Below are 144,179 nucleotides of genomic sequence, written 5' to 3'. Positions count from 1 at the left end.
TCTCATAATACTTATCCCACATATGAATAACTGACAAAATGTCTATGCATCCATTACAAATCCTCTTGTATGCCAAAATAACGCATTCTTCTTGATATCACACAAACTGTAGAGGCATGATCTTTCCATGTGTTAACTTAGCAAAATCTCAAGATAAATGTTTTATGCAGACCATACAACCTCCATTTTTATTCTCATATCCTTCCTTTTTCCAAAACGCATTTTCTTGTGGATTAGTCCAAGTTCGAATCTCCATTCCACCATTCCTTTCTCCATCTGTCCGCTGTATTCTGTAATTCTTATCAAATATACTCAAACAAAACAAAATTCTCACTCTGGGTTAAATACAGTCCAATATTTTCAACTCAGCAATATCATATCAAACCCTCACAATCCTATCACAAATCCAAACTACTGAAGCTAAATTCATAAAACCATAAAACCCCCATAATCACTCTCTGTTTAGATCAGTCAGTCATCAGTCAGTCATAAATTCCTAAACGTCATCTCTTCCTCTCTAAGAAGCCTGCGCTTCCCTTAAAGAATCCATAACAAATGTTGTATCAAGGTCACACAACAATTTTCCTCAAAAGAGTCCTGTAAGCCCAAATTTGTCAAGTTAGGCTCATCCGGACATAGCAACATCATCTCATCACTTCCTGTAAACATATCAACATCAAAAACATATTCTAGTTAGTTCATCAATGCATTCAGGCAATCTAGAAACTGCTCCAGCTAGTATCAGCACTAGCATTTTCCCTGTGGAATAATCATAATTGTTAGAGTGAATTCCACATTTGCATACAGCAAGTTGTGTCCCAGATCAAACTAAGAAACTTCCTGTTTCCATACCTTTCCCAAAATCATATGTAACACCAATGATGTATTTAACTATCAGTACATATTTTAACTCTTTTCCCTTTTATGAATTAACAAGCTTACACTGAAGCAAACTACTTTTGAACCAATTTGTATAAAATAAAACTATTTTAGAAAACAGCCAAATTACGAATAACCTCAACTTTTAGTCTCTTATTATCTTTTCTTCAAAAAACCTTTAGGAACAGTTCAAATGAATACCTTTACATTTTAGATTCCCTTTTAATTTTTTGTATTTAAATTCACCAAATTAAATCTCTCTTTTTCCAAGACATTGTAGAAAACTAGCATCACTACCCTAAACCAGAATTTAATCTGTATGATTCCAAAATAAAACATAGACCATAAAATGTTCTTAATGTAACCATTAACCAAACTTATACCCCATCTATATTTCTATATAGGTTAGATAGGTAGAACTTCATAACTTGCTTTGGCTGCAGTCCAGAACAAGCTACTTAGCACAACCATCACACCACAATTTATCAGACTTAATGAGTCTTCCCAAATTATTTCAAAACCAAATTATCATAACCCTCTTTATGAACCAATACCATAATGATACAACCTCATCACAGCCTAACTGTTTATCCCAAAACATTGTACCATGCCCTTAAGACAAAAGAAAATATAAACTCTCCTTTTTTCTTTTAAACCTTAAAATTCACAATTTAACATAAACCCGTAAAACAAAACCTTATTCTTTAACACCTCAAAAGTTTTATCAAAGCATGTAATGTATACACCTTTGAATATTCCTATATTTACCAGCTATCTCAATTACTCTTTGTTAGTGTATCAACTCAAATAAACAATCGCGCATTTCAAACTCGCATCAAACAGCGCGCTCTGGAACAAAGCAAAAAACTCTCAACCTTTTTTCTCTTTTAAACAACACAGATGGTTGGCGTTTACCAGCTATTCACTTAATTTTGCTAAAGTATAACTTTTCCAATCCAAGTAGAACTAATTTATGAACCAGGGTCTAATTTCTGCATTTTTATGGATACCATCACACACCACAGATTTTCCGCTCGTAAATACAAGTTCTAGTCTGAAAGGCTCCTACCTCCCTGTTTGGCTAGGATTTAGAACAAATGTTAAATCATACATTCGTAAACCACCAAACTTCGAATTCATCTAAATGGACACATCTTTCACCATTAATACTCACATAATTATGCAGAATTACACCCTCTGGGATCACCTTTGTAAGACTCAACGTAACGGGACTTTTTTTTGTAGCCCCCACCTTTCCTCAGAATTTCTGAAACTCATTTAAAATGTCCTCAAACAAACAAAAACCTTGTTAGCAAATGTCTCAAAATACTCATCACGTAACATATTTCAAAAGTAACCAAATTAATATGTAAATTCGCTTCAAATTTATCTATTTCTCTAAATTTTCGTCTTAGTCAATTTCTCAATTTCCATCTGCGCATGCGTCATGCGGTTACTCATCCTGGATCTCAAATATCAAGCTGCAATTAACACACATATGTAGTACCTTTGCCCTTGACAACAATCGCAATTCGGTCACTCGAACTAATTCCCCTTGTATACACTTCAGTCCCTCGGACTGGCTCAATCTTTCTAATCACTTCTTCATAACCCTTTACATATTTCTTTAAACCACAGTAACATCTGTGAACTTCCACAAAATTAAAAATAAAACCATCGAACATTTCCAGACATAAACAAAAATATTCCTTAAACAACATAACATTTCCGTTTGAACACATAACTTTCTATAAAAGTTTCAATAACCCCGGGATTGTAATTCCTAAAATGAATACCGCTTTTATTGCCAAAACTGGCCTTTTACCAATTATCCTACCCAAACACTAAATTTCCAGCACGTTATTCAATAACGAATCAAGCTCATAATATAGAAAATCGGTCTGTACATAATTTCCAAATCAAGAGTATGGCAACACAATATTTCCTTAAGTTCGACAAAGAAACAGAAACACACATCTGTTTTCCCAACCAATATACTTCACAATTCAACGTCAAATTCTCAATAAAATGAGTGATATATATATTTTTTTTTTTGCACTCACGTGTGGGCACTGCACGCAGAACGAGCTTCACTGAAAGAATCAACTTCCGCTAGGCTCAAGCGCATGCGCCTCTTTTCAAGTGGAGAATTCATTCAAAGAATTAACATTAGCATTTTCAAAACAGAATGCCTCCGTCTTCAAAAACAAATGCCTTCTGGCGGTAATCAGACCGATGTAAAGTCTAACATCAAACATATAACGGTTAACACAGAGTTGTAAAACAATATAACAAGTCAATCGTCTCTCCTCTACCAACAGTGTCATAACCGATAAACATTGTACGCCACCATTTCGGAACTCAACTTCCGGTCACGAACCCCTCTGCTTTTGCGAGAGTTCGCTCACAATTTCCAAAACAACTTTCAACAGTGATGACACATCTCCGGACATTCACGTACATTTTGCTCAAATTCCCACAATTAAAGCACGCATTTTGGATTGACCTAGCAATTCGTGTTGGCCTACATGTTTTTCAACAGCATGTCAACACGCTCTGCATCAGCTTCGACCATAGCCCACAACACCACTTATTCCAAACACAACAGGGACTCAAACCCTTTGTTCCGGAGAGGACTTTAACCTTTCCTTCTTTGAAACACAATGGCAATTGCAAGTCAAGGCACAAGCTTCAATCTTTGCGGGAATCCAAAGCAAATCTATAAAAAACATTCCAGGATCCTACTTTCTTGACTTTTCCTAGATATAACCGGCTGTCAGAAGAAATGGCAAATGTCTGACCTCTTCGTATTCTGTTCTCGCATTCCCGCAAACCCTCATGCGCCCGCGCATCCTGCCGCAACACCCCTGGCTGCGGATGGGGCGAAATTTGTTTGCGGAACAGAATCTGTGGGGAAATAGATGAAAAATTCCCCACACTATTCTGTCCTAATATTTCTTTATCCCTCTACCTATCTCCATCCAATCAGAAAAAAAGCTCTCCAATCAGGCTAAAATCTATTCTTTTCTCCACTTCAAAAAAAAATCGTGTATCTATTTCTCTCCACGAACCCATTTCGCAATACAATAAGGTCCTTAAAACAAAACGACTCCACACTCGAAAATCCACATTTATCAATCCATATTTGCATTTGCAATAAACTATCGTTACCATACTTTTGCTTCATGTAATCGATGTTTGGACAGGTCAATTCTGTCTCCAGACCATTCATTTTCAGAATTACAATCCATAAACGATAACCAACAACGGAAAATAAAGACACAATTACTCCTTTTCGTTTCTAAAAACAATTAAATTCCGACTTCCCAACTTTCAATGAAAATAACTGCACAATCTTAAATTACAAATATTCAAACCGAAAAATAATTAAAGTTTTGAAAAATAATTAAAATTTTGATTTTTGTAATTTGTATATAGGTTGAATAATAGACACCATTAGTTACTCATACTTCTTTTAACCTCAAAAAACATAACTTGCAATTAAAACAAAAATGAACACGCGCGCGTTACTAACTTTGAAATTTCATAATTCAGGCCTTTCTTCACTTTTTCCCTTTTCTTTACTTTTTTTTTTTTTTGAAACACTCAGCTGATTACCAATTTACTCTTTACCAATGTAATCTTTACCAATTTAATCTTTACCAATTTAATCTTTACCAATCCTCTGAAGTATACTTTTTACCAATTTACTCTTGGGACTCAGAAATCAATACATTTCCTGACCCAATTTCCCAGGGCCTTAAAGACACACAGCACGATATCACGTGTGAATTATTACCCTTTATGCGCTCGTCAGCACATTTCCTGCATGCTTTTTTGTACGACTCTAACGTAACGGGACCAACGTTCCAACGTTCCCCCAATTTGTACGACTCTAACGTAACGGGACCAACGTTCCAACGTTCCCCCAATTTGTACGACTCTAACGCAACGGGACCAACGTTCCAACGTTCCCCCAATTTGTACGACTCTAACGCACAGGACAAAGCTCTTCTCCAGTCTCCGCCCTATTACTAACTAAACCGAATTATTGACCATAGTCTAAACAACACACATTTAGACAACTCAAATTACACAGTAATCAAAAGAATATCTCACCGGTTCTTTTGAAGACCCCGCGTCAGCCACAAAACGTCCAACGGGCGCCCCCCCTGGCCCTGCTGTCTCACGCATGGCGGAAGGAAAGGCGGCTTTTGCCGGAAGATCAATTCGCCGAGGGGAGCCGCCTGCTGAACGCCGTAGACCAATCGAGGATCCCCCTACTGGCCACCAAGTGAAATGGCAGAAATTCCAGTGGCACTGTGCAGATTTGAATAGTCAAGAGATGGCGGTTACAATAAATTTATTTTGCTTATACAGATCATGATTTAACAAAGTACTTTGTGATCAGTCATAACGAAGGAGGTGCTAGCCACAGGTCGTTCGCCAGAGTGATACAGAACAACCCCAAAACCCTGCCTTATATAAACTTTAGATCAAATGGTTATTCTGAACTCTGTGATTGGTCAGCACTGCTCAGTGACAGTGACTTCATATCAAGGTCCCACGATTCTTCATTGTGGCCTCTCTCCCCAAACCAGTAGATAGTAAAACCACAGGGGTTCACCAGTCAAATGGTCAACTGTCCTTTGTGTGGGCCACTTCAAACAAGTCTACAGGAAGGGTCAGAGCAGCAGATCACAATAACAATACAGTTGAATCCACATTTGTCTCCAGACCAACTGTCTCTTCCCCCCAGGTGACAGAACTCTCTCAGGTCACCCAGACTTCCCGTCTCCTAGTTATAAAACTGCAAATGGCATCTCTACCAAATGTAGTTGACTCTTAATCAACTTTAGACTTCCGTTAAAACACATTCCTCATATATGAAACACACACATTATAACTGTATTCCAAAATTTCCATGACAATTTGTAAACGTCAACAATACGTCTCCTAATTTCCCAGCAAATACACGCAACTCTATGCACCCATTGTAATAGAGGATGATGAGGACTCTGGCAGTGATGTAGGCAGTCATGATATTCCAAAGGATTCAGAGTAAGAAATCGTTACCCTTACTACCACTGTTGTTTTTTTAAATCATATGTGCCTGCTATCATCTTGCGATAAGTTGCGAGGCAACATGCTTATGATCTGGCTGTTGGTAGGGTGGAACATCCATCTATATCTGAAGTCATTGCAAACCTGGCACTACAGATTGACCGGCACGCTGTCAGCAGATTTAAGATCTACCGCTTTGAGATCTGGGATGGAGCCGCCATAGGATTCAAAAGGGGAACATTCTCAGAAATGAAGGACCTCTTTGTGAAGTTTTCTGACGATGCTGGCAGGTTTGAAGAAAGTATCGATACAGGTGGCCCAAAAAGAGAATTCACTCACTGCTGATGAAAAGGCTAAACAAACAACCCGTATTTGATGGACCTGAGGAGTGCCGCTACCTTGTATACAATTCGACAGGTAACGTTTTGTGTGCAATGTTTTGAAATAACTACAATTAAATCATGCAAAGTTTTTGCATCCGCAGAAAGTTTAGCATCCGTAAAAAATGTGTTGGTCAAAAATATTTCGCATAATACAACACTTTTTTACGGATGCAAAACTCTGTCTACTAGTGCGAAACTTTGGCGGTGTCAAAATCCGTGTTTTTTTCTGAATTTCTGAATTACAGGAAATACAGATAAAGACAATGGCAAACTGCACATTTATATTTTTACATACAAATTACAACCAAATGTTATTACTTAAAAATACACAAAAATGTACAAATATTAATACATTTTTCACCAAAATCTTCTGTTAAAACACTTAATTTCATAATAATAATATTAATATTTTAATGGGTTTAATCTGGCGTCCCAGCTGCCAGATTGTTCCTATTTTTTTACAATGTTTTTTTTTACCGTGTAGGACAAATTGCAACAGAAGCAAACTCAACTGATTTTGTATCCTCAATATGTCCTGAGTAAGGAAAAAAAAGCCCCAAAAAATCCCATTAGGGGAAAGTTTAGAAAAAGACCCAAACATAGCCTATTCATTATTTTTCTCACGTGAATAGGGTAAACATTTTAACCTTTATATATCACCATGAAAATTAATGAGTTGATTACTTACATCAAGACAAAGAAATAATGTATTACATGGTTTTGGAAATTGTTAACATGGGCATAATAATGTATGCGTTAATTTGCATAAATACCACAACATATCTAAACATTGGATATAGCCAGGTGAAAATGTATGGTAGAATCTTGTTGACATCTTACAGTAAAAGACTATAGAGGCAAACAAATGTCACCATAAGGGGCAGAGATTCAGTCATTCATTCAAGGTCCACTCAACTGTCAATCAACTGTCACTAAGCTGTAACTCAGGTAAGAAAAATGTCCTTTTGTTTCTCCTACATGGATTATTCAACCTACATTAATAAAACATACCTGGTGATCAACTACAATTTATTGGGAATATCTGGATGTGTGTTTAGCTGTGGTACGACTATTATTGGTGAGACGACCCAGCCCCAAACCCCATCTCTGCAATAATAATTAATAAAGGCTGGTTTAAAGTACTTCTTCCTGCCTCTATGTATTTATGCTCATGGGTATCCTAAATGGGTTCCATTCAGACCTTAACATTAAGTCTTTCACTGTTATATGTCAACAAGAAAAATACATTTTTACCTGGCTATACCCAACGTTTAGATCGGTTGTGGTATTTATGCAAATTAGCACATACCTTATTAGATTATGCACCGTTTGCCCATGTTAACAATTTCAAAAAACGTGTAATAAATTTTTTGTTTGTCTTGATGTAAGTAATCAACTCATGGTGATATCTAAAGGTTAAAATCTTTACCATATTCATGTGAGAAAAAGAATGAATAGGCGTATGAATAGGCTATATTTGTGTCTTTTTCTAAACTTTCCCCTAATGGGATTCTTTGGGGCTTTTTTTCCTTACTCAGGACATAGTGAGGATACAAAATCAGTTGAGTTTGCTTCTGTTGCAATTTGTCCTACCTTTTATCATAAAATGAATGGACTATAACAGACAAGACACATTTACATGTAGTCATTTAGCAGACACTCTTATCCAGAGCGACTTACAGTAAGTACAGGGACATTCCCTTGAGGCAAGTAGGTGAAGTGCCTTTTGTTTTTTTTGATTATTTTCGTTTTAGCCTTGTTTGACATGCATTTAGTCATTTAGCAGACACTCTTATCCAGAGCGACTTTGCGTTGGTCACTCTGGCACGTGGAAGAAATTGGGATTTCCTGTGTGCTTACATTATTCACTAATCAATAGAACTAGTCATTGGATACTAGTTAGTACGTTCTCATGTAAGCTTGCTATTAATAAGAGTATATTGCGTCTATGTGTCAGGTGATAGATGTTCGGGGGTCAGGAGAAAGTACTGGATAAACGTCCCTTGTCATGACTACAAGGAGAGCTCCAACTATGAACACTCTAGTCTTGACTCAGTCTTGACCTCTCAAAGTCTTGGTCTTGTCTCGGACTCGATACACTCTGGTCTTGGTCATGACTTGGTCTCGGTTTAGGTGGTCTTGACTACAACACTGGAATGTTGTATTGTTATTTTTTGAAGTATAAGCAATGCATGAACATTTTAAGCACTGAACCCAAAGTTACCGGTAATTCACACCTATACGTGAATCTCGGGACCCACGACGAACAATCACCCACGCTTTTTTCGTAGGAATTCACCTGAAGTGACACTCTAATCTATTCTTCTCAATCAGCAACTCACTGGATTACAAGGAACTTTGACGAAAGATCCCTTTTTTCTATACCGACCGTTTGACAACGACCACCGAAAATTTGACCCCTCTTCTTCACACGAGAAAAGTAACTGCGACTTGCTACATTTCTTACTTGTGACATATGCATGTTGTGGTTTAATTTGCAAAAATAAACTAGAACTAGAGAGGGTACAATTTCTGGGGAAATTGTAGGGTGTGCTTGCTTTCGTCGGTTGCACAGGGGTCCGTTTTTGAATGACATTTTTACAACTGATATTTCTGTATATTTTATATAAAAATGCATACTTATTATTTATAAAGATTACATAGATTTAAAAGCTTTTTTTTTTTTGCTGCTCATTTACAACTGCAAATACGAGTGAAGTGTAGAATGAAATAGATGTCTTCTCATTTCCAAGAGGAAAGAGGCAGCCTCATCGTTGAATCAAAACGAATTTGGCATTTACATTTGTCAGACCGGTGTAAAAATTGACCTAATCTCTATGACTTAAACGTCATTTTAAGTTTTTCCCTTCTCATGATATTTTCAGGCATTTAGCGTACTCATTGCATTCATTCATTAATAAAGAACCCCCTTTGAAGATTATTCTACGACGTTACCCGGCAGTAGAAGATGGAATCGCGATTCAAACAGTACCATCTTCTAACTGAAAATATGCCCCCCAAAACGTAAATAAGCTTGACATTTATTTAGTGGAAAATCGCTCATTCATAAAAAGCTCACTGGTAGCGATCATTGTCAGTAACAACGCAAAATGCGATATAGCCCTGTGTGGAGAAGCTGCCCCGGTAAATTGTACTACTACAGTACAGTAGACTACTGCTGTGTTCGTCTTGGTAGCGATTGCGTTGGTTGAATTGGATTTAACGTTCCGTTGTACGGTTTAGGCTGAAATTAATTATTTTCATGAACAGATTGACAACGTTTAGGCTGTGGCAATGAAGTTCAGATTAGTAGTTAGATAGACTTTTGATTTAAGTAAGGGGAGTGCCGAACATGTTCTGTCGCCGTTTGACTTCCTAAACAGCTGTGTACTGTAGATGTTTTTGTAGTGTGTCTCGCGTAAGCTACAGCGTTGCAGTGAGCTACACTGGTTTGAAACCACAGGTAATGGTAATTTCACCAACAAATCGTTTACTAATGTCAGAATAAATCCTACAACGAAAATGTATATGTGAGGAATGTTTATTTTAACGATTGAAAACAGATACATCATAGACCACTGTAGTATATGTTGCCCGGGCAACACAGGCTAATGTCATGATGCTAATACTTCAGTGAAATAGTAGACTACTGTTTCCGAAAGTAGATGTACTTCCTTAATAATATCAGCTTATATTGTACATTACACATCACAATTGTGTGTCATATCACAAAGTAAAATGAGTAAATAGTTATCACCCTGGCCTCTTTGCTTGTGGCGTTTCTGCAGCTGCCTTGCAGTAAAGCTATAGTTAGCCTAGCTATCCCCCAAGTTAACAGATGCGAAATGAATGTTCTGCCAAAGGTAGTGACGCGTGTTTTCGTGACGTTAGTAACGTCAGTGACTGTGGCTAGCAAATTAGCCACCGTTAGCTTCACTTTTCGCCACAAAAACTTAACTTGAGCCTAAACCATGCAACGGAACGTAAATTCCAATAGAAGCAACTCAATCGCTACCAAGACGAAACTTTTGACACCTTATGTTGTCTATGTAGGCCAAATATTGACTGAGTTTTAGGGGGGCAAAAAGAAATAATAATAATAATATATATGTGAGAGAACAAAGGTTGTGCCCTTGCCAAAGGCAAAGCACACCCAATAACATCTAAGGAAACAAACTTTAACCAATGATACATAACTCTTCTTTCCTAACAAAACCCACATTAAATGTATTAACTCAATTAAACACACACTGACCTAAAATAAAAACATCATTTTATTTTCAACATCTCATGTACAGAGAGTGGATATTTTCAGAATTTAACTTCAATAGGCAAATCTATCCTGAAACCTTTCCATAAATGGAGGTCATGTTCAGTTTGAAACACGTCTCACCAAAAACTACTCCCGATGTAGCACTGAATATGTGACATCATTCAATTGAGGAAACCTGGGTTGAGTTAAGGAGTTGATAACCACCTTCGTAATACTGCTCTGCGCTATTGCGGTTGTTAGGCTTAGTGAAGCAAGAAAACGAGAATTTATCATGGGCATGTTGAACTTGCTTCGTAGTACAGGGGCCTGGGTTATTCCCTGTTTTGTACAGATTGTGAAAGTGCAGATTGTAAGATTTCAAATTATGTCATACAAAAATAGTTGAATTAGATATGCGTATATCTAAATGTTGGTAAAGCTGGAATGTTCTAGCAGAGAAATCCCCCTTGAAAGATTCTAGACCTTTTCATGCCTTCAAACTGGGTGTGATTGTTTTTGAACAAAATATATAATATATATAATTAACACTCGATCAAATCCCAGGATCCAGCTTTCATGACTTATCCTGATCCGGGGATCTCAGCTAGGATTGAGGCCTGCCTCACAGACATCTCCGCCTGGATGACTGAGCACCACCTCCAGCTGAACCTCGCCAAAACAGAACTCCTCATCATCCCGTCCAAACCCTCCATCTCCCACGATCTCTCAATCACCCTGGGATCGGCGAAGGTGACCCCTTCATTCTCTGCCAGGTACCTTGGGGTGACCATGGATGACGAGCTCTCCCTCACAGCCCACATTGCTGCGGTCTCCCGGTCGTGTAGATTCACCCTCTACAACATCCGCAAGATCAGGAGATACCTATCTGAGCATTCCACCCAGCTGCTAGTCCAAGCACTTGTCTTCTCAAAGTTGGACTACTGCAACTCGCTGCTCGCCGGTCTCCCAGCATGCGCAACCCGCCCTCTCCAGAGGATTCAGAACGCGGCGGCCCGTCTGGTCTTCAATCTACCCAGACGCTCCAATGTTACCCCGCTCCTCATCTCCCTCCACTGGCTTCCCATCACGGCCCGTATCAGATTCAAGACTCTGGTACTGACCTTCCGAGCGGTGAACGGGACTGCACCCGACTACATCAAGTCTCTCCTCCAGCCTTACACCCCCCCCCCCTCTCTCTCGCTTCCAAGCTCTCTCTTGAAAGTCGCTTTAGATAAAAGCGTCTGCTAAATTCATAAATGTAAATCCTAGTGTTTGTTTTATCACCCAGTATTATTTTCTTTTTTAATCACACCAGGAAAATCTAGTTTAAAGCTATTTTTCTCTGCCGGCTGCACATTCAGGCATTTTTCTCCTGTCTTTCAAGGCTGCAATTCGCTTTTCTATCATCAGTTGTTGCAAGGACTCCCTTGCACAAATATGTAATTCAGATGTTTATAACCTAAATAAGATTTATATGTATAGCCTAGGTCTATACCCTCGGCAGGGTTCTGGAGGGTGCATGGGAGTTCGCCCAACTAGTCTACACATGTTTTGTGGATTTGGAAAAGGCGTTCGACCGTGTCCCTCGGGGGCTCATGTGGGGGGTGTTCCGGGAGTACGGGGTACCGGACTCCCTGATCGGGGCTGTCCGGTCCCTGTACGACCGGTGCCAGAGTTTGGTCCGCATTGCCGGTAGTAAGTCGAACTTATTCCCGGTGAGGGTTGGACTCTGCCAGGGCTGCCCTTTGTCACCGATTCTGTTCATAACTTATATGGACAGAATTTCTAGGCGCAGCCAGGGCATTGAGGGGGTCCGGTTTGGTGACCTCAGGATCGGGTCGCTGCTTTTTGCAGATGATGTGGTCCTGTTGACTTCATCGGGCCGTGACCTTCAGCTCTCACTGGAGATGTTCGCAACTGAATGCGAAGCGGCTGGGATGGGAATCAGCACCTCCAAATCTGAGGCCATGGTTATCGACCGGAAAAGGGTGGAGTGCAATCTCCAGGTCGGGGAGGAGATCTTGTCCCAAGCGGAGGAGTTCAAGTATCTCGGGGTCTTGTTCACGAGTGAGGGAAGGATGGAGCGTGAGATCGACAGGCGGATCGGTGCGGCGTCCGCAGTGATGCGGGCTCTGCATCGGTCCGTCGTGGTGAAGAAGGAGCTGAGTTAAAGGGCAAAGCTCTCTATTTACCAGTCGATCTACGTTCCTACCCTCACCTATGGTCACGAACTGTGAGTAGTGACCGAAAGAACGAGATCGCGAATACAAGCGGCCAAAATGAGTTTTCTCCGCAGGGTGTCCGGGCTCTCCCTTAGAGATAGGCTGAGAAGCTCGGTCATCCGGGAGGGGCTCAGAGTAGAACCGCTGCTCCTCCGCGTTGAGAGGGGCCAGTTGAGGTGGCTCGGGCATCTGATAAGGATGCCTCCTGGACGCCTCCCTGGTGAGGTCTTCTGGGCACGTCCCACTGGGAAGAGGCCCCGGGGAAGACCCAGGACACGCTGGAGGGACTATGTCTCTCGGCTGGCCTGGGAACGCCTCGGGGTCCCCCAGGAAGAACTTGTGGAAGTGGCCGGGGAGAGGGAAGTCTGGGCCTCCCTGCTTAGGTTGCTACCCCCGCGACCCGAACCCCGGATAAGCGGAAGATGATGGATGGATGGATGTATAGCCTATCGAAAATTCTGACAACAATTTTATTGAATTCTATGAAGTGCACTTGCTTCACAACATAGCCATTTGTGTGTAGATAGGTAAGCGCAATTCTTGTTATGCCAATAGCGGCAACAATAAATCTATTGATTCACTATGCGATCAATCATTAAAAGGGGGATGGGACATCGCACCTTAACAGCCTGAAAGATGTATTCACGGTTTACTAGGTCAAATAAAGAAAAATGTATCCTGTGCACTATGCAATGTCCGAGGAATTGCCTATTCATTCTATTTAGTCCGTGGATGTAGGCTAAAACAAACGCATGACAAAAATGTAAGCAGAACACATAGAAGGCATTCTTGAAAGTTGAAATGGGGGGGCCACATATGAAATGTGTTGTAATTCCTACACTGTTCACCTGACTTGGATGTAAATACCCTGAAATTAAAGCTGAAAGTCTGCACTTAAAGCACATCTTTATTGTTTCATTTCAAATCCATTGTGGTGGTATACAGAGCCAAAATGATGAAAATTGTGTCAATGTCCAAATATTTATGGACCTAACTGTATTTAAGGATACTTCACTCAAAATCAAATCTGCCGACTCACTACTTGATTAGGAGGGGGGATGGGATCGTAATTTGTATAGACAAATTGAGTATTCGTGATCCTAAACATGTTTGAATTGCCAGTTTCCGACATTGCCTTGGCTGCATGCAAGAAGCAAAGATGTCTTTACATTTAGCAGACGCTCTTATCCATAGCAATTTACAGTAAGTACATGGACATTCCCCCGAGGCAAGTAGGGTGAAGTGCCTTGCACAAGGACACAACGTAATTTTTCACGTCTGGGAATTGAACCGGCAACCTTCTGATTAATGGTCCAATTCCCTAACAGCTGGGCCATCAGACTCCCAATCAGAGAAGCGCCATCTAGCGATCATTCGAGGACCATTGACCCCCTATCCGCGCTAAAAGTAGCCTCGGGAAAACCAGTCACATCATGCATGATGCGCCCACAACTCAACTGGAAGCTTTGGTAAACAAAAAGAAATTCTGAATACCGTATTTTTCGTAAATAAAACCGCGACTTGTATCCCGATTTTACAGTTTTATTGTGGGTGTTCGGCTTATATTTCTAAGCGGCGTATAGCCCGGTTTTAGAACAAAAAAAGTGGCTTCGTCCCAAGATCTCTACAGACCGTGCAGCTAATTTAATGCTCAACACTGGAAAGGGGGCTTATTTACATTTATGCATTTAGCAGACGCTTTTATCCAAAGCGACTTCCAAGAGAGAGTATTGAAAGAGGAATTGAAAGAGGAATTATTTACTGTGTCGTCTCAGTTACACTATCAGGGCTTTGAAATACTGTGACTTGCTAAATAGGCAAATGGCTAGTAGAACATAACATTTCATAATAATTTCAGTAAGCCTTACACCCCCACCTACGGTCTTCTTCAGACAACCGCCTGGTGGTCCCACCGCTCAAGACCGCCCGGTCCCAACACAAGCTCTTCTCCTGTCTGGCCCCCCAGTGGTGGAATCAACTCCCCACCTCCATCAGAGACACTGACTGTCTCTCCACCTTCAAGAAAAGGCTCAAGACGCACTTGTTCCGGGAGTACAACGGTACTTAGGATTGGTTCGCTTCAGAGCCATAGAAAAAGAGAGTTGCGACACGCTTTGATCTTGCCGACATGTGATCACGTGGTTCATGTAGCTCGCTGTAGTTCCAAAAAACCCCACTGCTGTCAACCGGTTTGATTGGTTTTCAATAAAGCTCGCCAACAGAAGTCGCTTTCTCAGGCAAATGATGAATGAAACAGGCTCGGTTAAAGAAATCCGATATTCTGGCTATCTTCAGCAGACTCGTATCTACAAAAGGCAGTCCTCCCTGACGTGTTTGGTGTAGAATGGAGTGAAATACAACATTGTGAACACTCACTGCCAGTGAAACACAGGAAAAAAGCTAGAGCTTTTTTGTCACGTGGTTCCGGTAGCTCCCTGTAGTTAAACAAAACCCCCACTGCTGTCAACCTGTTTGAATGGTTTTCGGCGGGACAGACAGCAGCACCATCTCGATTCACGGACATTTTCGGTATATTAACACATAATGTCACTGGTGTGTTGTATCACGTATGTCTGATACTTTATTAACATGTATGTATTACATGAACTTATACATAACGCAATATTGTGAAGCAGAGCTAGAAATGGCTATGCTAGCTACCATACTGTACATACCAAACAGTAGCCTAATGAGGACTATATTGTTCCACTTAACGTTTAACCTTAGACGGTTGAAGTAAATGGGTCTTGTTAAACGTTTTTTTATTCATCAGCCCACTTACAATTTAGCCTACCACATTAACAACACTTATATTTGTAGTACTTGATGCAAGTTTAATCTAACCATTATCACCAGCAACTGCTCAATTTAAGACAAGAAAGGAGTTTGGTAAATAGAACAGAATAAACAAGGCAACCAACTGCATTCAATAAAACATTTTATTGTACAATATGTCCTGTGTTCTTCCACTCCTTTTGTTTGTAGTGATCCGGTGATCTTCTGGCTATGATACATGTACAGCTAGCTAGAGTAAAAGTGTTGCTTACGTAGACCTACAGTCTAGCTCCAACTGCATTTAGAATCTAACAATCTTACGATAAACTTTAACTAAAGCTGGCTATATAAAATACTACTAATAACAATTGATATGTGGTGGTCGAAATATGAATAAATGCAGGATTTTCGTGAATTTACCAGCTAACTTGCTTCGGACCCCTTAATCTGCAATTCATTGTTGCTAGCTCTAATAACTAGGCTAATAAGAGCTATATATAGAAGACTTACTTTGTATGCCAACGAACACCAATAATTAGAACTAATTTGACAGACTATAAGCCAACTGACTTCTGGTTATGATACACGTGCTCTCTAGCTAGCTTCAGTAAAAGTGTTGCTTATGTTAGATACTACCTAGACCTACAGTCTAGCTCTAACTGCGTTTCGAATCAAACAAGCTATAATCTTACGATAAACTTTATCTAAAGCTAGCTATATGAAATACTACTAATAACAATTGATATGTGGTGGTAAAAAATATGAAGGATTCATAAGGATTTTCATCAATTTACCAGCTAACTTGCTTTGGAGACACTGAAAATGAATGGGGTTGAACGGTGGAAAATGCAATGTTTGGAACTACAGGTCGCATGTGACACGCTTTACTTCCGCATTCCTCGATAACAATGGGAGTCTATGGAAGTGTCGCAACTCTCTTTTTCTATGGCTCTGGTTCGCTTGACCCAATGTTAGTTTCCTCAAGGATCACAATGACTCTTGCTTAGAGACTTGTTGCTCTTGTGGTTAGTGGTAACTGATTTTAAAATGTTGTACTCGCTGTGATATATTGTTTTTATTATTGTTGCTTGTTTTTTTCCACAGGTACACTTGCACTTAAAGCATGTAGCACAGTCCACAGACAAAGCACGGTACCATCACACCTTCTCCTACCCCCGACAAGGAAAGGGTCTTCCCCCTTTGTCCTTCTCCCAGAGGAGAAGCTTCAAAGCTTCTGACCCAGCATGGGGTCAGATACAGAGGCCACACGGCCCACAGTATCAGACAAAGGATTTACAAGGAAGAACTTTCTTATGTGGATTTACAAACATATTCTCAAGGACTACATGGCTCATGGACACTATTTCAATGACAGTAGTTGATGTGTTATAATGTGTGTTTTTCCCATTTACTTAGAACGTTGTTTAATTGAGGTTTGATTATAACTTCCCTTCAAGTATAGTTAAGTCAGCCAATCTTGATATCAAAATGATTGTACCATACTAACAAAACCATTTACGAATGTTGTATTGTTATATTCTGAAGTTTGAGCATTCCATGGACAGTTGAAATAACGGAACTCAAAAGGTACAGCTACTTCACACCTAGGCAGATCTCAGGACGACGCCCAGGTGGGGGGAAACTGACCAATGAAAGAGGTCACCTTCACGGGGACCCCCCCTTGTTCTTTGGAGTATAAAACCCCCAAACGTACAATAACCCTCGCTTGTTCGTAGGAATTAAACTGAAGTGAACGCGTCATTTCTAAACTATTCCTCTCAACCTGCAAATTCACTGAGCGCCCGGAACTTTGGCCAAAGATTCCGTTGTTCTATTTTCGTTGGACGATAACGAAACCATTGACTCTACCCTTCTTCAAACCGACAAAAGTAACTACGATTTGCAATATTTCTTACCTGTGACATATTGGCATGTTGTGATTAAATTGTTGATGTTTGATTGTATCTTACAAATGAGTTAGCTTAACCCTTGCTAAGTCAGTTGCCCTTGCTCGTCCATTGTTACCACAAAGGCCTACCTGTCCCTCTCTACCCCTCTCTCTCTCTCCCTCCCCCCTTTACACGCGCTCTACACAGCCATTGTGTTGCTCGCCCTCATTTGCATCCAGCCACTGTACTACTCTGACTAACCCATAACTTATCTGGTATTTGTTCATTATAATTACATTCTCCTAAATAAATCATTGTGTATAATATTCGCGTATCACTCACGTTATCTGATCTGCTCTACTTTCATAGAATTCACGACTTAAGATTAGACTGATTATTACGAAGGCTATTATTTAAATATTATTCAATAAGGTTTCCTCTATCCCTTTAACAATAAGAGGTGGTGCCCCCCCCAAGAACTACATACTTTATTATAAATTAAGTATTGCTAATCTTAAACGAGCAAACCCCGCTACAAGCGGTTCATGTTGTTTAATTGGGTGTGCTTTGCCTTCGGCAAGGGCACAACCTTTGTTCTCTCACATATATATTATTAGTGTGTTTGCTGCAAGCAAAAAAACTATTGTTATTCTGCATACTTATTATTATTATTATTTTTTTTTTTTTTTATTCCTCCCACTTTTTTCTGTCGCCTACTCCTTTCACACCGTTTAAGCTAGAAACACCGTTCAAACTTCATTTGATAAAGTCTGAACTGCTCTAGTGTGCTATTACTTTTCTCATTGATAACTTTTAAAGTTTTTAAGGTATTAAAGTTTAAAGTGCTAAAAAAAATGAAAAAAAATGAAAAGTCAAATTCAATTGTGACGTCATGCACTGACAGAACTGTTTCTCACCGCGTCAATTTTTGACACTGTTTAACACTTTCCTGCCTGAATATGCAGACTTTTTCAAATAATATACCTGAACTGTTTATACCATTTTGAAGACAAGATTTAGGGCTTTCTAATGATGTAAATATTTATATGATCATGTTAGACAAATCATCCTTTATCAAGACGAATTCACAGAGCCATTCTGACAAAAGTCTTCTCCGTCTGCATAACTTTTTTAGAAAACCTCATTTTTAACCACTTTCACTACAAGATAGAGGATAAGTTAGAGCGTATGAAATGTGCCTACTTTTGTCGTGAATTCAGAACAGCAGACAGATTTAAGATAGACTATTTTGTTTAAAAGTTATGACCACTGAAGTGTTGAGTGGGATAACGCAATTCCAAGCTAGCGCGATGGCTCTCCATAACTAAAAACGGTTCTACTTTTTTCCACAATCGGCCAAATAAGGTATGTACATTGAATTTAAAGTGTACATAATCTAGCTAGATTATTTTTCTTTAAGAAAGTTTCACAGAAATCTGCAAAAATCAAGGCTCAACACTGTCATATCCGACTGTCACGAACAGCCAAACCGGGGTCACGAAAGGTTTACTGCAGCTGGCGTTACTACGAACAAAAGCTTCGTAACTGAAAAGTTTTTACTTTTAGTTGACGATATTGAACACAGACGTTAAGAAACTTGTCTTTACTCTAAATTTCTTCTCCGTTTTCAATTTGAAGCAGTAAATCTAACACAGTAGGAATTCTCCCACGACATCCGCTCGCTCCGCTTTGACAAATGTTTTCTCAGTCCACCATACATTAGACAAGCTAATTTTCGAGCACTTTCAATACAAGATACAGGCCATGTTAGAGTTGATATATATATACATAATTGTGTGGGCAATGTAGAACAGCAGACAGATTTGAAATATGATCTTTTGTTTTAAAGTTATGGCCATTCTAGTGACGAGTGCTTACAACGCTGTCATCATAACTGCTATAGAACGGCGAAACAAGGTCACATAGCTAGCTAGTTACGTCTATCGTTCGTTACCTAAAAACAAATGCTTCGTAACAGTATTTACTTTTTATCGGCGATATTGACAACAGAGGTTAAGGAACTTGTCTGTAATCAAAATATCGTCTCCGTTTTCAATTTGAAGCAGTAGATCTAGCTTACTGTAGGAAATCTCCCATTGAATCCTCTCTCTAGCTTCGCTTCGAACAAAGATGGACGACGATGATGACCATGCATGCATTATTCACGCCTACAGTACGGTGTTCTGTACAAATACCACTTTGACATACTTGATCCGCTGGCTAGATGTAACATGATCTTATCTACTACCCACAATAGTTCAGCCTTTTTGCAGCAGCATTTTTATCAGAGTTAGAGTAGCTTTTGCAGTTGCACAACAAAGTCACGTAATGTGACGAGATTGAATTTAAAAGTATTAAAAAAACTCACCAGGGACAACGACAACATCGGCAAACCTGCACCATGGATTATTATATTTATGTCATCTTTAAATTCAGTGTCTGAACAGGACTGGGTGTGCACACATGATTAGTTTCTCCTCCACCTTGAACCTGAAACCTAGATTCTAGGTTTGCTGACAATGACCATCCGTTGCTACGTTACAAGAAACAAGGAACCAATCCGATTGGCCAACGCTCTTCATCACTATATAGAAAAACTGTTCCACTGTTCAAACTGTATTTCTGTTTTTACATCTTTCAATTATTAATACTTTTCAGAATCAGAATGGGTTTTATTCGCAAGAAACTTCAAACAGACGTGGAAGTAGAAGTGCACCATCATTGTCTTTGGCAGGTTGAATTTCTTCAGCTGCTGTAGGAAGTACATCCTCTGTTGTGCTTTCTTGGTGAGGGAGCTGATGTTCTGTTCCCAATCGCGGAAGGACTCCACAGTGTTGACTGGGGTTGCACAGGGTAATGGGGGTGACTGTCTTAAGAGCATTGAGCTCTAACATAACGCTTTAACATTTATGAAATTAAATAAGATACCCTTTTCATTTCACTCTTTTTTCTCCTTTGTCAACCGTAAGAAAATATTGCAATGCATGACAATGACAGATATACCTTTAACACTGTCTCACCATTCTGGTTTTAAAGCAACACTTTTTTCACCTTCATACTGCTGACATACTTTTGTCTGCTATGATATTGATAGAGCTACTAGTAACTGTTCGTATTTATGCAATATGGCAGCACAAAGCACTTAAAACATTAATAGGTTTAAATGTCACAAATGTACTTCCTTGCTGCTCACTACATGTTTAACCCTCGTGCTGCCTTCGGGTCACATGACCCAAAGGTTCATAACGAACCATCGTTGTGTTTACCCAATTTTACCCAATACAAAAACAAATACAAATAATTTTCTTTTAACCTTCGCAATGTGGGGGGTCTGAGACAGCCCAACGGTTAAAAGAAAATGCTTCACTTTGTTTTTGTATGCGGTAAAGTTGTCGCAATACGACGGTGGGTCACAATGACTGATGGGTCAGAACGACCCGAAGATAACACAAGGGTTAAGCTACCTACTCCATTCAAACATCAATGTGTTCTATTGACCAGCTGTTTACAGCTTTAAACCCCCCATCTTTCTATATTTTGAAATGGTCATGTTTTAAAATCAATGGAAGTCAATGAAACATAGGTTTGTTAAACTGCTCCGCTCATCGAGTCACGCGCTCAACCTGAAACTTAACAAGCCAACTGTCATTTTCAAGCAGTTGCTACAGTTGACTCGACAGGTAAGTCCAGTTATTTTGCTTGAAAGGTTGGTAAACATTGGTAATAGATATAAAAAAATATTATACGAAATGATGTTTACCTTGGGGTAGGCTATTTAAGTATTTACAGGAGTACCTCTAGTACTACCAACTTGCTATCTAGAAAGCGTACGTTTTAACACAGCTAACTAGCTAGCTAACTGTTATAACCAGACTACCGTAGCTAGCTCGAGCGCGACAGTAATGAGCATTCTTGTTAGCTAGGTAGCTAACCATGGTCTGCTGTTCTAGCTGAAAAATTATGACTCGGAGTCAATGGGTGGAAATAATTTCTGAAAACAATCTTCTCTCTTACAGTGCTTGTCCAAGTGACTGCTGTACGCCTCACTGACTTGTGGTGAGTTTTCTTATGCTCTGACTTACTGTACTGTAGTAACGATAAAATAAACCAAATTGGCATTAGTGTACTGTATAGTAAGCCGGGGAGCCCATTATAGGTCGGCTAGCTCTCGACACTCGGAATTTTACGAAAATGTAAATGGAGTTAGCTTATACTCCAAATATAAAACGTTATGTCACAGCATTGTACTTTAATATGTAAATAGACACCTACAGCATATCTAAACATCCCTGCTTAGAAATCCAATCCTAATATGTCGTCAACATCAGAGTTTGAATCGTCGATAATGGGTCACATCCATACACTTTCACAATAGACAATGGCCGGGTTTCCCAGATTCGTTAAGAAGCTCTTAAGCGCTAAGAGCTTCTTAGGAGCGTTCTAAGAGCGCTGTGAAAGAAGGACGTGTTCCCAGAGTCGTTCTTAGCTTAAGAAGATCTTTCACTAAGAAGGAAATGTAAGATCAGCCTGACCCACTCTTAACAGCCTTCTTAGCGACCAAACGCTCACTGCAGCTGCATCAGGGAAAGTTATATCTGACACTCAAAGGAATACTAAAACCATGCGTGATGATAAATGTGCGCCCACAGCTGCAGAACAAGAAAAATAATAGCATAAGAAGAAAAATAAAGATATAAAAATAAATAATTGCCCATGTGTTCCTGTAGCACATAAATAAAATGAATCATCATTACTATCACTCATTACGTTTTCACACACATTCGGCATATGCATATGAGTTTACATTAGCTATAAAAACATCAACAACCCTGTGGTATTTCACAGATATCAGGGAAACTGACAGGTGTAATTGAACTCGGCTGGAACCTCATCAAGAGAGGCTCCACCTGCTAGTCTATATAAAGGCGTTGCTGAAGTCCACGCGTGTGAGACACCATGGCTGCAATACAGCATATTCTCGCTGCTAATCAACAGCGTCGCCGTGCGCGAAGCCAGACAGTTTATATAAATGCCTATGTGCGTCAGCACTTCTCCCCACTGAATGTGCTGTCGGACCGGGCTGTCCAGTCCAAGTACCGGCTTCCCCGTGTGGAGATCCAACGCCTCGTCAGAGGGCAACCCGATGCAATTTTGCCCTCAGCCCGGAGGTGCAGCTCCTGGCCGTGCTGCATTTTTACGCAGTGGGGAGCTTCCTGGAGGTGGTTGGGGACGGCACCGGCCTCAGCAAGGCATCGGTTTCACGGAGTGTGGCAGCCGTGACACCGATCCTCCTGCGCCATGCCCGGACACACATCAGAATGCCCACCATACGGGACGAGGTCCGCCAGGTCCACCGTGGATTTCATGCCATGGCTGGGATCCCCCGGGTGATTGGTGTCGTGGATGGCACACTGATCCCAATCCACAATCCCTCCCTGGTGGATCCGTGCTGGATTGGGAGGAAACATTACGCTGCCTTCAACATAGGGTGCCACCCCCCTACTCCCAACATTAAACCCACTACCATCACACAACCCATACCAACTATCATGTAGGCTATAGGGCTTGAAATCTAGGAAATGACGCAAAATGATCCACAGAACACATGGTTGAAAAGGAAAAGAAGTTTAGAGAAACAGGGTGTTGTGTGTGATTTATGCGCTGATAAAGTGGTGGGTGATCGATTTGCATGGCATTGATTGACTTAGTTTCAGCACCACGGCGGTGGGCAGCTCCCTCTAAGAGCTTCTTATGAAGCTTCTTTGGCGGGATCTTAAGAAGGCAGTTAAGAACGCGTCTGGGAAACACCCCTATCTTAGCGCTCCTTCTTAGCCGAACCCTTCTTAAGAGCCTTCTTAAGTCCTTAAGAACGATCGAATCTGGGAAACCCGGCCAATGACTTTAATATGAATTCCCTTCTTTTAACGGCAGATACTCATCGTGGTGACCGTCCTACATTGACCTGTGGTGAGTTCGCATAGACACACAAATGCTGCCATTACATTTATCTTTCTATGAAGACGACGATGACATTGAAATACTTTTACTTTTCTTAACAGTAGACACTCGCTCTCCAGGCAGATATTTCTTCTCAAGAACTGGTAAGTTAGTTTTTTGAGGGTTTATTTTTTTCATTAACATTATGTACAATGAGCTATTATGATTAATGTACAAAAATGTTTCAGACACATACAGCTCTGAAATTGTGTTGAAAATGTTATACACACATTACTCTAAATGGGCGGTAATATTTCATTTGTGTACAGCTTTATGAACTAGATGTTCAACTATTTTTTTATGGTTCTGTCAACTAAATTACTTCATTTCTTTGGTAGGTCTGTCCTGGGAGAGAGGAAGCTGTGTGCCTTGGGTGTGTTGGTCTCACCCCCACCAAATTCTCGGTGTTGGTTTGAAAAAACCTCACCTTGAACTGAAATAAATCTCTCTTGGTTTGGGTTTTCTTTAAACCTCACCTTGCCAGAAATCTTTTCTTGAAATACGAGAATTATAAATCAACTTGAAATACCATTATTATAACAACAACTTGAAAGATCTGAATCTCTCTTGGTTTGGGTTTTCTTTAAACCTCACCTTGCCAGAAAAATCCTTTCTTGAAATACCAGAATTATAACAACAACTTGAAATATCTGAATTATCATTGTTGGTTGAAGAAAAAATTCACTGTGTCCAACTGTAAGCATTTGGGTGATATTGTGTTTAACTACACACCCCACACAAGTTTAACAACCATCTTTGAATACTACTGATATATATTTGTATATTGCTGAATTCAAAACAACTTCATATATATATATATATACACACACACACAAACTTTATTACTGCAGGCTTGACAACTGTTTAACTTGTTTCTGTGAAATTCCCAGAAAGCATTTTAGAAATCTCTGACCTTCATCTTTCAGTAAATTATTGTCTTTAGTTTTTTTGTGAATTATAGAATATTGGTTCTTTACTGTTTTGCTGTAGTTGTACTAATACATCTGATTGTAACTCAAGTGTTTTGTTATTGTAATCACTTATCGAAATATTTCACTGTCATTAAAAAGAAAACTGCTGGTTTACCATTTGTAATTAATCTCCTGCACAAAAATGCAGAGGAAAGGAAAAAGATCTGCAGCCGCAAAGCAGCGCTGGACGAAGTTGGATCTCTCAACTGTAAGCATGCCAGATTTACATAATCAGATGCAAGGTCCTTGGAACAGACAACAGGTGGTACAGCACACTCACATTGAAAATGCAGAAAACACCCACAGACTGGATGTTGTAAGTGTTCAAGCTTCCCACAGTCAAAGTGATAATAAATAAGGTTCTTTCTCCAATAATCGACAGTGTACTTGTAATGCGCTAACATTTCTTGTCCATCACTTTGAGAATGAGCATCTGCAAGGACCGGACCTTGATGATATATTAAAGAAAGGTGACGCCATGTACAGAGAGGTTAGGAAAAAGCTGATGAAAGAGGGAAAACTTGTATCTAATTATTTGGCATTTGATGAACTTCCATGCAGAGTAACGACTGATGGACATCGGTACATTGTATTATGAATGAATTATCATGAATGGTTACATGAGAGCTTCTGCCCCGAGTAAAGAGATGGAGGAGTGGTACCTTAATCTTTGAACAAGACTTGAGTCTTTGGCTTCAGGTGCTAACTATGCATTGCTCACACTGGCTTCAAACACCATTGCTCTGTTCAGAGACAGCTCTGGAAGGTATGGAATCTTTGATCCTCACTCAAGAACGCCTGAGGGGTTTGCATGTCTGAATGGTACGGCCATAATGCTCACTTTCAAACATTTAGGTGAAATGATCGATAGGATCCACACAATGTTTTCAGATGTGTCTGATGTCAGCAGCTATGATTTCATGCCACTTTCCTTCCAGAGTGTAATAAGCTACGCAAATGACAACCAAGACATACACGTATCCAATCCTCAGAGTCCTGCGATTGAAGATACATGTAATCCTCAGGAGCTGTGCATCAACTGTGATGAACCTCCAACATTGAACCCTCTCAAGAAATTGAGCAAAGAGAAGAGAATTAAGACAATGAAAAAACAGAGAGAACAACAAAGAAATGAGTCAAGGAAGCAGAAATGTAGACAAAAATATGCAGATTCCGCATTTAAACAGCAGAATTTTTTTTTTGAGTCTGCTAAATATAAAAACAAACTGCTGCATGATAGGAACAAATATGCAAGTTGTCTTAAGTACAGAGTGAAAAAACAACAGTCAGTACTTCATAGATATTCACATGACATACAATACCGTTCAAAACAGAAATCTCGTGCCACAGACCGCTATAGTCAAGATGAGGCATTCAGAAGGAAACAGAAATCTGGTGCCACAGACCGCTATAGTCAAGATGAGGCATTCAGAAGGAAACTGAAATCTCGTGTCACATACCGCTATAGTCAAGATGAGGCATTCAGAAGGAAACTGAAATCTCGTGTCACAGACCGCTATAGTCAAGATGAGGCATTCAGAAGGAAACTGAAATCTCGTGTCACAGACCGCTATAGTCAAGATGAGGCATTCAGAAGGAAACTGAAATCTCGTGTCACAGACCGCTATAGTCAAGATGAGGCATTCAGAAGGAAACTGAAATCTCGTGTCACAGACCGCTATAGTCAAGATGAGGCATTCAGAAGGAAACTGAAATCTCGTGTCACAGACCGCTATAGTCAAGATGAGGCATTCGAAATGAAATCCTATATCACATCTCGATATGCAAATGACATGCAATACAGAGAAAAACAAAAACTGTACATTCTTAACCGGTATAGAAAAGACACACATTTCAAACACAATCACGTTAAACGTTGCACACTTCGTTCAAATTACAGATATGTTAATGAACCATTTTATAGAATGTTGCACAAAATGAGGTGTGCGGTACACATACGAAGAAAATACCAAAGGCACGTACACATCAACCCACAACTGACGAATGAAAATCAAACCCCAGTGGTTCAAGTGGAATATAGGTTAATGCAACAAGCTATATCCTCCTTCAAGTTAAAGACACAAAATGGGCCCACTTATGTTTGCACAGTTTGTCACAGAGCCTTGTTTCCAGATCAAGTAAGGGTATGCAAACGTGAAAGCTATCAAAAGAATCCAGACATGGTATCAGTTTGCTTGACTGGTAAATATTTTCATGTTTGCACTGAAACATGTGCTGATCTTGAGCAATGTACTGTTCCTGAGAGGAGAGAAGAATGGGTCTGTCATAGCTGTCATGAAAATCTTAAGGTGGGAAACATGCCGGTCATAGCTGTGGTGAACAAGTTAGAGCTGTCACCCATTCCCTCTGAACTCTTTGATCTAAACATACTTGAGAGACACATTATAGCCAAGCACATCCCATTTGCTAAAATCATCACCCTTCCCAAAGGACAACAGAGAGCAATTCATGGTGCTGTGGTTTGTGTACCTTCAGAGGTGGAAACGACTGTAAACTGTTTACCAAGACCAAATAGCCAAAGTCAGCTGATGAAAGTGAAGTTAAAAAGACGCCTGAGCTATAAAGGTCATTATCAGTTCCAGACACTGAACATGAAGAAAGTTTTGACAGACATTTTGAAGCTTAAAGACATTCATTCCAAGTACAAGGACATATTTGTTAGAAATGATGCCGCCTCTTGTGATCCAACCATTGACAGCATGGCACAAGGTAATTTTGTCAATGACACAAGCGATCTGATGGACACTGACAGCAGGGATGAAACAAGTAACACAGAAGAACATGGACAAGATGATCTGGAACTTAACTCAGACAAAGAAGGGAATAAACAGACAACTGGTGTTGTATTAGACACATGTTTGCAACCAGCTGACATTGGACAAGAGATATTAAGTTAAGGTGACGGTGTATTTTGTGTTGCCCCTGCCGAAGGAAATAGCCCTGTAAGCTTTTTCAGAGTTCCAAAATTGGAGGCTATGGCTTTCCCAGTTCAGTTCCCTACTGGAGAGAACACATTAGATGAGCTCAACCGAATGAAAAAAATATCACCGAGCAGATATTTCAACTCTAGGCTCTTCTGTGTTGACAATCGTTTTGCCAGGGACACAAATCACATTTTCTTTGCACAGTTTGTGACAGAGATTCACATGGCTTCTTCCAGTATGAGCATACAGCTCCGCAAAGGGAAAGTAAGAACCAGAGATGGACGCAGATTATGCAACAGATTGCTGCAAGACAAACGCGAGGTTCAAAGATTGGTGCAAAACAAAGATGCAACCAGATTCATGATGCCACTGAGAGGGACTCCAGCCTATTGGGATAAAACCCTGAAAGATCTTTTTGCTATGCTCAGGCAACTGGGAACTCCGACCTTTTTCTGTACGTTTAGTGCAGCAGAAATGAGATGGCCAGAAGTGATAACAGCAATAAAGGCACAGCAAGGTGAACAAGTTAACTTTTCAGAACTAGACTGGTCCACAAAATGCGACATACTGAGAAGCAACCCAGTGACAACCATGCGCATTTTTGAAAAACGCGTTGAGGCTTTAATGAGAGACCTGCTCATGTCACCTGCACAGCCCCTGGGACACTTGGTTGACTATTTTTACCGTGTTGAGTACCAAGCAAGAGGGAGCCCTCATATTCATATGTTGGTATGGATTCAAAATGCACCGGTATTCGAGGAGAACTCTGATCAGGAGGTTTGTGAATTTGTCGATAGGCACATAACATGTCAGCTGCCGAACCCCAACACTGATCCAGAACTTTACAAAATTGTAACGGAAGTACAGACTCACAGCAAAAATCACTCAAAGTCTTGTAAAAATGGTAATAAACACTGTAGGTTTGGATTTCCTAAACCTCCTGTGAAGAAAACCATGATCACCCGACCATTGTTAGCGGATGTCAGAGAAGCAAGTGGCGAGGCTGAATCGAGTGCTGAATCGATCATGACCCCAGACAATGCCAAAATGAAGTTAAAACCAGTGTGGGATTTGCTGACAGACCCTAACCAATCCTTTGAGAACACTGCACAGCTGCTTGCACAGTGCAACTTGAGATATGACAAATACGAACAATGTGTAGAGTCTCTGACCAACTCCAGCGTGGTTGTCATGAAGCGTGATCCAAAGGACTGTTGGGTGAATGGATATAATCCACACTTGCTAAGAGCATGGAATGCCAACATGGACATCCAATACATATTGAATCCCTACTGCTGTGTCATGTACATTCTATCATACATTTCAAAGGCTGAACACGAGATGAGTGAATACCTCAAAACAATAATGAAAGACACGAGTCAAGCCGACACAACTGACCGTGAAGAAATGAAACAGATCATGCAGGCATACTCTAAAAACAGAGAGGTCAGTGCTCAAGAGGCCGTTGCCCGCGTATGTAGTTTGAAGCTTAAGATGTGTACACGAAGTGTTGTGTTCATACCGACGGATGACAATGCGCTAAAAATGAGTCTTCCGATGAGCAGTCTACATAACAAAACACCTGATTCTGAGGATGTGTGGATGTCGGGGTTGACAGATAAATACAAAGCCAGGCCAGAAGGCATTGAATTTGAAACCATGTGCATGGCAGAGTTTGCTTCAACCTACAGGATTATCTACTCAAGACAAAGGAACGGTAAAAATGTATTGTCCCTTCTAAATGACATGGGAGCCATTCAAAAACGAACACACGGGAAACCCGCAATCATCAGATATGCACGTTTTTCACAGCAAAAGCACCCAGAGAAGTTTTACGGCACGTTACGAAAACTGTACCTTCCCTATCGCTCAGACGTATGAATCATTTTTAACTGGCGCCTCTGTGCAGCTTCCAGGAACAGAGTACCTGCAGTCTGTGTTTGATATAGTCAACATGAACAGGGCCGAGTACGAAAGGCACAACACGGCAGTAGAAAAGGCCATTGAGGAGTTTGAACAAAATGGACCCATTGAGGATGCGTGGACAACACTGGCTCCAGCAACAGAGTTGGTTCGGTTGGAAAGCATTGCAGAACGGGAGGAAGTACACCCTCATCTCAATCCAAGATGGCGCCGATGATGGCTGCCTCGGTCGTTAGGTGCGCTCTTTTTTGTCTTGTTTTGTCTGTTAATTCAGTGTTCTGCCAAGATTTCCGGGGTTCTCTAACTAGAGAAGTACTTCTAAACATCAGGACTACAACTCCTGTGGATTTATTTCCCACTTTTCTGCTTCCAGCGGCAGAATTAGTGGGAATTATAGTCAAAGCCGCCCTCGGCTTTGTCCTAGCAGCGAAGCGCCGTAGGAGAGGCAAACGAGCCGGTGCTCTGGTGCGACTCCGTCGGCGTGGGGCACGCACAGCGTTACCGGGGATATTTCTCTCCAACTTGCGTTCACTGAGCAACAAACTGGATGAACTTCAGCTACTGGTGTGGAAAAACAGAGACTTTCATTCATCTTCCGTTTTGTGCTTTACGGAGACATGGCTGAGTGAACTGATCCCAGACTCTGCGCTACAGCTAGCAGGTTTCAAACTGCTGAGAGCGGATCGTGACCCAGTTTTTTTATTAACTGTAGATCTTTTTACTCGCCACGAGAGTTTGCATCATTCATTCTGGTCGGCGTCTACATGCCTCCGCAGGCTAGCGTCAACAAGGCTCAACGTGTGCTCGCCAGCCAGATACTGAGTGTGGAGCATGAAAATCCGGATTCCTTGGTTATTGTGCTAGGCGACTTTAACAAAGGCAATCTCACTCAAGAACTCCCAAAATATAGACAATTCATCAAATGCCCTACCAGAGAAGGAAACACCTTGGATCACTGCTACTCTACAATCAGCAAAGCATACCATCCCCCGAGCAGCACTGGGTCACTCTGACCACGCCATGGTCCACCTGATTCCTGCATACAGGCAGAAGCTAAAGCGCTGAAAGCCTGCTGTGAGGACATCAAAACAGTGGACCAGTGAAGCTATGGAGGATCCTGTTGGGAGCATGTTCACGACTGCTACCAATGGTCTGGATGAGCTCACAGAGGCTGTGACATCATACATCAGCTTCTGTGAGGACTGCTGTATACCAACACGCACCAGGGTAAGCTACAACAACGACAAACCCTGGTTTACAGCTAAACTCAGAAGGTTGAGGTCAGAGAAAGAGGCTGCGTTTAGGAGTGGGGACAAAGAAAGTTTCAAGGAGTCGAAGAACAGGTTTAGCAAGGCGGTGAGGGAGGCTAAACGACTGTACTCAGAGAGACTAAAACACCAATTCTCTGCAAACGACTCTGCTTCTGTCTGGAGAGGGCTTAGGCAGATTACCAACTACAAGCCCAGAGCCCCCCACTCCACTAACGACTCCCGCCTGGCCAACGACCTGAATGAGTTCTACTGCAGATTTGAAAGACAATTGGACAGTCCTGAACTACCCCTTCCCACCCAGGAGGCCTCCCACCTCCCCCCTCTACAGAGACGACTCTCTCCATTCAGGAGGGTGAAGTTAACAGACTTTTCAAGAGGCAGAATCCCCGCAAAGCAGCTGGGCCGGACTCTGTCTCTCCAGCCACCCTCAAGCACTGCGCTGACCAGCTGTCTCCGGTGTTTACCTACATCTTTAACACCTCCCTTGAGACATGCCATGTGCCAGCCTGTCTCAAGTCCTCCACCATCATCCCTGTGCCCAAAAAGCCAAGGCCAACAGGACATAATGACTACAGACCCGTCGCCCTGACCTCTGTGGTAATGAAGTCTTTCGAGCGCCTGGTGCTGGCACACCTTAAATCCATCACTGACCCTCTACTGGACCCCCTGCAGTTTGCCTACAGAGCCAACAGGTCTGTGGACGATGCAGTTAACATGGCCCTCCACTTCACCCTACAGCACCTGGACTCCCCAGCATCCTATGCCAGGATCCTGTTTGTGGACTTCAGCTCTGCCTTCAATACCATCATCCCCGCCCTGCTTCAGGACAAGCTCTCCCAGCTGAACGTGCCTGATTCCACCTGCAGGTGGATCACAGACTTCCTGTCTGACAGGAAGCAGTGCGTTAAGCTGGGAACACAAGTCTCTGACTCCCGGTCCATCAGCACCGGATCACCTCAGGGCTGCGTCCTTTCTCCTCTGCTCTTCTCCCTGTACACCAACAGTTGCACCTCCAGTCATCCGTCCGTCAAACTCCTGAAGTTTGCGGACGACACCACCCTTATTGGGCTCATCTCTGGTGGAGACGAGTCTGATTATAGGTGGGAAGCGGCCAACCTGGTGACCTGGTGCAGCCAGAACAACTTAGAGCTCAATGCTCTTAAGACAGTGGAGATGGTTGTGGACTTCAGGAGGAACACAGCCCCACTCAACCCCATCACCCTGTGTGACTCCCCAGTCAACACTGTGGAGTCCTTCCGCTTCCTGGGCACTATCCTCTCCCAGGACCTCAAGTGGGAACTGAACATCAGCTCCCTCATCAAGAAAGCACAACAGAGGATGTACTTCCTTCGGCAGCTGAAGAAGTTCAACCTGCCAAAGACAATGATGGTGCACTTCTACTCAGCCATCATTGAGTCCATCCTCACCTCCTCCATCACCGTCTGGTACGCTGCTGCCACTGCCAAGGACAAGAGCAGACTGCAGCGTATCATCCGCACTGCTGAGAAGGTGATTGGCTGCAATCTGCCTACCCTCGAGGACCTGCACACCTCGAGGACCCTGAGGCGAGCGAGGAAGATTGTGGCCGACTCCTCCCACCCTGGACACTCCCTGTTTCAGTCACTCCCCTCCGGCAGAAGGCTGCCGGAGACGCTGTTGGCCTCTTCAACAAGGCCAAGGGACCACACTGACTCTAATGACTTCTTGCTTAAAACACACTGCTTTTTGCACTGCATTACAAAATGGTATCTTGTACATTTGTATTTTTTGTAATATTTGTATTTTTGTATTTTTATATTGTAATTTACGGCAACTTATATTTTATTTTATTGTATATTTAATTCTATTCTAATCCCACTTAGTACTGCTAGTTTATGTACCCTTAGTATAGATAGTCTATACATAGACAGTAATTTTAGGTATATGTTTATTGTATGAACCTTCCTGCCAAAGCAAATTCCTTGTCTGTGCAAACTTTCATGGCGAATAAATCCCATTCTGATTCTGACGAACATAACGAACAAGATGATGTTCCCGAATATAGCGCTAATGCCACAGATAGAGGAAGTAGTACCGCAGCAATGGAAGTTCCTCAAATAAACCCAGCAGTAATGCGAAAGATGTACCAAAGCCTGAACCAGACACAAGCCAGTGTATTCTATACAGTCCGAGACTGGTGCACAAAACGCGTTTGTGGTCAAAATCCTGATCAGTTTTTTAACTTTGTAACGGGTGGCGCTGGCACTGGCAAATCACACCTTATCAAGTGCATCCACACAGAGGCATCAAAGATACTCTGCAAACTCCCCCGAGTCCATGAGGAAAGTGACATGTCTATGCCCACTGTTCTGTTGACTGCTTTTACTGGCACCGCAGCCTTCAACATTTCAGGCAAAACTCTGCATTCCATCCTTAAACTACCTCGATCTTTAAAGCCTCCATACCAAGGACTTGGAAATTGCTTAGATGAAGTGAGGGCAACACTGTCAAATGCAGAGATAATCATCATTGATGAGGTGTCAATGGTTTCAAAACCTCTTTTTGCATATGTGAATTGGAGGCTACAGAAAATCAAAGGGAGCAAGAAGCCTTTTGGAGGTATTTCTGTACTAGCAGTGGGAGACTTCTATCAGCTGCCACCTCTTGGAAAGGCTAAACCTTTGTGTGTATTTGAGGAGCACATCCTTGACTTCTGGCAAGACCACTTTCAGATGATCACTCTTACAGAAATTATGCGACAGAGAGAGGATGTTGCTTTTGCAGAACCGTTGAACAGAATCCGTACTAAACAAAAGAAGGATGCTTTATCAGTGGCAGACAAAGAACTAATTTGCCAGGCTGTGATTGACTCAACAGATTTATCAAAGGATGTACTGCATATTTTTCCTACCAACAAGGAGGTGGACCAACACAATTTAGCCATCCTTTCTGCTCTATATACTGAAATTGTAAACATTGACGCAGAGGATTACAAAAAGGATCCACAAACAGGCCAGATGCAGAGACAAGCTTCACCATTTAAAGGTCACAAAGGAGATCTCCCTGACACACTACAAACTGCAATTGGTGTTCGTGTAATGCTCACCAGAAACATAGATGTGGAGGATGGATTGGTGAACGGCTCATTTGGCAAGATATGTAGAATAGTTACCCGTGTCCAAGATGGCAAGACTGTTGTACAAATGATTGGTTTAGAACTTGACCATTCGGGCGCTGGGCATAGACACCGCAATAAAATACCTGAGAACTTGGTGTACATTGAAAGAACAGAGGAAAGATTGAGAAGAAATGGTGTGGTTCGTCGTAAGTTCTCCATGAAACTAGCATTTGCATGCACTATACACAAGGTTCAAGGGATGACAACCACGTCTGCAGTTGTGTCATGTAAGCGTATTTTTGAACCTGGTATGGCATATGTAGCACTCAGCCGAACAACCTCACTTGGTGGATTGCGCATCACTGATTTCGATGAAAAGAAAATATATGCCGATCCTGACATCTCAACCACTTTGGAGACCATGAGAAGAGCTACGATGGACAACGTTATGCCACTTTTAAAGGATGCAAAAACAACCAGCCAGACACCAAAGCTAACCGTCATTCACCACAATACAGAGGGACTCCAATCTCATATCAATGATGTCAAGAGTCATCATGAACTGCTCCTTGCCGACGTTTTGTGTTTCACAGAAACTCACTTGTCAGGATCTGTTGTTGCTGAGAATATCCAACTAGATGGCTATATGATGTTTAAGCGCAACAGGCATTTGTCTTACACAAACTATCAGCATTTGTCCAACAGAAATGGTGGCCGAGTAGCTATGTATGTTAAAAACCACCTCAAAGCACATGTCGTGCAATACATGCAGAGTGTAACCGACCTAGAGTTTCTTGTCCTTAAAGTGGAATCCCCTGTAAGGGCATTAATTGCAACCGTTTACAGACCCCCACATTACAGCCTGACTCAATTCTTGCAAACCTGCAAGAATTGAGAAAGAAAGAAACCTCTTGGACTCTATGGAGATTTTGGATCACCACCCAGTCATTGTCTGTGGAGACTTCAACGAGGACCTGTTGGCCAACACAAGCAAGCCCATCTCAGACTTGTTACATAGTAGAGGGTTCACACAGCTGATCCAATCTGCCACCACTGAGAAAAATACTCTGCTCGATCACATTTTTATTTCCAGACCACAGCATTTGGTCCATTCAGGTGTTTTGCAGACCTACTACAATTATCACAACCCTGTCTACTGTGTCATGTCCTCTAACAGTTCATAAAGGTATCAGCTGAGTTTATAGAAAAATGTAAAGTACACTCTTGCACTTTTGAGGTTGATGTTGTTTAATTGTAATTTGTACAAAAGTACAAGATACAAATGTGTAAAGTAGTACAAATTACAATGTGTCTTATTCTGGTACACTAAATCTAAATATATCACTTGCCACAATCATGTTTTCTGTCTACATTCCTCCAACAGGTCTTAGAATTGTCAGGTAAGACCAACATCCACTGAGAATCATGTATTTTTGAACAATACCACATTGTTGTTAATCTGGGATCATGTAGCTGCTGATGTAAAGAAAACCTAATCATCTGGTTAAAATGCACTGTATCAATTTTTCAATATATATATTGTTGCACAATATCCATTTTCAATCCATTTTTAGGGTCATTTTAAGTGTTCACAGTATTGGATAATATTATGGGTCATATGGTTTTCCAGGTAACCATGTTCTGTTTAGCAATATTTTAACACATTTTGGCCTGTGCATTTATCAGGGTGGGTTTGGGTCAGGGTTGATAAATGCACAGGCCAAAACTCTGTCAGCAGCTGTGTACAGCATTGTACACAGCTGCTGTACACAGCTGCTGACGTTTAGTGTAGCAGACATACATCAGAAAGTATGTGTTCTAGATGTCATACTTTCTGATGTACAGATATAACTACCAGCTGAAACCCCACACTTCCATCCCCATTCATTTCATTTTAATTCTCCTGTGTCATCTGCAATGTTAAGTTTCCTTTCTGATGGACAGGAGACACAGTCCTCCTGTGTCCTCTAATGTTAAGTTTCCTTTCTGATGGACAGGAGACAGTCCTCCTGTGTCCTCTGCAATGTTAAGTTTCCTTTCTGATGGACAGGAGACACAGTCCTCTTGTGTCCTCTAATGTTAAGTTTCCTTTCTGATGGACAGGAGACACAGTCCTCCTGTGTCCTCTAATGTTAAGTTTCCTTTGTAATGGACAGGAGACACAGTTCTTGTGTGTCCTCTGTAATATTAAGTTTCCTTTCGGATGGACAGAAGACACAGTCCTCCTGTGAGTAATATGTAAGGACCCGTGCCGGTCTTGGCCTGGAGCACTATCTTAACTGTTCATCAACAGTGGACACATCACTGCTGGACCACAGAGACACATGTTCTCCCTGCCAGTGTCAAGGTTTCTTCACAACAGATAATAAGGTATTGTTTTCTTATTTCATTTTATATGTGATTCCCAATGTTTTGTTTTAATTCTGTTTTCATTCATGTATTAATGTTGTATCAATGCAATCATTTTAATAACACTAATTGTACATCTAATATAACATTGTAATATTAACTTGTTCCTTCAGGTCTTCCTCCTCTGTGATCCCTCCACTTCACAGTGAAGACACTCAGGACTGCAGAGGGCTAAACACATAAAAGAAGCAGAACATCATGCAGCCGTATTCAGTTGTACTGGACATACATGTTGATCTGCCCTGCAGCAGAAAAGAAGGTATTTCATTATTGTGAATTATAAAGCTTTTTAGCAAGTTTAGTTTCAGACTTTAGTTTATAACAATAACTTCCTGTTTTCTCTTGTCAGGACCAGCTCTGTCCTCCTACCCTCCATCTCCATTTGTGCATCCATTGCTGTGCACTGTTCAGTAGAGACTAACTACAGTTGGTTCTTAAGCGAGAGATCAGGTGTACGACGAAGGAAACAAATTGCTGCAGATCAGTCATCAGTCAGTCATCACTGTCACAGTGACAGCCCCACCTTTGTGCAGCATCAAGCTCCTCCCTAAACCAGCTGTAAAGGTAACAATTGTTATCACGTCCTTTGTAAAATATCTCTCTTTGACCACAACAAAAAAATCACTGTTGGTCTTACTACTTGTATTTATTATTCATGTCATCCTGCCCTTTTCAGTCAGTTTTTTTTAACAGATATATGAAAGATGAAGGATGGAAATGTGTTTTTGTTGTTGTTGTTGAAATGTGTTTTTGTTGTTTTTGTTTGTCAATTGTTACATGCATATGAACTAATTAACCTTGAAGAAATTACATATTTGTATCATAATGAGTCATTAGTATGGGGTTTCAGCTGGTAGGTATATTCAAGGTTTTTCACATGTGTATACCTATTCTTGGGGTAACCCAAACTCTAATGAAAAGACGAATATTTAAGTGTTAAATTGTAAATTGACTGTGTAATCCAAGATAAATGTATTATCTTCAGATTGGCTAAAAATGACTTGGTTCATAGAGCCTTGTCAAAAGATTTAATTGGAAAACAGATTCTCCCAAGCTCGTCTTCTAATCTTGAGTCAACTAGTGATTCTAACCCAATGTTCCATCAAATACACGAAATACATACAATTGTGTCATTTATTTACAAATATTTACTATTGTTTTTTCTCATGGAGAGATGGTGATGATTTTTTGTTTGTATGTGCAATATATGAGGCTTGTCTGCATGTTAGTTTTGACATGCTGATACTAACTACTGCTACTAATTATTTCAAAATTGTCGATTCACAAAATGTTTTCTAAATGTAAACTAATAAAACCTGTTTTTGATGAGGTCACCGTCTGCTTTATACTTTTAACATCACTATATTTGCTTGAATACTTTTAACGCTTTTAAACTGATGAAAGTAAATTAGATACTCTTTTCATCACTCCTTTTTCAACAGTAACAAAATATTGAAATGCATATGTAAATATGTTTCTATCGTGATGGCATTAAATGTTTTTTCTCACCTATACTTTCACAACATACTCTCACATTGTTTATTGCACATACCTCTTTTAAAAACTTTTAAAAACCTTCTTCACTATTCAACTTTACAACAGCAAACACACACATTTTCTTCAGGAAATGTACCTTTCTAGTTCTTTTTGCCCCCCTAAAACTCAGTCAATATTTGGCCTACATAGACAACCTAGGTGTCAAAAGTTTCGTCTTGGTAGCGATTGAGTTGCTTCTATTGGGATTTATGTTCTGTTGCATGGTTTAAGTGGAAATTAAGTTTTTGTGGCGAAAAGTAAAGCTAACGGTGGCTAACTTGCTAGCCACAGTCAATGACGCTACTTACGTCACTAACGTCACGAAAACTCGCGTGACTACCTCTAGCAGAACATTAGTTTAGCAGCTAGTTAACTTCTGGGAGATAGCTAAGCTAACTGCTTTACTGCAAGGCAGCTGCAGAAACACCACAAGCAAAGAGGCCAGGGTGATAACTATTTACTAATTTTACATACTGATATGACACACAATTGTGACGTGTAATGTACAATATAAGCTGATTTTATGAAGGAAGTACATCTACTTTCGGAAACAGTAGTCTACTATGTCACTGAAGTATTAGCATCATGACATTAGCCTCTGTTGCCCGGGCAACACATACTACAGTGGTCTATGATGCATCTCTTTTCAATCGTTAAAATAAACATTCCTCACAAATACATTTTCGTTGTAGGATTTATTATGACATTACATTACAAGTAAATGATTTGTGGGTGAAATTATCATTACCTGTGGTTTCAAACCAGTGTTGCTCACTGAAACGCTGTAGCCTACGTGAGACACTACAAAAACATCTACACAGCTGTAGGAAGTCAAACGGCGACAGAACATGTTCGGCACTCCCCTTACTTAAATAAAAAATCTAACTACTAACCTTAACTTCATTGCCACAGCCTAAACTTTGTCAATCTGTTCATGAAAATAATTAATTTCAGCCTAAACCGTACAACGGAACGTTAAATCCAATTCAACCAACGCAATCGCTACCAAGACGAACACAGCAGTAGTCTAGTACTACCGTTGTAGTACAATTTACCGGGGCAGCTTCTCCACACAGGGCTATATCGCACTTGGCGTTGTTACTGACAATGATCGCTACCAGTGAGCTTTTTATGAAAGCGATTTTCCACTAAATAAATGTCAAGCTTATTTACGTTTTTGGGGGCATATTTTCAGTTAGCAGATGGTACTGTTTGAATTGCGATTCCATCTTCTACTGCCGGTAACGTCGTACAACAATCTTCAAAGGGGGTTCTTTATTCATGAATGAATGCAATATGAGTAGGCTAAATTCCTTAAAATATCACGAGAAGGGAAAAACTTAAAAGGACGTTTAAGTCAGCCACATGCTTTTAAATCTATGTAATCTTTATAAATAATAAGTATGCATTTTTATATAAAATGTACAGAAATATCAGTTGTAAAAATGTCATTCAAAAACGGACCCCTGTGCAACCGACGCAAGCAAGCACACCCTACAATTTCCCCAGAAATTGTACCCTCTCTAGTTGTAACTTGTTTAACTACATGCTCTTATGGTTCTTCCCTTTGGCACTTACTTTGGTTGTTCACAATGTGTGCTTCATGTTTTGGCTACTCGCAATGTTTTTGTGGCTATCTTGTTGTTATGATCAGTGACCTATGCACTTTGTAAAGCTCTCTCTTGGAAGTCGCTTTGGATAAAAGCGTCTGCTAAATGAATAAATGTAAATGTAATTAAGCACTACTGCTGTCCTCCTATACGAGCCTAGAGATAAGATACCCCTGAGTGAATCTAGTGACAGATATTGTAGTTTGATAATAGTGTCTACCCAGAGTCTCTCTGCAGACACAGGGTTACATAACCAAGGTAACTTATCATTCTGAACTAGCCTGCTCCGTGTCAGGCTAAAAGTTGAGCTAAATATAGATGTGTTGCAAATAATTTCAAACAGGCGGTAACAGAATCTCAAAAGACCGTTCTGGCGAGTGAATTCCAGCGCGCAAAGGACTTCTGTTCTGTCTGTGTTCGGAAACATAAGTGCAGACTTTTTTTCTCACAATATCACCCAGCATGAATGAATTTACATGTTTACTTCATCTCCAAAGAATGTACTAATTTAAATAAACAAGTTAAGAAACTATGAACATTCACCAAATGTTCTTAAGAACTATTTTGTTCTTAACCCTTGTGCTGCCTTCGGGTCACATGACCCAAAGGTTCATAACGAACCACCGTTGTGTTTACCCAATTTTACCCAATACAAAAACAAATAACAATTATTTTCTTTTAACCATTGCAATGTGGGGGGTCTGAGACAGCCCGACAGTTAAAAGAAAATGCTTCACTTTGTTTTTGTAGGAGGTAAATTTGTCGCAATACGACGGTGGGTCACAATGACTGATGGGTCAGAATGACCCGAAGATAACACAAGGGTTAAATCCCACTTATGCAGTTTTCACGAAGATTCTGGCATTCACCAATGTTTTCTTATTTGGGATTTGTTCTTAGGTAAGAACAGAATTTACGCACACCCAAGAGCACTCTTACACACAATTGAGAGCTGTTTGCGCAAAATAAGTAGTTATAGCGTTTTCGTCCGTTCTAATTTAAAATGGAATATCTCTCCTTTATAATTTTGCAACTAATGAAGCTTGCGCAAGTTCAGTCAGGCAAGACCGATATCTGCACTCGGGCTTAATCGTAGTGTACACTACTCACTCCCCCCGCTAAGAACGCCCTACCTTCCCCCCGTTCCCTGGTCGGGCGGTCACTAGGGTTCAGGTCGATTAGCGCTCCCGCTATCAATTAATGGTGTCACATGATCCGTGCCTTTAAATATGATTCTCTCCCTGTGTAGTTTGTCCATGCTATCAAGTGCGCGATTGCTATTGATGTGTCGTGTTGGCTGGACCTTCCCTTGTCTTGTTTTTTTGGAGGCTATGTCGGATTCCGAGCTGGAGTTGTTCGAGGAGGTCGTTCCGGGTTCCGCCTCCCCTGCTGCTCTACGCAGTTCCCGGCTCGCGGCTCGTCGGGGCTCCGACGGGTCTGCGTTAGAGGCGGGTCTGCGCGCCGTGGGTGTCATTCCAGCGCCCGGGTTGTGGCTTTCCCAGCTCTGCGCCCTGGCCGTCGGGGTGGACTGCGTGTCTCCTTGCCAAGTCCCGTCGCCCGAGGCTCCCCCTGTCTCCTCCGCTGCTCAAGGTCGGAAGCGTACAAGGAAGTCGCGCCGTCCGGAGGTGCTTGATTCGGACGCTGGCCCGTCTACCGGCCCTGCCGTCGCTCCTCTGCCTGTTCCCGTTTCCGATCGGCCCGAGGAAGCCCTCTCTTCTACCCTTCTGGTCCTGGTGTCTTCCCTTCAATCCATCGATGCCCGCCTGCGGTCTCTGGAGAACGCCGGGGCTTCCGCTCCCGTGGCTGCGCCGCTCCCTGCCTCGGCGCCCCTCGTGCCCATGGAGGAGCCGCTGCACACCCTGGCTTCCGCAGTAGCTGTTCTGTCAGCAGGTAGGCCTTACATCCCTTCGGGGGCTGACATTACCCCCCGCTTAAGATCCCACATCCTGCAAGGCAGGAATATCAATTTGATTCGTCTGATACTCCCCTCGCCCGAGTGTGACGCGAGCGTCTCCACCAGCGATCAGTACAGCACGGTGCTCCGTTCTGCTGACCCCAGGTTGGCCAGGGACCTGTCTATCGGGGAGTTTCTGGTAGCTTTCGGGATCTTCCGCGATGTGGTGTGCTCCGTGTTTCCCCTTAGACGGCAGGAACTAGACGGCTACATGGCTCTGATTGGGGACCTGAATCTGCGCTACGGGAGAAACCTGTTCTACCAGTATCACAAAGAATTTTCGAGCAAGGCTGCTCGCTACGTTTCCCGGTCTAACGTGTTGCTTGACTGGTCCGTGCTGGATACCGAGCTGTTGGTAATGCTGGTCGGGGGCTCCCAGGCCGTGTCTTGCGGCACGTGCGGCGGCTTGGGGCATGCTGCTCCTCTCTGTCTACTGGTTCCATTTCTCCCGGGGGATCCCGGGGCCCAGCCTCGCGCTCGCGGGCTTGGTGCTGCCATCGGAAAGGCGAATGTGGACGTTCGTGGCCGCAAGGTGCACGTTGCTTCCAGGAGGGTCATCTGCAATAATTTCAATGAGAGTGTGTGCTCCTACGGCAATTGTAATTTCCTTCATGTTTGCAGCGGCTGTCAGGAAGCCCATTCGTGGTCGGTGTGTCCACGTCGGGGCCGCCCTCAGCGAGGGCGTCGTGGTGGCGTCCCATCCCGATTCCGTGTTCGTCGATCATCTACTCACGGGGCTGACTCAAGGGTTCAGGGTGGGGGTTTCATGTCCATTGTCGTCTTCACTTGTTTTGAGCAATCTCCAGTCAGCGGTGCGGGAGCCGGCTGTCGTTTCCCAGCTGCTGGCCAGAGAGTGCGGTAAACGCTACGTGATAGGCCCGTTCGACTCGTCCTCTTTTCCACTGTTTCGCAGTAGTCCCCTCGGCGTCGCTACGCGGAAGTATTCCGGTAAGAAACGTCTTATCCTGGACCTGTCTGCTGCGCGCTCCGGTCCGATTCCCGGCATTAACGGGCTTATTCCCCTCGAGCCTTTTTCGCTTCACTATGCCACCGTGGACCACGCCATTAAGCTCATAAAGCTGGCGGGGTCCGGTGCCTGGCTTTCCAAAGCAGACATCACTGACGCGTTCAAGATCGTCCCCGTTCACCCGTCCCAGTGGCACTTGCTCGGGATGAAATGGGATAACCGGTTTTACCGGTTCCTGTTCAACCGGGTCAGGGTCCCCGCGTTGCTCCACCTCTTAGACAATTTTCTCTTGGTAGATCCTCCGTCCGATGCGTCCGGCGCTTCCTTGCTTCTGTTAAAAAATCTGTTCCGCGGTCTGGGCGTTCCCCTTTCTGACGAGAAAACTCTCGGGCCGGCCACTCGCCTCGAGTTTCTTGGTATCACGCTGGACACGGTTGAGATGAAGGCTTCCCTGCCGGTTAATAAGCTCGAGCGAGCTTGCTGCATGGCCCGGTCGCTCGTGGCGTCTTCAGTCATGTCCAAGCGGCAGCTGCTGTCTCTCCTCGGGCACTTCAATTTCGCCATGCGCGTGATTCCCCAGGGCCGTTCCTTCATCTCCCGGTTGCTCGTTCTGGCGTCTTCCGTGTCTGGTTTGCTCGATCCAGTGTGCTTGGACGATGGTTGCCGGTCCGACTTATCGTTCTGGTTGCAATTGCTCGAGGGTTGGAACGGCCAGTCGTGGCGTCGTAAGCGCATAGCTGTGTTGTGCGACAATCAGGCCGTGGTGAGCATCATAAATAAGGGGCGCTCTAACTTCCCACACATAATGTCATTCATGAGACGCATCAATTGGCTCTCCGTTAATTTCATCCTCACAGCACGTCACGTGCCGGGCCACGATAATGTTATAGCTGATTCCCTGTCCCGTTTCAATTTTCAGGTGTTCAGGGATCTGTGCCCGTACGCCAGCCAGTGGCCCTTGGCCGTCCCCCCCCTCGCGTCACTGGTCCTAGATTAGAAGAGCACTCCTTGCAGGCATATTTAGAGGTAGCCAAGGGTTATATGAGGAAGGGGTTGGCTGCTTCTACCCTTAGATCGTACGATTTCGCCTGGAGAACGTACACTATGTTCTGTCTGTCTTTGTCTGTCCCGCTGGTACCCGTGTGTGGTAACGTGGTGTGTGCTTTTGTGTGTCACTGCACTGATGTTCGCCACTTCCAGCCACGCTATATTAAAGGTCTTGTTGCGGGTATTCAATTCAATGGCAGATGCCATGATCCTTCGTTCCCCAGCCTTTTCACTAATCCAGCAGTCAAACTCCTGTTCAAAGGCATAGGCAAAGCTTTCCCCGCTAAAGTGGACGATAGACTCCCTTTCACCCTGTCTATTCTGCACGCCATGCTCTCGGTGCTCAGACGCGGTTGCTTTTCCCCCTACATCGATTCCCTCTGGGATTGCACGTTTTTAATGGCTTTCTATGGGTTCTTACGGTGCGGGGAATTCACAACTCGGGCAAACGCGTTCAATCCTGCCACTGATGTGTGTTTTTCTGACTTAACGTTTCACCCTGATTTCTTCATTCTGCTTCTCAAACATTCCAAAACCGGAGGCTCTTGCTCGATCATCATTGCTAACACTGGTGGTCCTTTCTGTCCTTTCTTATCTATGCTTAGGTACATAAAGAGGAGGTGCCCTTCCGATCCACTCTCCCCCCTCTTCTTAACCCCTAGCAATAATCCTATGTCACAATCCTGGTTCAGCCACCATCTAGCACAGGTCGTAGCCAAATGCAACCTTCCCCCTGGACGGTATTCAGGCCATTCATTTAGAATAGGCGCTGCAATGTCCGCTGCTTTGCAAGGGGTGTCCACTGCGTCTCTGCAGCAGCTGGGCCGCTGGTCTTCATCAGCATACTCTTCGTACGTTCGTCCCGATTCTGCTGCCATCATCGAGGCCCAAAGATCGCTACAGCCCTAACGGCTCTCTGTGAGTACTTGCAAACAACTGGTGGTCGGTGTTGTTACTGTGTCTCTCGTTAAACTGTCTTGTGTTTACAGGCTCGATGCTAACGTTGCCTGCGGATACAGCGACTTGGTTTCTGTATGCAAACAGAGGGTCCCTGGTTCCGGCCTCTCTTGCTAGCACAAGTCACGAGGGCGTCGGTCCTCCTACCAACAAAGGCTCACGTGCACTACAGCCGGCAAAGGCTGCTCACACACTCAAGGGTTTCGGCCCGGTAGCCTACATAGGGTCATCAGTACGCGGGGACGTCGGTCCTCCAGCCGGCACAGGCTGTTCACATAGACTCAAGGGCGTCAGCCCTATAGCACACTTAGACTCACGTACGTGGGGACGCCGGTCCCCCAGCCAGCGCACAGGCTGTCACATAGACTCAAGGGCGTCGGCCCTCTAGCCTACATAGGTCACGTACACGGGGACGCTGTCCTCCAGCTGGCACAGGCTGTTCACATAGACTCAAGGGCATCGGCCCCCTAGCCTACATAGGTCATGTACGCGGGGACGTCGGTCCTCCAGCCGGCACAGGCTGTCCACATAGACCCAGGGCGTCGGCCCTCTAGCCGACCAAAGCCGCAAAGGCTATCACGTTCACTCCTGAGGGCGTCGGGCCTCAGCCAGCCTAGGCAAACACCGACAGCATGAGGGGGTCGGCCCTCTAGGACATAACTCATTCATGCACTAGGGCATCGGCCTCTGGCCAGGAGGCTACCGCCTACAATCATTGCTTCTCTTTCCTTTGGGTTCTCGGTATAGGAACATGTCTACGGATCTGTCCGTGCATGGCTTGCCATCTCCTGCAGGTTCCGGCCGGGTATGTATGCTTTTAGCCTAGGTCCTTCTGTACGCTCTCGTACTGATCACGGTCGCTCCGATTGCTGCGGTGCACCCATGTCGGTCGCTTTCCGTGTCGTGTTTGTGTTGCTTATTCCCCAGCGGTTCATGGTTCCTTCCTGTTGGTGAGTATGTTTTCTTTTTGTTCTGGTCTTAACTTCCTACCTTGTTTACTTTTGGGGGATTCTTCTTCGGGCGTTGGGCAGGCGCCCGTTGATCTATATAATTCCCCCTGGGGTTCAAGCTCCAAACACCATAGTACATTTATTAGTCTGTAATAAACATCTTTCACTCATCCCAGGTCTCCTGATTGAAATGAAGCTTGCGAAAGTTCAGTCAGGCAAGACCGATCTCTGCACTCGGGCTTAATCGTAGTGTACACTACTCACTCCCCCCGCTAAGAACACCCTACCTTCCCCCCGTTCCCTGGTCGGGCGGTCACTAGGGTTCAGGTCGATTAGCGCTCCCGCTATCAATTAATGGTGTCACATGATCCGTGCCTTTAAATATGATTCTCTCCCTGTGTAGTTTGTCCATGCTATCAAGTGCGCGACCCTCCACCCCGTCGCCGCCCGGTTCCTGTCTCAGTCTTCGGCTCGATTGGTCGTCGGCTGCCGCCACCGCCACCAGTGTCTGGACTCCGTGGGGGATTCTTCTTCGGGCGTTGGGCAGGCGCCCGTTGATCTATATAATTCCCCCTGGGGTTCAAGCTCCAAACACCATAGTACATTTATTAGTCTGTAATAAACATCTTTCACTCATCCCAGGTCTCTCCTGATTTAAATAATTGTCATTATTTTACACAATGATATGTTTGTTTGTTTTAATAAATACACACTACACTTAGCTCATTTGTAAAGCACTTTGAATTGGCCTTGCTTTGCCTTCAATTCACATCAATTATGTTAACGGGAACCTTGCCATCCAATAATAAGTGACTTATAACGATATTTATAGGCCCAAAGTAGGCTTATTCCGCACACTGGGACAACATTTACATTTAGTCATTTAGCAGACGCTCTTATCCAGAGCGACTTACAGTAAGTACAGGGACATTCCCCGAGGCAAGTAGGGTGAAGTGCCTTGCCTCCAACATCACACAAAGGCGTATTTATTGCAGCTGCAAAATTTTGCAGATCGTGCCCTGAGGAGGGAACACATGTTCCGTGACCATACCGATTTATTCACAGAGAGTGACGAGTACCTGTCTGGAAGCTTTAGGCTACCAAGAGCAGTCCTCATGGATATTTGTAACAGTCAACTGTCTTCTAGGCTATGTTTTGAAATATGTTTTTTGCTTCAGAATTCAGATTAACTTTAAACCATTTATTTTTCACTTGATTAGTTCTGCGCCCTTCTCCAGATATAGCGTTCACTGCATGAGTAATTGCATTCCATGCATCGGTTTTATTTACTGCTTTGCATCCACCGCTGACGCTATTAAATATGATGTTGTTTGTCGCTAACTTCTTGCAGCTGTACCTCCGATTCAAAATTACAAACGTTTTTGTCTTTTGTTGAGGCCTCCACTGTCTTTACCACGTCTTTTAGACATTTCTCTGAGTGTACACACGGCCCTGCCATCTCATGCCCTTTTATGGGAATTAAGGGGGTGTTTACCTATGGGAAATTCTGGGCCTGCTGAAATAACCGTACATCATTCTAAGACGAACAATTCTGCTGTTTAGGAACACGTCATGAATCACACATAGACTTTTCTTAGGAACTTTCTTAAGAACAAATGTAAGAAATAACTTAAGAAGATATTGGTGAATGAGGCCCAATGTCACTTTAACTGTTTTCAATGATGGCGTATCCGTTCTTCAACCCTGTGGAAGAAGGCGCTCAGATTATACAAAGAGTGTTTATCCCACCAGCCCCAAGGGTCTTCAGAGACAGAAGTAATGCTTCCCTGACCAGTATCTGTGGAAGAGGTATAGAGCAGGCCCAGCATAGTTTATCTAGATAGATTTTATTCTCATACTTTAAAATGTATATAGAAAAACACTTTAGCAACTCTTAAGGATGGCAATGAACACATAAGAGTAGCCTACCATCCTTAGTAGAAAGTAGTAAGGAGAGTAGTAGACTATAATTGTAGAAAGGAGGGTAGTAGACTATGCAGTCTATGTAGGTAGGCCTAAACAATGTAGTCTTCTGGAATCACACATTGGGAAGCAAACTCACTGTAGCCAAGCCTTGACCACTGTTCAGTCTGTCTGCATCTCTGTGTGTCTTTGAATGTGGGACATTATTGTACAAATTTGGAGACTCAGAAAGGTTTAGCAAAGGCAACTATGCCAGGAAATAAGAAGGATATACCTTGCTCCAAAGCGGTACCTGAATATTTTCATCCGTTTTCCAGGTCATCTTGAAACACAAAGAATCAAGTAGACTTTTTATTCAATTGCAGAAAGTATTTTCATTGTTTAAAGTAGCCTATATGTTGACAAGCCTCGGTTTTACTTCATCTTCTCCTTCTGGCATCCCCAATGTTATAGGTGCAATATACTGTCCCCATGGGTGTATCCAGGCCCACTGGAAGACTCAGGGGGTGACTGCCTGGTGCCCCCAGGGTTGAAAAAGCGTTTCTAAAATGCCCTCTAGAGTGGCAAAAATGAGACCAAGGGCCCTATTGTCTGTCATTCACATTGGGAAATATGCTTGAGTGCCCAGGATTCCCCTTAACGCAATAAGTGATTGTGTGCCCTCTAGAATAACATGTCTTAATGAGTGCCTTTATGGTGAAGAAAACATGATGCAGTGCCCTATAAGGTGCCCTTTCAATGGTCTAAACGTGACTGTTACCGTGCCCTTACTTCCAATGGAAAAGAGTGCTGTTATGAAGTGCCCTTTATGCTGACCCTACACGACAGTATCCCAAATAGTGCCCTTTCCAAATGAGAAAATTAGATGCTGTGCCCACTAGGGCATGCTTTCCCAAAGTGAGGCTGTGACGACACGTGGGTTGTCGTCCCATTCCCATTGTTACACTGGTGAGGCCCCATGTCGTGCAGTAGCAGCCTTTTTAATTTTTCCGCCCCTGCCCTTCACACAGCCAGTCTGCCACTGTCCAAGCCCCATCTGGACCTGTGGAGGCAGACTATGTTTATTGGAAATCTTTCCATAACCTAAATGTACACCTGTACATTTAGGTTATGGGGCAGCTGTCCATACACTGTCAGACAGAATAGTAATAATTGGATTTGGATTAAATGTGCTTGTGAAATATAATAATTATATATTCTTAGTCATGCTGAGCAATTTTAAATGAATGTTCTGCCAAGCAAAGTGTGCTACAGTTTTGGTCACCTTCTGACCTGAAGTCGGTGCTGGATCTGTGCAATACTAGTTATTTCAGTGAATCCCCATTTTAGTCATGGTCATCTTTCCCTTTTATTTTAAAGCTCAGCATTTAGCCTATCAGTTTAAGATCCTGTAAAGTGGAATTGAAAATTAGTTTCATTACACCACAGAAGAATGTGTTGTTAACAGTGTTGGGGTAGTTAATCAAAAAAAGTAATAGATTACACATTACTAGTTTCTTTAAAAAAAAGTAATGCTTTACTTTACTAGATTACTCACTGCTGAAAGTAACTAGTTACCCTACTAGTTACATTACTTTTGGATTACTCCGTGACATCACCTGAGATGCACTTGCCAAATAACAATATATATATATATGCTCAACTCATACTTATTAGAATGAGGACAGATCTCTCTTTTATGCTTTTTAATACCACAAAGCTGACAAAAATGTTGTGAACATTAAACAAAAAGTTGTCAAGCATAACAAGGCTACAGTACTGGCAGTAAGCAAAATGTCTCAAAATAAAAATGCTTAAAACTTTAAATTGCAACATTTCCTCTACTATGTATGCTGCTACAAGTCTGTTTATCTCTGCTTTGGTAACCTGCTGATGTTGAAAGTCAAGTCGTGGCTGCTTGGCTGGTGTCGGCAACAATGGCAACGGCAACCTTTTATCGAAGTCAGTGTCACTCAGGGTTCGGGGATCCTTAGCTATAGTCTTGAGTTAGCATGTTGCCGTTGAAGATGCTTTGACAGAGGTTGTGTTTGCGGCGGTGGAGAGGTGTTTTTGGCGTGGGCACAATGTACATTGTGCAGTTACATTTTTGTCCTTTCGCGCAACTGCGGCTCTACCATTCTTGTTTCGCCTCCTGAACTCCGGGACTAAGTCAACTGACGAGTGTTAAGCAAACACACGTAGCCTACTGTAAGGGAAGTTTGATTTGTTGTTTTTTTCTCCTCCCGATATGCAGATCGCAGTAATGCAAGTAACGCAATACATTTTTGTATTAGTAACTGTAATGCGATTACTGAAGTTATCAACAGTAATGTGTTATATTACTGCGTGTTACGACCCCTGTTCTTGTGTACTGTTCTGTGTTCTGTGGTTCTGTTCGTTGTCCCTTTTTTGTCCCCTCCCTGCTGCCTCCTCCTCTCACAGGCGCGTCCTGATTGGCCAGTCCCATATCCCGATCCCGCTTCCGACCAATCAACTACCTCGCAGCCAATCGGGAGATGGAATAAGACCGTGCAGTTCGACCGAGAAGGGGAGAGCTGACAGACCTTGTTTCAGTGTTCTGCTTGTTACTGTGACATTCTGCTATTTTGACTTTGGTTCGTTCGTGTTTGTTCTCCCTTGTTTTGTTTGTATTGTTTACATTTACATTTATTCATTTAGCAGACGCTTTTATCCAAAGCGACTTCCAAGAGAGAGCTTTACAAAGTGCATAGGTCACTGATCATAACAACGAGATAGCCACAAAACATTGCGAGTAACCAAAACATGAAGCACACATTCTGAACAACCAAAATAAGTGCCAAAGGGAAGAACCATAAGAGCATGTAGTTAAACAAGTTACAACTAGAGAGGGTACAATTTCTGGGGAAATTGTAGGGTGTGCTTGCTTGCGTCGGTTGCACAGGGGTCCGTTTTTGAATGACATTTTTACAACTGATATTTCTGTATATTTTATATAAAAATGCATACTTATTATTTATAAAGATTACATAGATTTAAAAGCATTTTTTTTGCTGCTCATTTACAACTGAAAATACGAGTGAAGTGTAGAATGAAATAGATGTCTTCTCATTTCCCCTGCAAGAGGCAGCCTCAACGTTGAATCAAAACGAATACATTTGGCAGACCGGTGTAAAAATTGACCTAATCTCTATGATTTAAACGTCATTTTAAGTTTTTCCCTTCTCATGATATTTTCAGGCATTTAGCCTACTCATTGCATTCATTCATTAATAAAGAACCCCCTTTGAAGATTATTCTACGACGTTACCCGGCAGTAGAAGATGGAATCGCGATTCAAACAGTACCATCTTCTAACTGAAAATATGCCCCCCAAAACGTAAATAAGCTTGACATTCATTTAGTGGAAAATCGCTCATTCATAAAAAGCTCACTGGTAGCGATCATTGTCAGTAACAACGCAAAATGCGATATAGCCCTGTGTGGAGAAGCTGCCCCGGTAAATTGTACTACTACGGTACAGTACTAGACTACTGCTGTGTTCGTCTTGGTAGCGATTGCGTTGGTTGAATTGGATTTAACGTTCCGTTGTACGGTTTAAGATGAAATTAATTATTTTCATGAACAGATTGACAACGTTTAGGCTGTGGCAATGAAGTTCAGGTTAGTAGTTAGATAGACTTTTGATTTAAGTAAGGGGAGTGCCGAACATGTTCTGTCGCCGTTTGACTTCCTAAACAGCTGTGTAAGTTAGATGTTTTTGTCGTGTGTCTCGCGTAAGCTACAGCGTTGCAGTGACCTACACTGGTTTGAAACCACAGGTAATGGTAATTTCACCAACAAATCGTTTACTAATGTCAGAATAAATCCTACAACGAAAATGTATATGTGAGGAATGTTTATTTTAACGATTGAAAACAGATAACGCTACATCATAGACCACTGTAGTATGTGTTGCCCGGGCAACACAGGCTAATGTCATGATGATAATACTTCAGTGAAATAGTAGACTACTGTTTCCGAAAGTAGATGTACTTCCTTAATAATATCAGCTTATACTGTACATTACACATCACAATTGTGTGTCATATCACAAAGTAAAATGAGTAAATAGTTATCACCCTGGCCTCTTTGCTTGTGGCGTTTCTGCAGCTGCCTTGCAGTAAAGCTATAGTTAGCCTAGCTATCCCCCAAGTTAACAGATGCGAAACGAATGTTCTGCCAAAGGTAGTCACGCGTGTTTTCGTGACGTTAGTGACGTAGTGACGTTAGTAACGTCAGTGACTGTGGCTAGCAAATTAGCCACCGTTAGCTTCACTTTTCGCCACAAAAACTTAACTTCAGCCTAAACCATGCAACGGAACGTAAATTCCAATAGAAGCAACTCAATCGCTACCAAGACGAAACTTTTGACACCTACGTTGTCTATGTAGGCCAAATATTGACTGAGTTTTAGGGGGGCAAAAAGAAATAAAAAATAATATATATATGACAGAACAAAGGTTGTGCCCTTGCCGAAGGCAAAGGCACAACAAGAATAAGAAAATGAGAATATCCGTGGTAAATCATCGTTTTCCCATTGGGTGAATGTTACAGGAAGGTCTGGTTAAGCACCAAGTCACGCTAAGCCTGACAGTTAGCCTGACCCGGACCAGACTAGTTTCGCAGCCTAAGTTGCCATAGTAACCGAGTTTGAACTACGTTGAGCTAGCTTTATGGAACCGAATGAACTAGAAATGAGTCCGACTAACTGACATAAGTCTGGCTTATTCGGTAAACTCGCTTTATGGAACAGGCCTCTGGTCTCGTTTCCTGGTTACCTATTGGGGTTGCAGCGTTGCATCCTCTCCCCATGTAGATAACTTACTCACATCTGGGGAGGGTTTGTAACACTGCGTTACAGACAAATGTAATTGTTACTGTAAAACTGGGCGTAACGCGTTACCCAACACTGGTTGTTAACTACCCATCCAAATTCAGATGAAAAAAACCCACCGACAAGTATGTTAAATTAGGCTTTGAAATCGTGAGAAAATCAGCAGTCTCCTCTGCTTGAGACTGGGGGGGCGTGTCGCCTGAAGGAGCTGAATGTCCGCCCCTTCGAATTTATTGAATTTAGCAACAGCGGCAACACTACCTAAATCAATTGCAGATATCAGAACAGACCTACCTGCATTCTCTGAGTGTTTTATGTATTAATTACTTTGTCTTTGCATCGTACCAGCTGAGTAACAGAATGCAACCATCTGTGATCTGACGTAGATAGGTCAATGTGATGTAGATCGGTCAGGTTTTGGCTCCGCCTATACGAAATCTGAGCTGAAAACGGAAGAGAAACTGTTCAACGGTCTAACTCCACATTTCAGTGCGACAAAGTTTTTGCGCTTTGCACCTGCTTTCAGGAACTCATTTCACATGTAGATAATGTACTGAGAAGCAAATCATGGAATTGGCTTTCCAGGATCTTTAAGAAATGTGTGTGGCAAAGTTATTTTGAAGTAATTTAATTTTGTTCAAGATGTGAAGACAAAAACATTATTATCCCACATCAAGTCCAAACCATGGCCTCCTACAGTGTTTTGAATTCATACATAACCAAACACGGACAGAACAAAAGTGTAGTTTTACATGTAGGTCTAATCAAAACACACACAATATCAATTACTTCATGCCAATGTTACAAGTACGAAATATGGCTAGTCGCATTTACGTTCGCCGGTGTGTTGAAGTTGTGGGTTTAAATCTTGGCTGTAGTAAACACATCAGTGTAATTCGATCGAAAGGTTCTTTAAAGGGAAAGCATAAATTGTCACACACAAATTCAAATAATCCTTCTAGTGTCCACAAACAGTATTGTCTTTGAGAATTGTTTGTAAATCCATTAAATTTCTGTTTTGGATAAATCCTTTGTTTAATACAGTTTTCTGGAGTAGGGAGAGGTTGAGAATGGGAGAGGTTGAGAATGGGAGAGGTTGAGAATGGCTTCACCTCCCCCTGGGAGAAGGAGACGCCAGGTCTGGTATCAGCCCTTTGAGGCTAATCCAGAAAGATAGTGGAATTGTATGCAAAGGCATATAATGCAAAGTCGGGGGTTCTTGTGCTGATGTGGTCGTCAGTACTGTGTCTTACTGAGGTGATCAGAAATGGCCGTGTTGAAGGTTTGACTCTGCTACATTACAAAAATATACACCTAAAGACAGTGTTTATAGTAGTGCAGTTTACAGTAATTAACAACACAGTGTACACATTATTGCACATGTTGATTAACTAGTCTGATGGCAGAGGGGATGAAGGACCTACGGAAATATTCTTTCTTACACTTTGGGTGCCGCATCCTGCTGCTAAAGGAGCTGCTCAGCGCTCTCACAGTGTCATGGAGAGGGTGAGAGATGTTGTCCATGATGGACGTCAGCTTCGCCAGCATCCTCCTCTCACTCAGTGAGGTCCAGAGGGAAGTCCAGGACAGGTCTCCTCAGTACAGGCAATGTTGACCCTTCTTGAACAGGGCATTTGTGTTGTTAGTGGGCAGTGGTGTTGTTAGTGTTGTTTCTTTAACCTGTGTTTGGTTTGGTGTATTAAGTCCCTGTCATTTGTTCAGTCTTGGTCAGTTGGTGGTTTCATGTAGCGTGTTTCCTGTTGTCTATCCCGGCTGTGTCTACACTGTAAAAAAAAAACTTGTAAAAAAACAGGAACAATTTGGCAGCTAGGACGCCAGATTAAACCCATTAAATTACAGTTTTTTTTTAATTAACATTAATTAACCGTAAAATAATTATATTTTTCCTGTACCAAATTTACAAGATATATCTGTAATATTACATTACAGGCTGTTCTTTGCCGGTAAATATGACTTTTATTAATTGAACTTCTCTGTAAAAACAGCATTTTCAATAAATATTAAATAAAGCCAAAATAAGATATAACAATTTTACATTTTCATTCAAAACAAGTCGTGTGCACAATATACAGCATCCAGATGCTGTAATCAGCATCCAGATACTACAGATATTACCGGCACTTCAGATTACAACTGTAGCGCCGGCTAGCTGTGCGAATTGGAGAGGAATATTGCTCGCCGCACGTTAGGCTTATTAGACAGGTTAGATCGCCATCTAACTGGACAACATTCACACTCAGGATGAACACTTAATGTATCCAAACTACAGACCATCACATTACACATATCAAAACAGAACGAACACAACAACAAAACTCCAAACAATGCTTATCTAACTAAGCTTAAACCTTTAACTCTGGGTGTGTTCGAATTCTTAGATAGCTGTCTAATCCTTGATCTCTAGTTGGACAGGTGTCTGACAAGAGAGGTCCTTTCGGGGGAAGGTATCTCAAAAACCGTTGATTTCGAACAGTCTATTAAGATAGGATGTACGTCATCGCGCTGCATACAACATTTTGTATGCAGTTACAATGCACATTTTCTAGAAACATAAACAACCGTTCACTTTCTTAACTATCTTGCTGGCGAACTAGCTATGACAGTTAACAGCAACCAACTAACAGTTAACAGCAACCAACTGACAGTTAAGACACATTGATGTATTTTTAAATAGCAGGTTATTTTTACAGTACATTTTGTGTGCAGTTACAATGCACATTTACAATTTCACATCATAAACAACCGTTCACTTTCTTAACTATCTTGCATTAAATACAGATAAATACCAGAGCTAACGTTAGCAAGCCTGTTAACAATCTTCAGCTACCGATAGCGACCTGGCTAACGGATACCTTGCTAACTAATTCAGACGATTTTTTTGTTAATCAATCATGGCATAATTACATAGTACACCCATTATTTCTCGGTAACTTTAAAAAAAATTTTTTTTTAAAAAAAGCAAAGAAACTTACACTTATGAATACTTTTGATCCCAGTTTGGACCTCCTGACTGACTTGTTCCGCCATCTTATTATTATTTTTTCTCTGGCTTGGGTTCTGGCGCACAGAGTTATGGGTAATACCTGCCGCCATTAAGACAGCAAGACAACTCAGATGCTCTCTTGAAAAATGACCGTTATGTGACGTATTTCAAGGTATCTTACTAAAGCGGAAGAGAAGGTTTAAGACATTTCGAACAGTCCTTGCTCTCTTAATAGGGAGGAAGGAAGGAAGGAAGGGAGCATTTTAAGGGTATTCGAACACACCCTCTGTGGCTCTTAAGCTTGCCGTGGGGCATTCTGGGTAACAGGAGCGTTGCCGCTACACAACTATCTAATCAACTTTCCTTCGTCCTACTCTGGAGTCTTTACATTTATTCATTTAGCAGCCGCTTTTATCCAAAGCGACTTCCAAGAGAGAGCTTTACTAAAAGTGCATTGGTCAATGATCATGAACAACGAGATAGCCCCAAAAAGGATATTTACCATCCGTGGGATGGTAAATATCAGCAAAATAACTGTTAAATTAGCTAGTTTTGATAAAGTGAAATGAAGTGTTTTAACAGAACATTTTGGTGAAAATGTTATTAATATTTGTAAAAAAAACTAGTGGTGGGCATAGAATATTTTTTTTTATCTAGATTAATCTCACTGTAATCTTGGAGTTAATCTAAATTAATCTAGATTAAAATGGTTAATTTGAAATCCGCCGAAGGCATTCAGAATATGTGTGCTACCCAAATAATGACTAAAAGTAAGTCTTTGAGAACGGGTTTCTCAAGCCAGGTGGCGCATTAGACCAGGAGCTCATCTCCTGTTTCCAAAATGCATCACAAACTGCTTGAGAAAGCTGTTCTACTATAATAATTGGTGATGAAAATAAATTATGTTCAATAAGATGTACTTGTGTTTATTAACTGTTTATTAGATTAGTTAGCTTGGCTGATAGAGCTGTGCTGACGGGCTTGCCTCGGTTGCACTCAAACATCGTAGTTTGACGACAACTCTTCTCCTGCGCTACATCAGTGCTTGGCCCGGCATCTTCCGCATTAGCTAAGGGATGCTTTGCGTTTAGGTGGTATTTGAGACTGGAAGAACTCCTACAGTAAACTAATTCCGCATAGCACAAGGTGCAAACAACCTTAGTCTTGTCGAGGTTTCCATTGGGCAGCTTCTTGAAAATACATTTTCCCTGAAACAAACCTGGCGGCTTCATAGCTGCATCCATGTTAGCACGTCACGTTTGATGTGATAATTTCATACACAAGGCATACACACAGGTTCGAAGACTCTTTCTCGCCCCTACAGTGCAATTTGGCTAGGTATACATCCGCGCTAAAATAACAAGGTGAAAGTCATCATAGCTTGCATAGTATAGACCCAGTTCCCAACCCAACTTTGAGAATAGATTAACAGCGATATTTTTTTTATCGCCCGATAACAGTCTCACGTTAACACAGCGCGTTAACGCCGATAACGGCCCACCACAAAAAAAAGTTTGTGTATTTTTAAGTAACAACATTTGGCTGTAATGTTTATGTAAAATTATAAATTTACAGTTTGCCATTGTCTTTCTATCTGTATTTCCTGTCATTCAGAAATACAGAAAAAAACACGTATAATTTACAGAAAAAGTGCGGTAATTTCATCTTATTTTTTACAGTGTACGTTCTTCTTTAAAAGCCCTTTTATTTGATAATCCTGCATCGTCAGTCTCCTTGCACCTGGGTCCTCCCTGCACACTAGTGATGGGAAGTTCGGATCATTTTACTGATTCGGTTCTTTGAATCTCGTTCAGTAAAATGAACGAATCTTTTTTCGAATCATTCGTTCATTTCAACGGGGGGGGGGGGGGGGGGAGGGAGCTATCCGTCCACTGCAAACACGTATCATATTCTCATGTAGGTTAGTGCATGACAAGTGCACCAGCAGATACTATTTTAAAAGAAATTCCTGCATTAAAATAATGTATCATGACAGTTTGTATGATTTGGTCATTTATTATCACACTAGCATTTAATTATCACGGCAAACAATTACACTGCACTAAACTGTAAATGTAAAGTGAAAATAACAAAACCAGTCAGTATGATGACTGGAGCGAATATCATTCACGTCTTACTAAAACAGCGGCCACGCGAAAGGGAATGAGGAAACTGTTTCCTCTACTAAAAAATACAATGCGGGTCACGTGAAAAAAGAATCCAAAGACTTGTAGAAAGACCGAGTCGGGAAATGAACGAATTGTTCGTTTCCTCCAGTACAGAGCCTATGCAGGTCACGTGAAAAATGATCCAAAGACTCGTAGAAAGACCGAGTCGGGAAATGAACAAATCGTTCCCTCTAGCGTTTCCTCTAGCTACCACTACAGAGCCTATGCAGGTCACGTAAAAAATGATCAAAATACTCGTACCCGAAGACCGAGTCGGGAAATGAACGAATCATTTATGTTTACTTGGACGAGCCTATGCAATAGTCCCGATGCGCGGCCACGAGAAAATGAACGAATAACTCTTTGAGAGGACTTGTTACTCCCGAGACCTTGTAAGGATTTGTTCAAAATGAACGAATCGTTCACGAACGACACATCACTACTGCACACCCGTTAGAGTTTAAATTACATTTAGTCTGTTATTGTAGACACATAAAAATAAGTCCATAATCAAAATAAATTACAGTACATTGCATAGAAAAGTTTGTAGTGTTAGTTCTTCACCTCAATAGGACTATTTAGATTGAGCCTCTATCAAATGAGAATTATGATGCATACTTTATTCCAATCTAGAAAAATGTGAAGCCAAACAGAACCCTTAATCAGAACAGTACTTAGTTAACAAAGTCTTTATAACAGCTGAAAAAAAACAAATGTTACTCTGTGTAATTGGAAAGGCTAAAAACATCAGCTGTTGTGCTTTTTGGGAGGGAGAAGACTGGATATGTCAGTCTGCTAATTGTATCAACTGTAGCATGTCTTTTACATGGCCATATCAGTTGGAAGGCAACTGGTTGATTGCCTGTCAGTATGGAATTTGTAGTAGATTTGCTTGCTTTACAAGCATTCCTCTTTACATTTAAATTTAGTTATTTAGCAGGCGCTCTTATCCACAGCGACTTACAGTAAATACAGGGACATTCCCCCTGAGGCAAGTAGGGTGAAGTGCCTTGCCCAAGGACACAACGTCATTTGGCACAGCCGGGAATCGAATCGGCAACCTTCTGATTACTAGCCCGATTCCCTAACCGCTCAGCCACCTGACTCCCTGACTTTACCATTCCCTGTAACTATTAACAAATATTGATTGTTCAGTTGCCCACCTATCAAATTGCATAACCTTAGGGGTTACTCTGTAGTTTTACCAGGTTTTTCCTCTGTGATTGCCTACCATGACATGAAGAATGTTCTAGGCTTTGTGCCTTTAACATCTCACCCACAGAATAGAGTACTTTGGCCAATATTCTCTCTTGCCAGTACATGTTGAGAAATAGCAGGGGCATTGCTACACTGTAAAAAAAAAGTTAAAAAAAAACAGGAACAATCTGGCAGCTGGGACACCAGATTAAACCCATTACATTACAGTAAAATATTTTTTTTAATTAACATTAATTAACCGTAAAATAATTGTAATTTTCCTGTAACAAATTTACAAGATATATCTGTAATATTACATTACAGGCTGTTCTTTGCCGGTAAATATTACTTTTATTAATTGAACTTCTCTGTAAAAAAAAACAGCATTTCTAATTTTAAATGTATACTATTATCCTGAATAAGGATAATAGTATACGGTACTACTTTAATTAATTAAACTTAAAATACAGCATTTTCAATAAATAAAACTATTCAATAAAGCCAAAACAAGATATCACGATTTAACATGTTCATTCAAAACAAGTTGTGTGCACAACATACAGCATCCAGATGCTGTAATCAGTATCCCGATATTTACACCTGTAGCGCCGGCTAGCTGTACGAATTGGAGAGGAATATTGCTCGCAGCAGCTTTGTGTCATTAGACAGTTTAGATCGCCATCTAACTGGACAAAATTCACACTCAGGGTGAACACTTAATTTATCCAAACTACAGACCATCACATTACACATATCAAAACAGAACGAACACAACAACAAAACTCCAAACAATGCTTATCTAACTAAGCTTAAACCTTTAACTCTGTAGCTTTTCAGCTTGCCGCGGGACATTCTGGGTAACAGGAGAGTTGCCGCTACACAACTATCTAATCAACTTTCCTTTGTCCTACTCTGGAGTCTTTACATTTATTCATTTAGCAGCCGCTTTTATCCAAAGCGACTTCCAAGAGAGAGCTTTACTAAAAGTGAATTGGTCAATGATCATGAACAACGAGATAGCCCCAAAAAGGCTTTTGCAGGCTTTTGTAGTCTTTGATATTGACTGGTGCATGCTGGGATTTCATGACATCAACTACCCGAGCTCAGTTCACAATTCAAGGTTCCTATATCTAAACCAAAAATTATGTTATTAAGAAGTTATTTGTCTGTGGGATGAAAGTACATATCTGAAAAATAACTGTTAAAATAGTTTTGATAAAGTGAAATTATGTGTTTTAACAGAACATTTTAGTGAAAATATTTGTAAAAAAAACTGACATGTTAGTGTATTTTTAAGTAACAATATTTTGCTGTAATTTTAATGTAAATATATACATTTACATTTTGCCATTGTCTTTCTATCTTAATTTCCTGTCATTCAGAAATACCGAAAAAAACAAGTATCATTTACAGAAAAAGTACTGCAATTTAATAGTTTTTTTTTTTTTTTACAGTGTAGGGCATTTAGGGTTCCGCCTCAATCCATGTTGGATGGTCCAGGTGTATCCAAAAAGATTGTAAATGTGTGCACCAAGTAGGCCTCACGGTGGCCTGGGTTCGAATCTGGGTCAAGGGACCCCACTGCATGCCATCCCCTGCCCCCCTCCAAACACACACCATCCTCATCATATAAAATAAAGGAATGAAATGCCACAAAAGAAATGCAAAGTTACTTTTATAGTTTCTAACTGTTGTAGTTGACAGTACTATTTGGAGCAAAGATGTGTCAGTGACAATATATTATTTTCAAAATTATCTTTATATGCTGTTATGCTTCTATGTAATTGTATACTTTGTTGCTCAGTGTTCAGGGATGGACAAAAAACGTAAGGGATACGGGCATGCCATGTGAATGTCCCGTAGGCCTATAACATTGTTATCTGTATTAAAGTTGGCAGACTGGGGGAATGTTGCAATGGTGTCAAATACGAATAGAAGTTTCATGGTTATGGGATGTTTGTTTGTGTGTGTCTGTGTCTGAGCACTTTTAACGCAGAAAGTTAAGAACTTTATCTTCCCATTTTAAATTACCATCAATAATTATGTTGCTTACATCCCTTTGTTACACAGAGGACAATGCATTGACCTTCCCTGTACCTTGGACAGGAACAACACCAATTTGAAGTTGGGAGGTTGACTTGCAGGATCCAAAGGCTCCACACACAATTACCTATGAAACTGATGTCATATATTGTGTTGTTAAAAACAAGTACAAAATAGATTTTTCACTGTGGTATACATCTGAAATTCATCAAAGCATGTCTCTCTTCCATTCCTATAAACGACAGTAGGCAAATATTTTCCAGAGGGACCTTATAGAATCATTGATTTGATACAAGTTTTATTCTCTATTGGAGAAACAAAAAAGGTGAACGTGTTTTTTGTCCTCTATGTCCGCCAATATAAGCAGTATTGCTGTTGAATCATGGGTCCAGGGTTCAACATCTGACCTAATTCCAGTTCTGGAATTGACAAATAAATCAAAAAAGGCAAATTATATATCTTCTCTGTATTTCAGTGTACTGATACTGAAGTAAACTGTAGTTGCTGCTTCATGAAGCACATCAACAAATAACCAGCTGATTCCATTGATATTATAAAAAAAATAACATGCAGTAGGAATTGTCAGCCAGTCTTTGATTAAGGATTAAACAAAATATTGTTGCATTTGAATGTTCAAATCTATTATCAGCAGGGGCTTATATTAAGTCTTTAAGTACAACGAATGAGGGATGAACACATACAATAGACCCAAAGTATAATGATTAATTTAGACTGTCATTGTGTCTGCTACATATGATCTACACCTGCAAATTAAATATGATTGGCAGGTCTTTGAGGACTGTATTTATGGAATGTCTAGAATTTGAAACTTTTAGACAATTCCAATTTTATTTCATTTTGTATGTTGTCTCTGTTCAAGCTTTATGTGATGTGACAGACAAATATAAATGATCCCAAGCTGCACAAAATTATCTGGTTCTGCAATTCTGGCAAATTGGTTAATCTGTGGCCTTTATAAACTCTTTGCCTTTGTCCCTCAACATGGGCGGGAGGTGTGGACTTTGGATCTGTATCTGTGCTGCAGTCTGTGACTCCCTCCTTCCCTACCAATAGGCCCTATGGGGTATAAAATCCCAAACCAAGGGCTGACAAATCAGTCTTGTATTCATCAGTACTCAACCCCCAAAAATAGACTTTCAAAGAACTTACGATGGGGGATACCAAGCTCTGCTTGGTTCTTTTTAGCTGTCTTGCTTTAGCTTGTAAGTACCACATACAGCACATATCTTCTGATATAGGTTTATTGAGGGATTTTACATTGTAACTTTCAATTACAATAATCAGTTTGTGTGGTGTAGTAAATCTTCTCACACATCACAATGGTCTTTGATTGTGCTCGCCTTCTTTATTGCAGATGCCCAAGACAGCCCTGTAGGTCAACCAGCATGCTTGTGTAAGTTGTAAACAACATTCTATTTAGCTTTACAATACAATGTATTGCAACTTTCACATAAAAAACTAACATATATACAATGTAAGTGGACACATCTAATGTAAACAGAATACAAGTACTCCAGTACATTCCAATGTTAGGTGAATTATTTTCAAAGGCTAAATACAGTTATTGTTGATGATTTCCCTTAGTGGCAAAAAGATACAAGACACTGCACAAGTATGAATACCAGTATGAAGCTGAGTCCCTGAATGCCATTACTGGTGCTACTCAGCTTAGAAATGGACCTAAAGTATCTTGCAAGGTAATTATTTGAGATACTATTCATGACTATGAATAGTCATACAGACTATTCATGACTGTATGACTATGTTTAGCCTGTGTTCTGCTCCTCTCTCTCACCAACCGTCTCTGGAGGAGGGGATCCCTCTCTGAATTGCTCCTCCCAAGGTTTCTTCCATTTTTTCCCCTGTTGAGAGTTTTTCTGGGAGTTTTTCCTTGTCTTCCTTGAGGGTTTAGGTTGGTTGAGGGGCAGTTCTATGGGTGTATGTGAAGCCCTCTGTGACATGCTTGTGTGTAAAAGAGCTATACAAATAAATTTGATTTGATTCATCTAACATAATGTTTGTACTAACATAGCATTGAACGGGCTAAAATCTATACCTCTCTCTAAAGGTTGAGATTGAAGTTCCTCAGAGCTGCAATTACATCCTTCGCACAACAGGCTGTAGCCTAAGTGAGGTGGTTGATACAGATGCAGAGGGCAACCCTGTGTTCGGACCTGCAGCTGGCTCTGATGCCTTTGTAGCTGCTATGGAAAAGTACGTACAATGCTTATGTCATTTATGCTCAAACCCAAACCCGTCCTATTCTATTAGTAATGTTCTTAATGTCTCCTGTTTACTTCAGATATCCTCTGAAGGTTGTAGTTGAGGGAGTGTATGATGTGAAACTGTACCCTGAGGAGGATGAGCCCATGACCATCCTGAACATTAAGAGGGGTATTGTCTCTGCCCTTGCTGTGCCCCTGCTGGAGGAAGACAAGAACAAGAGACTGGTATGTGAAAAAAAGTTTTTATAAAACATGATTATCACAATTACTTAACTATACATAGGTTATTGAAAACATCAGTCGAAATTTCTACATTTTAAGACTTCTGACCTGCTTTTATGATCATCCTTCAGCCCACCGTCCACGGCATGTGCAAAACCATCTACTCTGTCAATGCAAGGGAGGACATAGCCACTGACATTACCCTCACTAGGGACCTGTCAAGATGTGACAACTTCATCCCACAGAGGGCCCACACCAGCCCCCTGGCCCTCATCTCTGGCATGGTGAGACTTTGGCTTTTGTCACCACTGTGAAATGCAATTACACCCCTTCAAAATAATTCACAACAAAACCCATTTCCTCCTACAGCACTACCCTCTTGCCCAGCTGATCAGGAGCTCTCAGACCTGCAACTACAAGTTTGATAATGAGAACAAGCACATGACCTCTGGTGCCTGCACTGAAAACCACATCTTGGTGCCTTTTTCTCACAAGTGAGCCTCATCAAACCCTATGTTCCATGATATGCATGAAAATAAGTGATATCCAGCACTCTTTAATATCTTATATATTCCCATAGCGGGCAATATGGAGTTACCAACGTTGGCAAGCAGTCTTTTTCCCTGCTGGAGGTTTCAGCCTACAATGAGAGAGTCTTCGACAACAGTATGAGTCTTCTTAGTTTAATTTTGGAACTGATTGACAGCCATTTAAAATAGGCAAATGTGCTTTTAAAACTGGGGCAATTTATCAGTCCAATCTTTCTCTATCTACAGATGAGGCTAATCTCAAGGGTCTGGCCATGGAGGCTGATGAAGATAAGAGCGTTGTTCAGAACAAGGAAGCAGCACTGGCCGTCCTGAGAGAACTGGCCACTTTGTCTCAGTCCAACAACGGAGAGAATAGAGCCCACCTCTTCCAGAAGCTTGTGAGCATGGTCCGTGGAATGAAGCAAGAGACCCTGAGCCCTGCTGTTCCAGAGGCCTTCGAAATTTCCGGTCCCCTGACATACCAGGTTCTGGCCCAGTGCGGCACACCAGAATGTAGCAGTGCCCTCATGCAAATCCTCAGGACCTTTGACACCTCAGCTGTTGAGGTTGATGCTGCTGTGTTCACCATGGGCCTGTTGCCTAACCCCTCTGCCCTACTGGTCAACGACATGCTGGCTATGGCTCAGTACAAGCAGAGCAAGCCCATCATGTATGCATTGAGCAATGCTGTCAAGAGGTGAGAGAATGCTTACTTAGCTTGTGACCCAAGGTAGAATGATAACATTTTGTCTTGATGGCCCTTTTTTATGTAATATATTTTCTCTATTATCCATACAAGGTTCTACAAGGCTGAAGGAAAGTTGACCCCTGAGATCCATGCTGTTGCTGAGTTTATGGCTGCCCAGTTGGGGGACTGCTCTGGTGACCAGGAACATATTTTCATGAGCCTTAGGGTGAGAAGTTCATAAAACAAAATACATTATGTTTTTATTCCTCCTGACACAAGGTAAAAATCTAATATGACTAACATTTCCTGCTTCTGTTTCCAGGTTATTGGTAACATGGCCGCTGCCATGGGAGCTGCCAGTCCTGCCCTGAGGACCGCTGTGATCCAGTGCGTGAACCAGCCCGCTGCCACCCTAGAGGTCCAACAAGCAGCCATCCAGGCCTACAGACAGACCCCTGTTCCTGAGGAGGCAAGCCAAACTAGGAACCATTCTTTAGTAGAAACAAAATCCAGTAACACAATGAGGACTTAATATGACTTGCTTCCCTACTAAAACTAAGTTGTCTTTCTTGTCACAGGGAAGAGAAATACTCATGCAGGTCCTTTTGGACAGTCCTAGCCCTCTGCAGAAACGTGTTGCTGCCTATCTGGTGTTGATGAAGGATCCTCAGCCAAGTGAACTGGCTCAATTGGCTGCCGCCTTGCCTATTGAGGAGAACCAGCAGGTTAAAAGCTTTGTCATCTCCCATCTGACCAACATCTTGGCCTCCACTGAGCCTGAGACCCAGGGGTATGTAATATACTTCAATTAATCTACAGTCAAGTTCTCAACTATTGTTCTCTTCCTCCATCATAATTTTGACGGCTCAATTCTGTTTTCTCCAGGTTAAGACAGAAGATCCTTGATGCTCTTCAAGGCAATGAGGTTGGAACTATCATGGACTCTACCCGGTTCTCCCGCAACTACAGGATTGGATCTGTAGAAAGCAACATGATATTTGATGGCACCAGCTACTTCCCAAGGGAACTTATGCTTGAAATTACACTGAAAGCCTTTGGATATGACATTGACATGATGGAGGTATGATAGTATATAACAATTTATGTAATTTGTTAAATGTTGGACTTCTGGTTCATTGGGTTTTGCATTACTTTAATAATAACTTTTTAAAAGGTTGGCGTTGAAGGCAAAGGACTGGAGCCAACTCTTGAGACTCTCTTCGGCGAGAATGGTTTTTTCCCTGACACAACGCTGAAGACTATTTACTTTGCTTCTGACAAGATGCCCTATGAGATCAGTAAAGTTCTGAAGAATATGTTGCCAACTCTGACAGCTGATAGAAAGAAGAGACAGGTATCATATTTATGGATCAATTCTGTTCATTATTAACTGTCAACTGACCTAATTTGCATTTACATAAACCAGATTATAGCCTTTTCTACAAAATCCTTTCTTTCAGGTCTCTCAGAACCTAATCAGGGAAATCAGCCGCAACCTCAACAAACTGGTGAGGGATGTGAAGGCTCAGGAATCCCCTGAGGCTATGGTTTATCTGAGACTGATGGGAAATGAGCTGGGGTACTTCAAGACCAAAGACATGGAAGAAATGGCCTACTCTGCAGCTATGATGATTGACAACATGATGAAGATGTTCCCCACTGATGTATGTATACAGAACATTTCTTTTTTTATTAATACTAATTCTACTAGAATAAAATATGTTTTAAATCCAATCTGCTTGTAGCTGATCAAGGGACTGATAAACAAGGAGGACAATGAGGTCTTTGGCCATTACATCTTCATGGACAATGAATTCTTCTTGCCAACTGCAATTGGTGTACCTCTGAAGATTGCCCTTTCTGGTACCTTCACCCCTGGTATCAAGGGAGGTATTGCACAAAGTGCTGCTAACATGGTAAGTTTGTATGCATTGACAACATCCTTTGAGAAACGTTTATGAAACTATTGGCAAGATGTTTCTGTCATTGTACATGATTTGTTCCCTCAGGCCGAGTTCTCTTTCATGCCCTCTGCTGGAGTTGAGTTTGTGACCCAGGTTGGTTCTCATATCCCTGAGTATGTCCTGTCTGGCTTAGAGATGCACACCAACCTGTACCATGAGAGTGGACTCAGAGCTAAGATTGCTGTTTCTAAGAGTGAAGTCAAACTGACCATCCCGGCTCTCCAGAGCCCTGCCAAGCTTATCAGCATCACGTAAGTGTGAAACAACAAAATGTCATAATGGTGATAATCATAACATACCAATGACAGCACAAACTCATAATTGTTCTACTCCACTTACAGTAACTCCTTGGTAGCTGTGACCTCTACCGACATCAAGAATATCCCCCCTATCACAGAGGATAATGTTGATGTTTTTAAATGCACCTCTGCCTTTACTGGAATGAAGTACTGCACTGTCCTGCAGTACACTGATGCTAGCTCTCATGATACTGCCCCCTACTTTCCCCTCACCGGTGACAGCAAGTAAGTGATATAAAAACCCTTGACATATATTTACTCACATAAAATATGATGTTTTGTTGTGAGTTTCTAATTATAATAATTAATTATTTTAAGACTTGCTGTGGAGCTACACCCAACAGGTGATGTGTCTGAATACTCTGCTACCGTGACCTATGAACTCCTTATGGAGGGAGAAGAGGGTAACCAGAAGGTTGACACTGTGAAGATGGTGCTGAAAGCAGAAGGTATACTTTAACTTAAAAACTCATGATTCAAAATTGTAGACTAATGTATTAACAATAATATACAATCAGTCTCTTTTCTTTTTACATTGTTTTTTTGGTGACTGAAAACAGGTGCTGAGCCCACTGAGGCCACAGCAACCCTTAAGTACAACAGGAGGAAACATGTCATCACCACTGACATCCAGATCCCTAACTATGACCTGGAAGTTGGACTAAGACTGGGTATTGTCGATGAAAACACAAAGGGCAAAGGAACACACTCCATCTCCATTGATCTCATCAATAAGAACATCCCTCAGTTGTCTCTGGTTGGCCGTGCCAAGTAAGATGACATTGAAGTACCACGTGTTCATTTCTGTGAATCAACCTGTGATTTGTCATCACCCAAAATACACAATCTCATGATTTGTTTTCTCTCAGAATTGAGGCATTGAAGGACGCTATGCTGCAGGTCCAGCTGCTTGTCCCATCTCTGAAGGCTGATGCCACAGTCACAGCCCATCTGAAGCGTGATGAAGAACTAGAACTGGAGCTTGAGTGTGACATCAAGCTCCCTGAGACAACCTCAGTGCAGAAGATCTCCCTGAAATATGGTACAATGGCATTCAATCGTTTCACTTTAAAAGATCTTTATGGATAACTACTTTACAAGTCCATATATTCTCTGCACATCTCAGTTGATTATTATTATGATATTTCGTACCTCCTAGACAACAGTAAGATTGAGGCTGAAGTCAAGTCTGACATGAATTCTGAGATCCAGAATATCCTACCTAACGTTGAGGAAATCAAGAAGATTGTCAATGATGCCCTTGATCTTCAGGTGGGCCAGACTGACATGAAGGTCCACCACATCCTCACCAAGTCTGTGGAGGTAAAGTCTAAGTTTGAAATACCATCTTGTTTTATTGAGATAATTTCTAGATAAAATTCTAACAATAAATATAATTCCAGGCAACCAACATCTACTTGGAGAAATATGCTGCTGATATTCCCTACATTCAGACTCTCAGAGTACCAGAGATGCCAGAGATTACTCTGCCAGAGAAACTATTTTTTAATGCGTAAGTTATATTGGCTGACACAAAAATTTGAATTGTTCTAACAGGTGATGTATATGAACATAACAAGTATGTATGTATGTATGTATGTATGTATGTATGTATGTATGTATGTATGTATGTATGTATGTATGTATGTATTACATCTAATATATATATACATATATCATATTTCAATTTTACAGTGAGGCTAAGGCTGCTTATCATTTCAATGACCATCATTTCACCCTCACGCTCCCCATTCCTCTTGGAGGAAAATCAACTGAAGAGCTCAACTTCCCACCTGCCCTGACCATCCCACGCCTATCTCTGCCCCAGTTTGGCCTTGAGGTTCACTCCATGCAGATTCCCATCCCTGAACTTTTTGTTCCTGAGACAATCACTCTATCTGTGCCTCTATTTGGAAAAGCTGAGGTTTCCACCAAGGTAAACAGCAATCTGTACGATTTTGAGGCTTCCGCTTCTGCTGGCAGGGATGCTGTTGAGACCCCAAGCTACTCAGCCAATGTTAAAGTAGCAGGCAACTCCCCAGTGGACATCTTTTCCATCAAGATTGAAGGTACAATTTCCATATTCTTTGTACCAAACTATGTGGGCCGAAAGACACTCTCCAAAACTCTCTAAAATCAGAGAATACTTAGTGAATATATTTACCTTTTTCTTTACATTTATAGGCTCTGGACTGATCGCCAGCACTCCTGCTGACTCCATCAAGGCCCATGTGCAGACCTCTGTGAGCCACAAGCTCATTGATGTCAGTGTCAGCATCACAGAAGTTGGTACAGTGACAGACAAGATCAATGTGAAATCCAGCAGCAAGATTGAAGCAACAAGTTCCGTGGGTCTGAATGTAGCTCTGGAGCACACTGGACTGGTTGGCTTCAATATTGAAGAAATCACTGCTGAGAGCAAAGTGGAGGGAACAGTCAAGGCAGGACCTGTTTACGGCAGTACCACCGCCACCCAGTCTTTCTCCATTTTCCCATTCAGGCCAGAGGCAAAGATTGATTCTTTGCTTAAGATCGATTCAACAGTTGTTAGTGTCCAGAACACCCTTGCAGCAACCTTCAGCAATGGTGAGTTGGCTGTTGTGTCTAACACCAATGCATTTGAAGACCTCGTAACTCATGCTGCCAAGCTCTCTTTCAAGGAGAACAAGCTGTCCCTGAAATGTGACACAAATGCACTCACTCTTGGCATGAAGATCCACAACCAGGCTGAGGCCTCTGCTGGTGCTGGAGCAGTCACTCTAAAGATGGAAACCAATGCTGACCACACTGAGAATCGTGTGTATTCTTTAGTTACTGCCTCCCTAGATGTCAATGGTCTGGCTGTGAACAGTGATGCTAATATTAAGCTGTTTGAGCATGAAGCTACACATAAGGCCACTCTGACTATGAACAAGGATGGCTTGGCCACAAGTGGCACTACAACCCTCCAGAGTCCCCTGATTGTTGAGAACACCTTTGCTGCTGGACTTGATTCTTCCAAGGTAACCCTTTCCATCAACACCAAGGCTGCACTGAATGATGTTAAGGTTGAAAACAACAATGCTCTGACCCTCACTCTGTCTACATTGGCCTTCACCTCAAAGGCTGAAGCCATTGTCACTGAGAGAACGTCATACACTCATGATATTGCCATTGGCCTGGAGCCCCACACTGTCTCAGCAAATGTGAACAACCACTTGAAGGTGCTGGATGCCAACCTGGTCAATGAGGCTCAGCTGAAGGCAGAGCTCTACAAATTACACTTTACTGGAAGCTTGATGGCTGCATATGGTGAGGAGGAGGTCAAGCACACATATGAGATAAACTACGCTGACCTGATTGCCAATGCTAAGTGCAGTACCATTGGAAAACTCCTTGGAACCCATATGAGCCACAACACAGAGCTTGAAGTTTTTGGTCTTGCTGCCAGGATCCACAATGATGCTCTCTTCAACTCCCAGCCTCTCCGCTTCGACCACACCATCCGTGCCAGTGTTATTCCTTTTGACTTCAATCTTGATGCCATCTTCAATGCTGATGGTGACCTAACCCTGTATGGCAAGCAGAGCGCTCAACTCTATGGCAAATTCCTCATTAAAGCACAGCCCCTGGCTTTTGCCAGCACCCACGAATGCAGAGCTTCAGTCAACCAGCTGCTTGACAATGGCTTCTCTTTGGAGGCCACGGTTGACAACAAGGCAGACACCCTTGTGACTCCCCAAGAACAAAAGGCCACACTTAGATTGAAGTCCAAAATGAACAACCATGCCCTTAACCAGGATGTGAATGCATACAATAATGCTGAAAGGCTTGGACTGGAAGTGTCCAGTACCCTCGTCACTGACATTCTGAACACAGATTCCAGAGAAAGTCAACATTTCACAATTTCTAGCTTTCTCAAGTATGATAAGAACACAGATAGTCATATGATTCAATTGCCACCAATAGAAAATTTGGTAGCAATCCTGGAAAGCATCAAGATTTCTTTTGTGAGTATGGCTGAGGCACTGAAGAATTACATCAACAATGAGGATATCAAGGCTAAGCTTGAGGCTTTGCCCCAGCATGTTAGTGACTTTATTTCCCAGCTGAACCTGGAAGGTAAGGCTGTCCAGCTCAAACAGAATCTGATTGCCTTCACCCGGGAGTATGTTATTACTATAGAAGACCTGGACACCTCTCTGATAAACCTTAGGGTGGCTACTTTCAATCTGCTCACTGACCTTGCCACTCACATCCAGGGTGTCATAGATATTACAAAGGAGATGATTGTGAATGGCCCCTTGTCTGATAATGTCATCCAGAAAATCAACAAAGTGCTTAACACTATCAGTGAGGACATGAGTTCATTGATTGTTGCTGCAATTGATGCTATTGAAATAGTCATCAACAACATTGTCTTGCAAAACATTGAAATTAAGGCTGACATGGAGCAGGCGCTGGGTGCATTGAAGCAGTTTGTGCAGAGATTTGATGGAACCAAATGTGTTGAAGACATAAGAAGCTACATTTTATCTATAAACTTAGAAGCTCACATTGAAGAGTATATGACTCAAATCCCCACTGAGACCGTCAACAAAATTGTTGAGTCTGTGAAGAAAGTAATAGATTACTTTGACTTTATTAGCAAAATCACTGCTTTCCATGGAAAGTTGAGCCAGCTGATTGTTAAATTGGAAGTTGACAAAAAGGTTGATGTCATCCTAGAGAAGATTTTGGACCTCATAAAGGAGTTAAAAATTCATGAAACAATTCAGGTGATAGCTGACAATGTAAAATCCATTGATATCCCTGCAAATGTAACGCAGTTGTTGGATGAGGCCATTAATTATCTGAAAGCTACCGGGATTAAGCAGGTCATTGACCAAATGAATGATTATCTGGATTCAGTTGTCCAGATGATGAAGTCATTCAACTACAATGATTGTGTGGATAATGTTAACCAGATGATCAGTAGCTACACCAACTACTTAAACGAGCTTATAAAGGCACTTGAAATTCCACAGAAATGCAAAGCTGCAAGGGAGTTTGTTAACTTTGTTGTGTCATCTATAATGGCCTCCTATGAACAATTAAGGGAAATTAAAGTTGCACACTTCCCCAGAAGAGTAAAGGACTTTGTAGACCATGCCATGCTTAATGACCTGAAAGCTATGTCTAAAAGTGTGAAGCATAAAATCTCTGAAATGGACATTAGAGTTGAGATAATTTCCTTCCTGCAGTTGGTGAACAGTTTCTACATCAAGACCAACATCATCATCACTGACACATTCACCAACATTGCCGATATTGTCAAGAACATGGCTGTTGATCAAACAATTATCAGTGATATCAAGCAGATTATTAATGTCATTGTCAATGCACTGAAGACAAGTGAGCTTGACTTTCCTGCACTCACCATTCCTCTCACTGACTTAGTCGTTCCCGCAATGAAGATTAGCCTTGAAAAGCTCCAAACAATAACAATTCCAACAACTCTGGAGATCCCTGAGTTCACCATCCTAGATTTCCACACTGTGCCATCCTGCACAATTACATTTGATGATATTAAGCAGAGATTAATCAAGATCCTAAATATCATTATCAACTTTGAGGTCCAGTTGAATAACGTGGAGGCTTTCTTTGGAGACCTAACAATGAACTACTTGCCTGCACTGCCCGACATGACTCTTCCAGACATCACCTTTCCAAAAATATCTCTACCAGCCCTGCCTCGTGTCCCTGTAGAGAAGTTGCTGGAGATTCCTACTCTCCAGATTCCAAAGATAAAACTGCCATCCATAAGCAGTGAGGTCTCAGTCCCATGCTTTGGCAAACTGTATGGTGCTATCAATGTCAGGTCTCCTGTCTACAGCCTGGAGACCTCCGCTCAACTTGAGAATTCAACAAACCAAGCAATAAATCCTCAGTTTACTGCATCCCTGAAATCCCAGGGGACATCTTCCAGATTTGAGGTCCTCAACTTTATATTTGACTCCTCTGCTCGTGTTGCTATCCCCAAGATGAGCCGCATTATTGTGGCTGAGACTCTGAAGTTAACCCACTCAGGTCTTACATTTGATCATCAAGCATCAGCAAACCTTTATGGCCTGTCAGCTCAGACATCTGCTAGGACTAAAGTCAAGGCCACCACTGCTCCTTACACTGCTGAATTTGTTAATGTTGCCTTTTTTGCCATTGAGAGTGGAATGTCTGCCTCTCTTGAAACAAGCTATAACCACCAATTTAACATACCAATGATTAACTTTTTCAGTGAAGCTTCTCTGACCCAAAAGGCTGTTGCTAACCAGGAATCAACCACAGTTAAGCTGAATGTTGAAAATGAAGGCTCTATCAAGTTCAACGCTCAAGAGGGCTCACACAAGAGCAGCCTGCAATGTACCATTAATCCCAGCACCATCAATCTGAAATTCTCTGGTGACACAGACTCCTCCATTGGAAAAATCAGGCAATCGTTGTCTGCTGATGGCGCCATATTCAGTTACTTCAAATTTGATGCCCGTTCTGAAGCAGAGGGCTCTGCTGTCAAGAGCAGCGTGGTGGTGGCATCTGGACATGCTGACATGGGAGATTTGAAGGTTGAGCTGAAGGCAACCCATGACTCTGAGCTTGTTGGTGGACTCAGCGGAATCCTCTCTAACTCTTTCAATCTTGTGATACGTCCAATTGAGGTTGTCTTGTATTTCCAGAATAAAGGAAACACCAAACTTAGTCTAAATGAGGCCCTGAATGCTAAGATTGATCTCCAGAATGATTATTCAGTCACCATCAAGCCCAATGTTCAACAGATCAATACTATGGCTCTTGCCCGCTTCAATCAGTACAAATACTACTACAATTTTACCATTGATAACAACAAGAAGGAGGCTGGAATGTATGCTGCTGTGAATGGCGAGGCTGATCTTGATTTCTTGACCACTCCCATCAGCATCCCTGAAATGGATCTATTTATATTCTACCTCCCAGCCAAAAGCAATCTGAACCTGTATGAGGACACTGGTATAAAACACATCTTGAACACTAGGGAGCAGACTGTTGGTGTGGATGCCAAGATTGTGTACCAGAAGAGTCAGTTTGCCCCCCTTGTTCACATGGGACTGGTTAGAATCCCTTCTTTTGGTAACTTGATCACAGAGTTGTCATTCAAGTCTGCTATAATTAATCTGAATGCCAATGCTGTTCTTTATGCTGAGGATGACCTTGTGTTCCGTCTGGGTGCAACCTCTGCCTCTGTGTTTGATGCTCTGAAAGCAAAGCTTGACGGTACCACCAGTCTGACCACCAAGAGAGGGCTGAAACTGGCCACTGCTCTGTCTCTGGAGAACCCCCACATTGAGGGAACACATGACAGCTCAATCACCCTGAACACTGACAACATGGAGGCTGATGTCTCTGTGTCAACTGTTGCTAAGATTACCCTGCCCATCCTCAACCTTGAGGCCAACCAGCAGTTTGATGCAGACCTCAAGAACAATGCAAATGCTGCATCCACGCTGAAGCTCAAAGGTGATTTCAATGTTCCCCTAATTGAAGCGGTTGGCATAGTTGAGGCAGACTATAGCCTGAAGGTGGAGGAAACCCATGGAGACTATATCTCCATAGAGACTTTTACAAAAGGAAAACTGGAAGGATCAATCCTGGAGACCTACCCAATTGTGGCTGCTCTGGACAATGAAGCTAACATCTACACGAATGCTGATAGTCTGCGTTCCACTGCCAAGGTCATTCTAAATGCTAAATTTGGAAATGGAGAGAACTCAATCATTGATATTGATGTAGATGAAAACCTGGCTGTGGAGGCTTCACAAGGCCATGTGTATGCAGTTCTGAAGTTCACTAGCAACAATATGGCTAACATGCTGACCTTCACCACTAATGGAAAGCACATAGCTCAGGCAACCATTGACCTTGCACCAACCTCCCTGTCCGCCAATTATGAGATTGACATGAGACAGCCAAGTTCCTTAGGTGACATTGTTATGTATGAGAAGACTGCTGTTGCACTGACAGACACAAACCAAAAGATCACTTACACTACTAAGATTGCCACACCTGTGTATACCACAAATCTGGCATTAGAAGCTGAGTATGAAGCCTCAGTATTGAAAGCCACCCTCAAGTCCTCAGCTACCTCTCCCATGGTATTCCTGGAATATGACATGGATGGTGAGTTCAATGTTAACTAAACTGATATCCTTTGTTATAATGACCAAATCCCCCAAAATATCTTCTTTCAGTGTCTGCAAATTAATAACATATTTCCCTTAAAAGGCTCCATAACTGCTAATATTGAGAACGAGCCCCTGAGCCTGACTGGCAAGATTATGCTAACGCATAGTGACCTGACCATGGACATTCAGCATACACTTACACAGGCAACGAGGTAGCACTTCTTGTACAATTAACAACATTTCATCATATATTTCCATCATGGTAGTAAAATGTTGTGCGTTTTGTGCAATAATATGACAATAATATTGTGTGATTTACACATTTTAGGAAAAAGCGTCAAGATGAAGAAAGGTAAATGAAGAAAAAGATTTGACCAACCACACAACATTTGAAATAATACTCATATTAACAATACATCGCTATGTTATCAATTGATCTGACATTTACATTTCAGTGTTTCCCACCACTCCCTGAATGTGGACATCACCAGCCCTGCCTTTACCGATGTTAACTTCCGCTATGCTGCAAGCAGAGATGGAATCAATGCTTCTGTCTCTACTCCATCCACTGGGTTATTGGGTCTTCAGCTCCAGGGCAGGACTCCATTTCAGTTGAGTTCAAGACTCTACAGTCGTTATGCTGTGAGTATCGTTTCAGTTGTACATTATCACAGAACTGTTTTTGCTCTGCTCTTACTGTTTTATCTTCCCATCAACAGTCTGCCCCTGAGGATGACGTTGACATCTTGATCATAAGATCCTTTGTTAAAGATGCTGATAGGATGAACCTGCAGGTTATCTACAACACAAAGGCCCCAAATGGCATGCTCCAGGGGCTGAAAGAGAAAATCCCTGCCATCACATCCACCCTGGCAAGCTTTGCTGACAAGTATGAGCTCACTGGACCAATCAAAGGACTGAAGAGCTCTATTGTACAAATCACTGAAGCCTACAACAGTGCAATAAACGATGATATGATTCAGCTGAGCCAGATATCTATGTTCTATAGAGATGTTGTTGTTCAGTATCAGAAAACCATACAGGTAATCTTGGATGCAGCTGTTAAATTCCTGAAAGAGACTCAATTCAAGCTGCCTGTCTCAGAGGAGATGACCACACTGCCTGAAGCATGCAACAAGCTTATCAGCAGTTTGTCTGATACAATCAATCAGGGGTTCCTGATTATGGATGCCAATCTGGGAGTATACATCAATGCTTTGATTGAAATGATGAGCAGTATAAAAATATCAACCCCAACAGGCAATGTGATGACTGGAGTTGAGATCCTGGATGTGATTAAGACCAACCTGAGGATTATTTATGTCGAGACTGGATACATGGTAAACCGTCTAGAAAGCCTTGATATGATCCTGCTGAAGATTGATGAAACAATTCAGGAAATCATTGAGAAGGCCATGGAATTTGTTGACACTCTTGAGTCTGACTACCTGGATTCAGTTTTGGTCTATGTAAACATTCTCCACCGTCGACTTCTCATCATTATCAAGAATGGTTTGAACAAGATCTCCACACTAAATATGGAGCATCTGAACAGTAATATCGATTACGTCCTGAATATGGTTATGTCTGTGTTAAGCGAGTTTAACAACAATATGTCCCTCTTTCTAAAGGAGGCTTATGTAGAGGCCCAAGCTGATGTGAAAGTTAATGAAGAAAGGATAGAGATCAACCTGCCCTTCCCCCTCAATCAGTGAGTTGCCCTTACATAATAAGACCTGAGACTATTAAACACTACCACCTGTATTATCTTGGGAGAAAAAAGTAAGTTCAAGAAATCTCTCTGCATGTATTTATTGCAGTCAGGGTAACATGTCCACATTGTTAAGGAGATGTTTCTGTTTTGTGTGAAATTACTACTATTTGTAAAATGCTAAGTTTATTGACACCCACCTCTTTTATTACACACACAAAATATAGTATTAGGAGTGATTTGTGTCAATAAAAACATACAGCTATATACCATAGCTGCAGTGTGTGATGAATCTTTTGTATCATCATTTTTTCAATTTAGAATTGTACAGATGCATTACTTAGCCCAATTCTAAGGCTGTCATGACAACCCATACTTCACCACCAGTTCTGTGTTTATCCATCTCCTAACTTCCAACCGTACCTAGGTGAATGTCAGAACAGTGAGATCATTCACGTTATAGATTACTTTAAATACTGAATTAATAAATACATTACAAAAGTTCCACAATCACATCCCCTACATTTCACCTGCTGGCTGCTTACCCAAGTTCAAATCAAGGGCGTAAGTTTGGATTGAACATTGGTGAGGACTGTAGTGGAAAAACCAGGGCCGGCCCTGACCAATATGGTGCCCTAGGCAAGATTTTAGCTGGTGCCCCCCTTGCATCTCAGCCAATTTCATCATCTATCATTGTGTTCATACACTCACGCAGAAACAGCATAGCTTCATGTCTTTATTTTAGAAACAAAAATCACACAATAAAATATATTTAACCCTGTAAGACCCAAACATAAAAATAATGTTTTTTTTAGTCAGATGATGTTGTAAAGTTTTCCGATGAAGATAAAGGATTAACTTAAAAAATATGTTTTTGTAAGTTTTTAGGGAAACGTAATAATGCAACGTTGGGCCTAGTTGGGAGCATAATTTCAGCATTTGCTGTCAAACTGTCAGAACAAAAACACAAAACAACTAATGGTTCACTTGGAGTGTGGATTGCTTACATAGCACTATAACAGTACATTTCATTAATAATAATCACCCAACAGTCATATTTTGATGAATCAGAATTTATGAAAAAATAAACTGGATAAATATAATAAAAAACGGAATGAAAACATCAAAGACCACGGGGTCCATTGTTCACGTGCAATGGTAGACCCCAAAGCAGTTCCTTTCCTCTGAAAAGCAGAGACGGAGATTGCACTTTCTGCAGAGCGTGGGGTCCTCTTGAAGCAGGTGGGGAGTACAGACAGGGTGAGGGAGAGGTTAAAGATGTCTCAGCTAAATATAAAAAGGTTAAAATCAGACTATTATTGTTATTGGGTGTGCTTTGCCTTCGGCAAGGGCACAACCTTTGTTCTCTCACATATATATTATTATTATTTATTTTTGCCCCCCTAAGCCTCAGTCAATATTTGGACTACATAGACAACCTAGGTGTCAAAAGTTTCGTCCTGGTAGCGATTGAGTTGCTTGTATTTTTATTTAAGTTCCGTTGCACGGTTTAAGTAGAAAGAAAAGTGAAGTTAACGGTGGTTAACTTGCTAGCCACAGTCACTGGCGCTACTAACGTCACGAAAACTCGCGTGACTTATCTCTAGCAGAACATTAGCAGGTCTTTAACTTCTGAGAGATTGCTAGGCTAACGCCTGGGACACGCTGCCTGCGATCAGCTGCAACGCGCCTGGAAGCGCCTCCTTTTTTCTTTCGGCGCCCATGTTATCAAATGGGACCGACCACACTGGCTGCGAAGCGCTGCGATTGGCAGAGATCGTTTCGGCAGCTGGTCAAATTTTTTCGCGAGGCGCTTGCGAAATCGGCTGCAGGATGATGAAATACACCATATTAGTTGATATATTTGAATTAAAAAACATGTTATTAAGATTTTACTCCATTAATTGTAGACTACGGTAAACATTTGTAAAGTTGAAGACTTTATAATTACACAATGTTGGTAACGAACGTCCTTTACATGTGGTTACCCTGATGAAAACTAATGAAAATCAACGGATTGATCCGTTGAGCTAGCATGCCCGTAGTTGTTTTGTTTGAGAGAAACAAGTTGTCACGCGGTGCACACAACACACACGCGTGCAGACATAGCCTACCGAGAGAGAACCCCCAAGTCGATTTCTAAAATCAGCATCAAATGAATTCTCGAAATGAAAAGCACAGGGAGTTGTTGTATGACCCCCAGCAACAATTTTACAAAGACAATGTAGATAAGGATCAATGCTGGGATATAGCCAATGCCATGTTTATGTACCATGTCAGCGTAAAGGAAAGCTCAGAGAAGCTGAAAGGCTTGGTGACTGGCGTGGAGAAATGCGCATCTGGTGTGAACAGTTTTTGCTCAGTCGTAGCCGATCGTAGCCGATCGTGGCGTTGCGCGGCACGTCCAGGCGCTTCGCAGCCAGTGTGTCCCAGGCGTAACTGCTTTACTGCAAGGCAGATGCAGAAACGCCACAAGCAAAGAGGCCTGGGTGATAACAATTTGCTCATTTTACCTTGTGACATGACACACAATTGTGATGTGTAATGTACAATATAAGCTGATATTATTAAGGAAGTACATCTACTTTCGGAAACAGTAGTGAAGGATTCAGAATCTTTTGTGTCTATTCCAATATGTAATGATGGTATTCAATGACACAAATCTGTGTTCTAGAAAGAGTGGTCTGGGGTCGCAGAGGTCCGATAATATCAGCTTTAATGCAGCAGTTAGAAATCAACACGTCCAGAGCTCTGGGGTTGTCTACGTTTCCCTACCCGCAACAGAGTTTGGGCTGGGCTCCCAAACATATATTTATACAGTGCAATTAAAACAGAAAGATGAAAAGAGGGTTGAGCTTGTTCTCTCGTGCATCAGGGAGTTGTTCTTGCCTACACGTCCCACCTGCTCGGGTGCCGTCTCCACCCGGTTTCAAGGTTGTTTCTGAAAATGAAGAGATAGAGACACAAAGAACAGCCTGCTTCCCACACCCAGTGTGAGACACCATGTTTAAGCCTGAGCACAGTTCTCAGATCATAAGACAGAACTTTAATAAGCACAATATATTCTTCAGTAACTGTTGCTCAGGAGCAGATGAGGGGCAGGTTTGCTAAGGAAGAATTGTAATATTCTGTGATGACTTGTCTTTGGAATTGAAACTCTTAAGAGTCGCTTACCTTTTGGTCACATTTAACAATTTTGTATTACAAAATTATTGGAGCACAAATTTGCACTGTGTGTCATACATCTTTTGTGTGCTATACAAATAATGTTTGCTTAATCATGTTATACATCACACATTGATTGCTTTTGTACATGTTTATAGTAAAGAATGAAAGACTAAATTATATCAGTGAAGTATTTTATTTATTAAAGCAATGTTTCTGCATATGAGAAAATTGATGACCAATGACATGCTGGGGCTGAGCTGCACATGAATTACATGCATTGTCTACATTTATACGTGCTGGGATGCAACATTTAATATTGTGTGTGATTGAAATTCATGTAGACTATGGCTGCATTACAAAAGTGTCAGAACTGAGAGCAGTCCAGTGTGATCTCTCAGGTGGCTGAGCGGTTAGGGTATCGGGTTAGTAATCCGAAGGCTGCCAGTTCGATTCCCGGTCATGCCAACTGACGTTGTGTCCTTGGTCAAGGCACTTCACCCTACTTGCCTCGGGGGAATGTCCCTGTACTTACTGTAAGTCGCTCTGGATAAAAGCGTCTGCTAAAATGACTAAATGTAAATGTCTAAATGTAAATCTCTCCATCTCTGGATAAACCACTTATAATGCACTCGAGAATCCGTTGTCCTACGACCAAAGAGCGACGTAACGGCCACGTAACCCATGGTACCAAAATTAACGTAACCAGCCGACCAAGGTGCAACGTTGTCTACGGGACCAAAAATAACGTAACCAGCCGACCAACGTACAATGTCGCGGCAACGTTGTCCATGGGACCAAAAAATAACGTATCCAGCCGACCAAGGTACAACGTCGCGGCAACATTGTCCATGGGACTAAAAGTAACGTATCCAGCCGACCAAGGTACGACATCGCGGCAACGTTGTCCATGGGACCAACTGGCAATATTCCCTTTATAACGTTGCCACGACGTTGCCAGAAGGTAATGTTGCGGGTTACCATCTGAACACTTACAGGCAACGTTGCCGCAACGTCATGTGTTAGCTGGGTCTGTTGCCCGGGCAACACATACTACAGCGGTCTATGATGCATCTGTTTTCAATCGTTAAAATAAACATTCCTCACAAATACATTTTCGTTGTAGGATTTATTATGACATTAGATTACAAGTAAACGATTTGTGGGTGAAATTATCATTACCTGTGGTTTCAAATCAGTGTAGCTCACTGCAACGCTGTAGCCTACGCGAGACACACTAGTAGCTAACAAAAACATCTCCACAGCTGTTTACAGTAGGAAGTCAACGGCGACAGAACATGTTCGGCACTACCCTTACTTAAATCAAAAGTCTTTCAATAGGTGAAACTATCTGACTAATGACTACTAACCTGAACTCCATTGGCACAGCCTAAACTTGGTCCATCTGTTCATGAAAATAATTAATTTCAGCCTAAACCGTACAACGGAACGTTAAATCCAATTCAACCAACGCAATCGCTACCAAGACGAACACAGCAGTAGTCTAGTACTGTACTGTTATAGTACAATTTACCGGGGCAGCTTCTCCACACAGGGCTATATCGCATTGTTACTGACAATGATCGCTACCACTGAGATTTTTATGGATGAGGGATTTTCCCCTAAATAAATGTCAAGCTTATTTACGTTTTTGGTGGGGCTTCGCTGGCGGGAAAGGAGCCGGAGCTGGTGCGCGAGGTAGAGAGGTTCCGGCTAGATATAGTCGGCCTCGCCTCGACGTACAGCATCAGCTCTGGAACCAGTCTCCTTGAGAGGGGCTGGACTCTCTTCCACTCTGGAGTTGCCCTCGCTGAGAGGCGTCGAGCTGGGGTGGGAATACTTGTTTCCCCTCGGTTCGGCGCCTGTACGTTGGGGTTCACCCCGGTGGACGAGAGGGTAGCCTCCCTCCGCCTTCGGGTGGGGGGACGGGTCCTCACTGTTGTTTGTGCTTACGCACCAAACGGCAGTGCAGAGTAGCCACCCTTTTTGGAGTATCTGGGGGTGGTGCTGGAAAGCGCTCCTCCCGCAGATGCCCTCGTCCTCCTGGGGGACTTCAATGCTCATGTGGGCAATGACAGTGAGACCTGGAGGGGCGTGATTGGGAGGAACGGCCCCTCCGATCTGAACCCGAGCGGTGTTTTGTTGTTGGACTTCTGTGCTAGACACGGCTTGTCCATAACGAACACCATGTTCAAGCATAAGGGTGTCCATATGTGCACTTGGCACCAGGACACCCGAGGTCTCAGTTCGATGATAGACTTTGTAGTCGTGTCGTCGGATCTGAGGCCGAATGTCTTGGACACTCGGGTGAGGAGAGGGGCGGAGCTGTCAACTGATCACCACCTGGTGGTGAGTTGGCTACGATGGTGGGGGAAGACGTCGGTCAGGCCTGGCAGGCCCAAACGTAATGTGAGGGTCTGCTGGGAACGGCTGGCAGAATCCCCTGTCAGAAGGAGCTTCAACTCCCACCTCCGGGAGAGCTTCGATCATGTCTCGGGGGGGGCCGGGGACATTGAGTCCGAATGGGCCATGTTCCGGGCCTCCATTGTTGAGGCGGCTGACCGGAGCTGCGGACGCAATGCGGTTGGTGCATGTCGCGGCGGTAACCCTCGTACCCGGTGGTGGACGTCGGAGGTGAGGGATGCCGTCAAGCTGAAGAAGGAGGCCTATCAGACTTTATTGGCTGGTAGGACTCCAGAGGCAGCTGATGTGTACCGGCAGGCCAAGCGGAATGCGGCTTTGGCAGTCGCGGAGGCAAAAACCCGGGCGTGGGAGGAGTTCGGCGAGGCCATGGAGAATGACTTCCGAACGGCTTCGAAAAGGTTCTGGACCACCATCCGGCGACTCAGGAGGGGGAAGCAGTGCACTGTCAACGCTGTATATGGTGGGGATGGTGCGCTGCTGACCTCGACGGGGGACGTCCTGGATCGGTGGAAGGAATACTTTGAAGACCTCCTTAATTCCACCAACACGCTTTCCGTCGTGGAGTCTGGGGATATCGTGGGGGGCCCTTCTGTCTCTGGGGCTGAGTTCGCCAAGATGGTTGAAAAGCTCCGCGGTGGCAGGGCCCCTGGGGTGGATGAGGTCCGCGCGGAGTTCCTTAAGGCTCTGGATGTTGTAGGGCTGTCTTGGTTGACACGACTCTGCAACATCGCGTGGACATCAGGGACAGTGCCTCTGGACTGGCAGACCGGGGTGGTGGTTCCCCTCTTTAAAAAGGGGGACCGGAGGGTGTGCTCCAACTTTAGGGGGATCACACTCCTCAGCCTCCCTGGGAAAGTCTATTCAGGGGTTCTGGAGAGGAGGGTCCGTCGGATTGTCAAACCTCGGATTCAGGAGGAGCAATGTGGTTTTCGTCCTGGCCGTGGAACAGTGGACCAGCTCTACACCCTCGGCAGGGTCCTGGAGGGTGCATGGGAGTTCGCCCCACTAGTCTACACATGTTTTGTGGATTTGGAAAAGGCGTTCGACCGTGTCCCTCGGGGGCTCATGTGGGGGGTGCTCCGGGAGTACGGGGTACCGGATTCCCTGACCGGGGCTGTCCGGTCCCTGTACGACCGGTGCCAGAGTTTGGTCCACATTGCCGGCAGTAAGTCGAACTTGTTCCCGGTGAGGGTTGGACTCCGCCAGGGCTGCCCTTTGTCACCGATTCTGTTCATAACTTATATGGACAGAATTTCTAGGTGCAGCCAGGGCGTTGAGGGGGTCCGGTTTGGTGACCTCATGATCGGATCGCTGCTTTTTGCGGATGATGTGGTCCTGATGGCTTCATCGGGCCATGACCTTCAGCTCTCACTGGAACGGTTCGCAACCGAATGCGAAGCGGCTGGGATTGGAATCAGCATCTCCAAATCTGAGGCCATGGTTATCGACCGGAAAAGGGTGGAGTGCAATCTCCGGGTCGTGGAGGAGATCTTGACCCAAGCGGAGGAGTTCAGGTATCTCGTGGGTCTTGTTCACGAGTGAGGGAAGAATGGAGCGCGAGATCCACAGGCGGATCGGTGCGGTGATCCGGGCTCTGCATTGGTCCGTCGTGGTGAAGAAGGAGTTGGAGTCGAAAGGCGAAGCTCTCTATTTACCATTCGATCTACGTTCCTACCCTCACCTATGGTCACGAACTGTGGGTAGTAACCGAAAGAACGAGATCGCGAATACAAGCGGACCAAATTAGTTTTCTCCGCAGGGTGTCCGGGCTCTCCCTTAGAGATAGGGTGAGAAGCTCGGTCATCCGGGAGGGGCTCAGAGTAGAACCGCTGCTCCTCCACGTCGAGAGGAGCCAGTTGAGGTGGCTCGGGCATCTGATCAGGATGCCTCCTGGACGCCTCTCTGGTGAGGTGTTCTTGGCACGTCCCACTGGGAAGAGGCCCCGGGGAAGACCCAGGACACGCTGGAGGGACTATGTCTCTCGACTGGCCTGGGAACGCCTCGGGGTCCCCCAGGAAGAGCTGGTGGAAGTGGCTGGGGAGAGGGCAGTCTGGGCCTCCCTGCTTAGGTTGCTGCCCCCGCGACCCGACCCCTGGACAAGCGGCAGATGACGACGACGACGATGACATTTCCAGAACCACCAGAGTATGTGGTGTACACAGAGTTAGGCATGGTGCGCAGCCAGTACTTTGCATTGCTCCGCAATGGAAAAGAAAAGGATTGCAGGATGTCAAAGGAGTTAAGTTGCAGACTTGTGAGAAACACAGTCACCAGCATTGTTGCAATCATGCGTGCGAGTCCGCTGGGAAAATAAATGACATACCCATCCAAACTCAAACTGAAAGCAATGTCCCAGAAGATCATCAACTATTATCCTGTCACGTGATGCTGACACAGATCATCCATGTGTAAGTATTTCTTTATTTTTAGCTTGAAAAACCTAAAACTGCGTGGGGGCGGCAACAAGACAAGCAACTCATCAAACATTATTTTACTATAGCTGACCATCTACTCCAGAATGTACAAGCGACTCCAGAATATGAAGTCCCCAAAGAGGCAGGGCTCCATGCCACAACGAGGGGTGTCAAAAAGGGCTCTCTTTGATACAAACACAGAAGAGGAGGCAGATGGTGACACAAGTTCAACTGCTTCAACCGTAATTCTTCCAAGCAACAATGACCTCAGTGACGACAACCTAAGTCCTGGTATGTGCAAAAAAGTGGGAGTTGGACGCAGTTTAATGTATGCTGCCATAGTACTAGTATACTGTAAATCTAAAGAGCTGTACTCTGACTTTGCCTCCATCTTATGGGATGCACAATACTGAATGTTTTCTGTCATTTGGCTAATAGTGATCATTTAAAAGTTATTCAATTGTCCTACCTTACTGCAGTTGTTTTGACCCATCATAGGAACACACATCTAAAGTGATACTTAAGAATACGTCTGTGAAGATGATTGGTGAACCCCTATGCTATTGACTCTTAGAAATCCTTTAAACTCCAGAATTGATTGATTGTTTTTTGATTGGTAGACCACAAAGTCAGAGAGTTAGTGATGCAAAGTAAAATTTTTAAGCCAGTATTGGCCATTGCTGATGATTTGCTAATATAATTGTGCATCCCTTTATATTGTAAACATGCATATGATCCTTCTTGGATGCAAAAGGGTTCATGTTGAAATTCTGTCCCTGACATTATCTGTTTTAGTACGTCGGGACAGTCTGAACATGCAGGCGAGGCACTACAAAAACACTGACCAACATGTACAAGAAACCCAACGCAAAACCCAACCAAAGAAGCGTTACTCAAATATTGGACCTGGAGTTTTGAGGCCAGACGGGCCTTCATTGATTCAGATGCAACAAGGGAAGAAGACAGAGCCACAAAAATCTTTGAGGCATATCCATGTGTAGCCGGTGTGAATCGGTGAAACTCACTCCTCAAGTATGTAACAGGCCCCCCGCGTCATTGAATAGCTAGCTTTTCTTTGGCGTAGCTGGTAGTGGTGGCGCTTGGGAAGTCAGAGATGGCGTGTTCGATCCTCGGTGAAGGATGGACACGGCCCAGAAAACTCTGACGGAACTTGCAAGACCACGTCTGTTACATACTCGTCACATTGGTGCCGTGACCCGGATCTCACTAGGTTAGCGTTAGCTAGCCGCCGGACTGAGTTTCAGAGGGGTGAAACTCACTCCTCAAGTATGTAACAGGCCACCTGCGTCATTGAATAGCTAGCTTTTCTTTGGCGTAGCTGGTAGTGGTGGCGCTTGGGAAGTCAGAGATGGCATGTTCGATCCTCGGTGAAGGATGGACACGGTGCGGAAAACTCTGACGGAACTTGCAAGACCACGTCTGTTACATACTCGTCACATTGGTGCCGTGACCCGGATCTCACTAGGTTAGCGTTAGCTAGTCGCCGGAGTGAGTTTCAGAGGGGTGAATGTAGCCGGTGTGAATCGGTGAAACTCACTCAAGTATGTAACAGGCCACCCGCGTCATTGAATAGCTAGCTTTTCTTTGGCTTAGCTGTTAGTGGTGGCGCTTGAGAAGTCAGAGATGGCGTGTTCGATCCTCGGTGAAGGATGGACACGGTCCGGAAAACTCTGACGGAACTTGCAAGACCACGTCTGTTACATACTCGTCACACATGCTTCAAAGACACTCGAAATGTAAGTTTCAAATGTCTCACTGGAACTCTTACATGTTGTGTGCTTGGGTCTGTGCATGCTGTGTTGTATGAAGCCTGCAGTGGTAGAGTAACTGTACAATTTTGTCCTAGGCAATGGATGAGCTGTGTCGCGTCCTGGGTGGCAGCAACAGCAACTACATAGAGGAAACAAAGGGAAGATGGCATGACTTCTGTGCCAAGGTGCAGTTCTATGGCGTGTGGAAGAAGGTCCTAAAACCCCCTTTCCCCTTGAGTCTGCGTAAAGGTAAGTTGCTGTTATACCAAAACCATTGTAATATGTCAGTTCCTATTCTTGCTCCTCAAAGACTTCTGCACGTTTTCCCATCTTTCACTGTTCTTCCACACCAATACATGGGTGGAATTTAATTGAAAAATCATGCTTCCCTTAATTACGTTTGGGCTCATCATAAGTGGGTTGAAAAGTCCTGAGCTAATGAAGGCTGTTGATTTTAAATAATTTGTGTTAGAACAGGAAGACCTGAACTGCATGAATACATTAGGATATACTAGTGTCTGTGACAAGCTAATGTTGCCTGTTGGTTATTGCTCCATAGTGGATTCCACCATTGCCCTCTTAAAAGCACTCCCGTCACTTTTCCCCTCACCAACTTCACCACCAAAGCGACTTGGGAATGCAAGTGAAACACTGCTTCATATCCTCCAGGTAAGAATTGTTATGTTGGTATTTTATCAATGTAGCCACTAATGTCTCCTTACTCCTGTTCTCTTGTAATCTACATTGAACGCTTTGTACTTGTTATTCAATTCTAGCCAAGGGAGGATCCATCGCTTTTCTCGGACAAGTGGCTTCTCTCCAGCCCGGTGTTACTCTTTGATGAAACAACCTGCATGCTCGCTGTGGGAAACATACCTGTGAGCACCTTACAAAAAGAGGACTTGTTTGATGGAAGGTTAATGTTAATGGCGTACTACTACACTTTGCACCTGACATACCCAAAATGTGTTGCAACCCTCCTGTCAGTCATTCAAACAGAGGTACTAGGGGATACCATCCATGATCGAGATTCAACAGGTGCATATAAGAAAGCAATCACTGAGTGGAAATCATTCACTGATAAATAGTACATAGTATATGCATAGAATGACAGGCCATCGTTCTGTTAGCTGTTTCACATTTGTTGTGTAACTGACTTGGCTAGCTATAATGTTCAGTTTACTTGCAGAGCTTTTCGGATTCCCTGTTATTGGGTAGTTTTATTTAATGCAAACTCAACACTGTTCACACCGTGTAAGCTTTTTTTTCTTCTTTTCAATGATCCAAGGCTCTCGCTCTCTCATTCTGTGTCTCGGGTTACGGTCTCTCATATTGTCCCTTTTCTAAAAAGTATATGTTGCAAAATGCTTTTGTTACAAAGGTGTCAGAGAAGTAAACTGGTTGTCCAGGGTTAATAAAATTGTGAAATGCGATTAGACTTTCACTGGTGTGAAAGCTCTTTCTACAATACGCTCTCTGTTATCAATACATTTTGGAAATTTCACTTGCAGTCCTTGATGTGTGATTTAAAATGCTTTGTATATTTAGGCTCACCTATTTCAAGATGAGCCAACTTGTTTCAAGTATAACAGCATAATCATTCTCGACTAGTATAAAGTAATTTCCACTTAAAGTGATTTATTTTCTTGTTTCTTAGCTTTCAGTTCTCAGTGTGCTAAAATAAGTATGCCATTTTTTTTAATTAAGAAATACTTTCTAGTATTCAGTGTACTTATAACTGTGCTGTAGCAAGTCTGGTATCAAGTAATTTAATTTTAAAACCAGTGTATTTCACTTATTACTGTGCTGCAGCAAGTCTGATATCAAGTCATTTGATCTTAAAACCAGTGTATTTCACTTATTACTGTACTGTAGCAAGTCTGATATCAATTAATTTAATCTCAAAACCACTTTTACTTATTTCAAACTTATAAATGCCTATCAGAGCCTACTTATTTCTAGACTGGAACCGTCTTATTTTAAGATATCTTGTCGAGTAAAATTATATTGCTACATGGACAGATAATTTCACTAGTATTAAGTAAATTTCCCTTCAAATTTAGTGTTAATTTCTGGTATTTTAGCAGACTTTTTTTGCAGTGCAGAGCCAGGCACTTGGTGGACAGCCAGACTTGCTGGCCTGTCCGGAGTGTTGAAGCACCGGTCTGCCTGTTTTCTCATCTGCTTCTGTGATTGAAGTAACGCCCGACGAGCCTGCTGCCAGCGGGTGTGAAGGCGGTCCATAGAACTGCGAGCTGCGGGGACAGTTCCCGTCTCCAGAGAGGAAGGGAACAAGTGTGGAGGGTATCCCCACATGATTTCAAAGGGCGAGGTCCCTGTGGCTGCGGCCCACAGAAGGTTCTGGCTCCACTTGGCGGGGTCTTTGGAGGTGTAGCACCGGAGATATATCATTAGACCCTGGTTAACTCGCTCCGTTTGTCCATTTGACTGGGGGTGGTACCCCGAGGAGAGGCTAACTGAGGCTCCCAGATGACTCCAGAAGGCCTTCCAGAAACGGGCCACGAACTGAGGCCCCCGGTCGCTGTCCAGATCTTCAGGAGGTCCGTGATAGCTCTCAATCTCTCTCACCAGGACTTCTGCAGTCCGTTTGGCTGTGGGGAGTTCAGCCAAGGCGATGAAACGAGCGGCCTTGGAGAAGCGATCTACAACCACAAGGATGGTGTTCCCTTGTGACGGGGGAAGCTCTGTGATGAATTCCAGGGAAATGTGAGTCCAGGGGTGGTGAGGAATCGGGAGGGGCTGCAGGAGTCCCGCTGGTCTACGGTTGTCTGGCTTTGCAGCCATGCACACGGTGCAGACTGCCACATACTCCGCCACATCCTGACAGATCTTTGGCCACCAGAACCGTCTCCAGAGCAGCTCCAGGGTGCGTTGGATACCCGGATGGCCGGCCAACCGTGAGGAGTGTGCCCATTCTAAGGTGTTAGTTCGACAAGACGTGGGCACAAACAGCAAGCCCTGAGGAGTCTCTGTAGGAGCCGGGGTTGTAACTTGTGCCTGACGAACATCTTCCTCCAGGAGGCAGCGTACGGAGGCCACGACCCTTGAGGGTGGTATAATGGGTTCCGGAGCTACTGCCTCAGACGTGTGGAGGCATGAGAGAGCGTCGGCTTTACCGTTCTTGGAGCCTTTCGGATTTTTCAAAACCTACCGATTTACAGATACATTTTTTTATTGTGAGATTCGCATAGGAAAGAGGTGTCAATGGACTTTGAGGTTCACTGTATGTCCATTTTACCCACTGAACTGTCGTTATTCAACTGTGACAAGGTAAATTCGGTTCTGCAATCAATGAGTGTCAAGCTCTGCGATCGCCTTCTACCGAGGTCTGCAGGTGTCCGTGAAGGATGAACTGGTCAACCGGGACTGGGGGCAGACGCTGGACGAGCTGATCAGCCTAGCGATCCATCTTGATGCTCGCATCCAAGAACGGTGCCTGGACCGTCGGGAGACCCGAGCACCAATGACAGCCTGCCTGCCACAGCCTACTACATTCGTTTCGACACCGGCACCGGGAACTCGGCCTTTTCCGCTTGAACCGCGAGGAACGCAGCCGTCGCCTCCAGAGAGGTCTTTGTATGTACTGTGGATCCTCAGGTCACGAACGACAGCAGTGCCCAGACCTGCAGGGAAAAGACGACACTCGTCAGGGGGGCCAGGGCCCCTGGTGAGTAGAAGTGCAAAGACTCCTGGGGCCGCCAACCGCCTTTCCATCCCCATTCGCCTTGGTCACATAGGCGAGTACTCACCTATAGTCTCCCTTTCTGCGTTGGTGGACTCCGGCGCTGCGGCTAATCTAATGGACATCACCCTGGCGAAACAGCTGGGAATTCCGACCACCCCAGTGGCCATTCCACAGCCAGTCCAGGCCTTGGATGGTCGTCCCTTAGGTTCCGGGCAGCTGGACAGGATAACGGCTCCTCTAGGCTCCTCCAACCAAGACTGAACTTTCCCAAGTCTCGATCTTCTACCACGACCTAGAGGAGGTTTGTAGTAAACAAAGGGCAACCACTCTCCCCCCTCATCAGCCGTATGACTGTGCGTTCGACCTCTTGCCTGGAACCTCTCCCCCTAGAGGGCGTCTTTACCCTCTTTCTGTCCCAGAGACCCAGGCAATGAATGACTACATCCAAGAGGCGCTGCGCCTTGGGCTGATTCGCCCTTGTTTTTCGTTAGCAAGAAATGATGGTCTAAGACCATGCATCGACTATCGTGGGCTCAATAACATCACGCGAAAGAATAAGTACCCACTGCCCCTCATGTCTACCGCCTTTGAGCGCCTCCAGGGAGCCACGGTGTTCACTAAGTTGGATCTTAGGAACGCCTATCACCTTGTACGCATTCGACCCGGGGAACACCCAGCGGTCACTAAGAATACCTGGTAATGCCATTTGGATTATCAAACAGCCCTGGGGTCTTTCAGGCCCTAATCAACAACGTCCTACGAGAGTTCTTGGAGATCTGTGTGTTTGTGTACTTGTGTACTACTTGTGACATTCGGATCTTTTCCAAGTCTCTTAAGGACCACGTGGGCCACGTCAGGGCTGTCCTGAAAGCCCTCCTACACAACAGTTTGTTTTGCAAGGTGGAGAATGAACTCCGAAAAGGTCCAGGTCATCAAGGACTGGCCTATGCTCACCACCGTAAAGAAGGTCCAGAGTTTTCTGGTGTTCGCCAATTTTTACCGGTGTTTCATCCGGAATTATAGCACCCTGGCATCCCATCATATCACTGCTTCGGGGGGTCCCCGTTGGCTGGTTTGGACTGAGGCCGCTCAGAAGACTTTCGAGGATCTCAAACGGAGGTTCTGTTCTGCGCCCATCTTCACTCTCCCGGCCGAGTTCCATAGGCTTTGCAGGTGGCAGAGTCGGTGCCGGTGTCGAAACGGACGTAGTAGGCCGTGGCAGGCAGGCCGTCATTAGTGCTCGGGTTTCCCGATGGTCCAGGCGCCGTTCTTGGATGCGAGCATCAAGATGGATTGCTAGGCTGATCAGCTCGTCCAGCTTCTGCCCCCAGTCCCGGTTGACCAGTGCATTCTTCACGGACCCCTGCAGACCTCGGTAGAAGGCGATCGCAGAGCTTGACACTCATTGATTGCAGAACCGAATTTACCTTGTCACAGTTGAATAACGACAGTTCAGTGGGTAAAATGGACATACAGTGAACCTCAAAGTCCATTGACACCTCTTTCCTATGCAAATCTCACAATTAAAAAATGTATCTGTAAAACGGTAGGTTTTGAAAAAGCCACCTTTTTTGGCTCTGGTCTGTACTTTGGTCACGCCCCAAAACTTGCTGCGCGCTGCTCTGTGTACTTCCACAGAATTACAAAGAAGAACGTTTTTCTAGCATATTGAAAATGGACTACGGAGGTAAATGCAGTGTTCCAGGCTGTACAGGGAATGCTGACACTTTTCAGAGTCTTCCTAAGGAACCAAACACTCGACGGGCTGTGATGTTTGTCTATGAGAAGATCCCTGTGCAGTTCGACCCTCAATTACACATTTGCTCGAACCATTTCACCGAGGACAGTTTTGAAAACCTGGGACAATGTAAAGCAGGATTTGCTATGAAGGTGTTGCTGAAAAGAGGTGCTGTTCCGACCTTATGTTCATCACAACCGCAAGCTGTAGTATGATGTTGTTGCTAACAGTTATTAGCAATGCTAACGTATGCTGCCTGTATCTAGCATCGGTAGAATGTGTGATGATTTAGTTTATTGGCAATGGGGCGTTATTTCATGTTCCTGACTGTGTTTCATTCAAATAAATAACTTGTGTTGTCATGTAAATCTACAATTGAATATGGATGTTTGTCCAGATCTATTTTTCAGCAAGATAGCTAGAGCTAACTGAAGCTGAGTTGAATCACTCTAATTTGTTTTCTAAGCTGTAGTGCTAACGTTACCTAAGTCGATCCTGTTTGCTTCGACAACAGAAGTGGAAACAACTAACATAATCATTTCAAATGATATCTAGTCAATCTGTTGAAAACAGTGTTGTGTAGACACAATAGATTTATTTGTACGTTTTTATTTCAAGTCTCCAACTTCTTGTTTCAGTGAGTGCTGTTGGCCATGTTGCGTCTTTGCTCTGCAGCTTCACTCGTTGTAAACCAACCAATCAGCGTGCAGCTCATCTATATATTTATGAGCATACCATAAAAGGAGAAAACAGCTTGTTTCATTATAGAGCTATTTCACAGGGTGCATATGGGCGCATAGAACAGCACCCGGGTCATTTTCAGCCCAAGTAATGTTACATACCCTATTCGGAGACCTTAAGGAACAGTGTGAAATACCCCCAAAAAACAGTCAATCACCCCTTTAAATCGACATTAACAAGTGCGCAAACTTTGAAGTGCATAGCAACTCCATTTTGACTAACATTAGGCAGAATGACATGTTAAAGCTCTGCAGCTCTGCTTCGTGCTAGGTTAGCTAAGCTCCTCAACTTTTCTGCTGGTATTAATGATAATGCCTAAAACAAGCGCACGTGGGTATTTATTTTCTACCGACTGACTCATTTAGTCTTTTTTTTTTTTTTTTTACTCATACAAAAGGGCTGCTGGATAAGTGGAAATTCAATCGGCTTTGATAAAAGACTAGTAGTACTGTGCTAATTCATGTTTTCATGTGCTAAAAACTCTTTAGAGAGGCATGACTCTGGCTCCTATTTGGACCTTGTTAGTCTGGCTTGAATAACATGGTTATTCTATATAATTTTACAGGAAATGTTGGCTAAAGTGGAGATTGGAGGAGTCCTAAAATATGTGAAAATTCCACAGACTGATGAAATATTTCAATTTGATAAGTTTTGTAGTTTATGGCTTTATTTTTTGCATTTAATACTGTGCTCACTGTAGTTGAACATGCAATGTTAAATATTCTCTGAAAAGAGTTCAAAAGTACTAGTGTTATGAGCATATTAATGACCAAAATGGTTTTGTCTCCAAACATGAAAAAATAATCTCCATGCCTAATTTATATTGTTATTGCTATGTACTATACTTTTTATTCTTCTAGTGAAATATAAGTTTAGTCTGCAGCCAGACAGCTTCAGTGAGGGCCAGCTCACCATCTCAGATATGTCAGGAACAGAGGTGGATGGAGATATCTTTGATGAGCTTGTCAAGTCAGGTGTTTTGACCTCCGTCATTTTACAGATACCCCTTGGCTGTGATTGGTCCGTATTAAGAACCGCTTGCGTCAGGGTCGGGGTTGCCGTGATAAACAGGACGAACAGAATCCTTTGACCGCCATTGCTGTATGTTTTTACAATTCATATATCAGCTAAACAGTACATGTAAATCAGCATCTGAATTAAAATGTGACGAGAAATGGGCAGTGTAGTTGCTGAAAATGTGCGTATTTTATTGATGAAACGGCTAATTTGTACATTTGCTCCGACTTCTCGATAACCTAGGTAAATAAACACTCGAAGACGACTTACAAAATACCGTTGCGCCACCTACTCTTCTGGCGGTGAAATGTTTTCAGCACCCACAGCCTTCGGAGTACTATAAATTCAACCAATCCGTCCGACTCCGTCCGTAGGTATAATTCGGCTTTAAGGATGTGAAGGCAGTGGTTTGATGAGGTATCACAGACAGCGTCAAGTACAAGACACAGTTTTGTCGAAAATATATTTTTGAGGGACCTCAAACTATGCAATAATTTGATATACTACTGATCATTATCTTAAATACATATGATCTATAAATGGGTAGTAATTAAAGAAGAATATAATATGCTTAGTACTTTTTAAATGCTTTTATTAAGATTGTTTTGTTACTGATTTACATCAGTACATTTAAATTGTCTTTGTTCAGTCTGCCATTTTATAGATCTGGATGTTGAGCTGGTCGCAGATCAAGCATCCTCCTCTGTACTTACTTCACTGTCCCCAACTTCATCCCATTCATCCTCGGTAGTGGCAGAGACTGCACTATCCCCAGCTTTAATCCCATTCATCAGATTCTACAGTTATTTTTGAGTCCACAAGAAAGAGGAGGAACCCAACAGGGTTAACGGATCAGAATGAAGCAAGACAGGTAAGCTTTGAATAAATACATTTAAAATCCTCAATTAATACGTTTTTTTGTAGAAGTGTTTTGTAAATGTATTATCAGTATAAAGTAATGCCATTAGAAAAATTGAATTCTTTAAAATCCCACTAAATGACCATTAGCATTCCATAACAATGTAATATTTTTTGGTAGAAAGTTGATGGTGTTCTGAGGGCCAATCCAAAGGGTGAAGAAGTCTTCAATGAGTATGATAAGACAAAGGGCCCTATCTTGCACCCAGCGCAATTGGTCAACGACGCAAGTATCATTCCTAGTTTGCACTCGACGCAAAGCAGACTTTTCCCTCCACAGACGCACGTCGAAATGACCTTGCGCTCCCATGGGCGGTTCAGTGAAAAAGGAGGCGTGTTCCGGTGCAAACGTTCCCTGGTGCTATTTTGCAGTTTTCGAAAAACAATTCCGCCACTGACCAGGAAAAACGTAGGTCCGTGCGCACTGCTGGCAAGGCCAGGGTCTTCTTTCTGCGAAGCTACGTTACATTGTTTTGATTTATGGCGTGTTACATTTCTTCAATGATTATAAAAAGATTTTCATGAGAAATCTCTATGTATGTGAACATGATTTGTAACAATTGTGGCAATTTTCTCCCACGCCTGTTTAACCGAAGCTAATTTGGGTGGGTTTCTTCTCCCATCGCCATCAGAATCAGAATTTGGTTTATTCGCCATGCAGCCTATGTTACACAAACACGGAATTTACTGTGGCAGGAAGGTGCAAACAATAAACATATATGGGTCTTAAATTAAGTAAAAAAGTGCAATAGTTAAAGTAATTCCAAGAACTAAACAATTAAAAAAATAAAATATAGGGTAGGCTATATAAAAATAAGTATTTGAATGAGCAGCATGAGCGGGAAATTTAGTGCAATGAGAAAACTGCTCTGCCTTTCCCGTACAATGTCACTTCTCTATCTGTTACGGCCCTGACTAGAACGTCGGTCTCCTCGGCTGTGAACCGCTCCTGGCGTGCACCAGGCAAATCCGCCGTTATAATAGCAATCCGCTACGCTTGTTCCATGGAACAAGCGCTGCTCTTAAAGGGAATGTGAGATGACGCTCTGATTGGTTTATTGCACGTTATGCCCAAACCACACCCATTAGTAATCAGGGATGCAAACACATGTATGGTCAAAAAAGAGAGAGGTAATTGAAGCCCTCGCCCCGTGGCAAATATCCATATAGTTACATTGCCACCAACCCCCCGACATTCCCGGCCCACCCCTATAGGCACAGAGTAAAATGAAATTCTGAAAATCAAAATACACCAACACTAATTTAGAAGTTTCAATTTAATTTTTTATTCAGAAACATACACTTTTATTAAACTATCTAGCACGTTTTACTCCTTCCTCTTCTTCCTGGCCACCTCCTGCAACGTATCCTGGGCCTTCCGCCTGGCTGCATTCATTTCCTGAACATGTTTGAGACGTGTCTGCCTCTCTTTGGCCTTTTTTTCAATTTTCTTAAAAACGTCAGACAGTATGAATGTGTGTTCGACTGCATGGACCTTGATTGTAGTTTCAAGTTTCAGCCAAGACCATTTCCAACTGCTTTTACAGCCTCTATCAATCTGTTGCACAAGAAGTGCTTCACTTTCCTCAATTTCCCTCATTCTGCAAATTAATAGAGTTGAATATTTTAGGAAATATCATAATGGAGTGCAAATAGTTCACTCTGCCCCTTTCCAACGCAATGCTAGTTAAGCAACAGCAAACAAAGTCAAGGGCAATCTAGACGTTAACCATAGTAAATCCATGGGCTTGCACCATTTGAAAATAACGCAGCTTGTCACTCAAGATAGGCGAAAGTAGCCAATTTAATATAAAAATGCATGACGTGCAAACGACTTTTTCTATGTAGCTATAGCCATCCATAATTTAATCTGCAAGCTAGCACTAGGTCTTTTACAGGTGAACTTTATGTAGCTAAGACGTAATGTTATGTAGGTTACACACACACAACATATTACCTACCCAATGTATAGGCCTAGCTAGTTGAAATGTTTTATAAATTACATGACTAGTAGATTATATAACATTATAAACCCAAAATATCCTTACCTCCAGCGATCTCACCAGTTGCCAGTACGGGAAGGCGCGGCGCCGAACTCTGGTCTCTCACAGAGAAATTTGTTGCAGTGACAGATACACCGTCCCAAATTGTAAACGCGCCAAAACTCACGCAAACGTTGCTATGGGACACGGTTGTTGCTATTTGGTACCAGTGTCACACACTGAACAATACAGCCAAGCAAATACAGTAACTACTTGTTTGCCAAAATTACACTGAAATGAGTAGTGCTATGTTTATGGTATGGCTAATGAAACCTTGCGATTTCTTATTTGGTAGAGGCAATCCAGAATTACTGTTGATGAAATTAGGCTATAATCAGACTCTCTCTCCCCCCCCCCCTACCCATTTTAGATTTGCACCAGGCACAGTCATTTATCCCGCCGGCAAAATAGCAACCGAGCCAACAAAGTTACTTGCGTTTTGATACTTGAGTTTCAGATCTTTAAAATAAGGCCCTAAAACACTAACAGATGCAACACGTAAACAAATGGTGAACATCCTGGTTGCAGACATGATGGAGCTACATGGGTAATAATTGCAGGTCACTTATTCATTGCAAAAAATGACTTTTAAAAAATAAGAAAAAAATAAACAATAATGAGCAAAATGTTCTTTTTACAAGCAAAATTATCTGCCAGTGCAGCAAGATAATCACACTTGTTAAGATTTCTTGAAACAAGAAAAAGATTTCTTGAAACAAGAAAAAGAAATCCAGAAAATAAGACCGCTCAAAATCTCAATATAGGCCTGGACTACTTGTTTTGAGCATTCTTGTTAAGATTTTTGGACTCATTTTAAGATATTTATTTTATTTTGTCAGTAAATAAGGACCTGGATACAAACCAGTTTAAGGCAAATTTGCTCAAAATAAGTCAAGAGAGGATGAAAACCAGATGAAGATTCTTGTTTTAAGTACATTGAGAATCTCATAATAAGTCGATAATTCTTATAAGGAAGACTTGTTAACCCTTGTGCTGCCTTCGGGTCACATGACCCAAAGGTTCATAACGAACCATCGTTGTGTTTACCCAGTTTTACCCAATACAAAAACAAATACAAATAATTTTCTTTTAACCTTTGCAATGTGGGGGGTCTGAGACAGCCCAACGGTTAAAAGAAAATGCTTCACTTTGTTTTTGTATGAGGTAAATTTGTCGCAATACGACGGTGGGTCACACGGCTGATGGGTCAGAATGACCCGAAGATAACACAAGGGTTAAGAGAAATGATCCTGTTCCTAGCAGCCATTAAATCTAAAAGTCTCTCCACTAGTCTCAACCAACTGACAAAAGCAGCTCAGACTTGCAGGGAAGAATTCCGAGCCCCTCCCCTTGCAAAACTTAAACATTGTAGTTGTCTTTGCTTAACATGATCAGTGCACTGAATCTCTGTAGCTAAATATTACAATTAACTTATCTGTATTAGTACTGAAACAAATACTTATTAGTAATGACAACTCAAAAGTTTGATTTCAACAGGGAAATATTGTTTATTTGCTCAAATCAGAAATTATGGTACACTAAAATAAAAACATTGCAACAAACTTTGCAGCTTCAAAAACAAAAAAAGGTCAAAGACCTGAAACATGGTTATTTTTTGGACCATTTAAAGGCTGGAGTTACGATACGATGAACTTTATTGTCCCGCTCAGGGAAATTTGTCTTGGTCTCTGTGGTGCGTCATAAATGCCTTGACAGTCACAATAACAACAAACAATACATCCTCAGCCAAACATTATCAACAGTTACATAACAGTATTGCACACATCCCATAACATAACACATACATACACCTCATAATAATACATGCTAAAAGATCACCGTAATAAAGGCACTATAAAGATTATTACATAGATTTCATCCTCAAGCAGCATTGAGAAATTTTATGGAAGTTGGAACAAATGAGTTCTTAAAACGGTTGAGTTTGCAGTAAGGGACTCTATATCGCCTCCCTGAGGGTAGGAGGTCATACTCTGAATGGAGAATGTGAGAAGGGTCCCTTGCTATTCTCTGGGCTTGACTAAGAACAGATTGTTCATAAATAGACTGCAAGGTCTGGTAGCTGCTTTTTCCAATGACCTTCATGGCCGTGTGCACCAGACGAGCGAGTTGCATCCTTCTCATGCAGCAAGTCTCCAAGGACTTCTGTCTGAAGAATTGACAGGACCAAGGCGATGCATTTAGGATACCTCATGTGCAAGGCGTAGTAGTAAGCCATCACGTACAGCATGGCTTCATCCAGGGAGCTTCGTTGGAACTGGACTGCAGTTGTACCCACACACAGAAAGCATTCAGTTTCTTGTTGGGAGACCAAAATGAGGGGTGTGGACAGTGGTCTTCTGGTCAGGTATGTGTCCCTCTGTGGGCTAAACATTTTTAAGAAAATGTCAGTGAATAAGTAACGACCCCCACACCCACACCAATAGCAGTCATGTTTAACCCATTTCCCTTGCCACAGCTGAAAATAACAATGCGAACTTTGGCACATTAATCGCAGTGTGCCGTGCAATGTATGCTGTTGATAGATACTGTAAGGAGTAAAGGAAAATGTGCAAATGGTGGATTAATGGCCAAAACAAAACTACTACGGCAAATATAAAAACTATATGTATAAAGTACCACGTACTGTCAAAACATGGATGAGCGCTTCGGTGGCACTGGTCATGCTCTTTGGCACATCCATATTTGAGGGGAACATAGTAGGCAGGGCTTTGATGAAATTGATTGCTTGCTCCTCTTCAAACATAAATAAAATAAAAAGAGAGAAAAGAGTTATTAAGACCAAGTTCATGGTGATACTACACTTTAAACAATAAATTGAATTGAATATATATTCTGAACTGCAGGCCTTACCGGCTGGAAGTTTCATTGGCGGTTTCATGACCTTCTTGAACACCCCATAAAAAGTTGCTTTAGTTTTAAATTCAAGCAACCGCTGTTGCATCTCTGCCACATAGTTTGGGTTGCTGTTGTCCAAAATTCGTCTAAGTTCCTCTAGGACCTTGAAAAGAAAAAGGAAAAAAAAGATTACACATTCACGCACGCACACACAAAGAACAGACCTTAGCAGTGTAGTTTCTGTAGCCACACAAAGAGAGTAATCTGTTTTCTGACAGTTGAGAAAGACTACACAGGGCTCCAAAGTAGTAACTTATATTTAAAATATGACTGACTGGTTTGACACAATATCACAGTATGGAGCAATGTTGTTGCATCCCTCTTTCATCTCTCACTGTTCAACGTCATACAGCATGTAGAAATGTGAGGGCACTTACATGTTCGATATCTTTGAAGCATGGGAATGCGTCGAGAATTTTTGCCGGCCGGTCACATTCCTTCAGCGTATCTGAATCAATAAATGCCCTTCTTCCCTCAAACTCGAGGTCAAGGATCTGTTTCATGGCATCCTTATTCTGTCTGGGTTTTAGACATAACTGTTGAAGAGTCTTGTAGTTTCGTGCCTGAAGTATCCTGCCATCCTGCTGGCCTTCAACTGACAGGTGAAATTAAAAAGACAATAGTCACCAAGAAACTTCTTTAATTGCCTTGGATCTAGTGGATTTGGCCATTTGGTAGAAATAATAATTGTAGCTTTGTGCAATGTGACTAAAGAGGGCTAATAATTATCATACATGAGCAGCAACATTCCATCAATACATTTTATATATACACCATAATATATTTACCAACATCCGCCTACTTCATTGGTGTGCTGCTTATGGGTTGGTGATCCCCTTCCCTTTCTGGGGAGCTGCTGATGTGGCTGCTGGAACTTTGCAACATGATAACGGTGGATGAGCTGGAATCAAAATCATCTTCATCGCTTTCTTCAAAATTAAGTCGTCTCTTTTTCCCCCTTATTGGTTTAGGCACTTGGGGTTTCTTTGGGGTCCTGATGTTCTGCAATCTTTTGTGTAATCGCTTGAAAAGTTCGAACTAAATACAGAAATTGGATGGCCATGAGCATAAGAATCAAAGAGGAACTAGAGAGAGTACCATTTCTGGGGAAATTGTAGGGTGTGCTTGCTTGCGTCGGTTGCAGGTGGGTCCGTCCTCTAAGTTTTTCCCTTCTAGTGATATTTTCAAGCATTTAGCCTACTCATATTGCATATTTCATTAAGAACACCCTTTGAAACAGCTGCGAACCCCCTTTGAAACAAGCTACTGTAACAACGTTGTCACTGGTAGTGTGGAATCGCGATTCAAACAGTACCGTCTGCTAACTGAAAATATGCCCCCCAAAACGTAAATAAGTTTGACATTAATGTAGGGGGAAATGGCTAATTCAAAATAAGTTTGCTAGAGGCAAGCTAGCTGCTGTTGCTCCACATTTCACTGATTGTTTGAAAGCACCTGAAATGAGAACGTTTCTTTTGACATAAAGTTTAGCTGTGGCTTTGAAGACAGTACGACACACTGCCAATGGGCGAGCCGAGTCTGACTGAGGCTAATGTCAAAACAAGCCGCGGTGTCACTCAAATTCCAAGTTTTACACAAATCACAAAAATATGCTGACCCGCTGGCTATTTTTGCAATCGCCATATCTTTAAAACACTGCCCTCCTTCAGATTTTTGATGTAGAATTGACCCTGGTACGAAATTAAGAAAATACTCATCAGAGATCGACAACAGCTGACGCAATCGTCAACGGAGGCTGACGGGGCTCACACGTAGCAAAGTTTTTACAGCAACCTACATTAAAGTCTCACCACCTGGCTGTCTTCACAATAGTCATATCGTCATAACATTGCCCTCCTTCTGTTTTTTGGTGTAGAATTGACCGAACTATAAAATTACGAAAATACTAAACTACTATGACGCTTGCATGGCTCCCGCCTAGGCAGTCTCACGGGCGACGCGCACTCGCTCAAATTACAAAAACTTTCACGACCTAAATAAAAAATCCGAGATGGCAGTTCCACTCGAAATTGCTTTCTCAACAAAACCCAATGGTTGGTAATTTTGGTGGTTGGCATTTTTCACTCATAATCCAAGCTCCAATTTGCGTGCTAGAACGTCTCTATCACGTTGTATCCATGCGTCGTTGCTAACGTGTGCTGACGTAGTGACGTAGGCTAGCACTGGTATCCTTCGTTGACAGAAGACACTTTTTGCCACAAAAAGGTTGTAACCTCCTAAACTGTGCAACGGAGTGTAAATAATAATACAAGCAACTCAATCGCTACCAAGACGAAACTTTTGACACCTAGGTTGTCTATGTAGTCCAAATATTGACTGAGGCTTAGGGGGGCAAAAATAAATAATAACTAGAAAAGGCTGTTCCTGCGAAACAGCAGTGAGAATGCTGAAAACCTGAATGGGGATAGCTGACCATGCTAAAAAAGCTGAAAAGTGAAAATTTAGTAGAAAGTTATAAGCTGAAGCTTCAAAGCAATCGAAAGGTATTTTTGAAAGGGGCTGGAGCAGCATTCCAACAATGATTTGAAAGGATTTACCTTAATATTTTAAAAAGTATAAAAGTGAGAAATGAGAAAATACCCGCAGGCTGAAATGAATTTCAAAAATGTGTGAGTCACACAAAAGAGGCAGTGTGGAAGCTGAACTGCATCATCTTAACAAAGCTAAGAGCTTAAATAGCCTACAATGCGGGAGAAGCTGAAAGCTGAACTGTTAAACAGAAGAAGAAGTAGGCTAGCTAGTCGTAACAAGAATATTATCGTTTTAACAGCTGAAATTATAGTTGGGATAGTAATAACAGTAGCAGATGTTGCCTACCATTGAGTGCGTTTACTCGGCTTTCTTAGTTGGATTCAATGTGTTGATGGAATGAAACATACAGCAGTAGGGCCGATACAGGAAGACACGGCGACACTGTTGCAGAAGGATGATGGTGCAAGTTTTGTCCGTGGAGCATACAACGATTAATAAAAAAGAATCATGTAGACGCGTTTATTGAGTAATCGCATAACTAATTACACATGTAAATGGAGTAAACGTATAATTGGCATAAACCGACAATTGATAATAATCGGGTTTCTCATGGTCAAGTAAACGCACTCAGTGGCGTAGTAGAATAAAACAGTTCCATTAGCAATAGTAGTAAAAGAGATATTAGCAGCACCTGCAGAGTCACCTCTTGTAAATTGTATTAGGTTGAAATACTATCAAACTCTGTCTTGTGACTCCACTAATCAGCTAATACCAATCACCTGCGTGAGACTGAGTGGTGCGTGTCTGTCGTTGCCACGGTGATGGTGCAGCTATGATTGCTAACGCGCTGAGGGCAGAGAAGAACAGAAATGTAGCTAGAATCCACACCTCAAACAAGTTAACCTAGACGCAAAACTATACGTCCAATCCAAAAAATAAGGATATTTTCCAAGACCCAAGACTCTGCCGAAACCAGAGATGTCCTTTATATTTCTGTGCGGTCAGAAATACGACTCTACCGGCAGTTTCAAAATCTTGTGCTTTTTGCTTTCTCTGACGATTTTGTCACCAGATTTGCATTGGTCTCTATGGGGCGAGAGTTGGACTTTGTCTTGCTTTCGTGGGGCTCTGAACAAATGTGTACGTCTGTTGGATTCAACAGACAACTGTCTACGACCAGCACAAAATTAGCTATCTATTGATCCAAAAATGAAGCATGAAGAGCAAAAATTGTGGCAATGCTGGCAAACTAGAAATGTTGAATCTCCCCTCCACTCTAAGCGTTTCAGTCTGCACTCTAGGCTTTCACGTACACACCAGGGATGGAAATTAAATTTTTTGTCCACCGGCCACTGTGGCTGGTGGATTTCAAAATACTACAAGATCTACAATACTTAAGTAGTTTATTTAATCTCAAGTCTCAATGAAACAGACACTTTCTCTTTCATACATACACAAACCACAAACTGATATACCTTTCATTAAATGAGTAGGGCAGATAAAACAACAAACTAACATTCCTCCACCCATCCTCCCCACTACCAGTACAGTTTACTCTTGCTCATCAGAATCCAATTCTAAAGTTTCAGAGGTGCTTTCCTGAGCGTTCTTCTTCCCCTCCATGAACTCTGGCCTTCTAGGTCGGATGCTAGCCTGATGCCAGAGCTGGATAGCAGGGGTGGGGTCATAATTCTCAATAGAGGGACTGGATAGCTGGACAGTCAGTAGGTCACAGAGGCTTCTTGATGTAAGACGGGACCTCCAGTCATTTTTCACTAACTTCATTTGATTGAAGCCTCTTTCACAGTCTGCAGTAGAGGCTGGTACGGTAAGAATGAGGTCAACCAGGCTGAGGATGTCGGGGCACTGTGGTTGCAAAGACCTATTGATTTCTGGCCAGAGTCTTCATGTGGAGACTCTCTCCCGTCTCATACAGTCTGGTCTTGAGTATGGTCTACTGATCTGGGATGAGCTCAACAGCGACCCCCGAGGATGTCAGGATGCTCTGGAAGTGTGTAGTTAATTCCTCCACTTCTGATTCACCAAATTCTGAAAAAGAGACATAATGAAACAACATTGAGTTACATGCTTTCATGACTTTGTAGATGAAATGTTATGCATGAACCTAAACCACATACATACCTTTAGAGCGATCTGTGTCAGGCCAACTGTTCAGATTCACTAACTTTGTAGCTTGGAGAATCCCTTTGGTCATGTCGGTGAAGCGACTTTGCAGACTCTGGCAGAGTTTGTCGAGCAGCTCAAACTTGGCCTTCATGACATGGTTTAGGACGCTGTCATCATTCTCGTGCTCCTTCATACAGGCTTTCAGCTTGGGCCTGGCCAGGTCTGTGGTACATTTACATTAGTAAGTTTATTTAAGATATTCAGCTAAGCAGCAAACACATAAACACAACTTTTCAGTTCTCTGACACTCACCTGGTTTTGTATTTTGTGAGCACTGTTGGGTGGCTGTCAGGCAGCTGTGTACTTAAGCCACTGTGATAGCTGAGGTTTGAAGAGTCAGAGAGAGGCTGCTGAGGTGAGTCAGGCAATCATGCATGAAGTTGCAAAACAGGAAAAATGCTGGATCCCGGCAGGTTTGGAAGTAGTGGCGTGCTTTGCTCTTCTGCACTGCATTCAACCCTTCAGCATCTGGTGACTGAATCTTTATACAAAATCTGTCAAAGCAATAAAGAAAAGTAATTAGTCAATGTAACATTTTTATATAAGTGTTTTATAAGTTAGTTCGATTTATTAAATTACACTGAACAAATTCCTGACAGTAAACGGACCTAACCTTTTAACTTAACATTCGAGTTCTCTACACTGTTATTTAGCCTACCTGGTCTAGGTGCTGGGTAAGTCCCTGGTAACCCCTCAAAAAATGGTCAATGGCCCTGAAGAGGTGAGATACCCATCTGGTGCCTCCAACCCTAGTTGGTACAAGGGGATTCTGGCCCAGAATCTCGAAGCTGTGCTTTAGGTTTGCCCTGTTGAGAGCGCTTTTACAATAGAATGTATGCAGCCCTGACAGCACATCTTCAATCTGTTTTGCCATAGAGCAGCTCTTAATGGCATCCTTGAAAGCTAGTTCCAGGCGGTGTGCCATACAGTGAATACCCAGGACGTGCATGTTACTTCCTCTCAGCCTGCTCACTACTCCTTTACGTGTCCCTGTCATCACCGACGCACCATCAGTTGCACATGCCACCAACTTGGCCTGCCACTCTTCTCCGCTGACCTCCCTCATCATGTTGTCTATTGCCTGAGCGATGTTCTCACCGTCTGCTTTCTCCACATCCTGTATCCCTACAAAGTGGACCTCCACCTTGCCTCGGTTGCACAAGCGCGTATACAGCATTTCCTGTTCCATCACGGCAGTGTCAGTAGACCCGTCAGACATAATGGAGAGGAATTTCGCTGCTGCTATCTTTGACTGAAGGGTCTTCCTCTCAGCTGCAGCTATGTGCTTAATAAACACCCTGGCTTGCTTCCGATTCACGTATGTGCTACCTGTGCCAATTCCCTTTTTCTCATCTAATCTATAAAATGAAAATGGAAAAATAAACAATGAAAACTACAGTTAGAAGTAAATATCGTACCATAGCACTAACGTTATAGGCTACTTTATGCATATAAACTAGCCTAGCTACTGACATTAGTTACATGGGCGCTATATTCTTCTGACCTTATTCAGCATTTAATCTACAATTCAACATTTCATGGACAAAAAAAATACAAAAATAATAATTCATAGTGCAGGGTTGCCAATGTTGTCGTTGTCCCTGGTGAGTTTTTTTATACTTAAATAATAAGATCATGCTACATCTAACCAGCGGATCATTTCTTGCAAGTGTGTCAAAGTGGTATTTTTACAGACTGTATTAACACCGTAGGCTTGAATAATAACCGAAGGCGTGAAGCTAGAGAGAGGATGCAATGGAAAATGTCCTACATAAGCTAGATCTACTGCTTCAAATTGAAAACGGAGACCATCTTTTGATTAAAGACAAGTTCCTTAACCCCTGTTGTCAATATCGCCAACAAAAAGTAAATACTCTTCAGTTACGAAGCATTTGTTTGTAGCTAGGTAATGAATGATAGTTATTAGACTGTATGTGACCTGGTTTCGCCGTTCTATTAGCAGCCATGATGACAGTAGCGTCACTAGAATGGCCATAACTAACAAAAGATCAAATATCGAATCTGTCCGCTGTTCTACATTGCCTACATATTTACATATATTTCATTCCAAGACTCTGCCGAAACCATAGATATCCTTTATGTGTCTGTGCGGTCAGAAATACAACTCCTTTTAGGCCGTAAGGTGAACCCTGTTATCGTTTCAACCCGCTCCACAGTCTGGCATCTACACAATCTTTAGCTCACAAAAAAGAACGAGTCCTGCTAAGCTACCAAAAAAAAGTTTGTCGCTGAAATTCCAGTCGATTGTCGATGCGTCTATGTTTTATGCAGAACTAGTTTCTTCAGAGCGTAATAGGATTTTGGTGGCACGTTTCGACACGTGATCCTTCTACACCAATAAGGTAGCTGCTTTTTGTCAACATGGATGGATATGGTTGTCAAATAGAGGATGGGACCTTGCACGTTACAGTGTTTCCTATGTTTATTTTGCCGTGGCGGCCCGCCACGACTACATTTCTGCTGCCATGGTATCAGAAATAGGGATGTACAAAATTTTAGGACGTCTACGTGATTGTTAGAGTGCATGTCGGAGAATAGCATGGATACGCACTTCAAACCGCAGTTGAGATTGTGCGTCTTTGAGAAGTCATATAGCTAACTTGTCAGTTAATTGGGTGTGCTTTGCCTTCTGCAAGGGCACAACCTTTGTTCTCTCACATATATATTATTATTGTGAGAATGCTGTTAAGCATTCTCACTATTGTTTTCCTGTTTCTCTTTATTATTGTTGGAATGCTGCTTCAGCATTCCAAGTATTCTTTGAATCTTTATTCAACTTATTTTTGTTGGAATGCTGAAGCAGCATTCCAAGTATTGTTCTTTGAATCTTTATTCAACTTATTATTATTGTTGGAATGCTGCTTCAGCATTCCAAGTATTGTTCTTTGAATCTTTATTCAACTTATTATTATTTATCTTCTATTTCTTCCGTGGCACCTTTCAGCACCTTCAAATCTTCAGCTATTAAAACCGTTCAGCTATCAAAAAATTCAGCAGTTTCAGGCCATGGGTGCTATGACTTTTCAGCTTTGTACCTCTTATGGTTGAATTAATATAAATAAATATTCATAATATTTTTAACATGGGTTTCCAATGGAGTTTTCTTTCAAATCCTCTCAAACTTCTTTAAACTTCTTCAACTTCCAAATCCTTCTTCTTCCTCAATCTTTCAGCTAGAGCCACCATTTAAACTTTAAAATGTTGACAAAACCCTAAACTATTTTTAAATAATTCAGCTTTTTGATATCTATTCAACTTTTTTCAATATCACTGATTATGTTTCATGACTTTTTCAAGCCGTTTCTGAGATTTACATGGGTGTTTACGTGAAACCCTAGACTGCAGACTGAAACGCTTAGAGTGGAGGGCAGCTTCGGATGTCGAAACTGCAGGTAGAGTCGTATTTCGTAGTTGGCTATGACTTTTGGTATTTCTCACTTTTATACTTTTTAAGACATTAAGGTTTTTGTGCAAATTATTCTCCCATTAAAAGTAATGGTAAATCCTTTCAAATCATTAAAAAGCTTCCTCCTCTTTCAAACGTAACTACTTCAGCATACTTTCAGCTAGAGACACCATTCAACCTTTAAAATGTTCACAAGACATTCAGCTATTCCCAAATGATTCAGCTTTTTCAAATATTCAGCCAATTTTGAATTATGACAGTTTGAAATACATTAAAATGTTTGCTCCTTCTTGATTTTTATGAATGAGCAGCCAGCTGGCTGCTCTTTTTCTGATATTCAACTAAATTGTCAAACAAATTCCTCTAACGTTCATATAGTTTAACTTACAGAAACAAGTTATACCTTAAAATGTAGGAAAAATTGTCCTCTTTCAGCCAATGTAACTACTAAAGAGCTCACATTTACAGATTTTCAGCTATGAGCCTTGAAGCGAGAGCAGCCTTTCACTCTCACTAACTTCAATGGAGAGGTGGGTAAAATTCGTCAGAGAAAGCGAAAGAAACAAGATTTTGAAACTGCCGGTAGAGTCGTATTTCTGACCGCACAGACATATAAAGGACATCTCTGGTTTCGGCAGAGTCTTGGGTCTCGGAAAATATCCTTATATTTTGGATTGGACGTATAGTTTTGCGTCTATGTTAACTTGTTTGAGGTGTGGATTCTAGCTACATTAGTTTTTCTCTCTGCCTAGCTCGTTAGCGATCACAGCTGCTCCATCGCCGTGGCAACCAAACAAACACGCACCAGGAAAGCAGAAGGAACACGTTTTTGAAACTGCAGGTAGAGTCGTATTTCTGACTGCACAGACATATAGAGAATATCTCTGGTTTCGGCAGAGTCTTGGGTCTCGGAAAATATCCTTATATTTTGGATTGGACGTACAGTTTTGCGTCTAGGTTATCTTGTTTGAGGTGTGGATTCTAGCTACATTTCTCTTATTCTCTGCCCTCATCGCGTTAGCAATCATAGCTGCACCATCACCGTAACGACAGACACGCACCACTCAGTCTCTCACACAGGTGATTGGTACATTTACTTGACCATGAGAAACCCGATTACTAGCAATTGTCGGTTTATGCCAATAATACGATTACTCCGTTTACATGTGTAATTAGTTATGCGATTACTCAATAAACGCGTCTACATGATTCTTTTTTATTAATCGTTGTATGCTCCACGGACAAAACTTGCACCATCATCCTTCTGCAACAAAGTGTCGCCGTGTCTTCCTGTATCGGCTCTACTGCTGTATGTTTCATTCCATCAACACATTGAATCCTACTAAGAAAGCCGAGTAAACGCATAGGCTACATCTGCTACTGCTATTACTATCCCAACTATAATTTCAGCTGTTAAAACGATAATATTCTTGTTACGACTAGCTAGCCTACTTCTTCTGTTTAACAGTTCAGCTTTCAGCTTCTCCCGCATTGTAGGCTATTTTAGCCTAAAAGTAATGGTAAATCCTTTCAAATCATTGTTGGAATGCTGCTACAGCTCCTTTCAAAAATACCTTCGGTTGCTTTGAAGCTTCAGCTTATAACTTTCTACTAAATTTTCACTATTTTCAGCGTTTTTAGCATGGTCAGCTATCCCCATTCAGGTTTTCAGCATTCTCACTGCTGTTTCGCAGGAACAGCCTTTTCTAGTTATTGGGTGTGCTCAAGCCTTCGGCGAGAGCACAACCTTTGTTCTCTCACATATATATTTATTGTGAGAATGCTGTTAAGCATTCTCACTATTGCTTTTCAACTTCTCAGTTCTTCCGCCGTTTTTTGGCCTTTAACTCGTTCTGCATACTTTAACCGATTCCTACAACTTTTGTATCAAAACGTTCAGCTCCTTCAGGAGATGATGGCTATGACTTTTGGTATTTCTCACTTTTATACTTTTTAAGACATTAAGGTTTTTGTGCAAATTATTCTCCCATTAAAAGTAATGGTAAATCCTTTCAAATCATTAAAAAGCTTCCTCCTCTTTCAAACGTAACTACTTCAGCTTACTTTCAGCTAGAGACACCATTCAACCTTTAAAATGTTCACAAGACATTCAGCTATTCCCAAATGATTCAGCTTTTTCAAATGTTCAGCCAATTTTGAATTATGACAGTTTGAAATACATTAAAATGTTTGCTCCTTCTTGATTTTTATGAATGAGCTCTTTTTCTGATATTCAACTAATTTGTCAAACAAATTCCTCTAACGTTCATATAGTTTAACTTACAGAAACAAGTTATACCTTAAAATGTAGGAAAAATTGTCCTCTTTCAGCCAATGTAACTACTAAAGAGCTCACATTTACAGATTTTCAGCTATGAGCCTTGAAGCGAGAGCAGCCTTTCAAATTCTCTCACTAACTTCAATGGAGAGGTGAGTAAAATCAGTCAGAGAAAGCAAGAAGGAACAAGATTTTGAAACTGCCGATAGAGTCGTATTTCTGACCGCACAGACATATAAAGGACATCTCTGGTTTCGGCAGAGTCTTGGGTCTCGGAAAATATCCTTATATTTTGGATTGGACGTATAGTTTTGCGTCTAGGTCAACTTGTTTGAGGTGTGGATGCTAGGTAAATGTTCGTTTTTCTCTCTGCCTAGCTCGTTAGCTATCACAGCTGCGCCATCACCGTGGCAACCAAACAAACAAGCACCAGGAAAGCAAAAGGAACACGTTTTTGAAACTGCAGGTAGAGTCGTATTTCTGACTGCACAGACATATAAAGAATATCTCTGGTTTCGGCAGAGTCTTGGGTCTCGGAAAATATCCTTATATTTTGGATTGGACGTATAGTTTTGCGTCTAGGTCAACTTGTTTGAGGTGTGGATGCTAGGTAAATGTTCGTTTTTCTCTCTGCCTAGCTCGTTAGCTATCACAGCTGCGCCATCACCGTGGCAACCAAACAAACAAGCACCAGGAAAGCAAAAGGAACACGTTTTTGAAACTGCAGGTAGAGTCGTATTTCTGACTGCACAGACATATAAAGAATATCTCTGGTTTCGGCAGAGTCTTGGGTCTCGGAAAATATCCTTATATTTTGGATTGGACGTACAGTTTTGCGTCTAGGTTATCTTGTTTGAGGTGTGGATTCTAGCTACATTTCTCTTATTCTCTGCCCTCAGCGCATTAGCAATCATAGCTGCACCATCACCGTAACGACAGACACGCACCACTTGACCATGAGAAACACGATTACTAGCAATTGTCGGTTTATGCCAATAATACGATTACTCCGTTTACATGTGTAATTAGTTATGCGATTACTCAATAAACACGTCTACATGATTCTTTTTTATTAATCGTTGTATGCTCCACGGACAAAACTTGCACCATCATCCTTCTGCAACAAAGTGTCGCTGTGTCTTCCTGTATCGGCCCTACTGCTGTATGTTTCATTCCATCAACACATTGAATCCAACTAAGAAAGCCGAGTAAACGCATAGGCTACATCTGCTACTGCTAATACTATCCCAACTATAATTTAATCTGTTAAAACGATAATATTCTTGTTACGACTAGCTAGCCTACTTCTTCTGTTTAACAGTTCATCTTTCAGCTTCTCCCACATTGTAGGCTATTTTAGCTCTTAGCTTTGTTAAGATGATGCAGTTCAGCTTCCACACTGCCTCTTTTGTGTGACTCACACATTTTTGAAATTCATTTCAGCTTGCGGGTATTTTCTAATTTCTCACTTTTATACTTTTTAAAATATTAAGGTTTTTGTGCAAATTATTCTCCCTTTAAAAGTAATGGTAAATCCTTTCAAATCATTGTTGGAATGCTGCTCCAGTCCCTTTCAAAAATACCTTTCGGTTGCTTTGAAGCTTCAGCTTATAACTTTCTACTAAATTTTCACTATTTTCAGCTTTTTTAGCATGGTCAGCTATCCCCATTCAGGTTTTCAGCATTCTCACTGCTGTTTCGCAGGAACAGCCGTTTCTAGTTATTATTTATTTTCGCCCCCCTAAAACTCAGTCAATATTTGGCCTACATACACAACGGCGGTGTCAAAAGGTTCGTCTTGGTAGTGATTGCGTTGCTTCTATTGGAATTTACGCTCCGTTGCATGGTTTGGGCTTAAGTTAAGTTTTTGTGGCGAAAAGTGAAGCTAACGGTGGCTAATTTGCTAGCCACAGTCACCGACGTTACTAACGTCACTACGTTAAATCAAAAGTCTTTCAATAGGTGAAACTATCTGACTACTAACCTGAACTTCATTGCCACAGCCTAAACTTTGTCAATCTGTTCATGAAAATAATTAATTTCAGCCTAAACCGTACAACGGAACGTTAAATCCAATTCAACCAACGCAATCGCTACCAAGACGAACACAGCAGTAGTCTAGTACTGTACTGTAGTAGTAGAATTTACCGGGGCAGCTTCTCCACACAGGGCTATATCGCATTTTGCGTTGTTACTGACAATGATTGCTACCAGTGAGATTTTTATGAATGAGCTATTTTCCACTAAATAAATGTCAAGCTTATTTACGTTTTTGGGGGCATATTTTCAGTTAGCAGATGGTACTGTTTGAATCGCGATTCCATCTTCTACTGCCGGTAACGTCGTAGAATAATCTTCAAATGGGGTTCTTTATTAATGAATGAATGCAATATGAGTAGGCTAAATGCCTGAAAATATCACGAGAAGGGAAAACTTACATGGACGTTTAAGTCATAGATATGAGGTCCTTTTTTACACCGGTCTGCCAATTTTTTTTGTTTTGATTCAGCTATGAGGCTGCCTCTTGCAGGGGAAATGAGAAGACATCATATTTAATTCTACACTTCACTCGTATTTTCAGTTGTAAATGAGCAGCACAAAAAAAATGCTTTTAAACCTATGTAATCTTTATAAATAATAAGTATGCATTTTTATATAAAATATACAGATATATCAGTTGTAAAAATTTCATTAAAAAACGGACCCCTGTGCAACCGACGCAAGCAAGCACACCCTACAATTTCCCCAGAAATTGTACCCTCTCTAGTTGATATTGTATTGTGATTATTACTATTTTGCTTAATATTGGCTTAGCAACTTTTAAAACTGTTTACTGCTCATTTAAATTATTGTATGATTCATATTTTGTTGCTTTGGACAAAAGTGTCTGCTAAATACAATAGAGAAACACACACACAGCCTCCCTCCCTTTCTGAGTCCCTGTTAATTTGCCTACTCCTTACCACATCGTCAACTACTCTTTTTCCATCTTTTCCTCACTCGCTCCCATGGCCCTGTCATGGTCACTCTGCTCCTCCTCGGCTTCTTCCCTGACTCTGTCAGTAGTCTATGTTTCGGCCTCTCTGAGACAGCCACCTCTCCTCCTTCCTCTACAGGTAATGCTGATGTTGAAGCAGCTAAAGCCCCCCCAAACATGTTTGAAATTTTTGCACATTTTGTGGCATTCACCTGTAGATTTTTTATCTTTTTCTCCTTTAACTTTTCTGCGCCTCCCTTGCGCTTTGGAGGTCGTTTCTCCATTTTAGCGATGCTAAAATTTCACGATGCTAAACAAGCATACGAATTAGCCAACAGCTCGTGTCTCAAGGCCTGCAGGAGGCGATATTATGATTCATGGGAAGGGGGTTCCTGGATTTGATTGGGTCAGGCCAGTGCCAATAAAGAAAATTAACCAATGGGCCGCTGTCGGTTCTCTATGGGCCGGCCCGACCAAAAAATGTTTTACCAAAGGGCCGCTGTCAATTCTTTACGGGAAAAGAAAAAAAAAATCCAATAAATTATATCGGCGATTCGGCCCAAAAATGCGTCGGCCCACCGGGCAAATGCCAGATGGCCAGTCCAGCCCTGACTACCACTAATCTACCAACAATACATTTGGCTGCATAGTCAAATATCATTTTTCTCTGTCATTTATCTCTGTTTCACTGTTTGCATAGTTACTGCGGTTAGCTTTTGCAGGGCAGTATAAATGAGTCAAGTGAGTTACAATAAATGAGTATTCTACAACATCTTATAAAGCTAAAGGAGGCCTATTCCTGAGGTGGTGAAAGAGCTGTGTAAGCATTGGAATACTCGGAATGTTGACGTTAACTTGACTTGAGTAGACTACGTTGAAGGGAACTTGAGGGACCGAATCCATTGATTCACTATGCAATCAATCATTATAAGGGGGATGGGATATCACACCTTAACACTAGAAGCACCGAGAGGGGTAATTTGGGCCCAATGAAGAATTTTTGTTTTTGTATCTTCACACTTGATCAAATTCCAGGACCCTGCTTTCTCGACTTTTCCTAGATGTGTGTTTTATCACCCAGTATATGAAACATTTCTAAATCACACCGGGAAAAGCTAATTTAAGGCTATTTTACTTCTCCCCTGCCTTTCAAGGCTGCAATTCGCCTTTCTATCAGCAGATGTCACAATGGTTCCCTTGCACAAGTCTGTCATTTAGACAAAGGTTAGGCCTATATAGCCCAAATAAAATATGTCTAGCAAAATATGTACAGTTTATAGGCCTATATAGTCTAAAATTATGTGCAAAATGATGTTAACATTTTTTGTGAATTCTATGAACCACTGTTGTGGTCAAGACCACCGAGACCAAATCATGACAAAGACCAGAGTGTATCGAGAACGAGACAAGACCAAGACTTTGAGGGGTCGAGACCGAGTCAAGACCAAGGCAGGGCGAGACAGAGTCAAGACCAGACCACTCAAAATACACAAGCAGTAGGGTTTGACTAGGTAAAAGTTAGATTTGATCTGTAACTGTATTTGAACTCAAATTAGCACTAGTGCCGTGTGCCTATGGCCAGGCAAAACAGCCTATGTTTTTTTCTTATTTTTCTTAGAGGCGCAGTAGTACTCGGCCTCTGCTTTCACATCTCTCTCTCACCCAAGTGAAGGAGCGCGGTAGGCTACCGTAGCGTTTAACTTAGCATTAAGAAGTCGGGAGATGTATGCAGCTGACATGAGTAAAAGTTGATTTAACATAACTTTATACTCATCATTAGCTACATTGCTTTATGTGGCCTGGCTCGTTATCACAAACAAAATCTGGCAAGCAACTGAAACTAACGCCTGTCGCCCGTTGTTACATATCTAATACTAGCTAAATCTCATTGTGTAATGTGGGAAGAGATTTCTGAAGAGTTTTGGTACAGAGGCACATTGCAAGCGTTAGGTAGCTAGCTTTGCTAGCGTCACTTACGCCTAACTTACCTTTTTTAATGTTTTCTTTCTAAATGCCGGTAAAAGTTTGATGTAGGCCTAGTGCCAGCCGTCTCAGTGAGCGTCTCTTTGCATATTTTACACAAACTGTGTGTTTTCTTTTGGACGTTATTGTAAACTCTTTGTGGTTCAGGTAACCAAATAAAATTATAGCTGATTTGGCCAACATCTTCAGACAGCCACTGTTTCGCCAACCTTCCTCATTCACTTTGGGGTGATTTCAAATTAGAAATGAGTTAATGGTTGCATTTGAAGCGTGACGTTTTACATCCAATAACAGTAACAATATTAACAAATAAATTAAACAATGCACAGGCAATTTAGTGATATTCCCGCAGTTGGGGTCTTGACTGGTCTTGAAATTAAATCCAGAGTCCTCTTTGTCCGAGACCAGGACAAGACAGAGTAAAAATGCGGTCGATTCCGAGACAAGACCGAGACCTTCAAAATGTGGTCTCGAGACCAAGACCAGTCTCGAGTACTACAACACTGCTATGAACTGCATTAGCTTCACATGGGTGATTGTGTGTTGACTGTTAAGCGCAATTCTTATGTCAAGACATAGCGAGAACAATAATTGTAATCGTAAAATGCAAATGTATTTTGTACTGCGGATAAACATAATAAATGCAGTTTTCATATTCACACATGAGCGAAACGAATATGACTTTGATAGTTTGCAACTATTTTGCAAATGCAAGGCTTATCTATTTATGAATAAAATAAGGTAGGCCTAATAAAAGGAGATGATGGCATGGGCGGGGGCTGTTATGATCATTGGATTCACATAGCATAACCGATCGTTCCTGAAGGCTTATAATAATTAGAAACGCGGACAGACTACAGGGCTCCGTGACTCGATTCAGCCGGGCACACTTTGTCTCCACTTGCACACAACTTCCTCCTTCTCAAAGTCCTCCTTTTCTAATTCCTGCCTAAAATTATAGCAGTCCACTCAATGACATATTTTACAATAGCTTTTCTGAAATATCGAGAGTATATATATATATATATATATATATATATATATAAATGAGTAAATTATCTTACATCTGGCTACAACGAATGCATATTCTGTACAAAGAGAATGTGAATGTAACAATAAGCTAAGAAATGTATTCTTTAGCTGTAAGTAGGCCAATCAGAATGGAATGTTGGGTAACTGGATTTAAGTAAGCTAGACACCGTTGAAAGGAACTGTTGAGACCAAATGCACTGATTCACTATGCGATCGATCATTAGGGGGGGTCGCATCTTTCAAACAGCCTGAAAGATACATTCTCGGGTTACCAGCAAAAAAAAAGAAATCCTGTGCACAATGCAATACCCAAGATTAGCCTATTCATTCAATTTAGTCCATAGATGTCAAAGGAACAAAATGTATCTGTCAGGCTAGTTGTAATAGAAAGGGTGCTTCCTTGGTTTATCAAATGTAACTTTAGTTTTATATGTGCGACTTGTTAAATTGTAAAAAAAAAAAGTTGTTAAATTGAATAGGCTAAGCATCAACCGGTTACAATTAAGTAAGCCTATAGCCTTGAATTTCCAAACAAATTACATCACTCTCTGTTTTGTGCAACAAGCGCCATCTAGCGATCATTACATGTCAGTCACAACGTCCCTGTCTGTAGACTCACGGGTGAATTTGACCCCTAACGGCGCTATAAGTAGGTAACGTGCTCAACGTTGTGTTGTTGTAACACGTAGTGTTAATAGCCTGAAAGTGAAACCTATAGTGAAACATTATATTTAAGGGTACTTGACTTAAGACCAAATCTTCCGATTCACTTGGTGATTAGGAGGGGGGATGGGATATTGCACTTTATACAGACGAACACAGTCTACATATGAAGCATTACAGCTATTAAAGGCTGATCGACTTAGGGAACTGCGCTAGAAAGATAGTCTATTGAATGGAGTTGGCAAATAGGGGTAGAGTTTGCTTCTGTTATGACAATGGCTGCGTTTTCCAGATTCGTTAAGAGCTTCTTAGCGCTAAGAGCTTCTTAACGAATCTGGGAAACGCGGCCAATGTTAACTGTTATCTGTCCTTCTAGTTGTTATAGATAGGCTTGATTAATGCGTAACCCGAGATCCACATTCCTAATGTTACAGTAATAAATAAAAGGAGGAATTTCTGAAGAAATTAGAGAATTTTCCAACAAGTTACACTTGCCTCTCATATTTGCAATAGTAAGTAAGTCTTTATTTATATAGCACATTTCATACAAGAATTGTAGTTCAAGGTGCTTTACATAAAATCAATAAAATCAATAAAAACAATAATACAAGTGATAAACAATTCAAACAAAAATAAAAATCCCAATAACATCTCTGTTCAAGAGAGAAAACAACTTTAAAAAGTAGGAAAACCCTTTTGAGATAAAATTACTTAAATGCTTCGGTAAAAAGGTAGGTTTTAAGATGTCTTTTAAAAATGTCTAGAGTGTTTGCTTCCCTAATATTTATGGGTAATTTGTTCCATAGTTTTGGGGCGTAATTGACAAAGGCCGAATCACCAATCTTCTTATGACTGATTCTGGTGACCTCTAATAGGCCTGCATTTGATGATCGCAGTGTTCTAGCTGGTGTGTAGTTTATAAAGGAGTTAGCAATGTAGCTAGGTCCTTGTCCGTGTAGAGCTTTGTATGTGAGGAAAAGGACCTTAAAGTCAATTCTGAAGGGAGCCAGTGTAAAGTAGCTAGGACAGGACTAATGTGTTCTCTCCTTTTAGTTTTGGTTAATAATCTAGCTGCAGAATTTTGAATGAGCTGTAGTCTTTCAGTGGTTTTCTTGGGAAGACCAGTGAAAAGTGCGTTACAGTAGTCCAGCCGGCTGGATATAAAAGCATGAATTAACTTCTCTGCATCATTTTGGTTTATGAATGGTCGTACCTTTGCTATATTCCTCAGGTGAAAGAAAGCTGTTTTGGTCACTTTATTAATGTGAGAGTTGAAATTCAAATCTGAGTCCAGGATTACACCGAGACTCGTCACCTCTGGTTTAAGACAGGGGGTTAAGCCTCCAAGATTCTTAATAAGCATCTCTCTTTTGGATTTGGGGCCACATAGTAGGACTTCGGTTTTGTCTTCATTTAATTTAATAAAGTTATCATTCATCCATTTGTTTATTGCCAACAGGCAGTTGGTAATGGAATTGATGGCCGTTGCATCGTTGGGTTCAGTGGATATATATAGTTGTCATCCGCATAGCTATGGAAATCTATGTTATGTTCTCTGATTATGTCGCCGAGTGGTAACATATAAAGAGAAAAAAGTAATGGACCTAAGCAGCTTCCTTGAGCAACCCCGTAGCAGTTCTCATGTTTCTTGGACCTATGGTCACCTAAACTAACATAAAACTTCCTTCCTGTGATATATGATTTTAGCCAGTTCAATACACTATCCGTGAACCCAATAAGCTTTTCCAGTCTATTGATTAGGATGTCGTGATCAATTGTATCAAATGCTGCACTGAGATCTAACAGGATAAGGATAGAGACTTTATTTGCATCAGAGTTTAGTCTGAGGTCGCTAATTATTTTGGTGAGAGCAGTTTCAGTACTGTGATATTTCCTGAAACCTGACTGCGAGACTTCCAGGATGTTATTTTCTTCAAGAAAATAATTTAATTGGACTAAAACTATCTTTTCCAGTACTTTACTAATAAATGGAAGGTTTGATATTGGTCTGTAATTTGCAAGTAGACTGTTATCCAATTTGGGTTTCTTTAATAGGGGCTTTACAACAGCTGTTTTGAAGGCATCTGGGAAGACGCCAGTTCTAAGGGATGTGTTTATAATCTCTAGCACCGGACCTGAGACACTATCAAACACTCGCTTAAAGAATGTTGTGGGTATAGGATCAATATCTGAGGTTGTGGAGTTAGATTCGCTGACAATTTTGGAAAGTTCACTAAGTGTGATACAGGTAAATGTGCTCATGGTTATGTTGCAGAATCTACTGATGTCAGTTTCGACCCCACTATTAATAATACTCGCTCTGATCAAAGTTATTTTGTTCTTGAAGAACAAAGCAAGCTCTTCACATTTAACTGCTGAGGATGGAGGTGGGGCAGGGACAGTGTTTAGCAGCTGGTCAATGGTGGAGAAAAGAACTCTGGAATTTCAGGCATTTTCTGTAATAATGTTGGAGAAATATTCTCTCCTTGCTAGACGGATGGTTTTGTTATAGGTGGTTAGTGTATCTTTGTAGATATTGTAGTGGATAGTGATCTTTGTTTTCCTCCATTTTCTCTCTGCTGCACGGCATTTTCTTTTCGTTTCACTAACATTTTTATTTCTCAGCCATGGGGAGGTTCTGCTTGTGCACTTCTTTTTGGTTTTCAGTGGTGCAACAGAGTCTAACACAGATAGGTCTACTTGGACCGTGCCCTGACAATAAATGATGAACAATAAATGTTTTACCAGGATAACTGTATCTATCAGACCATTGAATGTTTATGATGTCCCTGTGTGTTTATTTGTTTGATTCGGGACAACAACATGATCATTGTCAGCTGACAATAGAATGTTGATTATGTCGGGCCATACATTTATAGAACTGCAGTCTAACCCTCAACGTGTGATTTTTTTAATAATAGATACAATTTAGGTGAATGATTGAAGGGCTAGACAACGATTGTTGTCAATCGTTATGAAATAGTCACAGACTATTTCAACACGGAAATCAATGACAGATTGACGAAGGCCACTTCCAGTTTCCAACCTTGCTTTGGCAGTGTGCAAGATGTGCCATCTAGCAATCATTAGGGGACCATTGACACCCTATCCCCGCTAAAAGTATGGCTGCACCGTGATGCAAATCACATTAACAAGTAGTATTTAGTGATCCTAAACATGTTTTTATTATATTGAGTGACTTCTTCAACACTTTTTGTAATATGCAAGAAAAGGAGTAAAAAGAGGAGTAAATTGTCAAAAGAAACTTTTGAAATTGCCTGTTGATTAATGATATAATCGGATTAGGCACCTACAGTCATCATAACAATAAGTCTAATGTAATGTTTATATTAGCCTACATAAAGCAAATAAAACAGTAGGCCTATTTTGTGCTCAAATTAATGCAATATTTTTGGCTTGCGCGCTGCGAATGCTTGCATTCTATGTTTATGTCCCTAGCTGAGGTCAAATTACACATACTCAAGGTCCAATGTCAGGTTTGGGCTAAAGGCCGAATTATACTTCTCCGACTCCGTTACGGACAGACGGACGGACGGAGTCAGACAGATTGGTTGAATTTATAGTACTCCGAAGGCTGTGGGTGCTGAAAACACTTCACTGCCAGAAGAGTAGGTGGCGCTGCACTGCGATGCTGGCTAGGTTATCGAAATGTCGGAGCAAATTTACAAATTAGCCGTTTCATCAATAAAATAAGCACATTTTCAGCAACTACATTGCCCATTTCTCGTCACATTTTAATTCAGATGCTGATTTACATGTACTGTTTAGCTGAAATATTAATTGTAAACTTACAGCAATGGCGGTCAAAGGATTCTGTTCTGTGTTGTTGGTCACGGCAACCCCGCCCCTGACGCAGGCGGTTCTTAATACGGACCAATCACAGCCAAGGGGTATCCGTAAAATGACGGACGGACGGATAGTAAGGAAAATCAGGAGGTGCACGTAGAGCTCTCCGAGGGGCTCAGAGAGGACACGGAGAGGGAGTTCCTCGTCGGAGAGGGCGTTCCCTGTGTCCGTCTCCGTAAAAATGGAGAAGTATAAATCGGCCTTAAGCCCCGAATGTTAAGAATGTCTGTCTACACCCCTGGTTCAAACCAATCATGAATTGCACCATTTAACCCAAATTAAGTCACATTGTGTACAGTATGCCATAGCATTTCTATATGTGTTCATGTGGCTATAATGTACTCTTGATGTTACAACATTGCATCATGTACGGTCCTGGGTTTGTTTGTGTTTTTTACAGTTTACAAATATGCACGAGTCAGTTAAAGCACGCACACAGCCATAAGTTAGCATGAATACCATTATTATGTTTCAGGATGGAACATTGTTTAAATGTTTGAATCTTCATACTCACCATTATTTGTTCCTTTGTTCAGACTCACCATGCAGGACTTTTGTTTGGGATGACCCTGGTGATGTCATGAATGACATGACTAAATGACATCACTGGTCAAACAAAGTGGAATGGTTTCCTTTTTGTAGGAATTATTATTTTGCTTGTTGGATGCATTCTAAGTAATATGTTTGGACCGCTTACCATTTCTAAAGCCATTTAAATAGGCTTGTAAATTTGTCCCAAAATGTTACTTGACTTCCTTGTGTTATGATTAACCTGTTTACGCTCCTGTTTCGCCCGCGAGACAAAAATGCTGCCTCCCCCTTCCTCAGTTACGACGCACTAAATTCTAAAAAATATATTTTTTAGACGCTACACATGTTATACATCGTTGGAAAGCTACGATTCTTGTGCTTCCATTGAAATAAACCAATTCAAGATCAAGTCGCAATAGCAAGCAAAGTCAACGTCTTTTTCCGGTGAACATTCCTTCAACAATGCCAAAGAAAAAAGTTGTACTCACCCTAAGTTGTTCAAATAGGTCCAGGTGTGCAAATCATGCCATCAAAACTTGATCTGCGTAAGTCCCAAGGGTTCAAAGTATCTAACCATGTAAAGTAATTCGTCCAAATACAATGTTTTACGTTCATGAATAGCCATTATCCTTTGTTTCATTATGCAAGTTAGCCGACGGAAGAAACAACTTGTTCACATAAAAGTGTTATTTTCTCAGATTTATCAACGGAGTATTTACAAAATGAAGGTCTCAAAATGTCCGTTGAACCCTCCCCTTTTGATTGACACCTTGTTCGACCCAATAGGAGCTTCCATGCCCCGTTGACAGCCCTCTAAAGCCAACTAGGTCTGTGCGTCCTGCCCCCCCCCCGCCCCCCCCCCCCACACTCGTTCTAAACAAATTTCTCGAACTGGCTTCGACTGGCTCTGAAATTAGCTCGTTAGCCTTGTAGCTGACAGCTAGCTGAAAATGCCAATACCTCATTTGTATGCGTCTGTGGAGCCTTCAAAATAACAGTCGATTGCGCAATATGGTTGACAGAATCAGTGTTCTTTGTGCGCCAATCCTTGGAATCAGATAAAGCACTCCAATGTGTTCATGCTTCAGTTTTTGTGTTTCAGTATTACTAATTAGGGATTTAGCTATTATATATGATATTTCTAAGTACCAGAGATGGGCCAGAGATAACAATTATGAAAAATAATACCTTTTTATTTGACCTTGACCTTGGTTACAAAGGGTCATTTTGGAGTCTCCAAAAGACCCTTTTAGAAAATTCCTGGATGTACTCTTATAAAAACATGTGTCAAATATGAATATATTGTGGTATTATGTTTGACTTTTGATTTGAATTGGGTAAGGCTTCAACCTGTGGTCCAATTTAGTCTTCCAGATAATACCTACCACCTCTAGGCCTCTTCAGGCCTCTGTTTTCAAAACAAAATCTAGGCGGAAATAGAAATTTTCACTTTCCTTGTGTTCAAGCTTCTATTACTCAACACTAGAAGGACTGACAGGGGTCCTGACAACAGGGGACATAACTTCAGAGTGTCAGCTTTCAAAAGAGATCATTTACATGCATGTACTCCAAATGGTTCAAGAACAGCTTCCAATTTACTTTGGGTATGCTGTTTAGGCGTTTTCAGGCAAATTTAACAGGAACATGAAAAGGTTAATGTGTGAAATTTCCTTTGTGCTATGGTACTGGCTGAAGCAATCTAGTTGTCAATGGAATACCATAAATAGTCAGTTGGCGTTTTGCTCCAGGCAGAGAGAAGTGAAGCTGTGCTGCCACAAACATGTGCCTTCTGTTTTATTCGTTATGTGTTTTTCAGAGTTATAACATTTTTTGGTCACCTTTGCAAAACTTCGGAGTCAGCTGAATCTGTCTACCTACCATCTTCCTTGACGTTTGAGTTGGACTACCTCACGTGTGTTGTTGAAACATATTAGTATCGTGTTTGGAAACCTTATCTTGTTCTGAGAAGTCTGAGAGATAAGTGACGCTGTGTTCAATAATCGCCTGCTCTTCTGCCATTGTTACACTGAGGGATATTTCCTGCAATTATTTAAAAACTAGACTATTGTTTTGTTCTCATGATCTCGAGTTGTTTTATTGTCTCAAGAAAGTTCAAGTTCAATTCACTCATTATCACTGGAAATAATAATAATAGTACACAGAATGTTTCTAATGACACAGACTTCAAATCAAGTAGTACCTCATCAACTTCATATATATCTGCTGAAGCCACCCTGGACCAAAAGCTAGTCATTATAGGTGCATCTTATTGTGTATTGCATAAATACATTATGTTGAAGAGATCTTTCCTCACAAATAGAAAGTGTAACTTTTTTTTAAGTCGCCCCATCCCTAAAGCTACTACCATGTCTATTTTGCCTGACTAGGGAGTCAGGTGGCTGAGCGGTTAGGGAAGCGGGCTAGTAATCTGAAGGTTGCCAGTTAGATTCCAGGCCGTGCGACTGACGTTGTGTCCTTGGGCAAGGCACTTCACCCTACTTGCCTCGGGGGGAATGTCCCTGTACTTACTGTAAGTCGCTCTGGATAAGAGCGTCTGCTAAATGACTAAATGTAAATGTAAATGATCTGTTATCTTTCAGAATTGAAAAACATTCTTAACAAACAATATAACAAATGTTCTATGAATTTGATACCATGAATGCTTTCAAATAGTAGAAAATTTGGAAGATGTTCTTAAAGTATCTATAGATATTGTATTACAATGCTTTTAGTTCCAAGATTAGGAAAAACATTGGAGGCCATTGTGTGCTTTGCATGCATTTAAAGTGAATACGGAATGTGACTAAATGTTCAATTGAGTTGATTAATAGGCTACTAAATTATTACAAACTTAAAATATATAAATGCTGTCTATTTCAGTATGTATTATTTTCATAATCTTCATCATTATCATGATGATTATCATCATCATTGTACATGCTTTATTACTTTGTACCTTTGGGAAGAAAGGCATCATAAACTAGATTAGACCTCATGGTAGAACCCCATAACAATTGTTTATGTAGAACATGCTGTCTTATTGCCATCTAGTGGTAAAAAAAAAAAGCTAGATGTTGGTCACATTAAAAAGTGACAGTATTGGTACCAGTACGAAATATTTTCATGACAATTTATACGGATAATTGACTGTTAATTAAATTGAATTCCAATCAAACTATCTGTCTCATATCTCTCTCTAGAGTAGTCAAAAGTCTACTGCATTATGTGCCTGCATAATGTATGACAATCGTATTCCCACCCCATGGTAACTGGTCCTTGAATTGTAGTTAAAGTTCATAATTAATTATAAGAAATGGTGGTTGGATCTAATGTCTAATTCACATACTGTTTGAGTTGCCCTACTTTGTCTCCCCAAAGCAAGAGATTACCATTTTGTTGGAAGAGTGGTTATTTTGTCACCATCTATGATTCATTCATTCATACTAAAGAGATGCCATGCAAATACAAATAAAAAAGTGTGTTTTTATGAGAGCTGTCAGATAGAATAGTATCTCAGTAAAAAGTTTTTTGTGACAGATTAATTATTAATAATTATTAATTATTCAGTACTTTAGTAGCTCACTTCTGAAACATTTTGAAATTAAAATGTGGTCCAATTATTGATCCTTTTGTTGCATATTCATGCCAGGATGTCAATAGTTTAAACATAATTTCAAATGTAAGACTGCAGACTTTAAAAGTTCAGTCAAAGTAAGTAAAAAGCAACCCTTAAACTCAAGACAAACAAGCATTAGATCACAGGCATGTACTGTACATCAAGTGATACAGTCATGCCTGATAACGATCAACACATGCTAAATGCAAACTGGAACACAGTAACTTAGATGTTCTTGCATGTCTGCCAATGATTGCTGTTATGTTTCTCATTTAAAATAAGAGTCCGTTTTTTATGCAAAGAAGGAACAAATCAGTTTTAAAATACTATAGTTAGTAACGAAAATGTGCCACAAACATTTTGCAATAAAAGGCTTTTTGGACTTCACCCTCAGCTCTGAACCCACCACACCCAGAAACCCCATAGTCCTGAAGTTTAGCAATGGCCTTTGTTTTTCCATTGGGAAAATATGTATCTAATATTTAGAAGTCAAGTACATATAGAGGAGTCTGAGATATACTTACAGATTGCATCGACTCATTTTAAGGATTTGTAAGTGTAGCACGTTTGGAATAATAAATATCTCTTTAAGTGTATGGAATATCTGAATATTCTTTCTATGGTTTGAACATACAGCATGCGATGACAGCACCTGCTTGGCCAAGGCAAAAAGACTGATTCTGCATATTAGCTATCATATCCATGGAGAGCTTTATGAAACTAGTTGCCTTTGTCCCTCCACACAGACGTATGGCATGGACTTTGGAGCTGGGACAGTACTTTTTGTACGTCCCAACCCCCTCCTATGGAATACCAAAGGTATAAAAGGCCTGTGCTGCGGCTGTGAAATTAGTCTCGTCTGAGTACTCGCCAATCCCAAAGGAGAGAGCTTCAACAAACCCATAATGGGTGACGCCAAGCTCTGCCTTTTTCTGCTTCTAAGCACCCTTGCCTTAACCTGTAAGTATATCTCAGACTCTTCTCTAAAACCTTACACATGTTTCTGGTGCAGATCTTTTTATTTATGTCAGAAGAAGACATTTTACAGTTATTATTACCTAGTTATCAATTATCTTCTAAATCAGTCATATAAAACAAATGTACGTATGACTGTATGTCCATCACATATTTAAAGTATATAAATGTGATTTCCTTACTTTTAGTTTTTTCTTGTTTCATGCAAATTCATGACCAACTTTACAGATGCCCAAGAAGAAGAACATGCATCCTGCTTGCGTGAGTCCTTATAGTCCTTAAACATTATTGTGTGTCTTGCCAACAAACCACAAGCCTTCTTATAGAAACAGAAAACATGAAATTGATTGATAAACACATTGTAGTCCATTGCACAATAATTATGACTACATTGCCAAGAGTATCAATTCATTACTTATGTTCATTTATAGTGGCACAAAGGTACAAGACCTTCCACAAGTATGAATACCAGTATGAAGCCGAGTCCCTGAATGCCATAAATGGAGCTTCCCAACTCAGAAATGGACCTAAAGGCTCCTGCAAAGTAAGTTCTATTTCAGACCGCTCAGCTTTTCTTCTGTTCATCAACAATGATGACCTCCCTAATGTGGTTGTATGCATTTTCCGTAACACTAAGCTCTGTGTGTAGGTTGAGATTGAAGTTCCTCAGAGCTGCAGTTACATCCTTCGCACAACAGGCTGTAGCCTAAGTGAGGTGGTTGATACAGATGCAGAGGGCAACCCTGTGTTCGGACCTGCTGCCGGCTCTGATGCCTTTGCAGCTGCCATGGAGAAGTGTGTATCTTTTTTTCTATTCTGTTTTACTTAGGTTAGGCTGCCTCTGTAAAGCACTTCTAATATTTATTTTTAAAGAGCTAAATTTGAATCATTGCTTTTTATATTCTCCTTGTTAAGACATCCTCTGAAGGTTGTGGTTGAGGGAGTGTATGATGTGAAACTGTACCCTGAGGAGGATGAGCCCATGACCATCCTGAACATTAAGAGGGGTATTGTCTCTGCCCTTGCTGTGCCCCTGCTGGAGGAAGACAAGAACAAGAGACTGGTATGTTCATCTAACACCTAGTTTCTTGTATGTGTATATTATATTTTCAGTTAAATATGTCAATTGTTGTTGGTTGTATGTATGTATGTAACATACGGTAAATATGCATGAAAAGTTACATTATTAAATGTGAAATCTTTTTTATGTTTTCATTGTCCACTTTAGCCTACCATCCACGGCATGTGTAAGACCGACAATACTGTCAATGCAAGGGAGGACATAGCCACTGACATTACCCTCACTAGGGACCTGTCAAGATGTGACAACTTCATCCCACAGAGGGACCACACCAGCCCCCTGGCCCTCATCTCTGGCATGGTGAGACTTTGGCCTTTGTCACCACTGTGAAATACAATTACACCCCTTCAAAATAATTCACAACAAAAACACGTTTCCTCCTACAGCACTACCCTCTTTCCCAGCTGATCAGGAGCTCTCAGACCTGCAACTACAAGTTTGATAATGAGAACAAGCACATGACCTCTGGTGCCTGCACTGAAAACCACATCTTGGTGCCTTTTTCTCACAAGTGAGCCTCAGCAAACCCCATGTTCCATGATATGCATGAAAATAAGTGATATCCAGCACTCTTTACTATCTTATATATTCCCATAGGGGGCAATATGGAGTTACCAACGTTGGCAAGCAGTCTTTGACCCTGCTGGAGGTTTCAGCCTACAATGAGAGAATCTTCGACAACAGTATGAGTCTTCTGAGTTTAATTTGGGAACTGATTGACAGCCATATAAAATACGCAAATGTGCTTTTGAAACTGGAGCAATTTATCAGTCCAATCTTTCTATATTTACAGATGAGGCTAATCTCAAGGGTCTGGCCATGGAGGCTGCTGAAGATAGGAGCGTTGTTCAGGACAAGGATGCAGGACTGGCCGTCCTGAGAGAACTGGCCACTTTGTCTCAGTCCAACAACGGAGAGAATAGAGCCCACCTCTTCCAGAAGCTTGTGAGCATGGTCCGTGGAATGAAGCAAGAGACCCTGAGCCCTGCTGTTCCAGAGGCCCTAGAAATTTCCGGTCCCCTGACATACCAGGTTCTGGCCCAGTGCGGCACACCAGAATGTAGCAGTGCCCTCATGCAAATCCTCAGGACCTTTGACACCTCAGCTGTTGAGGTTGATGCTGCTGTGTTCACCATGGGCCTGTTGCCTAACCCCTCTGCCCTACTGGTCAATGACATGCTGGCTATGGCTCAGTACAAGCAGAGCAAGCCCATCATGTATGCATTGAGCAATGCTGTCAAGAGGTGAGAGAATGCTTACTTAGCTTGTGACCCAAGGTAGAATAATAACATTTTGTCTTGATGGCCCTTTTTTATGTAATATATTTTCCCTATTATCCATACAAGGTTCTACAAGGCTGAAGGAAAGTTGACCCCTGAGATCCATGCTGTTGCTGAGTTTATGGCTGCCCAGTTGGGGGACTGCTCTGGTGACCAGGAACATATTTTCATGACCCTTAGGGTGAGAAGTTCATACAACAAAATACATTACGTTTTTATTCCTCCTGACACAAGGTAAAAATCGAATATGACTAACATTTCCTGCTTCTGTTTCCAGGTTATTGGTAACATGGCCGCTGCCATGGGAGCTGCCAGTCCTGCCCTGAGGACCGCTGTGATCCAGTGCGTGAACCAGCCCGCTGCCACCCTGGAGGTCCAACAAGCAGCCATCCAGGCCTACAGACAGACCCCTGTTCCTGAGGAGGCAAGCCAAACTAGGAACCATTCTTCAGTAGAAACAAAATCCAGTACCACAATGAGGACTTAATATGACTTGCTTCCCTACTAAAACTAAGTTGTCTTTCTTGTCACAGGGAAGAGAAATACTCATGCAGGTCCTTTTGGACAGTGCTAGCCCTCTGCAGAAACGTGTTGCTGCCTATCTGGTGTTGATGAAGGATCCTCAGCCAAGTGAACTGGCTCAATTGGCTGCCGCCTTGCCTATTGAGGAGAACCAGCAGGCTAAAAGCTTTGTCATCTCCCATCTGACCAACATCTTGGCCTCCACTGAGCCTGAGACCCAGGGGTATGTAAAAAAAGATATTCACATAGTATGTACTATCTTAGATAAACGTCCTTATTATTTTGTCTTTCATCATGCTTACATTTACATTTACATTTATTCATTTAGCAGACGCTTTTATCCAAAGCGACTTCCAAGAGAGAGCTTTACAAAGTGCATAGGTCACTGATCATAACAACGAGATAGCCACAAAACATTGCGAGTAGCCAAAACATGAAGCACACATTGTGAACAACCAAAATAAGTGCCAAAGGGAAGAACCATAAGAGCATGTAGTTAAACAAGTTACAATTAAACAACATGAACTGCTATAAGTGCAAGTGTACCTGTGGAAAAAAAGCAAGCAACAATAATAAAACAATATATCACAGCGAGTACAAAAATTTAAGTCAGTTACCACTAACCACAAGAGCAACAAGTCTCTAAGCAAGAGTCATGCTTGTTTTTAATCATTCATACCATATATTATTTTGTCCTTACAGACTGAGACAGAAGATCCTTGATGCTCTTCAGGGTAATGAGGTTGGAACAGTCATGGATCCAACTAAATTCTCCCGCAATTACAAGGTTGCATCTGTTGAAGGCAACATGATCTTCGAGGGCGCCAGCTACCTGCCTAAGGAAGTAATGCTGGAGATGACCCTGAAAGCTTTTGGCTATGATATTGACATGTTGGAGGTAAAAAGAAAATCAAGCTCTTTGTAGGCCTTTTCTGCATATTTGTTAAAGTTTATAGTTCTCTGATGATGCATTATTGCCTTCTTCAGGTTGGCATGGAGGGTAAAGGACTGGAGCCAACAGTTGAGACTCTCTTCGGTGAGCATGGCTTCTTCCCTGATACAGTACTGAAGACCATCTTCTTTGTTTCTGACAAAATGCCCCATGAGATAAATGAGGTCCTGAAGAACATGCTGCCTGCTCTGAAGGCTGACAGAAAGAAGAGACAGGTATTGTATTCAAAATAATGCACTTTTATTGTCTCATGTTTAATTGTATATCTATTTATAATTTTAATCAATCATCTCACTAACTTCCATTTTGTAAAAAATGATATATATATATCCTAGACTTCCCAGAATCTTGTTAGAGAAATCGGCCGCAACCTCAACAAACTGGTGAGGGATCTGAAGGCTCAAGAATCTCCTGAGGCTATGGTTTACCTGAGACTGATGGGAAATGAGCTGGGGTACCTCAAGACCAAAGACATGGAAGAAATGGCCTACTCTGCAGCTCTGATGATTGACAACATGGTGAAGATGTTCCCCACTGATGTATGTATTCAGAAAATTACTTCAATATCTATTTATATTATTTTCCATGTTTCTGCTATTGAACATGTCTTTAAACTCATTATTACATCTGCTTGTAGCTGATTAAGGGACTGATGACCAAGGAGGACAATGAGGTCTTTGCTCACTACATCTTCATGGACAATGAATTCTTCTTGCCAACTGCTACTGGTGTGCCTCTGAAGATTGCCCTTTCTGGTACCTTCACCCCTGGTATCAAGGGAGGCATTGCTCAAAGTGCTGCTAACATGGTATACTTTTATTAGTTACAGTTCCCAGCATAATTCTTTAAAACTACTGGCATTACATTGTTTGTCTTATTGTAGATGCTTTGTTCCCTTTAGGCTGAGTTCTCCTTCATGCCCTCTGCTGGAGTTGAGTTTGTGACCAAGGTTGGCTCTCATATCCCTGAGTATGTCCTGTCTGGCCTAGAGATGCACACCAACCTGTACCACGAGAGTGGACTCAGAGCTAAGATTGCTGTGTCCGAGAGTGAAGTCAAGCTGACCATCCCCGCTCTCCAGAGCCCTGCCAAGCTGATCAGCATCACGTTAGTGTCAAACAACAACTAAATGTCATGATGATAATCATAACAAACCAATAACAGCACAAACTCATACTTTTCTCTTCTCCACTTACAGTAACTCCTTGGTAGCTGTGACCTCTGCTGAGGTGAAGAAAATACTCCCCATCGTGGAAGATAAAGTTGATGTTTCTGAATGCACACCTGTCTTTGCTGGAATGAAGTACTGCACTGTCCTGCAGTACACTGATGCTAGCTCTCATGATACTGTCCCCTACTTCCCCTTCACTGGTGATAGCAAGTAAGTACTTGAAAAGATATTTAATGTTAAAATATATATATTTCGTTGTGAAATTGTAATGGACACACAATTATTTTAAGGCTTGCTGTGGAGCTCCACCCCACAGGGGATGTGTCTGAATACTCCGCCACCGTCACCTACGAACTCCTCATGGAGGGAGAAGAGGGTAACCAGAAGGTTGACACAGTGAAGATGGTCCTAAAAGCAGAAGGTATTACTTTCATCCCAAAAGTATGTTCGGTTACATTTCAAAATAGAACACTATCATTTCATCGACCAAACATTTTTGTTTCTGGTGGAGGCTGACCTCTTTTTAATCTGGAAAAACAGGTGCTGAGCCCACTGAGGCCACAGCAACCGTGAAGTACAACAGGAGGAAACATGTCATCACCACTGACATCCAGATCCCTGACTATGACCTGGAGGTTGGACTAAGACTGGGTGTTGTCGATGAAAACACAAAGGGCAAAGGAACACACTCCATCTCCATTGATCTCATCAATAAGAACATCCCTCAGTTGTCTCTGGTTGGCCATGCCAAGTAAGATGACATTGCAGTACCACATGTGTTTATTTCTGTGAATCAACCTGGGATTCAAAGAACCTGTAACCTTTGAATCAACCTGTGTCATCACCCAAAATACACAAGCTCATCATTTGTTTTCTCTCAGAATTGAGGCCTTAAAGGACGCTATGCTGCAGGTCCAGCTGCTTGTCCCATCTCTGAAGGCTGATGCCACAGTCACAGCCCATTTGAAGCGTGATGAAGAACTAGAACTGGAGATTGAGAGTGACATCAAGCTCCCTGAGACAACCTCAGTGCAGAAGATCTCCCTGAAATATGGTACAATGGCATTCAATAATTCCACTTTAATAGATCTCTTTGGATCACCATAGATATCTACGGAAAACTAGTTTGCAAGTTCTTCAATTCTCTGCACATCTCAGTTGATATATTTTAATTCTCTTCTCCTAGACAACAGCAAGATTGAGGCTGAAGTGAAGTCTGACATGAACTCTGAGATCCAGAACATCCTACCTATCGTTGAGGAAATCAAGAAGATTGTCAATGATGCCCTTGATCTGCAGGTGGGCCAGACTGACATGAAGGTCCGCCACATCCTCACCAAGTCTGTGGAGGTAAAGTCTAAGTTTGAAATACCATCTTGTTTTATTGAGATCATTTCTCAATAAAATCATAACAAGAAATATAATTCCAGGCAACCAACATCTACTTGGAGAAATATGCTGCTGATATTCCCTACATTCAGACCTTAAGAGTACCAGAGATGCCAGAGATTACTTTGCCAGAGAAACTATTTGTTCATGCGTAAGTTACATTGGCTGACACAAATTTGAATTGCTCTAACAGGTGATATATATGAGTATTACAAATATGTATGTATTAAATCTAAAATATCTATGTATATCATATTTGCATTTTACAGTGAGGCTAAGGCTGCTTATCATTTCAATGATGACCGCTTCACTCTCACGCTCCCCATGCCTCTTGGAGGAAAATCAACTGAAGAGCTCAACTTCCCACCTGCCCTGACCACCCCACGCCTATCTCTGCCCCAGTTTGGCCTTGAGGTTCACTCCATGCAGATTCCCATCCCTGAACTTTTTGTTCCTGAGTCAATCACTCTATTTGTGCCTCTATTTGGAAAAGCTGAGGTTTCCACCAAGGTAAACAGCAATCTGTACGATTTTGAGGCTTCCGCTTCTGCTGGCAGGGATGCTGTTGAGACCCCAAGCTACTCAGCCAATATTAAAGTAGCAGGCAACTCCCCAGTGGACATCCTTTCCATCAAGATTGAAGGTACAATTTCCATATTCTTTGTACCAAACTGTATGTGGGCAGAAAGACACTCTCCAAAACTCTCTAAAATCAGAGATTACTTAGTGAATATATTTACCTTTTTCTTTACATTTATAGGCTCTGGACTGATCGCCAGCACTCCTGCTGACTCCATCAAGGCCCATGTGCAGACCTCTGTGAGCCACAAGCTCATTGATGTCAGTGTCAGCATCACAGAAGTTGGTACAGTGACAGACAAGATCAATGTGAAATCCAGAAGCAAGATTGAAGCAACAAGTCCCCTGGGTCTAAATGTAGCTCTGGAGCACACTGGCCTGGTTGGCTTCAATGCTGAAGAAATCACTGCTGAGAGCAATGTGGAGGGAACAGTCAAGGCAGGACCTGTTTACGGCAGTACCACCGCCACCCAGTCTTTCTCCATCTTCCCATTCAGGCCAGAGGCAAAGATTGATTCTTCGCTTAAGATCGATTCAACTGTTGTTAGTGTCCAGAACACCCTTGCAGCAACCTTCAGCAATGGTGAGTTGGCTGTTGTGTCTAACACCAATGCATTTGAAGACCTCCTCACTCATGCTGCCGAGCTCTCTTTCAAGGAGAACAAGCTGTCCCTGAAATGTGACACAAATGCACTCACTCTTGGCATGAAGATCCACAACCAGGCTGAGGCCTCTGCTGGTGCTGGAGCAGTCACTCTAAAGATGGAAACCAATGCTGACCACACTGAGAATCGTGTGTATTCTTTAGTTACTGCCTCCCTAGATGTCAATGGTCTGGCTGTGAACAGTGATGCTAATATTAAGCTGTTTGAGCATGAGGCTACACATAAGGCCACTCTGACTATGAATAAGGATGGCTTGGCCACAAGTGGCACTACAACCCTCCAGAGTCCCCTGATTGTTGAGAACACCTTTGCTGCTGGACTTGATTCTTCCAAGGCAACCCTGTCCATCGACACCAAGGCTGCACTGAATGATGTTAAGGTTGAAAACACCAATGCTCTGACCCTCACTCTGTATACATTGGCCTTCACCTCAAAGGCTGAAGCCATTGTCACTGAGAGAACATCATACACTCATGATATTACCATTGACCTGCAGCCCTACACTGCCTCAGCAAATGTGAACAACCACTTGAAGGTACTGGATGCCAACCTGGTCAATGAGGCTCAGCTGAAGGCAGAGCTCTACAAATTGGACTTTACTGGAAGCTTGAAGGCTGCATATGGTGAGGAGGAGATCAAGCACACCTATGAGATTAGCTATGCTGGCCTGACTGCCAATGCTAAGTGCAGTATCATTGGAAAACTCCTTGGAACCCACATGAGCCAGAACACAGAGCTTGAAGTTGTTGGTCTTGCTGCCAGGATCCACAATGATGCTCGCTTCAACTCCCAGCCTCTCCGCTTCGACCACACTATCCGTGCCAGTGTTATTCCTTTTGACTTCAATCTTGATGCCATCTTCAATGCCGATGGTGACCTAACCCTGTACGGCAAGCAGAGCGCTCAACTCTATGGCAAATTCCTTGTTAAAGCACAGCCCCTGGCTTTAGCTAGCTCGCATGAATGCAGAGCCTCAGTCACCCAGCTGCTTGACAATGGCTTCTCTTTGGAGACCACAGTTGACAACAAGCTAGATGCACTTATGACTCCTCAGGAGCAGAAAGCCATACTTAGGTTGAAGTCCAAGGTGAACAACCATGCCCTCAACCAGGAAGTCGAAGCCTACCACAACGCTGAAAGGCTTGGATTGGAAGTTTCCAGCACACTCCTCACTAACCTCCTGAACACAGATGACAGTGAAAAACAGGAGTTTACCATTTCTGGCTTCCTTAAGTATGATAAAAACACAGAAAGTCACTTTATTCAGCTGTCACTGATTGAAAGTTTGCCAGCAATCCTGGAAAGCATCAAGATCACCAGTGTGAGCATGGCAGAGGCACTGCGGAATTACCTCAACAATGAAGAAATCAAGGCTAAGCTTGAGGCTCTGCCCCAGCGTATTAGTGACTTTGCTGTTCAGCTGAACCTGGAAGGTAAGGCTGTCCAGCTTAAACAGAACCTTATTGCCCTCACCCAGGAGTATGCTATAACTGTAGAAGATCTGGAAGCCACTCTTGCTAACCTTAAGTCTGCCATTGAGGCACTGCTGGCTGACATTGCATCCCGCATAGAGATTATTGTTGCTGCTACCAAGGAAGTGATTATGAGTGGTACTCTGTCTGAAACTGTCATCCAAAGAATTCAGCAGGAGCTGAACACCTTCTATGAAGAGTATGACATCAGAGCTATGATTGTTGCTGTGATTGAGACCATCGATGAGCTGATCAAGCAGATCGACATGCAGAAACTGAAGGACACCAGCATTGCCTTCCTGCATGACATTGATATTAAGGCCAAGGTGGAGCAGGTTCTTGGTGTCTTGAAACAGTTCATAGAGAGCTTTGACACATCCAAATTCCTTGAGGATCTGAAGAGCTTCATTGCCTCTTTACACCTAGAAGCCCACATTGAGGAGCTGATGGCTCAGATACCCACCGACGTGATCAGCAAGTTTGTGGAATTTGTCAAGGAAGTGATTCTAAACTTTGACCTCATTGGAAAAGTCAATGCTCTCCATGGAAAGCTAAGAGAAGTTATTGTCCAGTTAGAAGCTGACAAGAAAGTTGAGGCCATCCTGGAGAAGGTTTTGGAACTCATTCAGCAGTTCAAAATTGATGAAACTATTCAGGTGGTGGCAAACAGTCTGAAATCCATTGATATTCCTGCCAAGGTAATGCAGGTGCTGGAGGAAGCCATCAACTACCTGAAAGCTACTGAGATGAAGCAGGTGATTGATCACTTGAATGAGTATCTTGATTCTGTTGTCCAGAAGATCAAGTCATTTGACTACAATGCTCATGCGGATGAGGTCAACCAGATGATCAGTGGATACACCACCTACCTGAATGAGCTGATTAAGGCACTTGAAATTCCACAGAAGTTTGAAGCTACAAGAGAGTTTGTCAACTTTGTTCTGTCATCTGTAATGACCTCCATTGAACAACTAAGGGAAATCAAAGTTGCAGACATGATCAAAAAAGTGAGGGATGTAGTTGACCATGCCATGCTGAATGACCTAAAGGCTGTCCTTGATACTCTTAAGCAGAAGATCTCTGAAATGGATGTGAAAGCTGAGATTCTTTCCTACCTGCAGTTGGTGAACAGTTACTATACCAAGGCCATCACTATCATCACTGATGCATTAGTCAATGTTGTTGAGGTTATTAAGAGTGTGATTGCTGAGCAACCAATTGTTGGTGAAGTGAAGCAGATTGTTGAGGGCATTGTCACTGGACTGAAGGCAACCGAGCTAGACCTCCCCTCATTTACCATCCCTCTTACAGACCTTGTTGTACCTTCCTTGAAGATTACACTTGAGAAGCTTCAAGGGGCTGAAATACCAACACAGTTGGACATCCCTGAGTTTACTATCCTCGGTTTCCACACTGTACCTGCTTTAACCATTACCGTTGATGATATCAAGCAGAGAATCGTTGAGCTCATTGATTTTATTTCCAACTTTGAGATCAAGATGTTTGATGTGGATGCTTTCTTTGGAGAACTGACCATGAATTACCTGCCAACGCTTCCTGAAATCGCTCTCCCAGAGATCACCCTTCCAGAGATATCCCTTCCGGATCTCCCTCATTTCCCTATTGAGACGCTGCTGGAGATTCCTACTCTCCAGATCCCTGAGATCAAGCTGCCAAAAATCCCCAGTGAGGTTATGATCCCATCCTTTGGAAAGCTCTATGGGGAAGTTAGAATTGGCACTCCCATCTACAGCCTTAGGACCTCAGCTGAGCTCCAGAACTCAACTGACAGTGAGATGACCCCTCAGTTAACAGCTTTCCTGACTTCCCAGGCCACATCTCCCAGCTTTGAGATCTTCAACTACAATCTGGATTCCACTGCTCGCATTGCTATCCCCAAGATGAGCCGTGTGATTGTTGCAGAGACATTGAAGTTCACACATTCTGCTCTGGCAGTTGAACACCAGGCCTCGGTGACCCTCTATGGCATAGCAGCTCAGGCCTCAGCTAAGACCACAGTCAAGGCCACAACTGCCCCCTATACAGCTGACATTGTTAATAACATCTTCTTTGCCACTGAGGGTGGTATGTCTGCCTCTGTTGACACCACTTATAACCACCAGCTGAAATTCCCAATCATTGGCCTTAGCAGTGAGACTGCTCTCACTTCAAAGGCAGTTGCTCGCCAGGAGGGTACTACAATCGTTCTGACCATTGGAAATGAAGGCACTGCCAAATTCAACTCCCATGACGGCACCCACAAGAGTGACTTACACTTTACCCTCAATCCCAGCACTGCAAAGCTGACCTTCGCTAGTGACACGGACACTGCCATTCTGAAGATGAAGCAGACCATGAATGCTGAAGCTGTAATCCTCAGTTACTTCAAATTTGATGCCCGTTCTGAAGCAGAGGGCCCTGCTGTCAAGAGCAGCCTGGTGGTGGCGTCTGGACATGCTAACATGGGAGATTTGAAGGTTGAGCTGAAGGCAGCCCATGACTCAGAGCTTGTTGGTGGACTCAGTGGAATCCTCTCTAACTCTTTCAATCTTGTGATTTCTCCAGATGAGGTTGTTCTTGACTTTCAGAACAAGGGAAACACCAAGCTCACCATCAGTGAAGCTCTGACCGCCAAAATAGATCTCCAGAATGATTATTCTGCCACCATCAAGCCTGATGGTCAACATATCAACAACGTGGCTCTTGTTCGCTTGAACCAGTTCAAATACTCTTACAACTTGACCATTGACAATGACAATAATGAGGCAGGCATCTTCGCAGCTATGGATGGTGAGGCTAATCTTGACTTCCTGACCACTCCTATCAACATTCCAGAGATTCATGTACCCTTTGTTGACATCCACACCCCAGCCATCAGCGATGTGAATCTGTATGAGCACACTGGCATAAAGCACATATTGACCACCACTGAGCAGACTGTTGATGTGGATGCTAAGATTGTGTACCAGAAGAGCCAGTTTGCTCCCCTTGTTCACATGGGACTGGTAAGAATCCCTTCTTTGGGTAACTTGATCACAGAGTTGTCATTCAAGTCTGCTATAATTAATCTGAATGCCAATGCTGGACTTTATGCTGAGGATGACCTTGTGTTCCGTCTGGGTGCAACCTCTGCCTCTGTGTTTGATGCTCTGAAAGCAAAGCTTGACGGTACCACCAGTCTGACCACCAAGAGAGGGCTGAAACTGGCCACTGCTCTGTCTCTGGAGAACCCCCACATTGAGGGAACACATGACAGCTCAATCGCCCTGAACACCGACAACATGGAGGTTGATGTATCTGTGTCTACTGTTGGTAAGATTGCCCTGCCCATCCTTAACGTTGAGGCCAACCAGCAGTTTGCAGCAGACCTCAAGACCAATGCAAATGCTGCATCCACATTGAAGCTGAAGGGTGATTTCCACCTGCCCCTTATCAATGTGGTTGGTAAGGCAGATCTTGACCATAGCCTGAAGCTGGAGGAAGCATTTGGAGACCATATTTCCATGGAGACTTTCACCAAGATCAACCTTGATGGCACTATCCTGGAGACCTACCCACTTCTGGCGGCTGTAGACAATGAGGCTAACATGTACTTGAATGCTGATGGTCTGCGCTCCACTTCAAAGCTCATTGCTATTGCTAAACTCAACGATGGTGAGACCAAGATCCTTGAGATTGATGTGGATGAGAACCTGGCTGTGGAGGCTTCTTTGACCCGTGTCTATGTGGTTCTGAAGGTAACTAGCAATAATGAGGCCAATGTGATGAACTTCATCACTAATGGGAAGCATGTAGCCCAGGCTACCATTGATCTTGCACCAACAACCAGCCTGAATGCTGATGTTGAGATTGCCATGTCTCAGCCAAGCACCTTTGGTGATATTACCATCTTCGAGAAGACTGTTGTCGAGCTGACAGCACCCAAGCAAAAGGTTTCTACCACTGCCAAGATTGTCACGCCTGTGTACACCACAAGTCTGGCAGCTGAGATTGAGGGTGATGCACCTATCTTCAAAGTCAGCCTCAAGTCTTCTGCTACCTCTATTATTGTCTTCCTGGATTATGACCTAGATGGTGAGTTATACCGTTTCATAAGCACTTTATTTTTTATCTTAACTCATAAAAAAGGCTTGAAAGAGACACTTCTTGGTTTAACAGCTTCTATTACTGCTGGCCTGGAGAATTCCATCCTGAGTCTGACTGGCAAAGCTGCCCTGACACATGCTGACCTGACCATGGACATTCAGCATGTTCTTTCCCAGGTTATGAGGTAAGATTTCACGAGGCTTGAATGTAGTGTGGCTATGGATGTATTTAGAATAATTACAGTTCAGTTACTCATACTTTGTGTTATTGTACTTTCAAAATAACCATCATTGTCCACTACAGGAAGAAACGCCAAGAGGAAGGAAGGTAAATATTACTAAAATTACTAATAATACTTAAATGTAAACATCTGTCAGATGGTTGGGGAAAAAATAAATTCACATTTGAATCGCGATTCAGTCTTCTAGCAATTCACATCGATTCACAATTGTAAAAAAAACATATATTTTTTTAAATATATATATATTTTAATCGATTCGTGACCCCAAGAATCAAATCGAATCCTGAGGTACCAAAAGATTCCCACCCCTACCAAATACATTTGTACATTACCTTCCCTTCCCCAAGGTGATCATGCTTATACTGAATATTGTTTTTCAGTGACTCCAGACTCACCCTAAATGTGGACATCACAAGCGCTACCTTCACTGATGTGAATTTCCGTTACGCCGCTCGCAGAGACGGAATCAGTGCTTCCGTCTCAACTCCATCCACTGGGTTCTTGGGTCTTCAGCTCCAGGGCAGGACTCCATCTCAGCTGAACGCTAGACTCTACAGTCGTTATGCCGTAAGAACATTTTAAATCAGTACTATTACTATTGTGAAATCGTAGGCCATTCTTGGTGATTTTACAATCTTAGAATAATTTTTCTAGATTATGAATCAAATCAAAAGGATTCATGTGTGCTATAAACAATGTCTCTCTCCCTAACAGTCTGCCCCTAAAGATGACGTGGACATCCTAATCATTAGAGCATCTGTTCAGGACACTGAGAGGATGAGGCTAAAGATTGCCTACAACATGGAAGCTCCCAATGACATGCTCATGGGCCTGAAGGAGAGACTCCCTGCCATTACATCCACCCTCAACAACTTTGCTGACAAGTACCAACTGTTTGGACAGGTGTCTGGGCTGAAGAGTGCAGTCATCAACCTTATTGAGGAGGCATACAGAACAACTAACAACCATGCTGCAGACTTGAGCCAACTGTCCATCCTCTTCAGGAACACAGTTGTCCAGTACCAGAAGACCGTCCAGGTCTTCCTGGATGCTGCCGTCAAGTCCCTGCGTGAAATCCAGTTCAAGTTGCCTGGCTCAGAGGAGATGACCACTCTTCCTGAGGTTCTCAAGAAGCTGACCACTGGCATTGCTCAATTGCTCGAACGGGCTGTCCAGATGCTCCTTGCCAATGTTGAGAGCACCTTCAATGCCTTGATGGACAGGATCAGCAACATTCAGGTCACTATGCCAATTGGTACTGTCATGTCCGGTGCTCAGTTTATTGACGAGGCTAGAGACAGCGTGAAGAGCGTCCTGGCCCAGATTGTGGATCTTATCAAGCATCTGGAGAGTCTTGACATGATCCTAGAAAAGCTGGGTGAGACGCAGACAGCTGTTGTTGAGAAGGCCCAGCAATTTGTTGACACTCTGAAATCTGACGTCCTGGATGCGGTTGCCATCTACATCAACGCTATCTATGGAAACCTTGTCTCCTTGATCAAGAATGTCCTAGACCAGGTCAATACTCATATCAGCATGGAGCAGGTCAATCAAGTAATTGATTACGTCATGGAGCTGGTTAACGCTTTGGTGAGCCAGTTCAACAACACCGTATCTGCTTTCCTGCAGAATGCTTCCGAGGAGGCCTATGTGAAAGTTAAGGGAGGAAGGCTTGAGATTGACCTTCCCTTCAACTTCAGCCAGTAAACTTCACTTGTGAACTATTTAACATTAATCTCTTTCAGAACTCAGAATCAGAGTTGGCATGGAATTAAAAGCTTTGGAATCAACATGCAGCTATTGTATTGTTCTTGTGTACATGGCAACTGATATAAAACACCAACAAAAAATGAGTATTCAGTGACAAGACCTATTGACCTACTCTATTTGTCTGTATGTTTCAAGATGCAATGAGTGAGTAAATAAATAATAAAAACATTTATACCGCATTTCTGTATGTTTGAAATTTGTATATGAATAATTTGTGAAGCCTTAGTATTGCTTACTTGACTTATGGGGGAAGTAGGATGTCAATACAGAATTGTGATGACCTTGGCCTACCACTGCATAGAAGGTGGTAGAACACTCCTATTATGGTGTATGATGGTTGTATGCTGGTCCAAAAGTTTCTCTGCAGAAATAAGACACAAAAGAAATAAAAATGTGAAGAGTGTATATTTACAGGTAAAAAGGGCTTGACAGTCTATCGGATAATTATAATGCAAGTACAGTTAGTTTCTGTTACAGTAGCCAATGAGCAAAGCCTTATTCTGGCATTGCATTCAAGCTGACCGTGTCATCTCACTCATCAACTACACCTGTGTTAATTCATATTGTCATGTCCAGTGGCAATTTAACAGCAACACAGAAATGTACACTCACCTTCGGAATGTTGGATGATTCTGTACTATTGCCCCCACAAACACTTACAATAGGATCTACAAATCATCATTCCCCCCAACCAGTTCACACACCAACCAAAGAAGAATCAAAGTCCCCAAAAAGTCCAGAACTATTGTCCATTGTGTCAATCACTGTTGCTTAATGATAGAAGTGGCTCCTTTACCATACAATTGGGCAAAACTTGAGTGATAGCCAGGCGGAGACACTGTCTTGGTGAGTCGGCTGTGGTACTTGTTCTTCACCATGTTCATTATTGAGAATGCAGACTCACAGCTGTAGGTTGCGCCAAACTTTGTGAGAATGTGAAGTGCCATTTTATGCAGGAGGGAAATTAGCTGCATCTTTGTCCAGAACATGAGAGCATCCCAGTCATCCTCTTTTAGTGCAAGGTGTTCCTGGAGGTCAATCAACTCACCTTGCAGAAAACCAGCACTGGCCCAAGGGAAGATTTGTTGTGTTTGTGCAGAGAACTCTGACATTTCTGACCAGAAAAGGGTTTTCAATGTATAGTAGGACTTGTTTTCCTGATGTGAAGACATCAAAGTGAGTCTTGAAATCTCATCAATCAGCTTTTCCAGGAATTCACCATGATTCTGATTATGTTCTTCTCCTTTGGTCTGTTCCATATGTTTTTGGAAGTGGAGCAGTCCCTCCTCTGGGTAACAAATACAATTAAATCAGAAGCACTGCTTAAAAGGGTATGATGAAGTATAAAAAAGGTGTTAATTAACCTTTTGCGTAAGCCATGCCCACCTTAGTCACCGTTGTTAGTCCGTCAAACGTTGATTCTTTGTATAGCGGGTAGGCTACTACTGTTATAGTGCTGTATAAGTAGCATACTGTACTGGTCAGTGTGAGTTTGGAGTAATACCTCCAGATCGAGGAGAAACGGATTGCAATATGCAGTGGATATATTCAGAATATTTAAATCAACAAGGAAGGGGATATATCAATAATTAAAGCAAAGCATACGGTACTACACTGCAGTACAGTAGTACTAGTAGAGAGTCAAGGTTAAAATGCTTCAGTGATTAAAGCAAATCAATTCATAATTGGTTGTTATGGCGTCATGTTCAAATTTATAATTTTTTCCAGCACAGACCCACTTACTAAAGCTAAATACGTACTTTTGGAGTGTAGCTGGCTAGTAATCTGTTGTCATAGTCTAAGCTAGAGCTAACGCTATGTTAGATTAGATAATATTTCGCAAAACTGGTTTTTAAATGCTTACTTACTACTATGATTAACTACTGCTAATATTATCATACTAGTAGTAGTGGAGCGTCATTTGACAACATTACATTAGTTTCTGTACAGGGGCGCAACTGTACATTTGCTGAGGAGTATGCAAGATCATGGTTGGCCCCACCCTAACAAAAAACGTATATAATTCATTTTACACAAGGACAAAACACAATGTGACAAGTTATATGGCCTCTGGAGTCAATCCAATTATATTTTAAAATAGGCATTTGCTGGTGGCAACATATTTCCATATAACTATAACTATAAGCAAACTTTTTTGTCTAAACACTTTTCAAACTACTTTAAAGTGTAACAAATATACCATTCAGAACACAATTTAACTAATAAAAGTAGTAGTAAAAGTTCATAAAGTATATTTTAAAAACAATTGATTACAATTAAATATGAAAGAAACAATACATTTATATCACGTCTAATTGCATTAATCCCCCCATCTCCAACTTTTCTGTCTCCATCCTCCCCAATATATGATTACAGCACTTTGACATGTCTTGCTTTTGTACTTACCCATTTTTCAAGTATTTCATCAAATGAAGTTGATCTTGCTAGGTTGTTTTCAATGGAGATGATTGCCAGGTGGGTCAAGTGATCATTGTTCATAGTTGAACGAAGGTATGATTGAATAAGATTCACTTTTCTGAAAGATCTTGCAGCAGAGGCAACTGTTAGTGGCTGCGAAGCGCCCTGAAGCGCCACGATCGGCTACGAATGGCACAAGGCTGTTCACACCAGACGCACATTTCTCTGTGCGGGTCATCAAGCCTTTCACCTCCTCTGAGCTTTCCTTTTTCACATGTAACGCTGACATGGTACATAAACATGGCATAGGCTATATTTTGGAAACCTGTTATTGCAACAGCTGCCCCAACAGCATCCCTGCATTGATCCGTCTTTACGTTGTCCTTGTAAAATTGTTGCTGGGGAACATACAACTCGCTGTGCTTTTCAACTTCGAGAATGAATTTGATGTCGTCCATCTCCTTGAATTTCTCCACTGATTTTCAAAATCGACTTGGGGGTTCTCTATCAGTATGTCTGCACGTGTGTTGTCTGCAACGCGTGACAATTCGTTTCTCTCTGCCAATAGACAGACCGTTCAGAAATAACTACGGGCATGCTGGCTCAACAGATCAATCCGTTTATTTTCATTTGTTTTTATCAGGGTAACCACATGGATTCTTGACCAACATTGTGTAGTTAGGTATCTTAAATTATATAGGGTGAATATTTTGATAAAGTACGTAGGCCTACAAAGTAATATTTAATAAAATATAGCTGCAAGCAGCAATGGCGGATTCCTCCTTCAAAATGGCAAAATGTTGAAAAATTGACATAATCAGAATCAGAATTCGGTTTATTCGCCATGTATGTTATACAAACACGGAATTTACTGTGGCAGGGAGGTGCAAACACTAAACATATACGAATCTTAAATTAAGTAAAGGTACAGAAGTTTAACTATCCCTAAGAACTAAACAATCTAAGAATAAAACGATATAAAATATATATAAAAATAAGAATAAGAAATATAGCTGCAAGCAGCAATGGCGGATTCCTCCAAACATTGCGAACCATTGAAAAATGTATATTCTTCACAAATTGTCACTGTATAGAAAAATCCATGCTGCAGATTTACCAATGGGATACCAAATCTGAAATGCAATACCATCAAGATCCACAAGGGCCTTCGCTTCAGAATCAGAATGGGATTTATTCGCCATGAAAGTTTGCACAGACAAGGAATTTGCTTTGGCAGGAAGGTGCATACAATAAACATATAGGGACCTAAAATTTAAATATGTGGACTATCTATACTAAGGGTACATAAACTAGCAGTACTAAGTGGGATTAGAATTAAATTAAATATACAATAAAATATAAGTTGCCGTAAATTACAATATAAAAATACAAAAATACAAATTTTACAAAAAAATACAAATGTACAAGATACAATTTTGTAATGCAGTGCAAAAAGCAGTGTGTTTTAAGCAGGAAGTCATCAGAGTCAGTGTGGTCCCTTGGCCTTGTTGAAGAGGCCAACAGCGGAAGGGAAGAAACTGTTTTTGTGGCGTGAGGTATTGGTCCTGATGGA

The 144,179-nt window shown here is 42.0% G+C and overlaps 2 protein-coding genes and 2 long non-coding RNA genes across 6 annotated transcripts; 3 read left to right on the top strand and 1 right to left on the bottom strand.

Annotated features, from left to right (window-relative positions):
• Positions 1 to 23,395: 23,395 nt before the first annotated feature.
• On the top strand, positions 23,396 to 23,969 carry LOC134024515 (uncharacterized). Its single transcript, XR_009930891.1, has 3 exons — positions 23,396 to 23,431; positions 23,524 to 23,565; positions 23,800 to 23,969. It is a non-coding gene; the product is annotated as an uncharacterized LOC134024515 (long non-coding RNA).
• A 37,415-nt stretch (positions 23,970 to 61,384) lies between these two features.
• On the top strand, positions 61,385 to 64,485 carry LOC134025265 (apolipoprotein B-100-like). Its single transcript, XM_062468180.1, has 11 exons — positions 61,385 to 61,490; positions 61,643 to 61,681; positions 61,873 to 61,985; positions 62,357 to 62,502; positions 62,591 to 62,738; positions 62,867 to 63,019; positions 63,105 to 63,229; positions 63,316 to 63,401; positions 63,512 to 63,962; positions 64,065 to 64,179; positions 64,276 to 64,485. Exons 1-11 carry the CDS (start codon positions 61,439 to 61,441, stop codon positions 64,483 to 64,485), a joined length of 1,638 nt encoding a protein of 545 aa, XP_062324164.1. The 5' UTR covers positions 61,385 to 61,438.
• Positions 64,486 to 64,535: 50 nt separating this feature from the next.
• LOC134025432 (apolipoprotein B-100-like) lies at positions 64,536 to 140,367 on the top strand. Of its 3 annotated transcripts, XM_062468453.1 has the most exons (32): positions 67,381 to 67,539; positions 67,620 to 67,729; positions 67,912 to 68,239; positions 124,926 to 124,965; positions 125,209 to 125,241; positions 125,412 to 125,524; positions 125,630 to 125,775; positions 125,896 to 126,043; positions 126,209 to 126,361; positions 126,448 to 126,572; positions 126,659 to 126,744; positions 126,855 to 127,305; positions 127,408 to 127,522; positions 127,619 to 127,765; positions 127,875 to 128,086; positions 128,566 to 128,761; positions 128,851 to 129,030; positions 129,151 to 129,354; positions 129,453 to 129,623; positions 129,717 to 129,922; positions 130,014 to 130,196; positions 130,277 to 130,407; positions 130,527 to 130,737; positions 130,868 to 131,040; positions 131,173 to 131,336; positions 131,417 to 131,526; positions 131,645 to 132,018; positions 132,136 to 138,165; positions 138,250 to 138,361; positions 138,481 to 138,504; positions 138,799 to 138,985; positions 139,133 to 140,367. In XM_062468453.1, the coding sequence occupies exons 1-32, from the start codon at positions 67,411 to 67,413 to the stop codon at positions 140,123 to 140,125; spliced, it is 11,985 nt and encodes a 3,994-aa protein (XP_062324437.1). In that variant the 5' UTR covers positions 67,381 to 67,410; the 3' UTR covers positions 140,126 to 140,367. The 3 variants fall into 3 exon arrangements, with proteins under 3 accessions (XP_062324438.1, XP_062324439.1, XP_062324437.1); XM_062468454.1 differs by lacking the exons at positions 67,381 to 67,539; positions 67,620 to 67,729; positions 67,912 to 68,239; ... (8 more) ...; positions 126,855 to 127,305; positions 127,408 to 127,522 and adding an exon at positions 64,536 to 64,678 and having other exon boundaries at positions 127,715 to 127,765; XM_062468455.1 differs by lacking the exons at positions 67,381 to 67,539; positions 67,620 to 67,729; positions 67,912 to 68,239; ... (9 more) ...; positions 127,408 to 127,522; positions 127,619 to 127,765 and adding an exon at positions 64,536 to 64,645.
• On the bottom strand, positions 98,935 to 99,857 carry LOC134024797 (uncharacterized). Its single transcript, XR_009930930.1, has 3 exons — positions 99,740 to 99,857; positions 99,329 to 99,546; positions 98,935 to 99,054 (listed from the first exon to the last, which is right to left on the bottom strand). It is a non-coding gene; the product is annotated as an uncharacterized LOC134024797 (long non-coding RNA).
• Positions 140,368 to 144,179: the final 3,812 nt, after the last annotated feature.

Source organism: Osmerus eperlanus, chromosome 8, assembly GCF_963692335.1.
Source record: "Osmerus eperlanus chromosome 8, fOsmEpe2.1, whole genome shotgun sequence".
Classification (NCBI taxonomy): domain Eukaryota; kingdom Metazoa; phylum Chordata; class Actinopteri; order Osmeriformes; family Osmeridae; genus Osmerus; species Osmerus eperlanus.
Note: the sequence above shows the minus strand (reverse complement) of the source record. Positions and strands in the feature narration are given on the sequence as shown.

Bases quoted from the DNA above. Each gene is read 5' to 3' on its own strand.
- LOC134025432 (XM_062468453.1), top strand. From the start codon at position 67,411: ATGAATTCTGAGATCCAGAATATCCTACCTAACGTTGAGGAAATCAAG. The intron at 131,527-131,644 runs GTAAGTTACATT...TGCATTTTACAG, and splicing joins GAGAAACTATTTGTTCATGC to TGAGGCTAAGGCTGCTTATC. The intron at 138,505-138,798 runs GTAAATATTACT...ATTGTTTTTCAG, and splicing joins AAACGCCAAGAGGAAGGAAG to TGACTCCAGACTCACCCTAA.
- LOC134025265 (XM_062468180.1), top strand. From the start codon at position 61,439: ATGGGGGATACCAAGCTCTGCTTGGTTCTTTTTAGCTGTCTTGCTTTA. The intron at 61,491-61,642 runs GTAAGTACCACA...TCTTTATTGCAG, and splicing joins TAGCTGTCTTGCTTTAGCTT to ATGCCCAAGACAGCCCTGTA. The intron at 61,682-61,872 runs GTAAGTTGTAAA...GATTTCCCTTAG, and splicing joins AGGTCAACCAGCATGCTTGT to TGGCAAAAAGATACAAGACA.